General features: G+C 40.4%; 1 protein-coding gene and 1 long non-coding RNA gene across 2 annotated transcripts; both read left to right on the top strand.

Moving 5' to 3' along the window:
- The first annotated feature begins 8,348 nt into the window (after positions 1–8,348).
- On the top strand, positions 8,349–87,871 carry CPE (carboxypeptidase E). The gene is made up of 9 exons (XM_036233979.1): positions 8,349–8,732; positions 66,084–66,280; positions 67,917–68,084; positions 74,982–75,099; positions 76,450–76,632; positions 80,072–80,211; positions 82,901–83,000; positions 85,347–85,465; positions 87,066–87,871. The coding sequence occupies exons 1-9, from the start codon at positions 8,438–8,440 to the stop codon at positions 87,162–87,164; spliced, it is 1,419 nt and encodes a 472-aa protein (XP_036089872.1). The 5' UTR covers positions 8,349–8,437; the 3' UTR covers positions 87,165–87,871.
- LOC118612466 lies at positions 22,122–33,630 on the top strand. The gene is made up of 2 exons (XR_004954967.1): positions 22,122–23,935; positions 24,259–33,630. It is a non-coding gene; the product is annotated as an uncharacterized LOC118612466 (long non-coding RNA).
- Positions 87,872–129,958: the final 42,087 nt, after the last annotated feature.

Below are 129,958 nucleotides of genomic sequence, written 5' to 3'. Positions count from 1 at the left end.
GGAGATTCCTTGAGCACCTTAACTCACACTGGAAATAAAGATCTTATTTATTTATAAGATTTATTAATTTAAAAGATGGCCAGCATCTTATAGCTGAATAGAAACCAGTCACCCTTTGTGATATTTGTCTGATGAGAATGTGGCATTTGATTTTCATTTTGGCAACTTTATTCCCAGACACAGATATATCGTATTAGTAGAAAAAGTAAAGCCTATAAAGCAATCCTAGTTTCTAAGTTTCTAAGACCCTTTAATAGAGATATTACTGGATTTTCAACTATCTTGTGCTTTTTTTCTTCCTTTCTTGCTCTTATTATTTCTTCCTCTTCTTCCTCGTCTCTCTCTCTCTCCTCCCACCCATCCCTCCTTCCCCTTTTCCCTCCCCTATTCTTTTTCTCTTACACAAATCCCACCTAGATTCTTAGTTAAACTCTGTTCCTTGCATTGTAGGGCTCCTCCTGAAAGAAAGAATACATTAAGTCACTCATGGGAAGACAAAACTAGCTCCTAGACTGAGGCTAAGCCATCAAGGAGATTCTGCTGGGCAGAAAAAAAACTCATACCTCTTGGCCCTCCATTTCCCAGGTAGTATGTTGGATTCCGTCCTCTCCCAAGTTACATATCTCTAGGTGCAGGTCCCTGGAGTAAGTATGCAACCAAGTGTGGAGCAAACCAATTTGTCTTCTTCATTGACTTGGAGCAAGACACCACAAAGGACTTACTTTTTAATAAAAGGGCCAAGAAAGTGTTGGGTTTAGGGTGTAGGAGAATCCTGATTTAACTTCGATAGCAATAATTATGTAATGGTACTATGTTAAAGTCAAAGTTGTAGTTATTGGTAAATAGGGTTTGAGCATACCCTTGATGCATGTACTGTATTGTTTCTTGTTTTTGCAAATAATCGTGTGGTTGAACACTCACTCCTCTGTAGGATTTTAGCTGTCATTCTTTCAGTGGGGTTGGAGTCATTGTCATCCACAAAGCTTTTTTGCAATTCAAGATGCCTTCCTTTTATAGAGTAAGAGATTTGCTTGTTTGTTTGTGTATTTTTTCTCTTTTACACGAATCATTGAGTAACCTGAATTTTGAGCTCATTAATCAGTCTAGATGGTCAGCCCATCTAGAAGCAGAGAGGCTTTCGATATGTTGGTCAAGGCAGGAGAGGCAGGAGATACTTTAACACATATGTGTGGACACAACACATGTTTACATACAATTTACAATTTTGTAGCCTTGCAGGGTAATGAGCAGTTTTTGCAGATAAGAGACTTCACTTTGATGTCTTATGTGTTGTATAAAACAAGGAGGTGAACAGCTTTTTTTGTTGGACACTTGCGATTAGAAAAGGTACAAGATATACCATGGATTGAAAAGTAACATAATAGATAAGACATGCTTATTGTTTATAATGAAAGATTTCGGTACTTCTTTGTACATCTACCTGATGCTTAATATTTCTGAGCACCATAAAGTTAGCATTTTACAGCACAGAGATGTTATACATTGCTCGTCTTGGTCAGCTTTCATCAGCCGAAGGGAAAACCAATCACTCTTTGAGATGGAAATAGTCAATTTGATTTTTCTTTTCGTAATTTGGTTTCCAAAGGTAAGAACATAATAAAAAATCCACTTCTCTTCTGAATATTGTATTTGTGGCGTGGTAGACTTAAAATTGTAATACAGACAAAAAAATAATGCAGACAGAAACAGGAACCACATGGAATAATTACACAGATAAAATGAGAAAATTGGCAAATGGCTCGTGTTATTTGCAAGCAAGTTGACAAATGTGGTTGATGAGTGAAGAGGAAGTGGCGGTGGTCGCGTCGCATCCAGAAGGGGTTCCTGAACGACACTGTGGGGACAGAAGAGCTCGTTGAGTCAGCAGAGCATTAAAAACATGGGGAGAAGTCATGGTTAGAAGGAAGTTGGTAGCGGATTTACTGAATCATTCATTCATTCATTCATCTGCAAACATACCGAATACCTATGACTGTGGTTCTCACTGTGCTGGGCTGTGGAGGCAAACACACAAGGAGGGCTGGTCTCTGTCTTGAGGGGGAGAGATGGGATCTAGGACTCTTGGGAGCTATACACATGGGAGCTGTGAGGTGATCACTGAAACCATGAGCATAGATGAGATCGGCCAGAGCATGTGAAGAGGGAGCAGAAAAATGGGCTGAGTGTGGGGCCCCAAGGAAGCCCAGGACCAGCCAATCGGTGCTGAGTCCTCTGAGAAGGGTAGAACCTACAGAGTGAGTAAGTAGAAGAATGAATGAAAAGTGAGAAAGTTGACGCGTTTGGATGATAACTAATGGGGAAAGTGAACTCAAGTGAGTTTCTGGGTTTTTCAAGGGGATAGGAGAGATTCGTGCAAAGAGGGAAGGGCAAGGCGAGAAAGAAGACCTGAAAGTATAAGAGGGAGTAAGATTGCCTGGTAGGGAGGAGGAGAATAGGAACAGAGTGGCCTTGGGAAGAGCAAGGGCTGCTTAGGAGGTAAGGATCGGGTAGCTATGATATGACTGTAGTTTGGGGGGGGGGGTGGTGCAGGAATTTGACGTCATAGCTCCAGAGGCAGAAGAAGCTGTGAATGAAGCACGAGGAGATACAAGAATGAAGCTGTCTTAGGGCTCGCTGATGAAATGCTCTGAGGAAGGCATTCGCGGCTCTGGTTTCGATCCGCCGAATGACGGCCATGACAGGATGCTGCGTAGTGTAATCAAGGTGAATGATGGAGAAGGTAGTTTTGGCAGCAATGTTAAAAAAAAAAACTGAGATTAACTAGAAATAGAGAGAAGTAATTCCCGGGAGAGGATATTGTCCTGGTTTCGTGTCAGACCAAAGCATTAGCCGTAAAGATAAAGCAGAAGGAATCATTTTAGATGAGGAGCATGTAGGAACAGCAAGATTTGTCAGCTGTCGAATACGGTTGTCACTAGTCACATGTGGCTAACGAGCGCTTGAAATATAGCTTGTCTGAATTGTGCCGATGTGCCGGGATATCAATTACACAACGGATTTTTCAAGATGTAGCATGAAAACAAATATTTCATTAATACGTTTTATGTTGATTACAAGTTAAAATGAAAATATTTCAGATATTCGAAATTACGCATATGGTGCACATTATATTTCTGTTGGTCAGTAATACTGGGGTGGCCACTGGGATCCAGATAAATTGGTACAGGATAGAGTCATAGAAAAACAATGATTAACCCTTTGCGCCATATTGAATTTGAGTTGGTAATTAGATATTCAGGTGGTGATACTTGTAGTTCAAGTATTGTCCAGCTGATGCAAGGGGCATGCTCAGAATGCACTTGGTTGTTGTTACCTGTGTGCTATGATACACGTCTACCCTCTTAACTCATACCATCAGAGCAGGTAGTGGGTCGATTAATGGAAAAAGTCAGTGAAAGCAGAGAATCATAGAAAAAATAAGGCATGCAAACACAATTTTAATAATTTACTTAAGCTTAAAACATAAGCACATACTCATCGCCGGTTGGTTGCTGGTTCTAGGAACAGGGGCCCTTTTATCATCATACATTTTCTACCCCGACCAGTTTCAGTTTCTTTAAAGTAGAGTGACAAACTTTTTGAACTAATCTAAGAACAGAATCTTGAGAGATTTTCACTGTTTTCTCACCTATACCCAATTCCATTTTAAAATTTCGAGTCTTTCCGAAAGCATTCAACTTTTTTTTCTACTCTTGCATTTACCATTTTACCCAACTTTTAATTAATTATGTACCTGCCAGTAAACATGGCATGCATATTCCGGTGACCCACGTGACTGACTCTGGGGCGCACACACCCCAGTGCTGAGAGAAACGTGGAGTATGAGGGAAACGTGGGGCCAGCCGCAGCCCCGGCCAGGTACATGGGCGTCCGTCGGTCAGTGCGCTTCAGAGTGTGAACAGAGCGATGGTAAAGTGGAGGCTGGCTGAGAGAATTTCTTCATTGCTAACAAGGAGTGACGGGCATTGTTCGAAGAGCGGAGGTAGGAGGAAGGATCCTGAGGCAGGACCGCCTGGATGGGGCCCTGTGGTAGCCAGTGAGAGGGTGCCGTGACCGGGGGAGGGTCTGTCCCAGCAAGGAGTGAAGCCCTCTGTTTCTCGAGCACTGACCCTCTCGCAGGCACAGTTTTATGGAATGCTCACAGCATTCCTCATTTTCGGACGAAATCATTGATGAGCCATTTCCTTAAAACAATAGACCTGGGATTAGAACATTGTTCTTGTCAAATTTCAAAACCGGCCTCTTGAACCAGAGCTCCTCCAATCTTACAGGGCATCAGAATCACCATGAGAGGGTAGGAGGTGGGGGTTGTTTAATCGAACGCAGATTTCCCCAAAAGCCTCATCCCCAGAACGTTAGATTTGATTTGGTCTGGAATGCGGCCATACTCACCTGGTGATTCTGATGTAGAAGGTTCATGAGAACCGAATGACAGCACTATATCGCCTCTACGGGGAACTGCAGAGGAAGGGAGGGACTAATACCGAGTGAGAAAGAGAGTCTAGAGATGGATATAATGGATTGCTGGAGCCGGCTCATGCTAAAGTGCAAGAGCCAATTATTAAAATCGAAGGAATTTTATGAATCACTTGTTAAACACAGCCATTGTTTACAAAAACTGAATTATATAAACTTGCAGTTAAATTAACTATATGAAGAACAAAGGCAATAAATACAATTTATCACTTCTAATTATGTCGCCACATTTTGTTATCCTCTGTGTGCCGGAGATGATTTGTGTCTATTGTATCTGTGTGGCGGAGAGGCTATATGTATTTGTTATCTAGTGCTGCGTAACAAATTACCCACAACAGTGGTTTAAAAAAAAAACAAATATTTGTTCTTAGAACAGTTTCTGTGGTTTGGGAATCTGGTCGCGGCATAGCTGGGTGGTTGTGACTCAAGGTCCCCGATGAGGTTGTAGTCAAGCTGTCAGATGTGGCCATCTCAAGGCTCAGCTGAGGCTGAAGGATTTGCTTCCAAGCTCACAGAGTCGTTGGCACGCCTCAGCGATTCACAATCTGTCGGACTGAAGCTGTCAGTCCCTCTCACTGTTCGATAGAGACCTCCGTCAGGTTCTGCCACCTGAGCTCCCCTACAGTACTGCAGCCAATTTCCTTCTAAGGACAACTGATAAGAGACAGAGATGAAGGGAAGGAGGGAAGGAGGGGGAAAGAGGGAGAGACAGAGAGAGAGAGGTGGGGGGAGAGAGAGAGAGAGGAGAGCGGAAGCCACAGTCTTTTTATAACCTAGTTTGGGTAGATACATCCTGTTATTTCTGCTACGTTATGTTTATTGAAAGTGAGTCACTAAGTGTTGCCTATGCTCAAGTGGAATGCTATCGGGCACTCTTTTGAAAGGAAGTGGTATAAAGAATTTGCACACTACCACGCTGTGAAAGGTGTGCTACAAGGGGTGGGAGTGTGCAAATTCTACTCAATGCCATGTTTAGTGATACCACATTGTTAATTTGAACTTAGCCGTGGTGGGGGTGTTTACACCATGGAATCCAGCAAGCACTTTAGATCAGGTTGCCTGCCCTCCCCGCATTCCCACCCCCTTGCTCTAGAGAGCTGAGCGTTGACATTTACCAGTACGCCACTGGATGGATATAGAGCTACGTTTATAGAATTTTTGTGGAATAGATGAAGGTTGGAGCTTTGAAAGGAGAGAATTAAAGGCCTGAGGAATAGGAAGGGATAATTTCTAAATTTGAAAATGGTAGAGGTAATGCAGGAAGTGAAGGTTTGGGGAGCTTAATATGCCTATACTGAGTCCAGAAACGACATGAGAAAAAGATCTGTATCTTTCTTGAACATGCACAGTTTAAAAAGTGGGTTGCCTACTAGTTTTAAGTATTGGTACACAAAGTGAAACACATTAGAGACTTGACATGCAAGATTTCCTATCTGGCAGTCAGGACGGGCAGATGACCTTTCGTATAATTGCCTGTGAAGTCAATTATGTAATATACACTCCAGTAAAGCTGACTGATACCCAAAAAAGCCCAGAAATTCAAAGACAAAATTTTAATACCTTTAAACTGATTCTTCGGTGTATGTGGTATACCCAGTAATAAATAAGGAGATCTGTCATTTACCAGATGAGCAGGAATTTTTTCAAAGAGAAAACTTCCAGAATCATCACATTTTAGATATGAAAGAGACCTTAGAAAACACATAGGGCAGTATTTCTCGAAGTATGTTTTTCAATCAAACATCAAAGTCTGAAATGCTGGGTGTTCTTGTTAAAACCTGGAAACTTGTTAATATCTGGAACCCATCTCAGACTTCCTGCATTGCAGGGGGCTTGGGAATATGAACACTGCACAAATTCTCTAGATGATTCTGCCAACTTGAATGAATAATCCAATCCAAACCTTTCATTTTATAGATAGAGAAACAAACTTCTAAGATGCAAAAAGATTCCTCTCATGTGAGACCACATAGCTAGCTAGTAGGAATTCAACCATTAAAAAAAAAAAAAAGTAAAAACAATCCATAAAACAGATTTGAGAGAAAATAGAAAAATACTTTGTTTAAAGAGATAGCTAAAGGGCAACACAGGACATCGACGAATAATATGTTGTTTACGTGTGTACCTGCTCATTGATGTGCCCCACCCAGCCACAAATGAGTGTGGTTACTTTAAACTGCTAACATGAAAATCTTAATCTTCCCCTTCTGAGGTTATTGGTTTTTAGCTACTCTGTTTTCTTTTTCTGGGTTTCCAAGTTTGCTCTTTTGGGCTCGATTTTAGAAGCTTAATTATAACTCTGGTTTCAAACTCTTAGACCATGTAATCAAACACAGGCTGGTCATAGTGGAAAATACATAGTTCTTAGCCCTGCCTACATTGACAAGGAACATGGCTGGATCCAAATTCGACTGAGCGGTGTGTTGTTATAGCGGCAACTTTCCCCAAAATACCCCCCAAAAAGAAAATCCATGAGGCTGTGGGAAATGTAGATGGTCAGAAGGGATGGGAGCCTGCCTCTCTAACAGCATTTATTTATTTATTATTTTCGGCAAGCCAATAAAATCATTTAAACATCTGGATCTTTTTCCGGGAAAAGTTTTTTTTTTTATTCAGTGCAATGCATTGTTAGGTGGAGAGAGAGCAAGTTAAAATAAGTAAATAAATAAAAAGACTGATGTGAAAAATTACCCGCACGGTGTCCAGTTTTTCTGCTTAGTAGATATACTTGATAGATTATTTATTTATTTAGATTTGTGAATCCAAGTGGCAACCTTTTCAGAATGACATCTGCTCCAGAGTTGATCCAGGAATATTGACCTCATCTAAAGGGTGGGTGTTCAGAGCTGTATATGATTTTATATTTTTACGGTAACTTTGAGAAGGGAATGCAGATTTTATCTCTCATGATCAGAGTTTCCTTTCTATAACGGGATTTAATTATTTTATTATTTTCTTGGACGAAAGTTCTCCAGCTCCACTCAAGCCTTCGGATGGCGACGGTCCTGGCCAACATCTTGGCCACAACCTGGTTAGAGACCCTGAACCAGGTCCACCCAGATTGGCTGGCTCGCGAAAGATTCGATCTTAATACTGAACAAAATACTTAATCCAGCGCACCGCTAATGTTGCGCTTGGTTTTCTCCAAGGATGTTACAGAAAGATGTTGGCTTAGGCACTGCCAAATGACATTGTCTTCTCTTTTTATTTTATTTTATTATTTTATTTTTTTCTGGAAGAATCCAGGAAATTCAAGGCACACAATTCAAGACAGCATCTGCAAATCGATAGGATGCATTTTTACTCTCTTACTCCTCCAAATCAAAGTGTTCTGCTTTCCAGCCAGACCTTGAAATAAATGCACATCCAGCCCTTGGGTTTGCGTTCGGACTATCGATACAGCTATTAAAGCTACATGGCTAGTGGCTGACCATACTTCCTTTTTGTTTCTTTCTTTTTTTTTTTTTAATGGAAAATTCTCTATTTCTTGGTGCATCAAGTTGGAAACCCGAGTCGGCTTGGAATAGATGCCACTTTAAAAGGCTCCACTCACGACCCAAGAATATTATTATTATTATTATTACTATTATTATTATTTTGCCACGCGCCATGTCCTGGGTCTGTCAATGATGACGGCAACGTCCCCCAAACCCAGACCTCCGGCCGTCCTGTCCCCCGCGTCGCGCCCGGCGCCGCGTGTCCGAGCGGGGCGCCCCCGGCGGGGCGCGCGGCCCCCGCCGCAGTGGTTCGTCCTGCGGCCCCCCTGGGCGCGGCGGCGGGTAGTGCAGCCCGCGCGGCGCGGCGTCGCCGCTGTCCTCTGGGTGGCCCTCGCGCGCGCGGGCGGGCGGACACGCACTCCGCCCGGGGAAGGTGAGGCGCGAGCAGAGGCGGCCGCGCAGCCCGGGCACCGACCGCGCAGACAAAGGAGGCGGCGGGCGCGATGGCCGGGCGCGGACGCCGCCGGGCGCTGCTGGCGCTGTGCGCCGCGCTGGCCGCGGGCGGGTGGCTGCTGGGCGCCCAGGCGCAGGAGCCCGGCGTGCGGCGGCGGCGGCGGCTGCAGCAGGAGGACGGCATCTCCTTCGAGTACCACCGCTACCCCGAGCTGCGCGAGGCGCTCGTGTCCGTGTGGCTGCAGTGCACCGCCGTCAGCAGGATCTACACGGTGGGGCGCAGCTTCGAGGGCCGCGAGCTCCTGGTCATCGAGCTGTCCGACAACCCCGGGGTCCACGAGCCGGGTAGGCGAGCGCGCGGCCGTCCCGGGGGGCGTCCCCGGGAGCCGCGCGAGGTCGGACTGGAGGCCGTGGCGGCGGGTGGGGGAAAGGATGGAGAGGTGGGCCCAAGGGTGCCCAGGGGGGAACAGGGCGTCTCGGGTGGAAGGTGGGGAGCGGAGGGAGGGATGGCCATGGGGATGAACTTGACCTAGAGCGCTGCGGTCTGCCGGGTCCCAAATCTCTGCTTTCCTCCCGCCTTCCCCCAGCCCTGAGGCCACCTTTTGGCGAGTTTAGGCCAGAAAGGCTGATCGGATGGAGGTAGGAGCACGCAGCAAGCGAATCTGCGCACCCGCCACCGCGGCGGCGGTCACTGTCCCTTCGCCGTGTCAACGACGGGAGGGGATGACGGGGTCCTCAGGAAGGGGGGTGACCTTCCTTGCGGACGCGAGTAGAAAGCTCAGGTGCAGAAGGCAAGGGACTTAGAGGAAAGAGGAAGAGCCATACATCATTCGCTTCCTCGTTTCCAGAGGACCAGGTCGTTGGACCCTGCAGGCGCTGCCTCTCTCTCTCTCCCTGTGCGCGCGTGTCTTCGGGGCACGAGCACTGGGGACGCGCTGGGACTTTCACGGCGACCGGCAGCATCGGGCGGTGGTGTGTGCAGACACGGGGGTCCTCCTCCCGGGGTGGGAAAGTGGCCTCGGGCAGGCATTCGGATTTCGAAGCTGGACGTGACCTTTCTAAGAAAAAAAGGAATATCTCATTTCCCCCCCCCCCCCCAGCTTTTGCCACTTAAGATAAGTGGTTTGTGGCCATGTTTTTATTTCAACTGATGTTCACTTATAGCCATGTTACACATCTTCCTCTTTGAGTGTGTTAAGGCACGCTTCGATTTATATTACATGTGATTCATTTTAAAGAGGCATTTATTACACAATGTTCTTGGGGCTTTTTTTTTTTTTTTTTTTTTTTTTTTCTTCCCCCATGATGTTCCCGCTCTTCAGAACTGATTTAACTCAAGACCAGGTCTTCTGGTAGCAAAGCTACTCTTAGCATAATCCGAGCTAATTTTTCAAGGAGATTATAGGAAAGCTAATGCTAACTTTTGTTTCCAGGTTAGAAGTAAAATTCTAAGCGATGTTACTGTTAGACTGTGTTATGCTTTTGAAAACGAAAACAGTAATTCTTTAGCTTGAATAGCTGGAATATATAGTCCATCGAGATTTGCAAATCTCTCTTTCAGATTTCAGTCTCTATGAGGTAGGAACCTAGCCCAGATCTGTACACAGCAGGCACTCAGTACACATTATGGAAAAACAAACAAACAAACAAACAAAAACAAAGAAAAAAGTCAGTTATTTGCTGAATAACACAGTGTTTTAAAATAAAATGTTTTATTCATCATAAATAAAAGGGAGTTAATTTATTTTGTGAAGGCAAACTCAAAAATGTCTTTTACATTATGTGCTTTATAATCTCTTCTTAAATGAAGGAACTTTAAGGTTATGGTGTTGCTTAATAATAGGATATAAAATGTCTATTCATTGTATTTTTAAAGGTAGAAATAAACTGTTGTGAACATTAAGTAACCACAAAGGCGGTTTTCCTCTCTACCACGTTTAAAGAGGAGATAAGTAAGTTAGAAATCTCCAGGGAACTAGTGCCAGAAAAAAAAAACAAAATTCAACTGAGTTAACTTTAAAGATCTCATTGGCTTTATTCACTGATTTATGAATCGGGCAGCATCCAATCAAGCAGAGAGAAAGAAGCTCCAAGGAGCTGTACAAAATGGAAGACTTTTATAGGCAGAAGGGGGCAGGGGGAAGTTACACTAGACAAAAAAGCAACTTGGTTATTGCAAGGTTATTTTTAGGGGATGGCTGGGGTCTAACAGGAAGGTTATCTAACTGGTGCCAATCAGGCGATCCTGATTGACTGATTTAAGAAAACTAAGGTAAGTCTCAGACTGGTGATGTGGGGCTTAGTTAGCATAAGCGACTCCATTTTGGTCCTTTTGTATTGTTTTTAACACTGGTATTTGGAGAGGTCTGATCAGGGTATAAGTTTGGTAGTACTCGTATGAATTAACTTTTTAGGAAAGTTTTTGATTAAAGAAAGTGTTCACCGTTGTTAGATGACCTTGAAATCCTTTTAGATGGAAATATTTTAAGCAATGAGAAAAGAATATCTCTACTTATCCCGAGGTAGAAATAGATGCTTTCAGTGTTTTTGAGCACGCACTCTAGGTGGCCAGATTCTATGGGCTGGTGGGGGGTAGGATTGAGACATGCCACAGCCCTTGCCTTTTGGGGGAACTGGGAACCAAGAGCTTGAAGGACAGTATAAAGGTATGCAGGGCTGCATACCAAGGAGACCGAGGACATTAGGTCAGGGGGATTCCGTTATTGCATAATGGATGACAAGAAGGCAGGAAACATTTATAGAATACAGGACATTGAAATTTACCAATTCCAGTGTAGCTCATGCACAATGAATATTTTAACAGAGCTCCCTGTTTTTGAAAGAGGGCAACTGTCTTAACTATTTTCACCTTTCGAGTACTATTTTTCTTCAAAATAACATTTCTGATTAAGCTAGTAGAAAATGATATTTAAAGTAAATTCATTTACTTGACTGAAATGTTGATGAAATTGCCCATATTCATTTTATCTTTCAACGAGAAAGAGGTATCAAGTTTGTTAGCTCCCCTAATCTAAATGCTTTTTCTGAATTAAAAAATTTAGCTAACGTGTAAAGATTTAGTTACCATAACAGAAACATTCCCAAAACAAAACGGCATATACACACAAAGGCTTCCCTGAGGTAGAACCAGTGAGTGAGAGGTTTACTTAGATTAGCAGATTATGGACAGAAAACATTTGCTGAAACTACCAGCTCTCGTCCCGAGCAGAAAGAAGTGGTTATCATACTTGTTCGGTGCCAGGTTATGGGGCTGAACTTGAATTTATCTCCTGAAAAAAGATTCATCCTCTCAGATATTCTACATTTGAATTCATTGAAAGGGAAAGAAAATTCCATTTTGAATCGATCAGTGAGGAATCTCCATCCTTACTCAGTCATGACGCCATGGGAATCAGCTCGAATTTTGACTAGCTGAATGTTGGGTCTCAGCTATCGTTTTGTATCACTTCGGAGGCCTGCAAAAATCTACTGGAGGAGAGTCGTGCATATCAGTCATCCTCAAAAAGAACTGTGACTAGGCTTGGCATCAGTCTCATCTCTTCATATATCTGTCGTTAATCTGAACCCCCGATGCGGGACTGGTATAAAGACTGGGCTAAGACTGAGTCTCTGTGCTCGGACCGGCCTCTTGATTTAAGTTCTCAGATGTGTTCCCGTTACATACGATCCCTGCCAGGCCTGATCACATTCCGCATTTTTCTTTCTGTTTGTTTATATTTCATACTTGTAAAATATTTCTATTCATAGAGATTCATGTGCTCAATCTCAAACATATGCTCTCCTGGGCATGCATATCTATCATTGCAATACTCATAAAAGAAACCTTTTTTCATTATGTCAAAGAAATGGAATCCATATTCCCAGATCACTCCTCCTAGAGTTAAACATGAGTAAAGATTAGATTTTTTAAACACTAATTCTTTTACATGTAGTTTAAGATTGCTCTTGGGGAATAAATCTGATTTATAACTAAAATGCTATCTGAGAAACATTCTTTAGAACATAGATTTTTCTCTCTCAAAGTCTGGAATGATTATTTTGGACCCATTCCTCCCAAAATCTGTTAAAATTTAAAGTGTATGAATGCCAGTATGCATTTGCCAAAAATTGTGATGGAACATTTAATGCTGGCAAAATTTCTATATTACAAACAAACATAAAAAGAAGTGGGGATTGTGATTATTTTGTATGACCTCTCTTTATACCAGATTAGTATGTGTTAGTGAGAAATGATTATAATCAAGTAGCCCCTTAAAATTGGCAAATATAGATGTTAGATTCTGGGGAAAGATCTAGATGTACCACATGTGGTCAAGAGTTATTTTTAGACCCAAATGAGTCAGTACAACTCTTGCCAGAAAAAATGTACTTGATTGACACATGATTGGCTAATGGAAGACAGGAAATTGGACTGGCCCCTAACATTATATCCTATGCTAAGAGAAAATAGTCAGCTTTTTGTGGAAACCGATTTGAGAGTGTCAAAAGGATCATCTCCCAGCATCTCCCTTATTGCATAGCATAGAGGTCAAATTTCCACTCTTACAGTCTCTTTCTTGGGAAGAGATATTTTTAACAAATGCAAAAATAGCCCATGTAAGGGGTAACACATAACCCAGCTTTCTCAACATGTATTCAATGGAACATTAGTTCGGCTTCGGTTGATAGGTTAGGTAAGCCAAGATAAACGGGTTTGTATATTGCAAGACTTATCAGAGCCTTTAATATGCCAGTAAATATTTCAGGTCTCCAAATTAGATATATACTATACTATATTTTCCTTCCTTCTCTTACTATGGAAACATTTTTTTTGGAAACTTATTTTTAGGTAGCTTATCTTAGATCTACTGTTACACCAGTTTGAGAAGCAGCATTAATCTATTATCATTCATTATCATATATTAAGGGTTCATTTGGTCATTCTTTAGCAGAGGGACTCATACAGGGAGCTCCTCAGGAGTGGGACACATATATTTTCCATTTTTGCCCATAAACCACCAGCAGAGCGATTTATATAGAACAGGCTCTTAAGAATCATGTTTTATTGAGTTGAGAACATGATTCTGAGGCAACAGGCATAGTTCGGATAATTTCGATTGGAGAAATTAAAGTAACAAATACAGTCCAATTATTTGATTGTTAAGTAGCTTCATGCTTTTAACTTCTGTTTGCCTCTTTTTCTTGTCTATAAAATAAGAGTACGTTAAAAACTCATACCTCGCAGAGTGGCTATGAGATCAAAGTAATACAGATTATAGGAAAGAATTCAATGAAGTTGCTTGCATGTAGTTGTAAAGATGGGCTAATTTGTTAAAATTTTTCTCCACTCGAGTCAGTCTGGAAAACGAGCTCCTTCGGAGTAGGCCCGCTTGGCTGCCGAATGTTTACCTGTTACGATGATGGTTTTGCACAAGCCCAGCTACTAGCCCCGAAGAACTCTTCCCCTCTCGGCACTTTTCCTTGTTCCCAAATATTTGCTCTCTATCCGTTTTTGAAATGCGGGCCATTCCTGCTTTCCTTCAGTCTGATGTCTTATTCTGCTTTATTCTCAAACAATGCAGCGTTCTTCATTATTTGAGAATGTCTTTCTGGTTGTTCCTTCGGGTTGCCAAATAAATAGGGCAATTCTAGCATTTACTCTGGCAAACTAACTTATTTTCCTAAACAATTGATCATGAAACTGCTCAAGTCTGGGCTCATTTATTCTTTTACCGACTCATTTGTAAGGGAAAGATCTTCGAAATCTCCCGGGTCACCCCTCTCTAGTTTTCTTACCGCCCACTGGGGTCCTTTTTTTTTTTGTGTTTCCATAGTTTTTTGTAGAGCTGTAACCTAATGATTTATGGAAGAAGCTTTGCTGTCATGGGACCTGAGTTTAAATCCTGTCTCTTCTGATCTTTAACTACGTGCTCTTGGACAAGCCAGTCAACTTCTAAGTCCCAAATTCATCATCTATGAAATGACAATAATGTGATGAATAAATGAAGAAGTCACCATAAAATTCTTAATTCAATATGCATCAGCAATTATTATTATTACGTCTCTATGGCATTATCCATTGTTCGTCTAAGTGTGCCCCCAGGAGACTGTGAGCTTTTTGTGGTTCAGGGATTGTAATTTGTTCATTTCTTTATCCCAAATGCCTAGTACTATGCTCGGGACATAGTGGCCGCTCAGTGAATGTTTGTGGAATAAATGAAATTTCTCAAACTGGCAAAAATGCGCGTCGCAAAACGAAGCCGTACCAAAGGTCAGCGTTGATGTTATGCATGTTAGCATGCCAGCAGCGTGGTGACAAATAAAGGACAGACGTGGTACTTTCCCTATGCGTATATTTATATTAATGTGACGCATCCAGTTTGCGCAATGGAGACATCTCCCAACTGCGCGTCTTTTCAAGTGTTAGCCATGTGCTCGCTGTCTTTGTTGTCTGTTACGGCTCTTTTCCTCTTCGCCTCTTTCCTCTGGAGGCATTTTAGGGCGTTAAACTGCTTTCGAAGTGTTAAAAATAAAAGTTCTAAAGATAATCAGTAAAAATTTACTTAGTAAAACTCCTGACCTTTTAAAAATCTGCATGGGCCCTTAATCCTGAGAGCTGTGAACTGTCTCGCAAGTGGAAGTCAGGTATCTCCCCTCGTGAAATGGCACTCAAATCGAGCACTTGATAGTGACATTGTAAGAGGAGGTTTATCTGATGGGTCAAAACGAGCTCAGATTTGAAACATGTTTAAAATTGTTCTTTCCTTCCCCTCTCATTAATTAGTGGAGTTCCTGCCAGTCCGTTGCTCTGTGAATGTTCTCTTTCTTTTAAAATTCAGGATATGGTGTTTTGTAAGCAGTACAGCAGCCAGCTCTTTCTAATGCAATGTGGCCTCAGAGAAGAGCCTGTTTGTGTTACCAGTACCTTTTATTATTTTCAGAGGATTTACCTATATCTTTAACTGTCCCCAATTCATAATTAAAGGGTAGGGTGGCTTATGTTACGGGATTGACTCTTAAAAAGATATGTGATGCTCTAATTATGATAGTAAACCCTGCAACAACTTTCTACTGCCAGTTAACATTTTGTTTTTTTAGAAATCTGTTTACTATAAAATCACTACTGAGCATGATAGCCCTATAATAATAATGTCACCAAATGCTGGTTCGTGTGCCCAACGTTTCAAAAGGCCAAAACTCATAATGTCAGAATTTGGCGTAAGGAAAAGTTTGTTGATCTAGACGGCGTCAACGGAGAATATGAGAGACTTAGCAATGCCTCAGGTTCATCTTGTTGGCTGGACTAGGTCAAGGGTTTTTAACGGGTCTGGGGGACAGGTATGTAGGGGTGCTGGTGGGGCAAGTTTGAATCGGGGGACCTTGGAACTTGGCCATTTATGGTAAGGGACATTAGCACTGGGTCTTCTGGACAACAGACTGTTTGCTTCTGAAAGAGTTCCATCGTCAAGTTCCGGTTACACCCCGGTTATACCCTGGTCCTTCGGGTCCCCGTCTGTGTGTTTATGTAGAACTGAGACTTCGGTTTCAGGTACAGGTGGAGGTCCAAGTTCTCTTTCCTCTGTGGGTGCAGATCACTTATTTGAAAAAGGAGACTAAATAAAAAATAAATAAATAAAATGAGATGAAATAGAGCCCTTATCAGGTTGCTAAAAAAAAAAAAATTCCCTGGTTATTCCTGTGGTTATGGTGTGTCAAAGTATTTGGGAAAAACAGTTACGTGTTTGCATGTTCAGGCAGCTACTTGTATGTTCAGATCCCAAAGTGATGCCATCTCATTTGACCTGCCCAGTTTCTCTTCCCACACACCCTGAAGTATTCCAAACCAGAAAATCTTTCCTTAGTCTGTATTTGCTATTCACTGCCATTGTGAAATTTTTTCCTCCAAGAAACACTTTGTTTCTACATCTTGGTTCACCAACTCACACGAATCAGTCATCATAAGCTTTGATCATGAGTTCAGGACAGTAAAACTTCAAGTCTAAAGTTTGGACTGTCACCTCCCAGAACCACGGTCTGAATGCCAGTCTTTTTTGTAGCCGATGGGTAATTTTCACAACAGCCTTTTCTCATGACCCTTACAAAAAATTGCCGCGTGGCGTTCCAAGCTAAAGTCAGCTTTCCAATATGAAAAGAAAATATATGCTTTTGTCGACATAGCTAATACTTTCCATTTAATTTAGAGCATATTTAATGAATATCCCTGAGGTGTATGCGATTTTACTTTACCTGCCAGTCACCCCTTCAGGCAGAGCCTTTGCCCGTTTTGAAATGCGTTATTTCATTTCTCGCCTTGGATTCACTTTGTCACCCACATTGAGCTTAACCGACATACTGTCTAACCACTGAGCACATCACCAGATTCTGCAACATACGTACTGCATAGAGATGCAAGGGTCCAAGGGTTCTTTGTACTGTTCTTGATGTAGCAAAATAAAGACAATATCTGTTGGGGAAGCTACTGGAAATGTTAGACGTTTGCACAATAAAATGATTGTTGTCCTTTGCGTGTTTCAGGTGCAGCGTTGGACATGTGATTTTAAAGTACAACCGTCCGGTTGAAATGGCTTCATTTGTCTCAAGTCGTGACATTGTTTAGCACAGATCGGTAAAGTTTATTGGAGGAAACCGGTCTTATTCATTGTGGGAACTCAGTAAATGTTAAGCCAGATTCTCCACAGAATCGGCATCATGGGAATGAAGTCAAAGCACTTTTGGAAACTCTACTAACTCTACGAAATCAAAAGGACCTTTATAGTGCTCGCACGATGAGAAGTACGCTTGCTAGATGTGTTTCTCAAGAGTCAAATTCAGTTTTTGGAACATGCCAAAGCAATATAAAATACAGACATAATTCTAGATGTTTAGTGAATATGGCGTATAGACAAATAGACTAAAATACTATATAGACATACAGGTTTTGTCTAAGCCTTGGTGATGGCAAGAAAATTATGAGTGGAGCAGTCACTTTAAATTATTTTAAATTTCAAATCGATGTACATATTTACAGATTTCACTTGCCTCTATAAAATAGCTTTCACGTCTCTCTCTCTCTCTCTCTCTCTGTCTCTCTCTCTCTCTCTTTTTTACTTCTCTCCATAGATAGTATCAGAAATTGAAGAGTTTTCCCTTTTATCTAAGTGGCTTATTCTTCTTAAAAAATTATTTCTCAAAATTTTTTTTTCTTGGATATCGTTGCCTTCTCTAACGATGGTCAGGTAGTATATCAGGGTTTTACATATTTGGCCAAATTTGCCTTTACTTTCATGTGAAGATCCTGAGGTGTACGCTTTGAGCTAGTTTGGAGAACCTAAAGGATTAATGTGACCCCACATTTTCTCTTCCTCTTCCCTCTTTGGCTTTTCTTCCCTTCTGAGGATATTAAAATTAGAAAGAGTAGTCATCCGAGTATCAGTTGGGAGCCTTTGGTCTGACAATGCCGGGCCACACACACAGAGGGATGTGTACGGCTTCCTTTGCTGTCAACCATTTATTCCAAAGCTCTCTATCTCTTTATGAACAACCTCCAGCTTGGTCCTTAAGGGCTTTTCCGTACCTATTACAGTTGAGGAGTTGGATAGTATTGATCATTATGGGCACTTAAAGATACAGAAAGAATTTGCCCATTGTTGAAAAGAAGCATTTAAAAGAAAAATCAGAAATGTAAATTGTCTTTTTTTTTAAAGTTTTTTTTAAAGATTTTTTTAAAGAATTTTTTAAAAAGATTTCTCAGCCATCTCAATTAATTCTCTATAAAATGCATGCAAATTGCTTTAATTTATGCATTGGGAAATGCATATATATATTAAGCAAATATATTAAGAATAGTTACACTATAAAAAAGACAGGTAACTTGAGGAGTTTATTTTTTAAGAGGGTTATTTTTAGAAGGTTTCCTGGAGATGTAGGGAGAACCATCCGAGGCGTAAGACAGACAGGTTCATTTTGGTTAAGGCTGTCCTGCCTCTGTTTATCAAACGGAGGCAGCCTAGAAAGAGCCTCAGGCCCTGGCTTCCACGTCCCTAGCCCTCTCCATTTCATTCCTGACCCAGAGTTGAAAATGAGGCTTCAAAATATATTTGTGAATTCGGTTACAAGTCAGCAGTTTACAGCCTTGCTTGTGACTAAGTTCCCTTCTCTCCAGGGGACCGATCACCCGTCTCTCTAGTTTCTTAATCTATTTGCCAAACATACTAAAACAGAAGGTCGTGGTGACCATATCTCCATTTGTATATTAAACCGTATAGTTATTTGGCATGTAAATATTATTAAAATGTGCCTCAACTAATGAACGAACAAGTCCAAATGTCTAATGAAAATGATAATTTCTGTTAAATTTGGGACACCTTTTCAAAATGTCAGTGGCCACATTGTAAAGCGATGTGTCCTCCCATTTGTTTAAAGGGAGATTTTCCAACTTCTCTGTCTTCTCTTGGACCAAGACCATGACTGCACGTTTCAGTGTGGACTCTTTGGTGTGTGTTGGTTCCTTGGTGGGTTCTCCGTGCATTGTGGAAAGTGACGAATGAATGAACAGTTCAGAATGAAGGACACACGTCTTAGACAGAGTTACGTACACTTGGAGAAGCCGTGAACTATGGGCGTGGAAGTACACCCTCTCTTCACCACGCGGCCGATAGTTCTGTCAACACCCCGTTCTTCCTTCACTGTGAGCTTGAGGAGAGGGGAGCCATCTGAGGCGTTGTCACAGTGCCTGGCACGTGTACTTTATTACAAACTGGATCCGATATTAATGGCCGCCCGTAGCCTGGTCCTGATTCTTGTTCTGGTCCTGTCTACACAGAGCCCTGGCTTTGTGTGGCCTCTTGATTTGCTTCTTGGATGCAGGTCCTTGTTAAATGCTCAGCCACAACACTCAGGCTGCTTTTTTTTTTTTTTTTTTTTGTATTAGAACAAAAATCCTAGGTGCAGAGGGCTCACAGTTATCAGCAGGATGATCCTGGATGCTGTGACTCCTGAATCAGACAAGGCCACAAGTGACATTTAACATTTGAGCGAAGACCACCTCAGTATTTAGAAGACTTGTGTGGTCCTATCAAACAGGATAATGAAAAGAAGGAAAAATTCTTTGGAATAGGATGGAACATAATTATTTTAAGAACCACGGAAGTGCAATGTCAACATAGTGGCATGGTCACCTGGGAGGTAATTACCGACTCTGATTCGTCTTGATAATTAGATAATCGTAGGACATAAACCTAGGGCAATGTCATCACCACTCTCCTCTTCAAATTTTAGAGTCCATGAAATAGAAATGATATAAAAATGTTCAATGCGGCAGGCGAGGTGGTGAGAAAAATTGCCCAGGATCTCTGCACCCTCAGATGTCACATTTGTCTAGAACATCAGTAGTCACTTGAGGTGGTGACCTCCTTACCCACCACATCCTTTTGAGAAGGTAACCCCAAAACTGTGTCATTTGCCATGGCTCTTTCTTTTTTTGGGTAAGAATCTTCAAGGAGAGTTAGAAACCTCTGTACAGTTGGGATTTTAAGGGCTTTTAAAACTTAAAGTGTTCATTAGAATTTGGTAGGCTCTAGTGTCTGCAGGTTAATTTAGTAATTCCTGTAGAAAAATGCGTCACTGAGTAATCATTTCAATTATGATTTTTAAGTTGGAATTTTAACAAGTTTGCACACGGTATTAGAACATTTAAGAGAACGTAAGAATCATCATGATTTAAGAGAACTTGCTCATCATCATGTTATTTAAGAAGTGGGGAATGTTTATCAGTCAGTCCAACAAAGTGCTTCAAAAGGGAATTGAATATATTAAATTTATATTTACAGTTTGAAATTTTAAAGATAATTTGATTAAGCAACCAAGCTTCCTTTTAAGGTGATTATACATTCTGCTAGATTTGAGAATAGGTCAATATGATTTTTAAATTGAACTTAAATCCTATGGAAGAACTAGGATTTTGAATTTATAATTTGTAACTGTTAAATTCAATACTTATTTTTAAAAACCAAATTAATTTCCAACTCTTTTCTTTTCACGTAAGTCACCAAAAAAGCTTTTACTTGACATTAGCTTCTGCATGCAGCAGCTCAGAGCTCAGTCCTGAAAACAGGGACCCACCTCTTCTGAAATTTTTTTTTTGCTTTCAAATGTGTGAGCTGCAGGAGGTTTTGAAGGTGTTGAACATGTGCGCAGCACCTGATAAAATGCCTCCTCTGTGTTGATGAATGGGGAGGAGTCTGTGAGCTTTCCTCAAATTATCCTTTGAATGAGAACGAAGAATGGGCTGAGTGTTGCTTGGGAAAAGTCTCACTAAAATACATACCTGGTCTTCGGTTGGTGCCAGTGTTCCCTAGTCCCGTGTGGCATCTGGGACTAGTAGAATTTCATGTTTTCATGTGTGTGAGTTACACACAATTTTACTGTTCCTCTCAAACCCATTTCAGCTCCTAATTTTGTTCTCCAGTGGTCCCTGTGGGCTAAACTGGAGAAACTTTATTAAAAGAGTATATTAATTTTACTCACGTGTCAGAATTGGTGGGCAGGATGTCGAGGACAACTCCAAGCCTTGCATTAGCAATAAAAACCATGAACAATGTGGTAATTATTTTCAATATTTTTGAAACATCTTTTCCGTTACTTCTAGACTTCTATGTATGCTTTTTATAGTCAATTCAGATTGCTGGGTAGATGGGTGCTGAGGGTACCTTATTCTGTTCCAAGAAACATTTCCCCTTCTCTTTCAACTCCATTTCAATTTGCACAAATTGTATCTTCAAAAAATTACATGTAGCTGTCAGGAACATCAAATATTTTCTTCTGAAGAGTTTTAAAACTCTTGTCCTCGTCGCTGTCGTTATTCTAACATTGAATCTGAACTGTTGGTTGCTCTAATTCTCTGACCCGCGTGTACAGGGAGAGGGAATGAATGAGAATGTGTTTCTTGAATGTACAGATGGGTGAGACCGGCTGGCATTTTCCCCACGATTCATAGAATAAAAGTCATGTGTTCACGGGCTCTGTAAAGCCAGTAGCATAAGCGAAACATTCATGCCTCCGCCAACATATCCAGGAGGCTAAGAAGGCTCTTATTCGTAGAACATACCATGTTTTCCATGACGTTCTCAGTTCCTAGGCCAAAGTACTAAGAACACTTTATCATCAAAAAGGTACTACGAACAACTTTACAGGTATAAATCACTCTAGTTGAGCAAATTACCAAGAAAACGAAAGACATTTTATTCACTAGGCATTTCAAAATATCAGAGAGAAATGCTTTTAAACCAGTTTCCATTTGGAAATCAAATTCTGAGTAGTAGAGGGTGGTAAATGAAGTGTATTTTTTATTAATGTATATATGATTATATTTATAATGCTAAAGAACTTATTTCCAATAATGACCAAGTTCTGTTGTATAAGTGACATACTGCAAATTGAAGAGATCCTGACATAAAGGAGCAACAAATAACATATTTTTCCAAGTACTTAATATGATAGTATTGACTCAAATTCTACAGGGTGTTGAGAGAGATACTATCAATGGAGGGATTTTAGAAGGAGGTGGGAATTGGTGCAGGAAAGTAGAAGAGGGGACTTCATTTTATGCTGGTGGAACAGGGGTACCCAACCCTCGGGCCATGGACTGGTACTGGTCCATGTTAGGAACCAGGCCGCACAGCAGGATGTGAGCAGCGGGCAAGCGAGCGAAGCTTCATCTGCATCTGCAGCCTCTCCCCAGCACTAGCATCACCGCCTCAGCTCCGCCTCAGATCATCAGGCATTAGATTCTCAGAGGAGCACCGGTCCCTGGTGCCAAAAAGTTTGGGGACCGCTGCAGTAGAAGGTCATTCACTCTTCTCGTGTCTTTTTCTTCACTGTCCCCAATGGCGGTAACATGTAAGTATTCAATAAGTGTTGTGGCAGACAATTACATTCCATTGACATATGACATTTCCACCTCGTTAGAGAGCACGTAGTTTTTAGGGTGTTGTCCTTTGGCGTTGACCTCCCTCGCCAGGAGGGTAAAACTGTTGATGGAGATTATGGTAACATTCTCTTTAGATGTAAATTAAGCATATAATTTAACACAATTATATTATACACATCAAATAATTATAAATATAATTAATTACGTTAAGCATTAAGTATACGATATCATATGGTTATGTTATATATCATATAATTATATTATGCATATAATATGTATTATATTGTACTAAGCAACAATTGATTACCAATACTTTACCCCCCTCCCAGGTATCTATTTTTTAAATCAATTAATTAATTTTTTATGGTGACATTGGTTAACGACATCCGATAAGTTTCAGCTGTGCACTTTAACAGCAGGGCATATATCCGTTTACACTGTGCGTTCACCTCCCATGGTTAGATTTCTTTCTATCACATATTTGACCCCTTTTACCCCTTCTACCTCCCCCCTGTCCCCTACCACTAGTCCATTGTCCATGTCCATGAGTCTCCGTTTGTCTTGTTCATTTGTTGCTTTTAGGTTTATATTCCACACGTAAGTGATATCATGTGATTTTCAACTTTTTATGTCTGGCTTATCTCACTTAGCATGGTTATCTAGAGGTCTGTCCATGCTGTTGCAAGTGGTGGTATTTCATCTCTTCTTATGGCTGAGGAATATTCCAGGTGTCTGTTTTCGAACATTCTCTAGTAAGTCATGGACTAAAAAGAAATTAGGTAGCTTTGATTTTGTTAGGTCGATTTCCAGCAGTTAACTATAGCTCAGGTAGTATTCTGTTTTGGTAATTCATTTTAAAACCTACGTTTAACAACACAATACCAACAAAAGTAAGAGCAACAACAAAAAAGTGATGTATTTTGCATATCAAAGGAGAACGCAGCTCATAGCTTTTCTCCCTGCACTGACAATCTGGAACCTTCCTCCAGCTGCGTCTGTCTAATGCTCGAATAATGATCATGGAGCTTGTCAGATGCTTTCGGGAAAGAAAGTCACTATGCGGAAATATTTAGTATTTAACTAATTTTTCCAATTATAGGTTTTTGATTAGGGGACATTTATTTTGAATTACTCCTAACCTTAAACCCAATCTTCATTAGTATTACATAGAATTGTGAAACATTAGAATTATAGATTTTTTTTTTTTTCCTAGCTGAAAAGAACTCTGTCATTTAAGCACGAGCTTAAACTGAGCTTCAGAGAGAGATTAAACACCCTGCCCAGCGTGGTGTAACTTAGGAGGCCCATTTCCTGACATGTAGTTAGGCATTCTTTTGAGAATATTTCCCACAGCAATGTATACAGATGGAGGAATAAACATAACTATTTCTTATGTAGACATTGAGGGTCATGAGCTATGTAGATGGACTGCAGTCTGTGAGGGAGTTTACAGGAACGTAACTTTTCAGTGTATTTTCAATTCCTTAGAGCAGTTTCCAGACCACGTGTCGTAAAGGAGTATGGGCATGCCTGAGGTGATGGACAGGGCCTGAGGTGGTGGGAGAGTGTGTCGAGTGGCAAAAAATCAGGAAAGGAGAGAAATAGATCACTTCAGCATACTGTAAGTATATATACAGAGAATATTATTTTTCTTGGCAGTAGAATCCACTCTCTAGGAAGAAACACGCTTTTGTTGAAAGACTGCTCTGAGGATCTCTTTTGAGGCCTGGGCTGAGGAATTGGCCAAATCGAATAAAAAAAGGAGGGGACCGTTTTGAGAGGCTCTGCGTGGTGGTGGTGAGTCAGAGGAGAGAAAGACTTAATGGCTGGCTGGTGGTTTAGGAGAAACTCCGGGGATTACAGAAGCAGTGATGGAGGCGTCAGCAGAATCTGCTGTGCTCCGTGATGCAGTGTGGAGTAGATTCCTTTGAAATCTCGTTTCAGGATGAGCACTGGCAAAACCAGAGGCTGTCCTAGGACGGCCGGGTACATGTCAGTTACGACACGTGAGGACCAGCTAACGAGGATCACATGTGCGCCGTTCCCCAGCGCTTCCTAGAATGAATACACACGGGCAGCGTTTGGGAAATGAAAGCCAGACATCTCCCACCTCACTGATGACTTACAGTAAAGTCTGAGATCCCTGAGTCAGGCCTTGGTCCCCGGAGGACGTAAGCTCTGGGAGAGGGCCTTGGGAGGATGCTGTGGTTTGTACGGGTGTTGGGGATCGTGTGAGCCATGCAGAAGGAATCATGAGTTGTTGGAGGTTAGAATATAAATAACTGAAATCGGGTAAGGTTTCCTTTTTAAAAAACAGTACTTGCGTAGACCTGTTCATGTATTGACATTAAATTTTAAGTGAAAAAAGTTATTTGTGGTAAAGAACATCACATATTTGTTGAGAATTTTTTCAAACTAACAATCAGCACATAGTTTCTTCTTTCTTTCTCTCTCTTTATTTTATTTTATTTATTTTTTTATGGATAGATTTTTATGGCAACCACCATAGTCAGGCTTCAGAACTGTTTCATCACCCCGAAAAGTCCCTCACGGTTACAACCCCCTTCCACTCCTAATCACTAGTATCCATTGATCTGTCCTCTAGTCACGTAATTTTGCCTATTCCGGACGTTATATAAATGGAATCATACTGTATATAATCTTTCGAGACTGATTTTTTATAAACACAATATAACGCCTTCGAGAGGCATCCATGTAATGGCAAGCATGTATCGATAACTTGCTCCTTTTGATAGCTGTATGACTATACGACAGTTTCTCTTTTTAAACTGCCAATGGACATTAAGTTATTTTCCGTTTTTAGAAATGATGACTAGACCGGCTGTGAAGGTTCATGAACAGGTTTTTACATGACCGCGGGCTCTACTGTGTCCATTGCCACCAGCGCTGTTGTAAGAGCCCCAGGCGGGCACTTAGAACGCGGCCACATCTTGGCTATTATATACATAGTGCTGCAGTGAGCATAGGGTTGCGTATATCTTTTTGAGTTCTTTTCTTGGATTTCTTCAGATGAGTCCCCACAAGTGGAATTGCTGGGTCGTAAAGTGGTTCTGTTTTTCATTTTCTGAGGAACCTCCAAACGTTGAATTCTCTTTTCTCCACATCCTCACCAACACTTGCCGTTTATTGATTTTTTGGCGATAACCACTCTGACAGGTGTGAGGTGATACAATAGTACATAGTTTCTTAAAAGAACATTAGCTCCGTATTTGAGAATGTTTTATAAAGCACATGACAGTGGTATAGGAGTTATCGATGTTCTATTCCATATCTAATTCATAGCCTATATTAAAAAGAATAAATATGTATAGGAACTATACTTGGAATAAAGCACTCCCTTAAATTATGGTACAGAAAACAGTAGTACGCAGTATTACAAGAATTTGAGAATATATAGGAAATATATGTGGTTGAAATTTTTTTACCACTTGAGAAACTCTACCAAGATGATTAGATGATAAATTCTGTTGATAATTCATAGTCAGGATATGGCTAAGCCAAAAAAATAAAAAATAAAGCCCGAATCTTCAGGTTGATGCCTGAGTGAGAGGGTGTGTTCTCATGAGCAGGAAATGGGTTAGTAAATACAATGAAAACACTTGAGATAATGTCACAGCGAATTCTGGGCAAAATAACTTCCCTTCGATTATCATATTATTTCAGGTGAAAGTATTTGGTCTGAATTATTCAGACAATTGCCTTAACTCTCCATTTGATATGTGCATAGTCATTAACTTTGGACGTTAAAGAGAGTGGGAGTCTGGGAGCCTAATCAAGTGCAAGATAAGAAAGAGGGGACCAGGAAGAAAGTTCTATGTGTGTTGAAGGTCAGTGAATAATATACTGTAATGATCTGATTGGGCAGTTTTTATTAGCAGCCATTTCTTTGCCAGACTAATAAAAAGCGACGTTTTTTGGGTTGCTTTCCAAGTTCTCTTACTTGGATTCGAAAAAACAGAAAAGAGTGTGGATCAAGTTTCATCTCGTTTCTTGCTTTCTGTTAAGTTATATACTCAGCTTAGAAACCGAACAGACAGCTTAGGATAAAACTTGAAATTGTAAATGCCTGTGCGTTGTAGATGGTTCAAAGGTATTATGTGATATTTTGCATATAGGAAATTATACAGGACTCTTGGGAAATGTTTTGTAAATCTCAGAGAATGCCAACTGGGCACGTCAAGGCCCAGATGCCCAAAGTACTTCAGAAGGAGAACTAAAGAAACCTTATAGTGGCGGGTTTATGGCAGCCTCGCAGGTACAAGACAGAGGACTGGGCTAATTCTAAAATGAAGAGGCATCCTTCTTTGTTGTAAGTGAATAAAAAACTAGATTGGCTTTTATCCAGTCAGTTATTCTAAGACCATTGCTACTTTTTTTTTCTCTTCACAAAAAGGGCATTTTTTCCCCTCCTCATAAAAAGGAGGCACCTCAAAGATGTTCCATTTATTTCTCTCTCTTTTTTCCACCTCCTTTCAAAAGAAAAAAGTGTATGTGTGTGTGTGTGTGTGTGTGTGTGTGTGTGTGTAATTCTAATATAGCAGAATTTTCGTGAAAACATATGTTTCAGATAATTACGTGTGTTCTTTGCGTAGTGAGGTTTTTGCTCCCCGAATTAGTTCTCGCAGCCATGGTAACTGGGCCCAGGGATCTCACATGAGGGAGGAGATGCTGTGTCAGACTCACCACGGTCTCTCTGTTGTAACTTCTGCCACCTGCCTTGAGGTGGCTCTTAGAAAGTGAGCCATCAAATGTCAGCAATGTCACATAAGAAGTTAAGATAATTAAGATGGTTAAAGAGATTCAGACAGACACGGAGACATAATTTATAAAAGAAGAAAGCGAAGCAAACATAAAAACAGAAAGTAGAAATAAGGTAGAAAATGAAGTTTAAATGTGACATAGAAAGGCTAAACGAAAATATTTAAATATTATGAAGATAATGGGCGTTTAATTTTTTATTTTTTGCTCATGCTTGTATAATCCTTAGTATATGCCCCACACTGTTTAAAGGCTTAACTCATCTCATCTTTAACTCTTCTAGGGTTGGTACGATTATTATCCTCAACCTACATATCAGGAAACTAAGGCATAGCGAGTTAAGTGATTTGTTTAACATCACAAGCAAAACCAAGATTAGAATGTATATGTACATAATATTCGTTACACTGTTAACTAGATACATAAAATCAGCACGTCAGACACCTATTTGCTCGCTTTCTTCTGGGACTAGCTCCTTTCTTCTTCCTTTCTCTTTGTTTTTCCAAGTCATTTCCCTCCCATGTGATCTGAGTGGGAGCCGTGTTCTTAGACACCCCCTCTCCTTGCTTTCAAAGCATGCTTTCCCCCTACCCTTCCAGGATATCTTGACTGCAATATATTTCCAAGCATTATCTCAGCCTCTCTGTGTTTTCATCAGGCAAAACAAGATCATCTCCCTTAGGGCAGATTATTTCAGCTTAAAAATAAAACTATTAAAAGTGAGATTTAATTGTTATTTCAAACATTCATATTAGATAACTTAGAGGCTGATAACAAGAAGAGTATAATTCTGGCCTTTTTCACATTATTTATTTCCTTGGTTAATTTTTTTAAAATCAGATATAATATTAATAACAGACTGATAAGAGAATGCACCGGTGAAAATTTTTTAAGACGTTAACACTTGTCATTATATTTAGGATTATCAGTCTACAAGTGCTTGCACGTACACATATGGACATACCTTTAAACGGAGTATGTTTATCTCGGATTCAGGAAAGTTAGAAACTGAGTGTAAATAAATATTTTTAAATGGAAGGGTAAGTGGCTTCTCAGGTAGACCCGATTTGGGATGAGTGAAAAGACTTAGGCAGTTACTTTTGCTACAGTATCTGATCATCACAGAGTGGAGGATGCTGGAGTATTTAACATGGGTGGCTCATTTTACTTGAAAATCCAATATTTTTTCTGAAGTAAGTGTTGCCATGGCGACAGAATGGCTTAGTAACTGAAGACTCATTTCATTGGTTGAGTGCAGACTCGGTTGTTGAGTAGCATTAATATGTTGCTTCCTGCTCTTTTTTTTTTTTTTTTTTTTTTTTATTGAGGAGACCATCTGGCATTAGCAGTATTTAAAGATACAGCTCCGTTAGAGAAGGGATGCTGGGTGGCACACACTGAGGTGTTAAAAATAAGTTTTGCGGGCATTGGTTGTTTTAACTAATCGATGACTGAGACGTTCCATGTCAGTCACTGCCTCGTATAGCCAAGTAATTCATAAGTCTAGGCTCTGACCCTGGGAACCAAAGGGCTTTGCCTTTGAGCTTGCTTATGGTTTACAAGTGTATTTGCCTAAATAAACACCTGAACATGATCGTATTACTTTTGATGCGCCTCAAAAGGAACCCACTTGATAAACTGTTTTCTCCCATTATGGGTCCATACACCGTATAGGAGTGTATTTTTAAAATGATTATGGGGATGTTTCGTATGTTAGAACACCAGTAAGAATACGGCAAGTACTGTAAGGGAAATACAAAGCGAAGTCTGAGATTAAAGAATGGAGGAAGGGCCATTCAATAAGGATGCCCAGACGCCCCTGGGGAAGAAGTGGTGCCTACTTGGCCTGGATCGTAGCCAGTATCGACGAAGAGAGGATTCTAGAAGAAGCGGTAGCATTCATTAAAGTTATAACACTAGCCTCTCTGAGAGCGGGTTCCAAGGGAGTGTTCAGAGAATAACCACAGCCTACTTTGTGTCTAGACCTTATTCTCCTCCACCAGTGTACCTAGGCTCCAGTTTTTCTACATCCTCCCAAACTTGTTATTTTCTGTTATTTTGGTGATGGCCATCCCACTGGATGTGAAATGGTATCTCATGGTGGTTTGGACATGTGCTTCTCTAGTGGTTAATGATTTTAAGCATCTTTTCATGTACGTTTTGGCCATATGTATATCTTCTTTGGAGAAATGTGTTTTCAGATCTTTTGCCCAGTTTCTATGGGCTATTTTTCTTCTTATTGTGGAGTCGTAAAGAGTTCTTTACATATTCTGCAATCGAGTTCCTTATCGGATGCCAGATTTGGAAAACTTTTCTCCTATTCTGTGGATTTTCTCTTCACTTTCTTGATGGTAGTCTCTGAAGCACTAACCTTTTTAATTTTGAACTAATCCTATTGATTTCTTTTCTTTCCTTCCTTGTACTTTTGGTATCATATCTAAGAAGCCATTGCGTAACCAAGGTCACGAAGATTTATACCTACGTTTTCTTCTAAGAGTTTTCTGCTTAGGTCTTCAGTCCATTTTGAGGTGATTTTTATACAGGGGTTCAATGCTCTTCTTTTGCATGTGGGTATCCAGTTGTCCTAGCACTATTTATCGAAAAGACTATTCTTTTTAAAAAATCACCCTCCCTCACAATATTTTCACCTACCATGAGTGAGTTTTATTGGTTTCCTTAGGTACCAAGGATTGCTGTAAATCTCTGAGGCCAAACTTTTCTAATTTCTAAATACTATAGTTCATTTAGACTTTAGGCTAGTCTAGTAACCTTCGTGTTACTGAGTTTCATGAAATTTTATTGTGGCCTCAGTATTACCAAGTACACATAATCTTAGGGCTGTGTACCAGTTGCCCCTCTTTCTGAAATACTTTTGTTTGTCGATCATACAAGCCTTTTGAATTAATTAATTTTAAAGAAATCACTGGGTCAGCCTTTTATTATCATTATCATCATTATTATTATTTACGCCTGCAGCACCTGGTCTTCCTAGGTGGTCTCCCATTCAAGTACTAACCAGGCCCAACCTTGCTTAGCTTCTGAGATCAGGTGTTGGGCTTGTTCGGGATGGCATGGACATAGACCATGGACTGTGGCTTCACTGGGGCATGAACCCAGGACTTTCTGCGTGTAAAGCAGACATGCTAACCACTGCACTATGGAACCACGTCCAACATTGGGTCAGTCTTGAACTGTCTGAACAATTCACTCAGAAGCCCAACTTCAATTTATAAAGGGTCCAAAAAAAAAAAAACAAAAACAAAAACAAAACACTGAAGCCCAGAACTATGGACCAATCTCTTTTTGATGCAGTCTAATTATTAAAGGTCTTATTTATTCACAGCTGTGCCCAAAGTAGAAGTCACACCCGTGCTGGGTGAGTCAACAAAAAAGACCAGGAACTCTCAGCTGCCAAAGACCCAGCTATTAATGGAGATTTATTTTTATTACATGCTTGGAACCTTGTCATCCCAGAAGGTGCTAAAATAGAATCTCAGTACTACCTGGTTTAGGAGGCAAGGGTTTTGCAAGTTTTCAGCTATTAAAAAAAATGAAAAGAAAAGGCGACAAAGGGGAGGGGACCATATTTGTCTGTGTTTGTTCCTTTCTCGGAATGGAAGGCGCAGTAACTTATTAGAAGATATTTTAAAGGCCTAGCTGAGAACCCGGGATTAGTTTGGAAAATGAGAGAATTTTGCTCAAAATTATCATTATTTTTTAATTTATGGTACTACCATGCCTCGCGTGTGTGTGTGCGTGGATGTGTGTGTGCGTGCCCTGTGTATGTGTCTGTGTTGGGGTCCGCTCTCTGGGGGGTGCTGTGGGATCTGAGGCTAAAGGACAACAATCCAGCAGAAAGCCTCGTTTCAGGGGGGTGTCAAAGGTCGTTTCCGGGCTTTACTGGTAGAAGAATCCAGGACCCGAGAGAGCTGACTAGAGGACATTACACAGTCTTTCCAGTGTTAAAGGAAATGAGGAAGTGATTCGGTATCACCTTAGGGGATCTTGACCACAGCATTACTTAAGACAAAAATCTAGCCCATTGGTTCTGAGAGTTGGCTTCATTCTTCTCTCTGGAGGAAACTGTTTCTCCCTTTTTCTCCTCTTTAAAAAGAAATTATTAAAACAAAAAAAGGCATTACTGAAAGGGGAGTTTGTTTTAGTAGTGTTAAGAGAGATGCTATCAGCACTTGTTCATTTAAAAATGGACATTCTCTGTCAACTTTTCCCCTTCCTTCTTTCCTTCTTTCCTTCCTTTATTTATTTTTTTTTCATTTTCTCTCCTTCCCCTCTCTTCCCTGCTCTTACCTCCTTTCCACTCCTTTCCTTTCCATGTTCCCTTGATCCCTTGTTTTATTTAGTTTATCTCATTCAGTGGAGCTCAAAGTCAACCATCTGGTAGAACATACTTGACATTCTACACAGCTGGTCAATCAGTGCCATATAAGTTGCTCGACCACCGGCCAAGAATGGCCTTGATCAATGAATGTACATTCCCCTCCTTGTTCTTCACCGAATGAAGATGAAGCCAGCCGGCTTTCTCCTCTTTTTTGGGGTATGGTCACTTGAATTCCGATTCCTTAGAGTACACAGTGAAAACGTTGTGAAGTTCTTGGAGCAGTTTTTCTCACGGGAACAGGTGTAGAGTACATGGAAAACACATTCCGTTTATCTGATCAAATGGTTAATGCAGTCCTTTTATTCAAAGGAAAGAGTGTGCTCTTACTTAGGGTAAACGGCAAATTGTTCGGTGGGTCCTGGTTCTGCTAGATGAAACACGACTTGTGTTGCTGATGATTCAAGGAGAAAACCTTTCTTCGCCAGGGGAGAGGAGCAGTGGGAGGAAGAGAGTGGAGCTGGACTGTCTCTAAATGCTTCCACGAGAGTAAAACTACCTCTTTAAATATGAAAGCACTTTCTGTCCGCAAGGGAAATCATCTTTAGGGGGTGGGGAATCATTCATAACTTATGGGACAGCAAACGGCTGCTTAGCATAACCATTGGCTGAGCTGATGTGTCTTTAAAGGTGTTGAACCTAAGGGACAACTTTTCTAGTGGAATGACATCTGTCCACATGCAGAGCAGGGTCAGATGATTTCAGAGGGGCATGGGGACCCCTAGCTAGCCTGAAAATTAGGCTTTCCAAATGCGTTCAACAGAAGAGGTTTCGTTCTAAAGGGTAAGAGCACATTATGGAAAAGCCAAGCAAGAAACAGAAGAGAAGGATGTCGACTTAGTTTAATGTTCAAAAGAAAACAGATCTGTGGTTAACGTACAGACTGTGGATTTTTAAAAAATATAGTCTGGTGGTAAGGAGAACTTTAGACAGTAAATATATTTTATACTTACAGGAATAGCATACAATTACATAATGCTATTTAACTTTCAAATAAATATTAACATTAGCAAGCACTTCCTGCATATTAGGGCAAATTCTAGATGCTGGAGATAAGGCAATAAGTAAAACAGACATCATTCCGTTAAATCCTCTCAGCAAACCTCGTGGATCGGGTACCAGTATTATTTCTATTTCACCTGTTAGGATGGCGAGGCCCAGGGAGGGCACACGGCTTGCCCCGAGTCTCATAGCTGGGAGGTAGAGGCGTCAGCAGTAAGCCCCAGGCTTCCCTGTTCCAGAGCCTTCTCTGCCACACAGTAGTCCTGTCTTACCCAGTAGTCCCTGTCATCCTAAGAACAAGGCAGGGCGTGTGTTTGTCTTCACATTTGAAACATACGAAAATACAAAAAAAAAAAAAATTAAAAATGACTTATTTAGACTTGTATGTCAGAAAGAAGTTCTAGAGCCTTCTCCGTCTCTTGCCTTGCCTGATGACTCCGTCTTCATCGTCAGCCTCCACCGGCCACACCTCTCTATTTCCATTGCAATTGCATGTTCTCCACTTCCTTCCCTAGACTGGAAACCCCACGAGGAGGTGGCAAAGGGGAGAGCGGAGGGGAGAGGGATGGGGCTCTCCTCGCAGTTCTCTCTAGCACCCGGCAGGGTTTCAGCAAAGGCGATTCATTAATCCATTTACTTCTGGACATACTTGAAAACTGGCCAGCCGTCCATCTTTCTGAAAAGTATAGTCCAAGACCTTTCTGACCATGAGGGCAGAGCAAGTGATCTTCCATTTATAAATATTTATGATCCTGTTTTAGGTTAAATTATTAATGGCATTTGGAGAAATCTTCTATTTTTAACATGGGCAAGAAGAATGTTCAGTTTGAAACATCCTGAGCTTGCTAGCGTACTGGGAAAAAAGTCTTAGCTTTGTTGTTTTCTCAAAAAATTATGTATATATTTAATATAATAACAAAATAAAATTCAAATCGGAGTTAGAATTTTTAAAACTATGTAATTCACATTTTAAGCTTTTACTATTTCATTAGTTTTCTTAAAACAACTTTAAGGATGACTGCTAAAGAGGGTCTTCATCTATCAAATTGATCAGATGAGTGTATCTTGAAAACAGTTCTGTGTCTTTGGATAACATCTATTTTATGCCAAAGAAAGCTTTTTTTTTTTTTTTTTTTTTTTTAGGACAAATAAAAACCAAGCTATAAATTTTTAAGAATCTCATAATGAATAAGATGACCTACTTTAAAGAAGGGTACATTAAAATAATATGAGTATATTTGTACACAATTTAAGGCTAGATATTTTTATTTGAAAACCTAAATTTATCATGCTTCTGAAAATAGTTTTTATGTAAGAAAAATAAAAACAATGATGTAATCAGGGAGCTAGGAACATTTTCTTGCATAAATTGTGGGTGCGAATTAACAGCCTGAACAGTATTCTTTTGTAAGCTACCTGGCTCCATCATTATAATATTTTGATGAAAATCAACTGTTGTGCAATTTGTTCGAAGACATGTTGAACAACAATAACCTGGATTAAATATACATATAATATTATCTATAATATTACATGTATTATATATGTATGTGTGTATATATATATATATATATATATATATATATATATATATATATATATTAAGTAGGGTAACCCTTACCAGACCCACCAGAAGTAACACTACATGTAAAAGAGAGAATTCAAACTCGGCTTTGGTTCTCCAGTTCTAGGCATGACTTCATGTTTTCTTTGAAACTCAGGTGCTGGACTCGGTGAGGGATGTTCCCATCTGTACTTACCTCCCAGCTCAGCCAGCATCCACACTCCTGGACCAGCTCCCTTATATGAGTGAGACCAATATAGCTTAAAGCAAGGAAGATGTAAGCAAACTCTCTGGCCTCCTTAATAAAACTAGGCCCTGTCTTTTCGTCGGTGATAAGAGGGAGTAGGTGCATGGGGAGGTGTGGTGTTGATGGTTATGGAATTTGGGACAGTGTCCAATTCTGCTTAATTTGGACTTGTTTTTAAGTGAGCGATTTTCTTAAAAGTTAGTGTAGCCATATAAAAATGTTTGGACTAAGTTAAATGTAATTTCTTTGATACCGTTGGATGGCAGTTGATTTAGAAACAGAGCTATTTATTATTGATCAATATCTATGGGCCAAGCCTTCATATGAATTACCTTCTTTAATAAAACAATCTAATGAAGTAGGAATTGTACTTCCATTTTTACTGACAAAGAAACATACTCAGAGGGATTAATTAACTTTAGGGTTGCAAAACTAACAAAAAGTAGAGCTGGGAGCTATTCGTTCATTCATTCATACACAAATATTTATTGGCAGTTAAGTGTGAAACATTGGTTTGGTCTTTTCTGATGGTAACCATTGCATTTTACTTAGAACCATGATTTTAATTCTAGAAAGCTGTGTAGACAGGAACACTAATTAAATAGATCACATCAGCATAAATGTGAAACCTCACCATTTTACATTTTACTCATCCAAAGTGTCTAGGCCTTAAAGTTAATTTCTTTTATTATAACTTTAATATCTTGTTTGCCTTTTTTCTTTCCCTCCCTTCCTTCCTTCCTTCCTTCCTTCCTTCCTTCCTTCCTTCCTTCCTTCCTTCCTTCCTTCCTTCCTTCCTTCCTTCCTTTCTTTCTTTCTTTCTTTCTTATTTATTTATTTTTACCATTGTATCCCCAGCCCCTAGAACAGTACCTTGAGCATGATGGGCACTTAGTAAAATAATTATAGTGGATGAGAAAAATTAGAACCATAAATCATTTTCTGTTCAGTATTAACAAAGTCTGACTTTTTTTTTTCTTGGTTCTGTATAAAGGACATTTCACTGGGTGTGAATTATGAAGGACTTCAAGGATCAAATTCACGCACCACTGTCATACTCACTGTTGGAACTGAATTCTAAGGGGAATTGAGAGTTGAGAATTTCCCATCCTAAGCCTTTACTCTAGAACAGATGACACTAATACAGGTAGTCACTTCTAATAACAGATGCAGAAATGTAACAAATGTTTTGGTTTAGAACACACATATCATCCGCCAGCAGGGATACAAACATGTTTTGTATGAATGAGAACTTAGCCAACTGATTGACATTCAAGACCCATTGGAAAAATCAGGAGACAGAAGAGTGGGAAGAGCCAAGAGTCGATCAGATCGGAGCAGCTGTCCGAAAATACAGAAGGCCAGAAGGTGGTGAGAAAAATGCCAGACAACAGACGGTGGAGAAAAATAAACAAGCCAAGAAAAGTCCTATTTGGCCTTAACTGAGGCAGATGGTGACAGGAAGTATTCAGGGAGGGCTGATTGTGCTAAAATCACAAATCCTATAAAATTATCTATCTGTACTTTGAGGTTTTGGGGAAAAATGAAAACTCTTTGCTAGTATTACAAGAAAGGGCGATGGTACATAAACAGAATTTTAAGTAAGTGTGTATTTGTGTCGGGATACTAGAAATGTGAGATTCATTATTCCTTTGGAATAGGAGTTTTGTTTACTTAGAGATTGTGACCAAAATTACAAAAAGTGTTTTGTTTTTGCATAAAAGGAATTGAATTTGTATTAAATCTGTGCTGTTCACATTTTCGATGTAAGACAGAATTCTCCCAAGAATGTTAATAGGTGGCTAAAGTAGCAATAATAATTTTCTAACTGAAAGAATATACAAAACATTCTTTCCTTTTTTTTTTTTCCTAAAGAAAGATCTTTGGCATGAAATATAGACAAATGAGAAATAACAACGTCAAGGTCTAAGGTAAAGAATTTTAATTTGGAAGTTGAGAAAAAAAGTTATAGCAGCAAAAACCGATCATTTGGAATGGTATTAGGGGAATTCGAAAAAAATCGACTGCAAATTTTTAAGGAGACGCATTCGAACATTTAGAACTGGGAATTGTTTTTAAATAAAGAACCTGATTTTCTGTGCTTATTTTGATTCAGGACCGCATACTCTGTTTTCTTATGGCAGTGCCTGATTTAAGGAATCACATAGGCCCGGCTTTTTACACCTCTCTCCTAGACCACTGGAGCATCTCTATGTGTCGAATGTGTCTTTGATTTCATGCATCAGACATGTTGGATGCTTCACCCTCCTTCTTTAGGAGAAGTAGTTAATAATTCAGTATATTCGATTCTCATCTATTTGAGTTGTTTTGCTCTTAGATTTTTAACCATACCCATTTAAGAGTAAGTAAGTAAAAGCCTGGGAGGTAGATTGTGTAGTGATACTTCTGCCCATTTTTTTGAGAACTGAAGGCAAAAAATTAAAGATACTGTGAATGTTGTTCTAAGTTTAAAAACGGTTTTTCAGACAGAGAAACAAGCTTATGAACTGAAATATTTTTAATTGAACTAGAACCATGAAATCTAGACTCTTTACATAAGTTATTTTATTTAACCTTCAAAACAACATTTTAACATAGTTGTTATTATCATCCTCATTTTATAATTGGGAAAACAGGATCATATAAACCTAGTCAATATCCTAAAGTCACACACCTAGTAAGTAACAGAGTCAAGATTTGAGCTCAGTTCTGTATGTCTCCTAACTCTTTCCATTATGCTAGCACTTCTCAATAGGGGATGGAGTTTTTCACATTAGATTTCTTTATCCCATTGTGCGTTAGACTATTTGTCCTTTGCACCTGTCCAGGGTGGTGGTACCCCGGCATATCTATATTGAAAAAGTTTCTAACCTTTAGTTGGGGACCGCTGTATCCAAAGTTTCAAAAAACACCCACCCACCCATCTAGTTTATTTATTGTGTAGCTGTAGGTAAAATTTAAGCATTGTTTTCTGCAAGTTGCTAGTCAATTAATCCAGCTTACTTCACCGAATAATATTAAGCAATAGAAAAGGTTGTTTCTGGGATATACAGATGTGTACATACACACAGTTGTTTCTCTCGTGCTTTCGTATTTTTTTCACCTTTATGAATTTGTATGTGTTGTTATCTCAGTATCTCAGAAGATGAGTGCTGTCCTCATTCTCGTTCCCAGATCACGTCTCTTTAATAACATTCTTTGTTTTGTTATTCCTACCATTTCTGTCTTCTGTGAGGTCTTCAGGATCATTTTACCATGTAACAAAAATTTCCTCTTTTATTTTGACTAAAAACGCTTCAAAGTATGAATCTGAGAGAAATGAAAGTATTTCATGTTTTTTGTTTCTCAGAAAATTCTAGCAGTTTTATTAATATTGATAATATACTCCTCATTATAGTTGTTCCTATACAAACATAAATTTTTTTTTTTCAGAAAATCATTTTATTGATGTCTACATGGTTATTAATATAATGGGAAATAGCTCTGTTTGGGTCTGCATCATACAGGGAAATTACAGTTCTTAACACTCTGTCCATTGATCAATTATTTTCCCTTAACTGCCCAAGACTGGTCAAAATAATTGATTTCAAGGTAGAAGCTTATTGGGTACACAGTAGTTAAGTTGAAAATACTTCACAATCTCACTCTGTTCTTATCTACTCTCCTGTAGTAGGATTTAGAGATATTTCATCACTCTACTAAAAGGTGCACTTTTAGGACCTACATGCCTGGTTATAGGTTCGTGTAGTCCAATGTGCAGAGAAGAGGCCGAATCTCGATTTTGATGTTCCTTGTGTGGTTGGTCAGCCAATAACATGTCTCTAGCCTACCTCTTAGACTTGACTGATAGCTCCCACCCTCTGTCTTACTGTAAGAGACAAGACTTATTCCCAGATTGGTGAATTTCTTGTACTTTTCCAAGTATGCCCAAAGAACACCTCAGGTTTGCCTAATGAATACCCTATCCTTCCTGCGTTTACATACATTAGGGACCCTTGACGTTTCTTTGTCTCCTTTCATATAGTTTAGCTTTGTACCCAGGAATGGACAATTTGAGTTGTAGTTACAGAATGCTTATTCAAGGTTTGAGTTAAGCTATTTTGTGCTCACATTTTCATCCAGCTTATAATTTAAACACAAATTTTATAAACAGGAAGGTATATCTGGACCTCACGTGCTTTCTAAAATTATGTTCTTCCATTTTAATTGATGTACAGCTGTGCATAGCATTCCATTTTAACACATTATTGCCATTGTATTGTCTCTAATCTAATTATCTCTGCTTTTTTCATCAATAGTTTTGCTAGCGTTTTGTCTAGTTCAGCATTCTGCAAGCTGTTCTCAGAATACTAAAAAGTGGCAAACGAGCTTGGGAAATTGTACCAAATACCCCTCTTGAGGACTCAAAGTCAAAGTACATATTAACATAAGAAAAGATCTGAGAAGTTTTGAAGTAAAACGGAAAACATGTGAAGTCTATTTAATGTTTCAAAGAACTTAAAAATAAAGGACTTATTTGTGTAGAGGAAGGCTTTTTCTTGGCACAGTTATAGATTTTTTTCTTAAGACTAACTTGAGAAGTGCTAGTCTATTTTATCATCATAATTACTTGAAATCAGGAGCTTTAGAGCTTATTTATTCAATTTGTTGTTTTCTTCTTGCTTTTTTCTTGTATTTTAATTACTTTTTAAACTTCTTATAGAAAATATTTCATCTTTTTACAATTTAAAAATAGTTTTTATTTTAATAAAAAAGAAAAAAATTAAAGTTATGATAATGTTTCTGAGTACACCTTTGACCAATCCTAAAGAATTTGACATTCAACAGCCTCATTATTGCTATTTTAGAAATAAAATATTTAATTTTTAATTTTTTCTTTAATTTCATGTTTTTTTTAAGAAAAAGTTTTAAAATTGACAGTTATATACCTCTTTTTTCTTCCTTCCTTCCTTCCTTCCTTCCTTCCTTCCTTCCTCCCTCTTTTATTTTTTAATTGAAGAAATGATTTAAATTTTTCTCCTGTCTACCTCCCTCCTATTCTTTGGTTTTTAGAATTTATCAAAAATTTCTTTAAGACCAATTGTGTAATTAACCATTATGTTTCACGTGTACATTAGGAGATGAATTCCCTGTTTCTAGATTATCACGTTGTATGTGTTTTGATTAATTTTATCTTAAAAAAAAAAAATCTCCACTATCTTTTTGTCTACTCGACTTATTGTGAAGACAGTTTGGTCTCTATAATTTGCGCTTTGATTATTTTCTACTTCTGCTTAAGGTTTTTGTTGTATATGATTTTCTCAATGTGCTATTCAGAGTTAAATACTCAGTAGAGAGTGTAACTTTTCCAAATATTACTGCTTTTTTAAAAAAGTTAAAGTCAATGATATATAAGTGGTTTACTTTTCTTGCTTTTTATTTTTGGGTTTGTCTTTCCATGTCATTATCTCCGAGATAATTTTTCTCTTGACATCATAACATAAAGACAGTCTGGTCTTCCATATGTATATATTAGCATTGTATTAGTTTCCTGTGGATTCTGTAACAAATTACCAGGAACTCGATGGTTTAAAACAAGCAAAATTTATTCTCTGCGGTTTTGGAGGTCAGAATTTCTAACTTAGCATCACTGGGCTGAAGCGAATGTGTTGGCAGGGCCGCTCCTCGCTCCAGAAACTGCAGGGCGGACCTGTCCCTCGTCCGGCTCCCTGAGCTGCCAGCATGCCCCAGTGCGTGGCTCCCACCGCTCCAGTCTCTGCCTCGGCAGTCACACCGCCTTCTCTTCTGGTACGTGAAATCGCCCTCTTACAATGACACGTGTGATTGCATTTAGGACCCACCCACATAATCCAGCATAACCTTCCCATCTCAAGGTTCTTAATCACAGTTCTAGAGACCGTCCTGTTTTTGCTAATACGGTAACATTCACAGGGGCCAGAGGTTAGGATATTGATATCTGTTAAGGGGTCATTTTCTTTTCAGCCTTCCACATGGTAAAAACTAGACAACAGGCTCACAATGGACCAGCTTATGCTAAGCCCCACATCATCAAACTGAGACTTAATTACAGTTTTGATTCTCCCAGAAATGGAATCCTAAGTATTCAACCAGGAGTCACCTAATGAGCGTGAGCGAGATAGTCTGCCTATTAGACCCCTTCCATCCGCTAAAGGAAAGTAACTTTGCAATAAACAACCCATTTTTTTTTTTTTTGCCCAGTATAACTTCACTGTTCTTGCTCCCTTACGCCTATAAATCTTTTATTTTGTGCAGCTCATTGGAATTCCTTTTTATCTGCTAGATTAGATGCTGCCCGATTCAAATCAATTTTTGTTCAAATAAACTCAGTTTGTCTTTTCACATCAGCAATCTTTACTCTGTCTCTTAACCAATTCTGTTCCTTTTCTCTCCTGTATTAGTTATCTGTGGCTAGGCAACAAACCACCTTCAAAAGTCAGTGGCTTAAAAATAGTCATTTGATTTTTTTTTTTGTAAATCTATGAGTAGGCAATTCGGACTGGGCTCAGCAGGGCGGTTCTTCTGCTAGCCTTGCCGTAGTTCACTTAGAAACTGGCTGGTTCTAAGGGCTTCACTTATGTCTGTGCAGGCCCGAGGGCACTACACTAGCATGTGGACTCCGGGAGCTGTAATTCTTTGAAGGTCATTAATTTAAATATTTTTAACAATTTCCTGCATCCGATCTATACAAAATTATTACCAGAATAAGTATATTGAGAAGATTCTTTGTTCTTTCATAGATACTTTAAAAGGTATTAAACTTCCGTCATGTTACCACTTCAAGTTTATAAGAAAGATTAAATGTACTTATATAATTATATGTATATATTATGTATATTATTATTGCTTTTATTATATATTATATATATATGTCAATGAATACAATTACATAGAATTACAAGTTCTTGTTTATGCTGTGCTTATGTTTTTGGGTTATTTTTGCATGCCGTATATATGATGAACAATTAGATAGGAAAAATTTTGTGGTTAACATTTAATCCCTAGGGAAGTCATTACCTCAGCTGGCATGAGGCCAGCCGTAGTTGTGTTGGGAGTCATTCTGCAAGTAATTTTTATGCACCTGGAGCATTTCTGATTGTTTCAAAACTGAGTGAAAAGATTAAAAAAATTAGAAATAATGTTATTATTTTTGATACTGTGCTCTTTATAATGGATTGATTATAGTCTGTTTTTTTTCCCCTAGTTTTTAATAGCTATAGAAATCACATAGCCTAGAGGTAGTTTTCATTAAAAAAAAAAATACTGCTTGCAAGTAACCATATGTGGCCAAATTGATTGCATGTGTTGACTCAATTTTTGGAAGAAATAATCTTAGTCATACTTACTACAAGACCTCCTTGTTCTCTGAGGAAAATGTCACTTTGCACAAAAAATTTTAAAAGCAATGCAAAACAACATGTGACCAAAAAAATAAAAAATATTTTTTGGGGCTTGATTCCAAGCCTAAGTGCTTGTGTGGGATTTCAGAGTGATGTTTATAGATATATTCTGCAGGATCCCATTTCTGTGACATTTTGAAGGTATCAGATTAAAAGCATTGCCAATTAATATTATGTCTCATCATTCCTGGCACAAATCCCAAAAGAAAGAGGATAAGGACTTTCTGAAATTCAGAATATAATTGGTAGTTGAAACTGTGCGGTAGTAAAATATTGTGTTTGAATTTGAAAAAAAATGTAGATCTATAGGAAAATGATTTTTATTTATACTTAAGATACCCCTTCTGAAAGAAACATAAAAAGAAAGTTATTTAAGGAAGTATACTTTTCAGGCCTACTAAGAGAGAGTGAAATTTAGGGTGAGGAAGTTATATTTCAGAAGAAGCAAAAAGGACAACCAGAAAATGGTTTAAATTAAATATTCGAATTTAGTCTGAAGACACCAAGGTTGAAGGATGCTGGTACAGTCCAGAGGAAACTGCTAACTGAATGGAGTCGTGGGCAAGGCCTGAGCCCTTCCAAGAGACTCTTGTCTTTGATAGTTGCCCTTGACCAGCCCTACACTGTCCTCTTCCTGTGAACTTGCCTCACCCGAACGGAGATTTTGTGATCATCCCAAAGACACGGGTCCTTGGCACTTGGCCCCAGCTCCCTCTGGAGTGGACTGTGAGCCCCATTACCAGTGAGTTTCCCACATTTCCTTCCTTTTCCCAGCCTCCTGCGTCTCTTTCCTTAGATCACCTCATACTGACTGACGTAGGAGCCGTGTTTCTACCACGCTTCGGCTGTGGGGTTTTTGCTCCATACCTATGAATACGGGCTCCGGTAGGACTTGCTTGTCCTCATGCGACACCTCTGTTTTCCACACTGACATCATGCCACTTGGGTTCGCGTCTGCATTGTGTCTGCATCTGCTCCCTACCAGTCTGGCTGTGGTTTAGCCATGTTAATACGACAAAACCATTCTTGCAAAAAAAGGGGGAAGGACTAGAAGAACCGACTATCTTTCTGTGTGAGAGAGGGAAGGGGAAAAGGGAGAGAAGCAAGAAAATCTGTTGAGGGCGCTAGGCCGGTACCTTCCATATATAATCTCTACATTTAATCCCTAGAGCTCTCTATCTATCTTAATCCCATTAAGGAAGGATGTATAGTTAATAACAGGTGGAATTTTTCCACCACGACCTGTTGCTTCCTTAGAAGTTTGAAACATCTAACATGGAAAGAATTTGCTTCTTCTGTATGACATAATGGTGGTACCTGAAATTAAATATGGAAGAACTTGGAATTTGGGGCAGAGATATGTGAAAGCCGATTAGATTTTCTTTTTTTTTTGAACATGCAGACATTAATATATGGTAAAGGGTGATAAAGTTCCCAGAGAGTAATAACAATGCACATGCTACAAGAAAAGTTCCTAAGGGAAGGAAGTATATTGAAGGCTTTACAGAATAAAGCAGACATTTTTGTCTGTTGCAGTTGGTAATAATGAACACAGGTCACAAAGGCAAGAGACATGAATGTAGTAAATAAAAAAAAAACATTCCTTTGTCTCGCACTCACCTCCCCACACCCCCCTCCCCGCCCCCCCCCCAAAAAAAGGAAAATGGAATAATCAATGTAAGACTATCAAGATGGTGCCAGAGACAAGGAAGGTCTGGAAAGACAAGGGCACTTCTAAAACATTTTAAGTACTCAAAACAATGAAATGCTCACTGGCGTGGGGAGATGTGTTTGCATTTGTCTTTCTTCATACAGTGTTTTGTGAGCACGGCTGCATACAGTTGTGCTGGGCACAGGTGATAGAATTACACCTTCCACATGGGCTGGTCTCATTTATCTCTCGAGTTCAGGGCCAGTTTCTTAGTCTTTTTGTTTTTTTTACCTAAGTGGCGGTACCTCCCAACATCTCCCAGCAGCGCCTACCAGAAACTTAGAAGTCACTCTGGATGCCTGCTCTGTCTCGCCCCTCCGTCGGCAAGCCCTGCCAGTTCTACATCTTAATCTTTCCCACATCCGTCTAGCATGCTCCATGACCCCCCCACCTCTATCCTGGTCCACGCCAACAACATCTCCTGCGTGGACCACCGCAGGGTCTCCTGACTTCTCTATTCTCCACACCAGGGGTCAGCAAATTTTTTTCTGTAAAGAGCCAAATAATAAATATTTCCAGCTTGGCCAGCTCTATGGTTTCTGTGTGAGCTATTCAGCTCAGCCATTGCAAGGGAAGCAGCCAGACCAGTAGGTGAAGACTTACTTGGTAGTGGTATTCCAGTAAAACTTTATTTACAAAGTAAACAGTAGCAGGGTTCGATGTTCTAACCACAGTTACCGTGGGGCTAGGGATCCTCCTTAAGTGGGAACTGAGTCATGCTAGATCCCTGCTAAAAACCATTTAAGTGCTTCTCACTGATCATAGGAATAAATTGGCAATGTCTTGCTTCTTTGTTCTGCTTATCTCGAGCTCCTTCCTCCGTGATCATTTCCAGCCAGTCCTATTGGCCTCGTTTCATTCAGGTCCTTGAAAGCTTCAGGTTCCTTCCTGATCTGGGGCCTTTACACAAGCTGTTTTTCCTCTCCGTGGAAAACTTCACTTTCTTAACTCCCACTGAGCCTTCTGTTCTCAGCTTAAATGTCACTTTCTCAGGGAAGCCTTCCCTCTCCTTCCTAAAAGACTAATTTAGGTTCTTCTGCTATATCTATACTTTTTTTCTTCATAACTTTTATCTCAGTTTCAATTGAATAAATACTTGCGTGATTGTTTCTCTGACATTCAGCTCCTTGCTCGTCTGCAGCGTCTGAGGGTCAGGCGACATGTCTCAAGGTTCAGCTGTGAATTCTCAGCATCTAATCCTGTTCCTCGCGTCATGGGCACTGAGAAAACATTTCTGAATTAAACTGAAGCCTATGATTTCTACCCGTAATGTGAAAATTGATATTAGAGAGAATGTCACAAATCAGGCAATCGAGGCGAAACAGAGACTGTTGTATAAGATTTGACGAGCAGCCACGCCGATTCTGCAAGAAAAGCTTTTTGGCCAAGCCATATGAAACGGCCTACGTTTCACCATCCTTGACCTACAAAAAAAGGCAGTTTCATACGCCTCAACGCCGTGGTAAATATTGTCTGCCCTCTTTCTTATTGTCCCTTAACGTCCGGCACCCAAAGAACTCAGTGCAACTGCGGCACTATGACGTCACAGTCCCCACCTGGCGGATGTTGCTTTGGACACTGTATTTAACAAGCTCTTGATGGATATGAGGTCCTGCGGGTGAGAAAGAGGAACTGGCCAATAGGCTCTAAGCTGGAGGAGGAGCCTGCAGCAGCACCTGGTAACTCGGTCGTGATAATATCAAATCTTAGGAGCTGGTTGGCCAACACTATAGGAGACAGATGGAGGAGCTTAACGAAAAGAAAAAAGGACATTGATTTTTGCACATCATGGCTTTCAGGGAGAATTAAAATGCTAATGCCTTTCAGGTTACATATCTTGGAAAGTAATTCAGAGAAACAAAAGAAGGAAGGATAAAAGCCGGAGTTTGCATTTATAAAAAGTAGTCATGTAATTAATTCAGTGAAGGAACACGTTATGGGCTTTTTAATCATAGGAAGTAATTAGCAATACGATTTACAATGTTAACAATCCCTGAGAGTTTTGGAAAATAAAATAGAATTTTTTTTTTTTTGTAATAAGGCCATACAAGTTTTAGACTGCGTATGAGGACCATGATCTCTCGTGTGCAGTTTTAGCTTTATGATTCACAAAAAGGACTAGAAGAACAAAAATATTATTATACATGAATTTATACATATTTTATATACCATATATGATACCATGTAGACTGACATTTATTCTTTTTGATGTCGTTTTCCTTACACATTTTAAATACCAACCTGTGCCATTTTACTGCAAAATCTTTGTTTTCGATCCTTGGCTTTCTGTTTTGAATCCTTCCAATTAACTTTTGGTCCTGCAACGCCGCCCAAGGTTATCATTTCCATCATTGTCAAGATCATCGGTGTCCGAGTTGCTGAATACAATGGTAACCGCAAGAGCAGTTGACCTCGTTGACCATTCCTTCCTTCTAATAATAAACACTTCGTACTTGGCTTCCAGGGCTGGGTTCCTTTGTTCTCCTCTTACTTCTTCGGCTGATTCTTCTCTGCCATCTTTGATAGTTTCCCTTCAACTTCCCAAACTCAGATATTTAGCGTGCTCTAGGAGCCTGTCCTTGACCCTCTTCTCCGTTTGCATGCATTCGTTAGTCAGTGATGTTCAGACTTATTTTGATCCCTGTGCAGTGAAAAAATACATTTTACAATATTCCTGAGTGTGCATGCGCGCGCGCACACACACACACACACAGACTCTTCACAAAACAATATGCTTTGATATATCCTCTTCTCTTTTCCATTTTATTTAAAAATTCTCTTCACACTAAGTTGATGTCATTACTCACTTAATGAGCCACAACTTGTGGTTGAAAACACATTTTTCTAGGTGCTCTAATACAGTTTCACGACTTTAGATGTGACTTCTATCTGGGCGATGCCTAAATGTGTGGGTAGTTTTCACATTGCATGACAGCGTAGGACCATAAAAATAACTGTGCAGACCGAACCTTGTGTAGCAATCTTCATAATAAATGGGAAAAGTTACAGTCTTTAAAACTTTTTGTTAAACCATTAAAATGTCTTATTTGAGTTAGAAATATATAGAGAAATGAAAAAAAAATAGTAAGCATCATATTATTTAGTACATATTATTTAATAAAAAGATAAAACCATTAACAATTAGTGTTTTATTTCTTTGTAAGAATCATATCTAGAGTAGTTTGAACAGTGAGTGCTTCCTCCTTCTTGTATAAATTATGGTACAGAATGAGCATCTTTTCAATGCCTCAGCAAATTGTCGTGTTCCGTCTTAAGTTGGGATCAGCTTCCAACATTTTATCCTCTTCAATGTTGTGAAATATCTCTGAAAATTCCTTTCACGTGAAGTTTTCTTTTCTTTTCTTTTCTTTTCTTTTCTTTTCTTTTCTTTTCTTTTCTTTTCTTTTCTTTTCTTTTCTGGCCAGCATCACTTTCTCTAGGACATCTTTATCCCTTTCTTTATAACCACTTTCCTCATTTATGTTGGTAAGTTTCTCTGGTCCCATATCTAGAGTCTCTCAGATGGTAGCATTGTCAGTATTTTCATAATTGGCTTTTTCTTCTATAACTCTATTTGCGTTCAATTTGAATTTACTTCCTGTATTATCGCTTTTGATTTATTTGCTGAAATTCCATCTTTCTTGCCCAATTCCCTCTTTTAATTACTCATTTCTATAAAATATATGATGTGTTTACACATATATGTAATACAACTGCTTTATTGTCTGCCTTGAACCAAATGACAGATGTGCGACCCATCACCAACAGACTTTAAAAGAAGCGACATGATTGGTCATTAATCACGATGGACATCTGTTATTTTAGGCAGTGTTTGTGAACTGAAGAGCTAACAGTGATATGTTCACACTTCATGCAAATACCCACATCTAATATACCATGGTTACTGAAATTTGAGCCGTGTTTCTGGGGACTGGTATTATTTAACTAAACTGTGGCAGCTGACATCCATCCACATTGGATCTGTGCCAAGCAAAGACTGCCTGTGCGAGTTCAGCAGGGACTTTTCTCTGAACTCTAGCATAGTCTATTTTAACTTGAATTTCTTATAGGTAGTTTAAATAGAATAGAACCTCAGAGGAATGGAGATTGACTGGCAAGTACTACGCAGGAGTAGCTAACGTTCGTAATTGTTCACTCTTACTCCTTTAAAGGCCATCATGTACCTTTTCTTCTGAGGGGCCAGATAATAATTATTTTTGGCGTTATGGTAGTATGAAAACAGACATAGGTGATACATAAATGAATAGGCATGTCTGTATTCCAATAAAACTTTATTTATAAAATTCAGGGGGCCAGACCATAGACTGTAGTTTGCTAAACTTTGATCTAGACTATTCCAAAGATCTTGTGGCAGAACCATTCTCGAATCATCTTAGATATAGAAAATCTGTTTTTAAATAAATCTTTGAACTAAGAAAAGAACTTTCATAATCATTTTTATAATATCTACCCTATTTTTAACAGCCCTGTGATTACTTCCATTTCTGACCCATATCCTACAGATACAGAAGCCCATTTCCTTTTAACCCCTTTTCATGGACTTAGAAAAGATCTAGTTCTTGACCCTTGTTTAAAATTTGCTCACACTGTATGAGTATTAAGTCAGACTCCTGGCTTTTGTCCTGAAGGAAAACAATTGTGTTCTTTTATTATAGTATTCTTTTTTTTCCATACTAAAATAAGCTTTGTGATTTTTTCAAATCTAGGTTCTGATAGTGTGCTTTGGTTTTGTAACCTTGGTTATATAGCAGTCTAAATGGTAATAATTAGTAACTGCATATCATAGATGAAAGGGATGCTTTTCTACAGAGCCAGAATAAACACTTTTTAGTTATATGAACACTTGGCATTTTTTAGAGTGCAGCCTGGCACAGTGAGGGCATCTTCTTTGGGAACAGGAAGATCCAAATTTGGACTCCAGTGTTGCAACTCGCCGGCAAAGTGATCTTGAGCAAGTCATTTTACTTGGTTTCAGTTTTCTTACCTGTCAAGTGAGATTATGAATACCAGGTCTGCACAGTCTTGAAGGCTTGTGGAAGGGTAAAGTAATGATCAGATATGATGATGTGTGAAAACACTCTACAAATTGAAGAGCGCTATATGCGTATCATAAGCGATGTATTTTTTCTACTTGCTTCCCTTAATCTATGTATGCTGTAGGCTTGGTGTACAAAAATTACTCTATTTCTCTACCGTTTACCATATTCTAACTCATAATTACCAACGTACATTCTGAGTAAAACTAATTCAACTGCTTTGTTTCATATGCGCTGCATTTTGGGAAGTCAAGCCCTACCTAGGTTGTTATCTGTGGTCAGGCCTATGTGCCAAGCTGGGGACGTGATCGCTGCATAAAGCCGACTTCTGTACCTGCCTTTTCACATGCCCCAAGGGCTCACCCGCCCCTCAAAGCTGCTCCCTCATTACCTGACTTGCTCCCATCTTGTCTGTTTCCGAATCGGGGTTTGCTCACCTGGCTGTAGGTGAGAATCTTAGGACAGTTTGGTTTCCTAAGCTGGTTGTGAAAGGCTCCCTCTGCTCAGTCGAGACCATCTGTGGATGGAGGTCAGAGATGAAGGACCTTAAATCTGTGGCCTCTACAGATCTTGCTACTGAAGATGGCTCTGATTCCAGGTATCACAAAATACTCCACCTTGTATTGGAGTGGAGCTCTGTATCGTTATGCAACTTCACCTCTAAAGTTCTGCCACCAAGCGGTTTCTTCAGGTTAATGTGTGATGATGCTTTTACTCTGCCTAAAATGCCCAAAATGTTTCATCTGTTTCCTATCAAAACACGTTTAGAGAATAACATTACGTATTATTGGGCCACAGTTTTCCAAAGTCCAGCCAATTTCCTATTTAGTCTATCTTAGAGACAGTCCAATGTAAAACAAGTTTAATAATTTCTGTAATGGTCTTTTTTTTTTTTTTTTTTGTACCTCAACTGAAGTACTTTTATAGAGGAATTCAGGGATTAAAAAACCCCTTGATTTTGATATATAATAGAATCATAACCTTCATTGATTACGATTCTTTACTACTTTTTGTATTCAAAACTGGCCTGGTTTCGAAGCTTTGGTGTCTCAAGTGATTAGTTAATTTGGGCACAGTCGAGATTCTTGTAGCAAGAGACAGCCCAAGTCTAGGGAGGAAGAGGATGCATTTGCTTCACAGAAATGGCAAGTCCCAGATAGTGGCGGCTTCAGGCACGGCTGGATCAGAGTGGAAGTGTGATCCCATGGATTCGATCCTGGGTATTGCCGTTCTCTGTGTCGTCTCCTTTCTCAGAGAGGCGCTTCTTTTAGAAGGATAATTTCCCTCAAAAGTCCTCAGTTGGGTCTTACTGGTTTGGCTTGGGTTACACGCTCTCATCTGAGACAGAAAGATGGAGCTGGCCGATTGGCTGCGGTCGTGTGGACGGACAATGGAGGAAAGCGTGGTGCTCTTACCCAACAAAGGAGACATTAATTCTGGACTGGCCAGAGCAGCAGGAGTCCATTTCAGACACCATTTGAATAATATTTTAGGCATCTTTGTTTACGGCCTGGATCCTGTATGACTCAGCTCCATTCTGCCAGTCTCCTTGCGCCTGAGTTTATTGTTTTCTAAGGGGATGAAGGGAAGATTAAACTGAAACCCTTTGGTCAATACTTATTAAATAATAATTCAGGCATCTGCTAGATCCTGGAGATTTAAATAGAGAAGCCACCATCGTGGCTCTTGAGGTAATTACGTCTCATAGAAGACATGTAAACATAAATTCAAGACAAGGTAATGTTTTCTATGATGGCATCACGCTTTGGATATTATGGGAGGAAAGGCACATAGCCCATCTGGGAGCAGGGAGAGGGGTATGGAAAAAATTCAGGCAAGGTTTCCTGGAGGCTCTAACATCTGAGCTGAATCTTGAAGTGTAAGTAAAAGTTTCTAGATAAAGAAGGGAGACCGAGGCATCCAGGCAGAAGGAACAATGTGCACTCATATCGGAGATGCGATAGGGCTTAGGGTGCGGGGCGAGCTGCAAATGATCTAACATTGCTTGAGGGTGAAGCATGAGTCAGAGACTGGCGGGGTGGATGGAGGCCAGACGTGGGAGTCAGCATGAGCTATCTAGAGTTTAGATGCAGTTTACAAAGACTTCAGCCTTTATCCCGTGAGAGCTAAGGAGATTTTAAAGGAGCTTACTCAGGGGAAGAAGAGTCCGATGCCTACCTATTTCAGAAGACTCACTCCGGTGACCACCTGGAGGGCGGCTGAGGGGAGGGTCAGTCTGGAGGCAGGAAGGCACCATAGGAGGCTGCTTCAATAGACCCAGTGAGTGATGATGGGGGTAGGGAATGCAAGAGTGTTCGGGAGAAAATGGATGTGAGAAATATTGGCAAAGTTAGGTCGCTGGATTTATGCGTGAAGGTTGTATTGTGGTGCAGGGTTCTTCCAGACGTGAGTCTTCAGGTTAGGAAGACTGTTTTGGTCAGGACAGAGCAACAGGTGTATTCGGGAGTACCAGAAGCCTCTGCGGAAGGAGTAGGGGGAGTAGTTGGGCACCTGTCCTTTATGCGAGGCACGATTATGCTGCAGCATGTTTTCCCCTCTAACGATCGTTTCATCAACATGTACCTATTGAGCATCCTCTATGTGGTGGTCGCTGTGTTGGGATCCTAATAATGAATTAAACCATCATAACCCCTGTCCCCACGCACTCTACAGTTTAGTGGGGAACACACGTGGATAATAGGAGCAGGTAATGCGAGACATGATCAGCGTTCTAGTCACTAAAATAACAATGGTTCTAAAAGATGGAATAGTTTTCATTTTTATTTTTATATTTTTATTGTTTTATTTTTATATTTTTATTGTTTTTGTGGTTATAGTTGACATATAATGCTACATTGATTTTAGGTGTGCAGCACAGCGATTAGATGTTTATGTGACTTACAAAGTGATCCCTCCCGATAAATCCTGTACCTTTCTGATACCATATGTAGTTATTACAATATTCCTGACTGTATTCCCCACGCTATATTCTACACTAAAATAAAACATCTCCATAACTAGATTGTAGCTACTAATTTGTATCTCTTAATCAATCCTCTCCACCCTTCGCCCATCTCCACACCCTGGAATAGTTCTAATGTGGTGGAAGGGTCCATTCTGGCTTCAAGGCTAATGTGCATTAAGGACTGTAAAGCTTTGTGTCAGTAGCTGTGACTGGGAAAATATATGGAGCTGATTTCAGACTTCTTGGAGCTCATGGATGGTAGAGTTCATGGTAGAGTTTGCAAGAGAGTTTTGAGCAACGCTTATTCAACGATGAGCACTAACAGCCAAAAACAGAGGTAGAGACTGTTAGACTGACCCGTAGTGCAAAGACTGGTCCCTGGAACGCTGGGCAGATTTGGCGCAGGGCACTCTTGAGTAATACGTGTCCAGATGTTTTAAAAGAGTGAGTGTAGTTTTCAAAGGTGTCCAATTTGCAGCCAAGAAGAGGCTCATACCTTCAGAAAAGTTGGCTCTTATAATTCTGACTTAGAAAAAAAAAGGGAATAACGAGAAGTACTCCATATGCTTGGTTTATTAACGATGCTTTTGGGTAAATAGTCTAGCTTCATGTTTGAAGGAACCAACCAGTAACCCACCTAATATTAACAACCACCACCAAAATAAACCCCAAAATCACAACAACATAAAAACTAATTGTCTGGTAATTGCCAAAAGGTGGCCTTAGGTTGAAGCCAACTTAAAATTTGGTAAGGCAACAAAAAGATCATGTGAAAAGGGAAATGGATAAGGTAGAAGGAGTGGGGAAAAAAACAGAATTAACTGGGGGAAGAATAACAGACCATGTCTTTGTTGTTTATCATTCTGATTCATAAGTCAAGAGGAATTCATTTCCTAGTTAAATTGTTAGAAATAAATTATTCATGGAAGAGCCATCTGTGTTCTCTATTGCCAATTTATCCACAAAGAAGGAACAATATGTTGTGGCAGAAGCGAATTTTTTGTGTGACTCATATTACTTTGAAGATCTGCTTCAGTTTTAAACTTATAGCTAATGTTTTAGTGTGACAGGAGGGAGGTCCATGCTCCATTTCTTATAAAATATTCAGAGAGACCAACAGTAAAAGGATACTGTTCCTAGTGAGGAGAATATATATTTACAGCTGCTGGAACTTTCTATATATGTGGTGAGATTGGGAGACCCATCTGATCAGAAAAGAGAGCAGCTTTCTTAAATTGGTAAGACTTTAGTGTTCTAGATAAAAGAATGTCGAGGTGATAAGGAAGGAGTTAGGAGAGAGCTAAACCAGTTCCCAGATCGGCTCATTAAACTGATGAATGGAACAAAATACAGTTTGCTTGCTTGTCGAGTTTGCATCTTTGCTTTCTAGAATTGTTTAAGATTTTAATACCTTAGCTCAAAGACTGTCATTTGCATAATGCAATTATGCTGTTGTATAGGTTCACATAAGATTTCCATGTCAGCCTTTTTTGCTTCTTTTTTTTTTAGTTTTTCCTGCTAAAAACACTGCGTGCGCTTGTGTGTTTGCTTTTCTGGTTTCTCCTTGTATCCTCTCCAAGTTTTCAATATGCTGTTTGTGCTGTAATGTGTTTAACCGGAAAGGCTCCTAGTGGGTTTTGTCAGTGTTGAATTTCTGGGAGGTGGAAAGAACAGTGGTTTTAAAGTTAATCTTTAGCATCGTAGAAAATAACTTTGCCTCTTTACTTATCCAGACGTCAGAACAGTTCGAGCTTAGCTCATCTCATAATACAGATGTTGGCAAATGGACTGTCACCAAGGTGTGCACCTGCATCAGACTCCCTACATTAGAGTTGAGGAAACTGAGGTATAGAGAATAAATAACTTGCCCAAAGTTTCACACCCAGCGAACAATGGGACATCAGTAGAAATCTAGCTTGTCCAGGTCTAGAGCTAGCGTATTTAACCACGAGGAGAGGTACTGCGTCGTCTTAAGGTGTCAACCCATTTGGGTTTGAAACTAATTAGAAAAAAAGAGTAACTGCTGACTGAGTTGTGACTTTGGGGGTGATGATGGCCAAGTCGGGGAGGGGGGTAGGGCACAGGCGTTGTTGCGACTGGCTTCCCGTTATTCTTTGTTAGACTTGCCCACTCTGATGCCCGCAGAGATCCTGCAACTCCAGCCATATCGCCTCTTCCTAACCCTCATTTCATTTTCTCCCGTTTTGTCTGGGGAGGGAAGAAACGTCCAGCGGGTAGACTGGTCCCTCTTGGGCCGCGGCAGTGTTCAGTTGCAATAGCCACGTGAATTACAGGATGGAAGTCGCAACTGAAGAACAAAATCCTTGGTATTGAAAGCTGCATAACTTTCTCTGGTCACTTTTGTCTTAAAATTATGGTAATAACACTTAACATGAGACCAAGCCTCTTAACCAAAATTGAAGTGTATGGTACAGTATTGTTATCTATAGGTTTGGTATTGTACAGCAGATCTCTAGAACTTACTCATCTTGCATAACTGAAATTTTATACATGTTCGTTAGAAACTCGCCATTTCTCCCTCCCACCAGCCCTTGGCCATCATTACTCTATTGTTCACTCCTTTGTTTAACTATTTTAGATACCTCTTATGAGTGGAATCATGCAGTATTTGTCCTACCGAGATTGGCTTATTTCACTTAGCATCATGTCCTCCAAGTCCATCCGTGTGGCCACAGAATGTGGGATTTTCTTCTTTTTAAACATAAGGCTGAGTAATGTTCCATTGCGTGTATTACACCCTTTTCTTTATCCATTCCCCTGTCGATGTTCACTTAGGTTGCTTCCACTTCTTGGCTATTGTGGATAACGCCGCAGTAAACATGGGAGTGCGAATGTCTCTTCATGATTCTGATTTCAGTTCTTTTGGATAAATACTCGGAAGTGGGATTGATGGATCATATGGGCATTCTACTCTCAATTTTTTGAGGAAACTCCATCCTGTTTTCCATAGTGGCTGCGCCATTTTGTATTCCCACCAGTAGTGTATAAGACTTCCGATGGCTCCGCATTTTCACCGACACTTGTTTTATGATAATAGTCATTTATCTATGCTATAGCAAAATACCACAGACTAGGTAGCTTGTAAACGACAAACATTGATGTCTTAAGTTCTGGAGGCTGGAGGTCTGTCATTTATCCTTTCTACTGGTTTTGTTGTCTTCGTCGTTTATGTCTTCGAATATTATTTTTTGTTTTACAGCTTTTTAAATTCTCAGCTTCTACCTTCTTTTGGCTGACTTTGGTATTTTCTTTGGATTTGACAAAAAAGTTGACAGCTTTACAAAATAGTAGCAATGACAAGTTAGATACAGTAGTGGAAAAATAATCCTGTCACAGTTAAGGACCCAGGAAGAGATTTAACAAGAAAGGCACAGCTCCTGTGTGAAGAAAAATGTACCACTTTATTGATAGAAATCATGTCAATGGAAATTGAATTCATATGTTTTAGTAAGAATGTTTTTGACAAGGTATCTCAAATCATTCAAATACAGGATTTTGAATAACTTTAAAAGGATCATGAACTTGTTAGCAAAAACAATGACAAGGTTCATTTAAAATGTTACGTTGACATTTTGAGATTGTAGGTATTATTTACTTGGGACACACATGAACTTAAAGATGGTTAGTTAATATTTAGTAACGGTTTTTATTTCTTTATTGAACTCAGGTAGTTTATATTTTATTTAGCAAAACATTTCAGTATTCTTTTTTACTTTCGAATGCTTGTAAACTATTTATTTAATTTAACATTAAAGAATCCCTAAGAAAAGGGGCAGGTGAAATACTAATACAAACTAATAAATGTATTATAAGATCAGAAGTCTGTAGTTTCTCTTGGGGACAGTGTGTATCAGTGTAGTTATCTCTTTGAACTTGTCTAATATTTTGTCCCTCATTTTACTACCGTCTCCTCTTCATTGGAAAAAAAGTCTCTAAAGGGCTTAGTCCTGAGAAATAAATAAAAGAGTAACAGAAAATGGGTGAGATGGAGTGAGAGGCAAAATTAGAATAGTTGCAATCGGTAAAAATCTTGACAGTACCTTAGTGAGAGAACTATAAATAAAATATGATTGTATATATCCTATACAAATACATGAAAACTCATAATTTATTCAAAACCTCATTAAATATGTAGAACCGTGCATAATTATTTAATGCATATTTAAATTTTAAATATCGTATTTAACATTGAGAGGAGCAATACACTTTCCTGTAATCAGAATAGTTCTGGAGCATTATAGGGTTATTTCAGTAAGCCTTGTAATAGTCTACCTTCTATCTGCATCTAACATTATGTTCAATATACATTATTTGGGTCATGCAGTTTAGTGTTTATAGTGAATCTTAGACCTGAGACCACATAATGGCCTCTAAAATTATATTGCGTGCCTTTAGGTGGATGAGTGCTCAAGTTGATTGAAGTGAGCCAAAAATTAAAAAAAAAAAACACTCAAATTTCTAAAGACTTTTTTCATTATTAAAAGTCAGTCTCTCGCTCTCGCTCTTTCTTTCTTTCCCCCATTCTTGATTTTGGCGGTTCCAAACAGTCTTTCTACACTCAAAGAATGGTACACAGGCCAGCAACATGGTATCCCGGGGGAGCTTATTGGAGCTTCGGGCTCTCAAGTCCCACTCCTGACCTGCTGCACCGCGACTTGAGTATTAGTAGAATCTTCAGGTGGTTCACGTGCATGTCCAAGTCTGCCATATGGGATAGGTCAACACTAGGCTGATGTTATTATCTATACTCCTGGAAGGGCGGGTTAATTTTCCAAAACCGCTTATGTTCCACAGCTCTTTGAATCCCTGGGGCACCTCATAGTCCTATTGGAAATTTCTACATGTCTTGAATAGGGAAGATGGTTCATATTATGTTAGCAAGTGTGAGCCATGGGCAACACTATATCCCTTGGTTGGTTACCTACCAGTTGTTGGACATGGTGCCAAACGTCTCACTTATTTATCTATATATTTTCTCATTGAATCCTCGCAACAACTCTAAAAAAGAGTTTTAGTAATCCAATTTACAGACAAGAATACGAAGACTAGGGGAAGGGGGTTGCTTGCCATACTTGCTTAAGTCAAGGTTAGATATGTTAAAGCTGAAGTTCAAACTCAAGTCTGTTTCACCTAATACCTCAGCTTTTTAAAAAACTGTACAACGTTGCTACCACGATGCTGTGTTTTATTTGCAGTCAGGAAAAGCATGTAATAGTTTCCTATTTGTCCGGTATCAGAAAAGAAGCCTGTGTACCGGGTGTGTATGTTGATACTTTTGGTGGCCGTAATTTCCCTTTTTCCTGATTCTGATTTATAAATATCTAGTACAAGGTTCCTTAAGTTTGCAAAATCTTTGCATAATTTTGTGGGTTCTTTTTGCAAATGCGAATGAAAATAATTCATAGTTTTGTTTAAATCAAATTCTCAAAATGTCCATGACCCACAAATTAAGAACCGTCACCTTCCTCAGTCTGTGTTCCAATGTCCCTCAGCCATCGGGATCCCCACTTCTCAGCTAGCGCCATCGAACTCCTCCCCATAACTAAGCTCTCCCGGCACTGACCTCTGAAATCATTCCTTCTCAGTCCTGGGAGGGCATGTCCATCACCTCTAGATCCTTTTAAAAATGCAGATGCTCAGACCTTTTGAAATATAATCTCTGGGAATGGGGCTCAGAAATCTGTCTGAGTAGGCCCACAAATGATTCAGACATAGAGAGTTCTAAGCGAGCACAATTTTCTTTAAAAAGCTTGAACAAAAAAGGACACTTCGTGCGTGCCCTCGTATGGGAAAATCTTTGGAGGGAGACCTGGATTAGACCCAGGGCTCCCACGAGGAATCATCACCAGCCAAGTGTGCAGGAAAGTTCAGGATCCCTATTAGGCCGTTTACTCTCCTTTTAAAAAACTCTGTTGCATTGCCTCATGTTTCTGAGACCGGTGTATGTTTGGTGCTGCAAGTCTAGCTATGAGGCTGAAAACATAACATCCTGAAAGATGTTTTGACAAATCAGTTTGACGTTGGGGTTACCTTCTTCTCTAGAGAATTAAAAAGACGGTTTCAAGGCGTTTCTGGGAAGAGACCGTTCAGCTAAGGTTCACATGGCTGGTTTTATTTTAGGTAGTTCATGTTGCTATCACTTTATCTGCTTAATAGCAGATAGAAATTTTTCTTCTTCATTCATCCGTGCCAGCTAGAAACGCTGGACATTTTTCACCCACGCAGGTTCTGATGACGTAAGTGTTACTCATCCTCTCATATGTTCGTCTGAGAAATAGGATGAGCTGTTCATTCATGGGCATAAAGAGAGATGATGGGGGGAAATGAACTCGTGTTTTTCCATTACTGTTTGTAATCACGTCTTAGTTCACTGTGATGGTCTACCATTTTCTCTTTGTTTCGGAGAATGATGAAAATGGTCGGCTACCATTTATTGAGAGCTGTGATCTGTGTAGGACACGTTTAGAAGCTTGAATGCCAATTGTTTACCAAAGAAAAGATATGGATGTTTAAAAGGTCGTCCGGTCTCCCCTCTGCAGCAGGTCTCTGAGGTACTTTTGTGCCTACTAGGGGCCTTAACGACTTCATAGTGACCATTCTGTCTTTCACCAACTCCAGCCGAAAGAAAGTTTGCTCTTTGGCTGTGCTAAATGCTATCGCTTTGTGCCTTCTAGTTACTAATTCCAGTGTTGTCCTCTGGAGTTTTGCAGAATGAATCAAATCCTTGCCCACATAACAACTTTCGGAAACTTAAACTTCGACCTTGGGAAACTCGATGCTGCACCTAAATGTCTCACTCTACAAAATGAACTCTTCGTGGGCATCATTTTCCAAAAGAGACACAAATCACAACCAAATACGTTAACGAGAGAATCAGCAAAGACGTGAATCATCACCAGTTGTCATAGCGCAGGTCCATTCATGTTTTTTTTTTTTTTTTTTTTTGCCTCTCTTCTAATGCCAGTTCATTTAAATCTGTTCTGTTCTTGGCCTCTTATGTAAATTTATCTTCACACTTTATTTTATTTGATGAGAATACTGATGAAAGACAGCAGAGTCATCTAAGAAAGTTATCTAAAGTAACTAGAAATTAATACTTCCAAAAGATGCCTTAGGATTCAAAAACCATCTATAGTATATAAATATAGAGAGGCATTCTGATAAGCCTTAGGAGTAGTCCATAACTATTACAGTAATTTAAAAATACTTCTTTCTTTCCTGGTGATTAATATCTACAGAAAAATTTCAGATCGTGGAACTACACCATTAAAACAATCTCAGCCTTATCTGATTTCTATGTTCAAACTTCTCTGTGTTCACATCATGATGCTTTTAAACAAGTCAAAGACTTTTCTGATTCTAAAGGCTTTTATAGGCAGTCTCTCCTTAGGTAGTAATTAGAAAGTGTTTCACATTCGTAATTTTAAATACTAATTTCTGTGATTTTTTTTTAAGTTACGAATTTTTACGAGTGAGCAGAAATGATGTTGTCTTCTCCATCGTGAAGTTAGCCTTACAGGTCAAGACTATAGGAAGAAGAGAAGGAATTTCGAATACCTGAATTTGCTGATTAATATTTTAGAAAGATGATTTAATAGGTTAAAGTGAAATATTTTCATTGATTTATTATGTCTAGTTTCACAGCAAGAGTGATATTATCCTGCTAGGATAATCAACTCAGTCAAAAAAAAATTTTCCCCTTCTCTGTACCTTTCTTTCCCCATAAATAGAATGGATAATGGTACAGTGCTTTGGAAAACATCTCTATCTCAATACAAGAAAAAAATCCCAAACAAACCTCTTTTAATTCTTTCTGCATAAAATTAAACATAAAGAAAGGCAGTATGGTAGAGGCTAGTTTGATTATATTTCTAATAATGCGTTTGAAAATTCTTCATCTTTCTTAGACATTTTATTTTCCTTCTGGAGAAGAAGAAACTGGAAGCTATATATCCCAAATAATTGCTCTTCACAAGCAATGGTGTGTTGGAGTAGGGCTTGTACTGGCTTATGAGACCAGTTTTTAATTTTCAGGAAATTTGTGAGTTGATCGACCTTGTATGGTAGCTTCATATTGGCCATGGTGGGAGTATTTACACCACGGAAAGTGAACAATGCTACAGATCAGAGTTGGTTGTTAAACGTTTACCAGCATATTATTGTATGTGGGTACCTGTAAAATGTTTCCAGCATACTTGTGTGAAAATAAATATTTTAATTAAAAAAAAATCTCAGGTGTTTGTTAATAATGGAACTCTGACATTGTCGTATAGACTTGTAAGGCTGGAAATGTCTTCCGTTCTTTTGTTTACCCCCACTTTCTTCAATTAGGATATTACTAGAAACAGTCTAGATTTAATGTAAGAGAACTTTTAAAATTATGTGTAGTAGCTAATACATAATTCATGCTTTCAAAAATAATTCTGTAATGTATCTCTGTGAAATAAATCTGGAATGTGTTCTATTTTGACTTGCCCATGAAAAATTGATGAAGAGTTCACTTTCAAGATGCCGTGTTAACGTAGTTACTTTCAAATATGGCTCTGAAAAAGGAAGCAAGGGGAGAGGCTATAATCTCCGATACTCCGTAAATCCTTCTACAACCAGTTTTTACTCTTTTGCCTTTCCTTTATTTCTTTCCCTCCCTCCATTTTTTGTTTTCTCCTCATCTCTTAGGTGGAAGAAGACTTTATTTTTATAACCATTATCCGCCCTCCTCCATGGGTTATTTGGCCCTTGGCACTGTCCATTTCTTTTAGTAAGATGCTTAGCATTAGAGGCTGCAAAGATGTGCTGAAACACGAGCTGATGAATCATGTTCGTATTGACAAGTTCTAGGAAACTTGCAGGACTCATTCTGCAAGAATGATTTACAGGCTATCTGTTAGCATGTCAGACAAGTGGAAACAATTAGTAGCACTAGCGTCTGAACCCCAGGTTTACCACCGAGGAAGCGAGAGCATTGATGAAAAGGCCCATCTGTTCCAAAGATGTTTCCGACTTGCTTGCTTGGCTGTTTGTGAATCGAATCAGTTCGGTGACTGTGCCGGTTGTCTAGGTATTTGATCATCTAGTTCTCAAAATGATTGGTTATGTGCAGTTTTACATTAATGGGGTTTTATTTTTGGACACTGTATTTAATTCAGCAATGTGTTTAGTAGATCACATATACTAGGGACATGTATTTTGAAATTGTCAACCAGCTCTAAAAATTGTGTAATCAGTGAGTTAGGTATATAATTTTCAAATGAGTTAGCGGACTTATATTTTGGCAAGAATTTGATGTTAGAGAAAGAATGGATTCATCTCAGTGCGTCGTTTCTATTTATAGAATGGGAGATGGAAGAGTTCAGTTACTGTAATCAAATTCTTTCTTTTTTGTCCAAATCCTGGGGATGTAATGTATAACATAAGGAATACAGTCAATAATATACCTATGTACGGTAACAGATGGTTATTAGACTTACCATAATGATCTCTTTGTAAGGCATATAAATGTCGAATCACTATATATCGTACATCTGAAACTAACATATAGTGTTGTATGTTAGCTATGTATTTTTTTAAAAAAATTATTTCTTAAAATAACTTAATCTGCTTATTTTTCTAAATAGCGACGTTACACTTAACGTAGAATTTCACAATTCACAACTCACTTTCACATTTATCTCATTCTTTCAATAGATATCTTCCCTCTGCTGTTTTCTTCCCATTTAGACGTCATCGAATAATTGACTGTACGCTCTGAAAGGGGCCTTAAAATTTTCTAATCCATGACTCTACCCAGTGGTCAGCCGGTCAGCTCTTTCCAAGAGGAGAAAATATTAGAGACAGAGTGGCTGACGTTGGAACAAACCAAGGGCAGAAGTAAATGTTTCTTTTTGTGCGAAAGGCAGACAGTATTATTTTTTACTTTTTTGCCCCGTTATTTGATTTTTTTAATTTTTTTTTTTTCAGGCTTAGCCTATTGCGCCTGTAGACGTCTGCTTTGGGGGCTCTCTGGTTACTTTAAGGCTTTTAATTCCTACCATTGGAGGCCTTTGCTGATCTACTATTAGCTTCAAACTTCTCCCACATGCTAAGCCTAAGGAGTGTGGGTTTGTGGGGTATAAAATTCGATGCTTCAGTGTTGAAGAATGGACATTTCTTTGTTTTATCTTTCCTTTCTCTTTTATTTATTTATTTATTTATTTATCTATTTATTTATCTATTTATCTATTTATTTATTTATTTTATTTACTGCTTTATTTCCAATCACGCCAATAACCAATAGACAATTGGGACAAATCAAGAATTGCAAGTATAGAACTTAAAACCATTCGCCTGCTCTGGTTTGGAATTTACTGAATTATTTCTGACTTCAGTTACACTGTTTAAAAACCTATAAGTTATTCTTCCAATGAGAATACTGATCCAACCGGCTAGGTTAAGTGTTCTGTGGATCCAAAGACTTAAAAAGGGAGCAACTCGGCCCGGCCGCGGAGAATTTGGTTTGCGAGGTGATCCTCTTTTAGTCACGGCTTGACCAATGATCGTGCGACTTGCGAAGTACCTGGAAAACGGATAGCTACACGAGATCGTGGAAAAATTGACATGACAGGGAAACCGTGCTCCCCGGGCTTCTGCAGGTGCCCCGGGCACATCTGATGATCCCTGAACTGCAGCATCAGGAACTCAGGGTACCCACCGTGTGACAAGGAAGATGGACTAGATAGTGAGCGAGGAGAGTAAGATGGATGTGAAAACAACCATCCTCAGGTGTGCTGGCAAGAGTTCCAGCTGCCTTTTCGTCCCGTCGGGAGGCGAGCATGGTACGTGAGCATTACCAACCGTACGATGTACCTTCGATACCTGGGATTTGCTCTGTGTAGACACTGTAAACAGCAGTGTGTCCATCACCCACTTAGCAACCTGTTGTCGACCGTATCTGTGCAGCACAGAAAAGAGAATCAAGCCACGATGAAATGCTGCCCCTCCTTCGTTAAATAAATCGAAGTTAAGTTGACACACAGAGAGGGAGGCTTGTTCAAAGGCCAAAGTCTTCCATTTTATCTCTGTTTCTGGAGTAAGGATTCTAAAGGCGATGTCTCTTCAGGTCTGTGTTTTTTTTAGACTTTATAACAAAAACAGCTTGGGAGCTGCTTGCCTAGAGAGGGTCTGCAGTTCTCTCGAGACCATGGAGATTAATCTTTTTCCTGGGAAACCAGCTTTTCACAACACTGCTTGCTGCCTTCATGTCCAGAGAAGAATTTTCATGCCTTCTTGGGAGTGTCAAATGCGGCAACGAGCGTCGAGGGGTCTAAATATTCCCCGTGGAGCGTGGTCTCCCTGACAGTCCCCCAAGCCCCCTTCCCTTGTCTATTCCTTTCTCGGTTCCAGAAAGGTGTCCTGGCAGCCGCGGCTCCCCCCGCATCTATCTCGAGGACACGCCGCCCTGTCCGTCCTGCTGCTGGGAGGATGGGATTTAAATCAGACCGTCCATTTACTCATTTACTCATGAATTTATTGAATCGCTGCTTATTGTGCTCTTACGACGTCCCCGGCTCTGGCTGTGCGGGGCATGAGCGAGACACTGGTGAGCTAAAATCGTCTATACAGCCTGGTGGTGGCGAAATTAAACGAGTAGCCACGCTGATCACTGTCTGTTTTCAAACCGAGGTGTTAAAAATAACAAAGGAGCTGGACGTGGACTAAGCACACTCTGAGAAAACCTTATTTATCCATGATCAGAAGGATGTGAGGGTGTGTGTGTGTGTGTGTGTGTGTGTGTGTGTGTGTGTGTGTAGGCCAGGGCCCCTGTGGCTGGAGGAAACGTGGCTGAAGAGGTGAGGGAGGGGGGGATAGAGCTTCAGAGAGCAGAAGGGCGGATCGGGCCAGACCGCGTGGGAGTTAAAAACCTTACAGAGAATACTTTGCCTTTATGGTGAATGCAAACGGGAAGTTAACGGATGGATTTTTAGGTAGAGGAGACCCACTGGGAGCTGTGTTTTGAAAAGATAACTTCAGCTTTGGGAGGGCAGAGGGCTAGAGAGGGGCCGTAGAGGTGGTAGGAATATTCCAGTCTGGAACCTGGAAGGTGGTGGTTTGTGTGTCCAGCATTCCTTAATCATTGCCTCACCCTGGACACTGTTTGTTCCTTGCACGTCTGTGTCTTCTTCCAGACCCTACATTCCTTGAGTTAAGGAAGGCAGCTATATCCACTGTTGGGTAACCGTGTAGTGTGTCTGACACCAGCATTTGCATATATACATTCAACAAACGCTGTGTTTAAACTGTAGCTTTTCATCTCGCGAGACATGTTAAAAGCATACAGTCCTTCTGTGTTCTGGGAATAGCATTATCTAGCGATCTCACTTATTCCTGAAGACAGAGGAAGATAAAAATACACTTGCCTTTTCTTTTGCGACGTCGTATGTGCTTCGCATTTTATTTCCATCCATTAGTATCTTCCATAAAATGGCCTTTTACAGTCCTATTTTCATGTCAACCTAAAGCATTGCTACTGTCATTATTGTTATTATCGCCTCACAAATATAATAGACATATTGGGGGAGATTTGTTCCCGAAAGCAATTCCCTACAGAGTCGAAGAAGCAAAGCAATACTGGAAATTTCCTGAATTTGAAAATTGGGAGTTGCAAACATAAATAAGTAACGCAGGATAGGCAGAACTGAGAGAGCATGATTCATCCCAGAGCCTCTAGATTCAAAGACAAAATATACTGAGGGACTAAGTGACTACAAATTTGCTCCATTTAAAGATTTTTTTAAAAAAATCCAGAGAATTAATAGAAAATGTCAGCATGCTCATCTTCTCTTGCGGGTAGCAGGCCAAGCTCTTTTGAGTGACTGAAGCTTTAAAACTGTGAGGTTAAGTAAGGGAGCAGGACCAGAAAGCCCCCAAACTTTGCAGGGCAGGCTTCTAATCTTCCTCTGGCTAATTGAGTCTCTCTTTTCTTTTATAATGGACGGCTCTGATTTCTCCTGGGCCTCTGCCGAGTGAATGTATCCAGTAAGGGAAGTTATAAAAGCACATGAGTTTGACAGCAAGCAAAAAGGGTCTTCTGACTTTTGAAATCAGAAGCAGAGAAATCATCTCTTCTCACATACCTTCTGGGCAAGTCTCTAGGGGGTAATTTTATTCGAGACTTCCGCTCAAGGTGAAAAACGAGGGGTATATAAATAGCACTGAGTTGCTCCTGTTTGATCCTTAGATTAAGATTAGCTTAGGCTCAGGCCGTGAGGTCGGTCACGCAGGACACGGTTTTCTGTGGTCAGCAGTCACTTAAATCCCACACGCAGGAGTCTCATGCAAAGAATATTTAGATAACGCATTTCCAGGAGAAAAATAATGCTGACTTCTTCGCTTTGACCAGGGCTGAGCGGTCCTAGTAGTTCTGTAAATGGGAGAATCCTTCATGCTACGGAAATTGGGCCTGTGGGGTATGATGAAGCTGAAAGGATCAGACCGACAGGATTAACCAACATCACTTCGCTGCTCTGCAGTGCTAATACTCCTAAAATGCAGTGGGGAGCAGCAGAAATGGGCGATAGTGATCCACGTTTGAAACTGAGCCTTTCGGCAAAACCGACCCTCTTTGGGCTGCATTTGTACGACATAAAGATCTGTCTTTCACATTTTAGTGGGCTTTTAGTTTTAAAGAGAAAACCAGATCGCGTGCTGAAGCATCTCATGAGGACAGGATAACGTCATGTGACAATGATAACATTAAAATAATTATGGCAAACACATAGCGCTTGTTCTTTGCCAAGCACTGTTCTAAGCATTTACGCCCATTTATTTCAGACGATAGGTATTCAAATCCTGCTTTCACGGCTGTGTGACTGTGGTCAGGCCCCTTAAGCAGTTGCTTATCTGAACATAGAGATGTTTTAGGTGTTCGGTGAGGACTCAGTAAGAAAACATACAAAAAGTTCAGTGTTTAACCAATAGGAGGCACACAATGTATTAGTAGTAGTAGTTATTGGGGTTGGGGTGGTATATTTCCCTGCTCGGGCTGCCGTAACAAAATAGCATAGACTGGGTGGGTTAAACAACAGAAATACATTTTCTTACAGTTCCGGAAGCGGAAATTCCAAGATCAAGGAGGCAGCACGGTTGGTTTCTAATGAGACTCTCTTCCTGGCTTGCAGGTGGCTTCCTTCTTGCTGTATCCTCACATGGCCCTTTCTCATGTACGTGGGGAGAGAGGAGAGATATCTCAAGTGTCTCTTCTTCTTCTCATAAGGACACCAGTCCTGTTGGATTAGGACCCCGCCCTTATGACTCCATTTAGCGCTCACTACCCTCCTTAAAGGTTCTGCATCCAAATGCAGTCATATTGCCATTAGGACTTCAACGTATGAATTTGGGAGACACGATGCAGTCCATAACAAGTGGGTAACTGGGGAGAGAGAAATAGAAGGGGTGTTCGGAGCGTTTTGATATTTAAGGTGGACTCTTTAGGCATCAGCTCTGGAGGGAAAATAAGTTTTCAGCTGTGTGTAATAAATTAGTAGATATACAATATTTTTGGCACTGTATGTCATTTGCTGTCTGGTGCTGTAGAAAAAAACATCTCCATACTATATCTATGTTTGGTCTTTTAGGTGAGCCTGAATTTAAATACATTGGGAATATGCATGGCAACGAGGCCGTGGGACGGGAACTGCTCATTTTCCTGGCCCAGTACCTGTGCAATGAATACCAAAAGGGGAACGAGACGATCGTCAAGCTGATCCACAGCACGCGGATCCACATCATGCCCTCTCTGAACCCTGACGGCTTTGAGAAGGCGGCGTCTCAGGTGAGTGTGAACCAGCTCAGAGCAGGGCGCGCTTCCCTCGTTTTGCATATTCGTACGGATGGGCTCATCTTTATGTGATGCGCTCACATAGGGCGCAGTGGAGGGTATAAGTCAGACGTCCTTTAACTTGGTAAGAAGAAAGTTCAGAAGGTAAGGGATGACGGGTGAGAGTTTCTTCAGCAGAGTGCAAATAACGATTTTGTTAATAAGTCAGTAATTAATGTTTTGTTTGTTGTTAAATAAATCGTATTTACTCATTCATGTTTGTGACTAGCTAAATTTCCATCTAAAGACCACAGGCACAGCTCTGTGTTAGAGTAATGGCGCTGCTGTATCAGATGGGTTGATGTTGTAGCGCCCTCTACTGACACCCAGGAAAAAAAGACTTTGGCCAGATGGATGTTTCACTGATGTTTATTTAATCCTTGTCTGTGTAGGATGAGGAAAGTAAAAAACAAACAAACAAACAAAAAACCCCACTAAAATTAATTTAACACATTTTAATTGTTAGAAAAGCTGTAAAGTAATGATGTTTTAAGAGAAGATATATGGTGTGTGTTCCCTTTTTATTTGGATAGGAGTGGAGGGTATTATTCTGGCTTTTTGCTACAGCTTGGAATAATTTTATTATTTTACAGGAACATCTTAAAGTATAGTCTGGTGTGTTTATCTGCACTTAAGAAATCAATTTGTACCTTAAGAATCAAAGATTCAACAATCTGATAGTTCGACATTGTTAGCAACCCAGACAGTGAATTTCTGTAAAGAAGTATAACATTGATATAATTTATAAAGTTCCGAGAGAAGAATTCTAGTAACATAGAGAATTAAGTTATTTAACATTTTAAGGTGATATTCAGAACTCTAAGACAGAATGGACAACAGATTATTATTGCTATTTTCTAGAACGTTTTTATTTCTCACAGTCTAAGCTATCTGAGCTCACATGATCTCAAGAATATGGATATTATCTATATGTGATATGATTTGATATGATTTAATAGTAAAACAAATCCACATTATGGAATATAACTGATCTTAGAAATTCATTAAATTTCCAGTTATACCATTAGTGAAATGAAGAGTTTAAAGTTGAACAGAAATTTCTCAACTTACAAAGCTCGAGAAATTTTGTTCTAGAGCTTATCTTTTTTTCCTGAAGACTGGAAGAAGGAAGTATAGTAATATATAAATAATTTGTGTTAAACTCATTTTAACTTTCTGATTTTATTTAATAGTTTATTCTATTTAATATTTAAAGCCAGATTGCTGTGATTTACAGAGGCAATGACTGTTGTATTTAGGCCTCAGTATAGAGTGGCTTGCTTTGAAATGCATCATGCGTTACTACTACATATTGACTTTTTTGCAATTTGATGATAAATATCTTTTAAATGCTATTGTTATTAACGTTTAAAATATTATTTATTGAAGACATTTTCAAAATTCTATAACAATTATTTTAAGCCTGATTCCTTTATGTTTATATCACTGAAGTAGTGAAAATACCAGTTTGGGAGGATAGTGTTGAAATAAATAATCCTAAATTATTTTGAAAATCATTAATGGAGACATAGTAATAATAGTAATAATGAATAACTGATGATTTTTCTCTTTGATTTTTTTTTTTTTTCAGCCTGGCGAGCTCAAGGACTGGTTCGTGGGTCGAAGCAATGCCCAGGGAATAGATCTGAACCGGAACTTCCCTGACCTGGACAGAATAGTGTATGTGAACGAGAAAGAAGGCGGTCCCAATAATCATCTGCTGAAAAACTTGAAGAAAATCGTGGATCAAAACGCAAAGGTGGAGAACATGTCTAGTTCTGCTTGGGTTCTGTCCTTTAGCCTGAGGAGATATGTCCTCGTGTCTCTACCGTGATGAAGGTCATAGGAAGAGGATCAGAGCTCATGGGGGGTGGTTACCTATGGCTGCGAAAGTCAAGGCTGGAAAGGCGAGGAGAGCCTTGATCCCAGTCCTGCCCGTCCATTGGGCAGGGCGTTTCGGGCGTGGGAGCTGGGGGCGGGGAGAGGAGGCTGAAACCCAGTTGTGGGCGCCTTAGCAAGTCGTCATGGCCCTTTCAGGGGCCCCTTTATCAGAACACCTGATCTCGAAGCCAGAATGGACCCTTCCACAGCATTTCACACGGTTGATCTTTTTCTTCTTTTCCGGAACTTTCTCCTCCCTGGCTTTGCACGACTCCACTTTCTCCTTCCTCTTTTACTGCCTTTCAACTCATTATTCGATTTCTTTCCCTGCTTCTCTTCTCCCTTGGCTTAAAAGCTGGTGGACGGGGTCCCATCTGCTGCCCTTATATCTTTCCCTGGGTTTTCATCCTTTCCGGTACCTTTGTTGTCTCTCAGATCTGTCTCTCTCTAACTCCAGCTGTCCTATCGAGCTCTATTTCTATATTTTACTTGCTGTGGAGTCTTTTAACCTCGTGGCACCGAGAGTCACGAGCTCAGCATTCGGTCACAATCAGATTTTTCCTTAAGAAAACACTAGTTTCTCATTTACCCGATCTTCAAAGCCTTGATCTTTTTTTTTTTTTTTTTAATTTCTGTCACCCCTCACTAGCAACTACTTATGTGATGTTAGTGACTTAACCTCCCTAACACCCGGGCAGTCTCTTCCCCTCCTCTGCCAACTCACTCCGCGGCTTTACTTCGGGTCCCTGTCACCTCCTGTACCCTGTTCTTGTTTGGGTTTCTGCCTCTCCCAACTCCACTCGATTTCCCGAAGTCTTCCAGAGTGGTCTTCACCCACGGATGATCGCTCTGTGGCTTAAAAAAAAACCTTTTCAGCTCTACGCTCCCCAGAGGATAAAGTAAAAACTCAATATGGCAGGATCGTGTGATAGTTTAAGAACGGGGGACCCTGGAGGCGGCTGCCTTTGTTCAAATCCCGGCCCCGTACTTGCTGTGTGAGTTTTGGAAAGTTATTTAATGACCGTGTGCTTCTACTTCATCTGAAATATGGAGATAATAGTACCCACTTCATGGGGTGTTATAAAGATTGAATACGTTAATAACATATAAACTACATTTCGGGACCTAGAACTATTATTATATTATTATTATTTCAGAATAATTTCTTAGTAGTCTCTCTTATGTACGTCAGGGTGAGGTGCACACATCGATACATCCTCTAAATGTCTGCAAACCAGTGTTGTTTGAACATTAATTTCGTTTACTCGGGGGCAGAGGTAGAGCCCATCAGGGAGGAGAAGTGAGGAGAGCTCATTTCCTTTTCTGTTAGTCCAAGCTGTTCTGCCCTGGCTACCAACTACTTTCAGAACCTCTTCTAAGCTGAGAATTTGGGAAGTACACTGTTTCCATTTTATTGTATTTCCAGATCTTTCGAGCTAACCTTGGTGCCTGGCAGCTGCTGACAGGTCTGCTCCTTAATCGGGCTCTGATATTGCATATACTCGAGTCCACCAACTTTTGTGCTCCCTAAGCATACCATTTTCCAATAATGTTATGTCTGTGTTGTTCCAGCGGTCTATAATTCTTCTTCCTCTCCTTCCACGTCACCTCCTCTGTGAAGCCCACCTCTGCTGTTGCAGACAGGTCCGGTCAAGCCTTCCTTTATGGTTGTATATGCATGCTTCCAGGACGGTGCTTATTGCTACGTAGACCTTTATATATGTTCTATTGTAATTATTTGTTTGCGTAGCTATTTTTCCCTTCGATTCTAGATTTCGATCCCTTGATTACAGGCATTACGATTCGTATTTGAGTCTGACACATAATAATAGGCTGAGGATCTATTACGAATGAACGCAATCCAGCCTGGCAGGCAAATCATTTTTCAGTGTCTGAAAAATGTAGCCATTGGGAGCTCCACATGAGGATTCATCACACGAATGGGGCACTGGCTGGAGGACCCAGGAGAGAGGGAATCCCAGATTGTTGGCCTAAGTTCTTAAAACTCTCCTGCCTGTGTTTAGGACTCCTTCCAGAAACCGGGGCTGAGCCTGCAAGTGGGGTCTGGTCTGAGGAAGGGGCTGCCAGGGGCTGAGGATTCTGGCAGGACCTGATAAGTGAGTGACTGAAACCTTTCTGCTTTTGAATCACAGATATGTGTGCAGTTTCTCAACCCCCGAACCATTTCTCTCGGGAGAAAGGAGAGGTGGAAATGCAAAGGGCTGGGGGTGGGCTGATGTAACCACAGGGGAAAATAGGGCTGTCCTGGGTGATACACTGCAAGGATGAGAGAGAAACGGAAAACTCAGGGACACCCAGTGCCACCCAGTGCCAATATGAGCCCACGCACTTTCCTCATGGCTTGCATTAACCTGCCTCTGCTGTGTTCGTTAAGTCTGAGAAATGAGAACAGTAATTCCTGTCACCTCTCCTGGAAGATTCGAGAAATTGTTGGCAGGATATTTAACTGGAACCCTTTGTGCAAGTGCCATTATAATTTAGCCAGTGCTACCTTCCTCTTCCCCAGTTGGACCTTTATCATACCTGCGCAATCTCTATGTTAGCTGTTGTCATGTTTCTAGCCAAAGCGATACTTACTTAAGAGATGCACGTTCACGGTGCGTTTAAAATGTTAAAGCTTTTAGTTAAAAAATCTCAATGCCAATCCTTTTTCTGGGTTAAGGTAAATGAAAGAGAAATATGTAAAATTTTGAGTTTAGTCCCTTGTCTGGAACAGTAGCAAGATCTTTCACATTACCCTAGATTTTCAGTAAACCTGCTTCATGACCGTGGGACGATATTGCCCATGTCTAGTTCGTCTTCGATTTTTCCCATCTTTGTCGTCAAGACAGTGTTTAGACTCAGCGTGGCACTAGACATAGTGGGTATTTCCTTAACGTTATTCCGCATGGTCCCTTTCATAGTTCTCTTCTCAGCCTAATATCTCTGTTTCTTATGGTGGGTTTTACATTTTAAGGTTTGTTATTAGGTGTGCCAGGAATTGGGTGTTAAACATGAAATGATTCAGACAGAGAAAAATAAAGACCACAAGATTTCACTTACATGCGGAACCTAAGGAGCACGAAGAGCAAACTAATCAAAAATAGACTCGCAAACAGAGGACAGTTCGGTGACGGACAGAGGGGAGGGGAGTTTGGGGGCTGGAAGAATGAGGCGAAAGGTTCAAGACGTGCCACTTCGTCGTCGATAGGTGGTCACGGGGATGGGGAGCACGGCATGGGGAGTGCAGATACCGTTAATATATTGGCTAGGTGGAGAGCCAGGGGAGAGAAGGCGCAATTAGGGGGATCGTTTTATAAACTATAAAAATGTGTAACGAAAGTACTGTTTACTTGAAACTAATAAAAGTACAGATTCCCCAGAGGCACTCTCTTGCTCCCCTGTGGTTGGCTTCCTCCTCCGTCACTTCTCATCTGCCCTTGAGCTCTTCGGCTGGGTCACCTCCACTGTCGTCTTGGCTCAAAACATGAGCCTTGGCCTGAATTGCTTGACAGCAGAGCAGATTAAAAGAAATCAAATACTTTTATTAAATGTATACTTCCCTTTAATGGCTAGAGTTGTGAAGAAAACAGAATAAATAACTTTAATATATTAAATAATATATGTAAATAGCTTTAACGGATTTTAAGAACCGAAGCCATCTAATTCTACAACATAACATTTGAGCTATAGTTAGTCTGTAAGTGGAAGTTTTAAAGATAGGGTTTAATTGGCCCTAGACTCCATTAAGAGCTTGATCACAGGGTGTTCCAGAACCTCTCTGTGGGTCACTTAAATATATAATTACAGTATCTAGGGGGTCTCAGTGTTTAGTTAGCCTAAAAGACTCTCTTAATACTTGAAAAGAAACTTAGGTGACTTCATCGAATTGTGGAATTTGCTGGCTTGCTTTTGAGCATACTCGTAACATATATATTAGCAGCACTGTATATGTAAAAACCAGAAATAGGCCCAACCAAATAGCCACACAGGACTTTGTGTATTCAGGACTCTATCTTTAAATTTGTCTCAGAACACAGTTTCTTTAAAAAGTTTTTCGTTACAAAGTTAATATTTTATTACAAACGAAAAACTAAAGCAAAGTATAAGTAAGGAGAAACTTTGAAAATATTTATAGTATGTAATAAATAGAGGGTTAATGTTTTCACTAAGTAAACAACCCAGTAAATTAATAAGAAAAAGTATACATTTTCATAGAAATATCAGTGAAACCATGTATAATATGTCATCAAAGAAAAAATATAAATGGTCAGTAAACACAAAAAATTGTTCTGTTTTTTTAGTTAATCAAAGAATACAAAGTTTAAAAAATTCTGTTCAACATGTATCAAAGTGACAGACTTAGAAAAACACATGGAATATTGATAAGAGTGATTAGAAATGGAAAGTTTAAAATACTATTGCTGGGTATATTGCTATATCTTACAGAGAGGAAGCTTGGAATACATTTTATAAAATTTTAAAATGTGCTTAGCTTTTGGTTGACTCATTCCATTTCTAGAGACTTCTCTAAGGAAAGTATAGATCTACACAAAGAGTAGATACAAGGGTGTTTGCAGTATTTTTTTTTTTATAGTAAACGACCCAGTGCCCAATAATTGGAGATGATTTCTCAGCTTTATTAAGGTGTAATTGACAAAAGCTGTATATATTTCAGGCGTACGACATGATGACTTGATATACATATACATTATGAAATGATTACCACAACCAATTTGCGTGTGTCGTGAGAGTACTTGTGATCTACTCTCTTAGCAAATTTCAAGTATTATTAAGTCACCATGATGTACATGAGATCCCCCAAGCTGAATCATCATACAGCTGAAAGTTTGTACCCTGTGACTGACATCACCCCGTTACCCCGCAACCCCTTGCAACAATTGGAGGTTGCTAGTGCTGGTGTAATTTTTCTGGGGCCAGACTGGCTGGGCTTCTAAACTGAGTGACTTCTGCTGTTCCCTAACTTTTCTGTGTCTCAGTTGATTCATCTTATTTATGTACCTGTAATCCCAGTCTCATAGGGTGGATGTGAGAATTCAGTGTGTCACACAGAAAGTGTTTAATAAGTTTTAGCTATTATTTTGTGTAAGTTTAAGAATGAACATACTTCGGAGACTACTCAGCTGTTAAAACAGTAACTTAGAAGGGTGTTCGGTGACGTGGAAGGATGTTTGATGTCTGTTATCAAGTAAAAAAGGCGGGATACGAAATGATATGTAAATGATCATGTTTTAAAAATTACATAAATGCATTGGAAAAAGATCGAGGGAGAGATACACGAGAATGTTAGCAGTGCATCTCTTTAGGCAATAAAATTATGGGTAATTTTAATTTTCTTCTTTGTGTTCATCTCTACATTTTCTACAAGGAACATTTGTGTGTGTGTGTGTGTGTGTGTGTGTGTGTGTGTGTGTGTGTGTGGTGAGAATAAGATAAACCAAACAAATAATAATAAAAACAATACCCTATTCGAAATCACAGTTGTCCACAATTATGAGTACCTTACATGAAAAACAGAATAGTTTCGATACATTAAAGTTGTTATACTAACAATCGCAAGGTCTTTGGGGTTTCACCGACTCGATTGAATCTTTAGCTGTATGAACTTGGGCATGTTAATGCAGCCAACCTTCAGGTTTCCCTCTGTGAAATGGGGATGAATATTTTTGCCTATCAATGGGGATGTTGCAAAGCTCAATAAAATAGTGCATGTGAAAGCTACTCATAAATTGAACAGAGATATACAAGTACAAGATCTTATTGTAGTCATCAAACCCTATCAATGCTATTAGATTTAATGTCCCAAAGAACAGTACAGATCACATCTCTGGTAAAGCTTTTATTTTATTTTATTTTATTTTATTTTATTTTATTTTATTTTATTTTATTATTTTATTTTATTTTATTTTATTATTTTATTTTATTTTTTTAATCAAAAAAACTACTTGGGAATTTGAGAGTCATCTTAGTTGCTATTAAAAACTCATAATGTAAAATTATCAAGCTTTCGGCTCCAGATTAATTCTTTGGTATAAATGTCTGTCTTCTTTGGTTTTGCTTCCAAGATATGAAAGGTTGTAAATCATTCAGAAGACAACTTGAATTCCTGAAGCTTTTGCTTTTGTTTTAAAACTTAAGAGGATCATCCCAAAGTAAACCGTTATTTTATTTTACAGTAAGGCTTGAGAAAGACCATTTTAATATCTTTTCATTTTCATAGGGACAATGTTTAAAGCAGTCAAAGGCAATTGGAAATACAGGAAGTGAAAATTGGAAATAAAGTCTATCATACATTCCTAGAGTTGAACCATCATGGAGAAAGACCCCTGCTCTGCTTTGTTAAAAAAGAGTAAATGCCTGTGGTTTTTCTCTTTAACAGTAGGTCGACTATTTTCTTTCCTCCTCGTCTCATCTTTAGCTATTATTAGCAGCGAAACATCAGATGGAGATGTTCCACAGTTCGTGAGTGATTCGCAGGCTGGTTCTCACAGAGAGAAAAACGGTCAGCCCACAAAAATAGAACTTGTAAGGAAATGGAAACACTAAAGTTAAAATATTTTTTTTTATTGTAAGTCTGAAAAAGATAGCCATCGGGATTGCTGCTCGTACAGGAACCTTTTTTTTTTCTTTTCTCCAAAGTGGTTGACCAGTTTTCAGGGGTTTTTTTCCCTAACTTTTTCTGCCTTTTCTGTCAAGTGATCTCGCCAGGGATTACCAAATTGATAATCATTTTAACCTCTAATGTTTGACACAGCTTGCTCCTGAGACTAAGGCTGTCATTCACTGGATTATGGATATTCCTTTCGTGCTGTCTGCCAACCTCCACGGAGGAGACCTCGTGGCCAATTACCCATACGATGAGACGCGGAGCGGTAGGTGTTCTTCCTGCTTCTGTACCTGGTTTAAGGCTTGCAATGACTTTGCAGGGCTTTGCAGGATGATGTCTATAATGTTCCTTTAAGGAACTGGCCACAAAGTGATTTTGCCTGTAGCGGTACCTATGTGTAATCTCGACAGAATATTCAGGCAAGAGAAAGGGAGAAAACAGAATTGTGAACCAGGATCACTTTTGGACCCTTGCAAAGTGAAAAGACTGAGGATGGTATATAGGGTTAAGAAGGCTTAAAAATGGAGACGGCCCCTTGGTGTTCAGTCAGGACCCAAGCTGATCTCTGTGCGTGTCTTACGGTTCTCTTACACTTCTGCATTTGGAACTGTTCGTAGGAGTGTCAGGGAAGAAAATGGTGCTTTGATTTTCTCTAACGGTTTTTTTTTTTTTTTCTTTTTTTTAAAGTTCAGGCCTGGCTTTAGCCAGATAGATATTTTCAGCTTAGTTTTTATTGCTCCAGGAAATTTCCCACTTTGGGTCCGTTCTCAGGGGCTTTTAAAGAGCGAGTTCTCTGTAAACACGGGATGATAATTTTACACATTGGAAACTGAGTTTTGAAGAAAGTCATCGGCGGAATGTTAAAATGTACAGATTTTGTGGTTTGTCAATAGCTGGGAAATTTAAAACACCGGCATATTTTATAATACACGAATCAGAATACAGTATATCAAAAATTTATTATTTATTTCCATAATACCCATAGGAGAGTTTTAAAAACTCTAAATTTTGATACTGAAGAGTATGTGTGAGAGTGGTTCATAGTGGCTATGAGATTGGTACAAGTACACTTAAAAATCTTTAAAATTTTTTTCAATTACAGTTGACATACAATGTTATATTAGTTTCAGGTGTACAGCAGGGTGATCAGACATTTATATAACTTACAAAGTGACCTCCCAATAAGTCTAGTGCCCGCCTGACACCATAAATATCACAATATTATTGACTATATTCCCTATGCTGTACTTTACATCCCCATGAGTACTTTATAACCGCCAGTTTTACAGATGTGGTTTTTAAATTAAAAATTTTTAACAACGGCAGTCTCCTTACTGCCTTTTCCCAGGTTGGGCTTATTCTGAACTGATCACCTTTTCTCGTGAAACTTTGCATTCATAAGTAGAATGTACACCCCATCAAATTTTCACTCTGTGGTAGTAGCAGTGGACGTTATCTAACCTAAAAAGTTAGGCGTGATTGTCGAGTACTGAAATCTCCGCTCCTTTCCCGCGGTGATGAGCAGTGAGCGCCCGACGCTGAGTCACCCCGCGGGAAACACGCAGAGCCCCTTGGTCTGTGCCCATTTCTTTAACCTCGTGGGTTTATTCTCTAGGGACCGCGCACGAATACAGCTCCTGCCCAGATGATGCCATTTTCCAAAGCTTGGCTCGGGCCTACTCCTCTTTTAACCCACCCATGTCGGACCCCAATCGGCCACCGTGTCGCAAGAACGACGACGACAGCAGCTTCGTGGACGGAACCACCAACGGCGCGGCTTGGTACAGCGTGCCCGGAGGCGAGTTCCGATTCTCTCTTCGGTGACATGATAGTGGCTTATTTATAATTACCGTTTGGGTTTAGAGCTGTCTGCAACCCTCCTCAATCACTAGGAAATTAGCCCAATCTACGGTTTATCCTTAAAAAATTAGTTTTCTGCATGAATGATTGCTAAGCATAGTTCTGTTTTTATTGATTTTTGAAAATCGAGAGGCTAATCGAAGAGATACAGGGAATGAACTGAAGACATCCAGTGGGAAAATATACATGAACGTTGTTCGCTACTTTCCAGATTCTAGCCTTAGGGAATGAGATAGCATCCTGAGGATTTGAGTCCTGCTTGGACTGTAGGGAAGTGTATCTTTTAGAGGGCAGGCTTTGGCCCTTAGCATATCTTGGTCCACATACCTTTTCATTTTTATTTTAATGATGGCATAACGGGGGTTCTTCGATGTGGAATGTTTATTTTGTAATCACGACTACAGTAAGCACCATTAGATCAGGGAGCTCTTCACCTTGTATGGGGTCTGGAAAGGGAAAAGCCCACTGTTTCACAGCAGTAGAGGGTGCATCTTCTAGAAGCCGAGGCAGTTCTCATGGTTCCCTTTGCCCAGCAAGGACTTCGCACGGCTCCTGTTTTTATGGCTACCTGGACCAATCACGGTTGTGTAATACTTGCCTCTATCAAGGACAAAGAGTGAAATGAAAGATACAGATACATTCCTCCTCCCCCTCCCCCTTGCCCTAAAACAATTTTCTACAGCCCACCTGCAGAAGAAAAAGAGAATTAGGGCAGTAGTATAGGGTTTTGGTTTAATATGCTGCTTTTGTTGAATTATGCCCTAAGGACAATATTCTTTCTCATTTTTTTTTCTTTCTGATAAGTGGTTATTCTGTTTTAATTAATATTTTATACCAGGCCAGATCAGCTATAATACTTCCCCCCGCCCCCCTAGCTTGAGAAATAAGGTCTATGTCAGATTTTAGGATTTAGGTGTGTATCAAATACATCAGATGGCAAATAATTTCATACTTCAGTTTTTATAAAAACTTTAGTAATTCCTTTGGAATTACCTTTTTTGGACAAATAGTGCCTTTTATACAGAATACCAACTGATCGATATCAGTAAAATACTGATAATAATTTAAATCATAGTCAATGATTATGTTCCATAGTAATCAATCAAACAAGCTTTGATTTTCTTCAAGCTTCATGTAGTGAATAAAATCAGTGCCTCAGGTCAGTTTTCTAGAAGCAGAGCCTGAGACAGGGATCTAGATGCTCATAATTTATTGAGGGAGTGCTCTTTAAGAAAAACTCTCCGTGGGATTGAGGGAGGCGGGGTAGGGAAGGGGCTGGGACTGAGCAAGGATGTGGTCTCAGGTGCGTCTACCCTGGTCTCGAGCCATTGGGAAGCCTTGGCCATCAGCCACAGGTAGGGTTGTCCTTCCTTGAGGCCAGGGAACCAGCTTTTGGTGGCTCCATATCAGTCACTGGTTGTGAGATCTTTTTTTCCCATAGCGGGGGCATCTATCACAATTATTTTCTCCCTTGGGGCTGCTTTTGCCGCAGCTCATGACTTTTGGTATGTTGTGTTTCTATTTTAATTTGTCTAAGGTATGTGGTTTCCCTTGGGGTTTTCTCTTTGGCCCATTGGTCGCTCAAGAGTATATTGTTTGTTTTTCTACATATTTGTGAATTTTCCAGTTCTCCTTCTGTAATGATTTCTAGTTTCATACCATTGCAGTTATAAAAGATGTTTGGTATGACTTCAGTCTTCCTGAGTTTGGGGAGACTTGTTTGGTGACTTACATGACCCACTTTGGAGACTGTTTCATGCCTGGGAAGAATGCGTATTCTGCTGCTGTTGGATTGTATCTTCTATATTATGTTAGATTCATGTGATCTAAAGCATAGATCAAGGCAAGTGTCTCCTTATTGACTTTCTGTCTGGATGATCTATCTACCCATTGTTGAAAGTAGGGTATCAAAGTCCCCTATTATTATTGTATTGCTGTCTGTTTCTTCCTTCACATCTGTTAGTGTTAGCTGAGTATATTTAGGTGCTTCAGTGTTGACTGTATATATATATATATATTTTTTTTTGATATTTCGAAACTTTGCTACATTGACTGTTTTATCACAATATAATGACCTTCTTTGTGTGTTACAATTTCGGGCTGTATTTTTTTCTGACATAAGTACAGCTACCTCTACTCCCTTTTGGTTTCAATTTTAATGGAATCTCTTTTTCCAGTGCCTTCCCTTGGAGCCTATTCGTGTCCTTAAAGCTGACGTGAGTTTCTTATAGGCACCATAGAGTTGGGTCTTCATTTTTAACCCATTTAGCCACTCCGTGCCTTTTGACTGGAAAATTTAATTCATTTACGTTTAAGGTAATTGTTCATAGGTAAGGACTTACTGGTGACAACTCAGTGTTTCCTGTCTGTTTTATAGTTGCCTCGTCTCTGACTCCCTCTCCTGCTCGCCTCCTTTGTGAGTTGATGATTTTCTGTGGCGGTGTATGCTTGGATTCCCTTCTCTGACTTTTTTGAATCCACTGGAGGCTTTTGCATTACGGTTGCCACGAGGCTTACACAAAACCTCTTAGAGCACGACAGTTTTAAGCTGGTAATACCCTAACTTTGATCACAGACACTTTACCCCTTTACCTCCCTCCGCCCACGTTATGGTTCGATGTCAGCGTTTCCATCTTTTCATGTCGTGTAACCGTTCACCAATTACCGTAGCGATAGTTATTTTTAATATTTTTTTTTTCTTTAACCTTAATACTGGAGTCGAGTGATAACACACCGCCTGTTAGAGGATTAGAGTACTCGGGATCTGGCTGTGTACCAGGCTTTACCAGTGTGTTGTATATGTTTGAATGTTTTCATGTTTACTCATTAGCTCTGTTTTGGCCCTGAGCCGTGTCACCTTGAAGAAGGTAAAGTGAAACTGTTCCTTCTCCCCTCTCTCATGTGTCCAGTCTTGGATTTTACTCACTTATTTTCTTCTGTAATGGTATGCCAGAACTTTTCCATTGGGCTCCTGGACTTTTTCACAAAGGAGCTCTGTTCCTGGGTGATGATCACCATTGGAGTTCTTTGGGGGAGGGAAGATGGGAGAAAGCTCCCATTTTGACATTTTTGGTGATGTCCATCCTCTATCGTCTTCTCTGAAGCTGAATGCAGTCCCGTGGGACGGGGCTGGTGCTGGCTCGACAGACATGCATCATGCTAAATGATTGCTTAAGAACTGGAGGGAGTTTGTGCTTCTAAGGTAGCAGGGACCTCCCCATTGTGTTCTCCCCCTGACGGTAGGTGGTTTTCCTTGCGGTTTCTTACAGGCTTGCCGAAAGGCACGGGCTGGTGCATCTTTTGTCCTTGGTTCTCAGTTCAGCAGAACGTCCTGTGTGGAGTTTCAGGCATTGACCTTCCGTTTGGTGTTTTGGCAGGAATGCAAGACTTTAATTACCTCAGCAGCAACTGCTTCGAGATCACTGTGGAGCTTAGCTGTGAAAAATTTCCACCTGAAGAGACTTTGAAGAGCTACTGGGAAGACAACAAAAACTCCCTCATTAGCTATCTCGAGCAGGTAAACACTGTCTCGAGTGTAGCACGGGAGATTTAAGAGCCTTTAAACCTGCCGTGCAATAGTCTCTTGAGAGGGGCCCACGCTGGAGGAATCTATCAGACCCAAAATGAAGATGCTCCGTTTGGAAAACGTGTCAGTCGCAGTTCAAATAGGTTTTCATTTGTCATAGGTTTTGCGGTTCATGAATATTCACTGAGACCTGATTAAACTGGAGGGTTGTAGACAAGGGAAATGAAAATCTTATCTTCATTCATGGTGCTCTAAGCAAGGGCAATCCCAGGACCCTCCTCCTCCTGGCTCACCTCGGGCCTGTCGGGCATCTCAGGCAGGACCAGGGCTAGGATGAGGGCAGTGAGGCAGCTGGGACGTAAAGAGGCGTTTACTCTTGGGGCCACGCAGGTGTGGGGCCGGCAGCTAGCAGTGAGTGTGTCTTTAAATTTTGTGCCCCACGCACCTCACCCGTCTCACACTAAACTCAGCTGAATCTGAGGCAGCCATAACAATGGTGATAGCTTACCGTTATTGGGCATTTACTGTTATTTCTCAGACATTCTTTTATGTGCTTTATATGTAGCACTCGAGATATTCGATCCTCACAACAAGTTACATCATCATCATCTTCATCTTCATCATAATCATCTTTTTCATTATCGTCATTATCATCATCTCCCTTAATTAAAAACGAGGACTCAGAGGCACAGAGAAATTAAGCCACTTGCCTGGAGTCACTCAGCCAGAATGACTGGGCTGTCTATTTCCAGAATCACCAGGCCATGTTGCCTCTTGTGACATGAGCTTGGATCTTTAGCTACTCCAGTGGGCGATGTACAGGATACTGGAGCATCTCACTGGCTGTCAGAATAATATACTTTACCTACTCAGACTCAACTCGGGCCGGTCCCCCGCCAACCCCACCCATCCGTACTGTGCAGACATTGGCGTTGGGGGCGATGGCGGTGGAAAACCTAAAGACTCTGTTCTTCGCTTGCAAGTGCCTTGCAGTTTTCAAATTCCATTCTGAATGCGGCCATTTACACCCCAAATCAAGTAGAGCGATGCTAATGTCACATGCCAGCTCATAGTACAGACTAATTTTTAAGCTAATTTGACATAAACAAGTGCTGTTAAATAAACGTAGAGCTCTTTGAATGTATACGTGTACATGAAAACATGTAGGTATGAATCCAATGCTTTAAAAAAATGTAAAATCAGCTTAAGAATTCTTTTACGAATGCCAAATAACCATGTAAGAGAGCTTACCAAAAGACTCTTTCATGGTATAGATCCACTGTTCACGGCGATGTTAAAAACACCCATTAAACAGGATTTTTTCAATCAGTGGAATCCTGCTGCATGTTAAACATACACAGGTATTTTCAACAACAAAACAGGATAATTATCCGTATTGACAACTTTGGTGGGGACCCCTGTAGAATGTCTCCTTTGAGAAGAGTTGTATTTGGATGAATCTTCTAAGCAAAATTAACTGTAAAATGTATTTTTGGGGTACAGGAAGTAAGACAAGGCTATTTGGTGTGTTTTCCACTTAGATATTAAAGAATGCCTCCTTAATACCGTGCTTTTCATTTTATGATTTTTTTAAACAAAAATTTATTGAGCTACTTCCACATCCTCAGCACGCTGTGAGGCACTGTAGCTAGTGACAAGAATTATGTGTTACTTGTATAGAGTTTGAGAGATTCTGCTTTTTAAAAATAGTAGCAAATGCAAAAAAATTTGCTGATAACCAGAGGCATCTCTTTGATAAAACATTTTACCACTGAAAATTTATTTTCCAGGGACAAAGGGATCCGTGAGACTTCTACTTGCTGTAGGGAAATATTCAAATATCAGTAGCAAGAGAAAATTTATTTTCTGGGGCCAGACAGAGGAACAAACTGAGCATTTGGGAGGTTGGACAATATTTTGTTAAGTGATCCAGCTTAATGAATCACCTTTTGGTATTCCAGAGGCAGAGGCGGTACTTTCTCAAAGCCCTCGAGTGACAATCTTGTCACTTCAAACACATGCTGAGTTGAATTATTGTTTAGAAATAAAGGAAAAAGAGCTGTTTTTGGAGTTTGCATCGCAACAGTTGATGAGGGCAACGTAATTTAGGAGGCTCATTCCCAATAACTCTTCCATCTGCTTTCTAAATCCAGTTTTCACTTATGAAGTACACTCATCTTTCATGTCACTTATTTTCAACCAAAATAATATCGTCAATGGGTTAATGCCCAGGTGGTTGCAATACATATCTGTCTACCAATAATGGACAAGTATTGCAGGGCTGCGATGTAATATTCTTGTTAACTGACAGAGGCCATAGAAGATAATCGTAGGGGACCAAATTTAAAATAGGAAGTGATACCGTGTGCGAAGACCACAACCGTTTTACAGATGTGACAGACTTTCTATTTTGTTTTGTTTTGGTGGTTTGGAGGGTACTTAAGTCTTTCTTTGACTCAGAACAAGATATTAATTTTTTTGGGGGGGGGTAAGGGGGGTTACTACTCATTTGTCCACCAGAGAAATAGCGGGGTAAAGAGTGTGAGAAGCATTCAGCGTCCTTTTGAGTCTTAAATAATGGGGATCTACAGTATTTTGCTAGAAAATGAGCCAATTGATATGAAATGGACTTTTGGGTCATTTCTAATATGATTTTCTTGGTTGTTCTTGACCTTCTTAGATACACCGAGGAGTAAAAGGATTTGTCCGAGACCTTCAAGGTAACCCAATTGCCAATGCGACCATCTCGGTGGAAGGAATAGACCACGATGTTACATCTGGTGGGTGCTCTTGGCCATGATTGGAGGCTCTAGCGATACATACAGGAGCACGATTACTTATTATCGGAGTTATAAGCAAAAAAAAGTTAAACACCTGGTATCTCTTTACCTTCTCTCTCCCTGGACATCTCACTAGTTAAATTTCCTTTGGGGAAGCCCATTCAGGCGGTTACTGAGGATGGCCGCTGCAGTTAGACACCAGGGGCAGCAGATGGCGCCCTTTCCTCAGGTATCTCCGGGGCTGCGCGGTGGTGCCATCTACTGGCGGTTCTTTGTAGTTCTTGAGGCCAAGGAAAATGAACTCTGGGAGTTGGAATTACCAGCGTTTCTGATCTCTCGTGAAGAGATGCTAACAAGTTACTTGGTGGGAGTGAAAAGAGTAGGAAAGTAGGTTATTTAGCAATATCGGGTGTCTTAGGATTTCCCATACGTTTCTTCGTTTAAACCATATAATAAATCCAGACTTATTCAAGGTTAAACAGGATGTTACAAGATTGAGGTTGATGTTAGTTATTTCTCTATTGAAACCACATTTCAGTTTTCCTAGTTTGGACCAAACGATGTATATTCCTAGCAAACCTACCTTCTCCTGCACTCATTTTAGTTTAATTGTCATTCTTTGGGACCTTTTCAACAAAATGAATACCTTTTTCGCTGTCTTTACGTATTTCCAGACCTTATAATTAATTACCTTTAACTCATTTTCCAAACCACTCTATACCATTGCCTTTTTCTTAACCGCCACATTTATAACTTGTATTTTAAAAAATATTTGACATTTGTCCTCTAAATTTCCATTTATTCATTCATTCGACGGTTATTTATCAACGACCCACTAAGTGCCAGCCTACTTTCCTGACCATATGTCAGAATCTAACATAGAGAAGGAATGTAGGTAGAAAGGAACGAAAGTTGAGGATGGGCTTTGGGACACCCCAGCTTTTCCACGGCAGGGCAATGGGAAGGCAGGAAGTGGCAATGGAGTCTCAGGTAGAGAGAAAAGTAAGAGCATTGTCCCGGAAGCCCGGGGTGTCTCAAGAAGGAGAGGATGCTAAAACGGGTCAGGTAAGACGAACTTGTGATTGAACCGGCGTGGAGAATCTTGACTCAAACCATTTCAGCGGGGTGTTGGGCGCTCAATCGGGGAGGTACAAGAGAGACTAGAAGGAGAGACACTAGAGATAGGGAATGTCCACAGACCTCTCCAGGAATCTTGCTGTAAAGCCATGAGCAGAGATGGGGCGCTAATGGAAAGGAGATGTGGAGTGTAGAGGTAGATTGGAGGAGATGCTGATGGGGACTTGTGTGTGTGTTTTTTTCTGATCGTTTCTATTTTCACAGTGAAGTAAGCTGTAAAGCACCGACTGAGCGTGAGGATGAGGAGGAAGTGTTAGAGGTGTTAGGAACAAGGTGAAAGTAAATTGTCCCCTGGGACCTTGCCCCTCAACGTGCGGCCCCCTTACCGGCTGCTGAATTCAGAATCACCCCGCAGCAGCGGGTTAGAAATGCAGAATCTCAGGCCTCACTCCAGGGCTAGTGAATTAGAATTTGCATCTTACTGAGTTTCCCAGGGGTACGCACTGATCTAGGAACATGGGAGAGGGAAAGACTCGCATGAGAGAGGGCCTTGGCAGGCCGGTGGGGACAGGACCAGGCCCCAGGTAAGGTGGTCGTTTGTGAGCTGGACACGGGGCAGAGTGGCTGAGCGCTTTCTCCAGCCACCCAGGAGCAGCTGTAGAGTAGAGAGTTGGAAATTATCCAGGGCCGGCGTTGGCCAGGCACGAATCACCAAGAGGGAAAAGCGGATGAGGTGCAGGTGTGTGCGTGAGAGGGAGTATTGCTGGTGGGTTCTGGACCCCGATAATATAAATATAACCTGGATCCGGGTTAGGAGGGAACTATGGGGGTGTGGGAAGTGAGGGTGGGGGCCGTCACCCCGCTTAAGACTTCTCCCGAGAACTTGTTGGAAACACCGTGATCTAGACTTCCCGGCAGGTCTTCCCTTCGCAAGATGCTTGGAGGGAATCAAAACATTGTGCCAGGTGCTCCGATGACGCTGTTTGGGGACTTGTGCGTGTCTTTTTACCTGTGTTACTTCTTCTGATGCGATTATGGGGATTCATTATTTTAGAGTTATCACACAATTTAACCTTAATGTCTGTAGAATTGCCATAGGAAATGATGCCCTCTAGAGTGTTCCACGCTCTCTTTCGAAGGAATTTCATTAAATTCCTACTTTAGAAATAGGGAATAGGACTGAACTGAGATATAGCGAGCATTCCTTAGCTGAAGTAATTATGCACGTCACTTACGTGCCTTACGATCCGATATTTCGTTGTCCCACAGCGAAGGACGGTGATTACTGGAGATTGCTTGTACCAGGAAACTACAAGCTTACGGCTTCGGCTCCGGGCTATCTGGCAACGACGAAGAAGGTGGCGGTCCCTTACAGCCCTGCCGTTGGGGTAAGTGATCGCAGTGGCTGAGGTTTATTAAATACTTAGCAGGTGTCAGGCCCAGTTAGTAACCTTACACGGTAGGTACCATCATCATCCCCATCTAACAGACGAGAAAACTGAGTCCCAGCGAAGCCGAGTGACTCGATCAAGGGCTCAGTGGTTGATTTAATACCACTCGCTATGAAACTCCATTACTGTTTCTCAGTGTTCGAAGAGCTCCACAATAAAATCAAATAAAATCGAAAAACATTAATCCTTTTTTATTTTTGCCACATTGGTTTCAATGAAATGAGGTTCTGTTCCGTTTCTCTTTTTATCTCTAGCATGCAGTAAAATGCTTTTCTCGGCGAGTATTTAGAAAAATAAATTATGCCTGCGAAGTAATTTCAGGCATTAACTAAACATTTATTAAGCACAGAGTGTGGGCGAGACCCTCTATGTAAAGCACGATCAGAAACTATACTAAATTTAAGTGGATGCCACTTATTTTTCTAGGAAAGTAAGAGCGATGAGATCAAAACTTCTCTTAGGGCAGGGTTTTCCTACTATCTGTGTATTATATTACCAGAACCATGCGGGGGTGGCTTACAAGATTTCCAATCAAAAGGCTTACTTGAAAAGAATTCATCGCGATTTGGTTTCTGCACCCAAAGTTTGGAGTAGCAATGCTTAGGTTTTGCAAATGAAACACTGGTGCTTTGGTTTTGACTGTGTGCACGTGTGCATTAGGCTGTGTTATATTAAAATCGAAAGGTGAATTTGGGCAAATGAAACCTGGAAAAAAAGGCAGCTCCAGAAACAGGTTGTGACAGTTTCAACTATTTCGATCCTTAGCCTTTCTAGCACATGTTACTTTAAGGAGGTGGTGACTGTCATCACGTCCCTAAATAATCAGGGGTTTCTGTAGCCGAATCGAGGGAGCCTTAGTTCCATCTAAAACGGGGGCACAGATATCGGGGGGGAGGGGCCGTGGAGGACTGGGGTTTGGGGCTGCGTGTTTTGAACATCCTTCCTGCAGAAGTGTGTGGAGCCTCCGTGGGCCCGAGGAGGATGCCCGGTTCACGAGGAGAGTTGAGCTCCTGGGCCGCTGGCATCTGTAGTGGTTCGGAGATGGGTGTTACCATCACTTGCTTTAGCAGATTCGAAGTTCTGGAAAGCGGAGCCCGGTGGCTCGGAGTACCGGACACCGACTGCATGCTTTCATATCACTGCAGCGAGCAGGAGAAACTTCGAGATTGACAGGAGGAGCTCGGCGATTATTCAAAGGCAGAAAATTAATTGTAAACATCATCTTTTTTACTGGGGGGCAAGACTGCCTTTAAGCAATCTGTCTTGAAATAATCTGCTTTTCAATAATTCTACAAAGCTATTAGATCAAAGCACATTGCAAACATAATGACTTTTGATTTTTTTTCCTTTCCCCTGAAAGGATCTTTTATCATGAGAGATTTTTTTTTTTTTAAGGATATACTTTAATTCAGGTGGCTATAAACTCTTAAAGTGCTATTTATTTATTTGTTTATTTATTTATTTATTTTTTTAATTCCAGCTTTTCAAAGTACATGTGCACTTTTATAACAATCTATTCCTAATTTTTCTCTCTCAGGTTGATTTTGAACTGGAGTCATTTTCTGAAAGGAAAGAAGAGGAAAAGGAAGAATTGATGGAATGGTGGAAAATGATGTCGGAAACTTTAAATTTTTAAAAAGCTTTTAATTAGCTGCTTTTATTCTATATAATGTAGTATGGTGTCATGTGGCCGTTTTCTTTTAGATTTTGTGCAGTTAATATTTGACATCGACTTATTTTTTAATCATTTAAATATTAGTAGACATTACTTAAAATAAATAGTTAGACTCTTAGGTAAAATATAATAACTTGGTCTATCTCTTCTCTTATATAAGATTAATTTTCCTACATATATTACATCAAGCATTGTAGAAAAGATTTAAGTGATCTTTGGCACCTTAGACTTAAATGCAATATTCCACGTTATTTACAATACAGAACTTTTTGAGGAAGTCTAGCTTTTAAAAATAATAAAGTTCTTATAATGTAATTGGCGATGTTGTCACATGACGAATGCCCTTGAGAAGGTCAACAGCTGTAGTTTGGAGTTGTAAGCACTGTACCGAAAGATTTAAATAGTTCAGTATAAATTGTCATTTGTCTTTTGTGCTGACTAGCTATATAAGCATGATCTTGTTAATACATTTTTGATGGAAAGGAAATGTAAATGTTTAGCGAGAGGTTTTATGAAAGGAATGGAAATTAACTTCTTGCTTGTACACACGAGACTATCCTGTTGTATTATTCAGCCTGTTAACACTGCTTCAAAGTTTACGGTTTTTTCTTGGTTGTAGATTGGCTCAGAATTGCATTCTAAATGAATAAAGATTAAAAAAAAAAGTACTCCCATGGTCTGTATTTGAATTCTTTATAATTTTTGGTCTAGAGTTGTGGTCTTGTGATAAAAAAAAAAAAAGGAAAGGTATTCCCTTGGCCTCTCATTGGTTCATTCTCTATAATTTTACGTTTATTAGCTGACTGCTGTATGCCAAGCACAGTGCGAGCTCTGTGTATATTATTTTGGTGGACAGAAGGTTCTGATTCCTTGGATCTTATGGCTCAGTTGTGGACACAGAGTTTAACTATCCACACAAACGAATGCGTCCTTATGCACCACAATGAGTAAAAGGACAGGAAAGAAGAGTGTGTCCAGAAAGAGAATGTCAGAGCATTAGACTGGAGGCGGGGACTCAGGGGTGGCCTATCAGTGCCTATAAACCCAGCCCTAACTCGCAAGTAAGCATGAGCCATGCAGAGTGACCGAGTGTAGAGGTGTGTTGTGTGCGTGTGTGTATGTGTGTGTGTTTGTGTGTGTGTGGTTGATTAATGTTACAGGTACAGGCTGGTTTTTGTTTTTTTGTTTTTAAATAGTGTTAACTGTTGGAATGATAGACTCCCAAATGTGTAATGGCTTAAGCACAATGGAGCTGTGTTTCATACTCAGGTGACTGTACTGGGCGGAAGACAGAAAGGTAAGATGGCCTTGCTGCCCACAGCCCTCCTGGGATGCATTCTGGCAGGTCCTCCATCTTCTCCATTTGGCCACCTAGGTCGCTCGGTGGTCGTCTCCACTGTGGACGTTGGGAGAGAGGAAGAACGTGGGAGCGCATTTGGGGGTGTCCGTAAGGGCCAGGCCTGGGAGTGGTGTAGAGTCCGCCACGTCGCAGCGCCCGGAGGCGGGTTCCCTGGCCGCGGTCACGCAGCGGGGCCCGGGACACGGGGTCCCGCGCGCACAGGCGAGGGGAACCACGCGGGCGGGAGGCGCACGGCCTTCGCCGAACATCCAGCCGTGTTTGCCCGGTGGGAGGAGCAGCGGGTCCAAGGCGCGGGGTAATAACTAACTACCCGGCTGGCCGGAGGACAGACTGACCGAGGTGGAGAGACGTGGCAGTCGAGGCCGGGAGAGTGGACAGGGACGAAGCCATGCAGGACCTCGTGGGCCAGAACTGAGAATTTGGGATTTTGCGTTTAGAATCCCTGAATTGCCCGAAGCTAGGGAGAAACATGATCTAACTCACGCTTTACAGATCGTTCTGGCCGCTGCGTAGACAATAGAAGCAGGTGTCCGATCAGGTCAGGCAGCCCCTGCAGGGGCCGGCAGAGCAGTGGCCTGGCTCAGGTGGTGGCGGGGGGAGCGGGAAGAAGTGGCTGGGCTGCGATCCATTTCAGGGGTACAGCCGACAGGTCTCGGGGACGGATTGCAGGTGGGTGCCGCAGGAGATGTCAAAGACGGCATCGTGTTTCTAGCTCGAGCAAATGGGCACGTGGCGTGGGGCATATTGGAGAAGCAGCCAATTATGCCAGCACACCCGCTAGAACCCAGCACTGTCCCGGCAAGCTGGGAGTAGAGTCATCTTCATAGAGATGTCACTGAACATCCCCTAGGAGGAGAAGATCAGGCCTGAGCTCTGAGGACCTTCGGAATTTTGCTCCCTGTGATTTAGAGAGGACAGGAGAACTTAGACCATGTTGTAGTAAGAAGCGACCCTCAACCTTGGCGGTTTAACTTCATGATTTATTTTTTCATGAAAAGCCTCTTGGTCCATGTAACTCTCCGGGAAGTTTGTCCTACGTGTAGCGACTCGGCAATGCAGACTGTTTTGGCATGGTGTCCGGGTCGCCGGAGGAGGTACCTGGAGTCCCTTCTGTCCACAGCTCGTCGGCCAGAGCTAGGCCGGCAGCTTGGTTTAACCACAGTGTTTGGTTAAACGCCATAGTCTTCCCTTCTGGTCCCTAGCACACCTTTGCTTTCCTTTTCTGAGATATAAGTTTCTCTTAACCGCCCTCCACAGGGAAGGCAACCTAAAATCACATCAACTCAAGGCTTTGAGCTTCAAGAAATTTGGGGTTTCTCATGATCCCACAACACCAGGTCCACATATGGCCACTCTGGCGCCAGAGACCTATCAACTAAAAGGACAGGTTGTGTGCATCCTTCACGGCCCACATATCATGGTAGAATAGGATCGAGATGGCATCAATAAACGCTGCGTTTGGAACAGAAGGCGCACGGAACTCACCGGTGTGCGGAAACTCTGAAATCTCACTGAGCGGGTGTTCCGCAGGCCTCCTCTCTGGGGGATGGAGAACGTTCCTGGTTTCAGAATTGATTCCGTCCTCTGAAACGCACTCGCTTCTCTCCGCGGCCATGGCCTCACCCTCTCGAACTCCTTCTGTCTTGTTCGCTTAGGACCCGCTGGGCATGGCTGGCAGCCCCGTTTGGAATGTGAGACCTCTGTAGTCACTATGCGAGAGGGAAACTGAGGCTGCAGCCCCAAGAACAGACTTGCCGTTGCCTTAGTCTGCAGCTGACATATATGGGCCTCGTTCACAATTCGCTAGCCAGGACTAGTCACGTGGCCTCGCCTAACTGGACAGGACGCAGCAAGTATGGGGGCTGTTGAAGACCAAGTCGACTGCCCATTCGGCAGTTGGAGGGGAAGTCTTATTACTTCCATGTAGTCTTGTCCTTGAGACCATTTGTGGTTATGATACAGGATTTCAGAGGTCCCCATTATCCTGGTAAGGCTCTCACCATCTCTACATGCCCCGGTTGAATCTAATGGAGGGTCTAGAACTGGGTACTGCTGAGAAGGAAACTCCTTTCATTCGGTCAGTGTTGAAGGCTTCTGTGATGAAGGACCTCCACCGGAAGGACTCCTGGCCTCCGGTCTTACCCCTGACCCACTCCTTCCTACAGAGAAGTCAGGTGACGACAGCTGAGCTCATTGTTAAGTGATGACAGGTGAGCCAATTGGGTGGCCCAGAACCATCAAAGGATCGTAGCTTCCCTTCCCCGGCCTTCCCAGCCCCGGGCAGACACAGCTCCAGACTCTCCCGTGGGTGCTGAGGTAGGCTTTGGGCATGTGTGCTGGGGTGGAGGAAGGCTTGTGGGCCTAGAGTGTTAGTAGGCTCTTTGGTCCACAGATCTAATGTCATTTTCTCCAATTAGTTTATCAATAATAATGCTGACAGTTTAACCTCTGTCTCTTGGTCTCCTGTGTCTTATTTTTCAACCGGTTCTGAACTCAGGAATGGGAGGAATGGGTATTATACGTTAAATCTCTAAAATCTTTAAGAGGTATAAAACAGCCATACTTCAGGTGTGGCAGGTTTTTTGTTTGTTTGTTGTTCGTTTTTTTTCCAAAAGTAAAGTGAGACCAGCGCGTCCCGCATTCTGAATAGTGTACTTCTCTTAATACAGCCCAAGAGGACACTGGCCTTTTGGGAGGCTGTGCCGCATGGTTGCTTTGTATAAACTTGGCATCAAATGAAAACTCTAAGGCTTTGCTTTGGGTTGAAACTGGAGGTCAGAGCAGACAAGAACGTGGAGGGTCTGAGAGCTGAGGGTTAGAGATCCGGATTATGGACGACAGGGCCAAACTGTTTCAGGCAACAGAAATCTACAAGGGAGGGGACTGGGCAGTTGGTTTTAATGAAATAATGAACACTTGGTGAACTTTGTTCCGCCAGTATCATTGCCAGTGCAAATCAGACATATTACTGTGGGAGAAATAGCTAATCTCAACTCACATTGTGATTTTCAATTCTTCACATAAACAAAGATAAACATTGCTTGCGGGGAAATACAAACTTCGATATTCGCATTTTATTTCTGCAACTTCTGAAATATTTCCATCATTTCACATTGTGGGAGGCTTAAAAACCATCATTTGTTCCAACATATGACTCAACTTCTCTTTTCGCAGTTCTCGTAAGGATCGTCTTCTGTGGTTAGGCCTGGATGGCATTTGGAATTTCTGCCTCAGAAATGTCAAGATAGAATATGTCCGGACTTTTGGGTCTCACTTTGTAAATACACTACATCCTAGTTTTGCTGTTCTTAGGTAAACACCATTTCAGGTACTGAACAAATATTCTGTTTCTTTACCCTTTATTTCTTCCTACTAGACAGTCAGCTTGTGAATCAAGGCAGTTATAATGTGGGTTTCTAGCACAGTACATGCTTTAGTTTTAGGCGATTAATTGAAATCAGTGCAAAATTCCCTGTTCTTAAAAACTGGGCAAAGATTTGACTTAACTGCGTTAAAGGTCATCAGTGCAACCGGGCTGGTTTTGAATGTAGTCTGTAATGCCTCAGGCAAGGAAAATCACCGTGATGAAGCTTATTGGAAATTTCTAGGGGCCACAGCCTGATTTCGTAGGTTGCTATACTTTCTTCTGCCTCTTCTAGTTTTTAACCTATATATGAGATTTCAGACCTATGTTGTATCATGACCTGTCTAGACACCTGCAGTTAACTTGAGTTTGCTGATGGCATTCAGTGGAAAGCAGAGACAACTATGGACCTCATGCAAAAAGGTATACTTTGGTATTCATCAGCTATGGTAGTATTTGAATAACTTAAAAATTTTTTAAAATAAATATTTATATTTTTCTACTCATTGCTGTGTTTAACCAGAAACTGTTTAATATTAAAGCCAGAATGATAAAATAAGAGCGAGAAGACCATAATGAATTTATGTGTCAAGGATCGTGAGGCTATTTGTCCAACCTGCACTGTGAAAACCTGGTATTTCTGAAATGTTAACACCTATGTGTCTATGGGGAGATGACAGGGGTAGAAGGTGGAGGGTACAAACTTTCAGGTATAAAACAAAGAAGACCTGGGAATGTAACGTGCAGTGTGTGACTGTAGTTAACAATACTGTATCGTGTCATTGAAAGCTGCTAAGACAGTAGATCTTAAAAGTTCTCATCACAAGGAAAAAAATTGTAACTCTGTATGATGACGGATATTAACTAGACTTATTGTGGTGATCATTTCACAATATATACAAATATCGAATCACTATATTGTATACATGAAAATGGTATAATATTATATGTCAATCACTTATCGATTAAAAAAATGGACAGAAGATGGAGGGACTTTGCCCAGAAATTCGGGGCAATTGGATAGGAATATCTACCCACCGGTATTTATTGAAGGAATGAATGCTGAGAGAGCAGAGGGCACATAGTGGCAGGTGAGCAGTGTACATTGGAACAAGGATGTTCCCACATTAAACTATAGATAAAATCAGAGCCTTATCAACAGCAAGAAATCTGACACATTTAGAAAACTTAATGAGTGGAAATCACTGATTGATGAAGTAAACATATATAACCCTCCCTTTTAACTTCATAAACACTTAAAAATTTACCAACTGCGATTGCTGCAAAACTGGGAGAAATGTGGTCTTTTTTCTTGTCTTTATTTTCTAGGTAATTTTTCGGAATTAAATTGTTACCGATTCTGTGTTTTAAGATTGACCTGGCTGAAATCCTACTGATAGACTTAAGAAAACTGACTAATGAATAAAATATTTAATGAATCACTAAGAAATCACAGTTGGTGACCAGAAACACAATATCCATAATACAGGCACAAAATATGAAAACCAGAAAATGACACGATTTTTTTTTGAATAGTCGAATCAGTGGTTGAGTTAGTCAGGTTTCACGAGTTTGAATATCATAATAAGGCATTCTGCTTCTTGTCCTGATTAGATGACTTACAGTTTTCCAGTGAACTCTTGGCTAAAAGTGCCGTTTCTTCTTACCCATATTTACACTAATATTTATTCTAGAAATGCCTGAAAAAATCAGTCCTGACACTACCAGGCTCACTTCCATTCCTCGCCCTTACAATGAAACGATCTGAAGGCAGCTGCCCCCTTTGCTGCAGAAACTTGACTGCAGCCTTTCTTCTGTGTTTATTTTAAACCTCGAATTTGAAGAGCAAGATGCTGAGAAAATAGCCTTGAGTCTAACCAGGGCCTCATAAATTTGTTGCCATGGCTTATCTGGCTTCAGGAAGCACTGATGTGGGATTTGGGGTCTGGAGAAAGGAAGCTTAAAGCAGTAGGTGGTGCAGCATTTTCCGCCTTAACCCTGAAATATATTTCATTGTGCATTAAACACACAGAGCTGTTGCCAAGCTGAGTCTGTGTGTATGTAGTTAAAGAAGAACGTGGCAGCTTTACGTGCACACCTCGAGGTCCAGACCGCCCCAAGCATGCTTTGTCAGTCCGTGGGGGCGCCAGCAAACACTCTGAGTGGACAGGCAGATGCGAAAGGCAGGATTGGGTGCTGGGTTTTCGGCTGAGTCCTTTGCCGAGCGGATGCTCTTGCAGGCTCCTGCCCGCACAGACTTGGCCGTGTTACCGCTTCTTCCTTTGACTCCCACGCAGACGTGAGAACACGGCCCTGGCGATCAGAGCATGGCGCTCTGAACAATCTTTAACAGCTGTGAACGATCCATCCACATAAGGGGTACGTGGCCTACTTACGTGATTGGCTAGTATGTGCTGACAGATTCTTTGGGATTGTATGTAAACAGCAACAACAACAAAAATAGAAAAGTAGAAAGTCTTCCCCCCCTCCCCCACCATTTAGGATTCACTTTCAAACCCAGCATCATTATTTTTAGTTTTTGCAGCATGACCATGGTGCCCATTCGCTCGCATTTCTACTTCTCTGTTTTCCTCATCGGCTGTCTCTCGAATACATTTTATCTGTCACAAGCTTCCACGACCTCCTTTTACCTGTCATCTTTTCTTCTCTTCTGCCTTTTCTATCTTCCTTTGCATTCTCTCCCTCTGCCTCCCCGGCCCTCTCTGGATCACCAGGAAAGCAGCCAAAGTCAAGCAGTATAGACTCTCGCCTACCTCCTCCTCCCCACAAGCCCTCCCTCAGGAAGTGTCTTCTTTAGACCCAGTCTTCCTCTGGGCAGCCTGCTCTCTAGAGAACCCCCCGTGACCTTCTCCACAACCCTACGACAACCCCAGCCCCGATCCTGACCCCAAGAGCCCCAAATCCTAATCCTGGAGCCTGCCCTGGCTTATCTGAAACTGGGTCTCCTGAACAAAATGCAACTTTCGTAAAGAATTATGTTGCTTCCCTCACCATCAACAAACAGGAGAAGCTGCAACCAAACTGATTGGAAAGGATGACATCAGATCAGGCTGTGTGGCAGGGCATAGGGAGAGCCTCGGATGAGGCTCCGAACGCCCGAGCGGCAACTGCGCCTGGTTGAAGAAGAAACTCGAGGAGCTCGGCACCTTTCTGAACCTCGGTCTCTTCATCTTTCACTATAGGACGGTATAGTTGCTTTCAGATATTTATTAAAGTTCTTTCCCTAATGACCTCATGAGTCGACGAATAGGAAATTTCCTGTAGCAGGTAAGGGAAGGTCGAAATGGAAGGCAACTCAAATCTTTGGTCAACATGCATTGTGGCTCAGAAACAGCTTTGTACTGTTAACAAAATGTGGACGGGAAATATTATGACTCGTAATTGTCAGTAGTGTCGACTCCCTGAGGAAGACAAGCAATCAAGTTCCTAGACATACTCCCTCCACCGCCACACCCCTCCCAGAGTGAGTCGTAGGAATGTCAAGAAGCCTCTGGGCTGATGGAGAAGCTTCAGGGGGAAAGAGGTCGGTGAAAACCCCTCGCTGATAATGAAGGTCACGGCAAGGGCAAGAGGGAGCAAGGAGAGCCCAGGGATGCTGCGGTTGGTGTCGCATTTAAACTGCGATGATGCTCTGAGCCCGGCTATATCCTTCTGCCCTCCCTTCCTCTCTCCAAATCTCTGAATCTCTCCGTCTCCGTCTCCAGTTCTGTCTCTATAGCCAGCTATGCTCAGGAGCTGTGAGCACTTCGTTCAGTATCGATCACATCCGCTGCGATCAGAAGGACCAGAACCCTGAGGGATCCTGTCCTGGAACCAGAGGAGAGGACGGGTGGGCAGATGGTGCCAGTTCTGCCTTCGTCTGCTCTCTGTATTAAACGGACTGGCTTCTTTGTTCTTTAACAAAGGATGGACGCCCAGTTCTTAGAGAAAGCCGAAATGAGCTGTCTTAAAACTTCTCATTATAGCTCACAGGGCATTGTGAAGTCGTTTTCCTGCTGACTTATCAGATAATGTTGAAGAATGAATGAAATTAATGTGAAAAGCTACGGCGCTGTTCACATGTGTAAGGTTACGATGCTATGTATGTCTGCGTGCGTGCCCGGTAACCGCAGAATGGTTCAGATGCAATCAGGGGAAATCGTGTATAGTTGCTTGGAAAAAGTATCCCTGAATTTTAAAAGGGACATTCATTTTTTTTTCTTCTTCTTACAGTGGGTTGTTTTGCTCGAAGACAAAAGCAAGTACGCAACAGTATCCAAGTGAGGAAAACACGTGGCCTCCAGCCACTTTGTGGTGACATGTTGCCACAAATATCCTTCACAGCATTGAAGTTCTTCGTATAGTTCCGATCATCCGGCCTTTCGGCTTGCAAATATTGCCATTTCCGTAAACTTCCGATAATTTTCGAATGTCAGACTTTGCCTTGTTCTTGCAATTTTTTTCCCCCCTTCCTTTCTTTTAAAGACCATCATTTAGGAGACAAGAGCTTGGCCGGAGGATGCTGATTAGGCAGTGACTAAATATGGCAGGATGCAAATATACACCTTGACCCACAGCAGGCTTTCGCTGCTGGCAGGTAATAGCTGATACTTGCTATTTGCTGGAAGTCACACTTCAGAGGGAGCTCTTTTTACTTTTCTTTTCCCTTCCCTCCATGTGTACACACGGCTGATGCCCGGCAGGAAGTGCTTAGCCCAGCGCCTGAGTCATCATAAGTACTCAATAAACGCCACCTCTCTCTCGGTCACCTCCGGTCGATTTTGGCATCCTTTGAAATGTGAATTAGAGAATGTGTGAAGGAAAAAGCGTCACAGAATCTGTCAGGAAAGTCGGCCTTGGCTGGGGACGCAGGGCCCGGAAGGAATGATGGGACAGCATGAGCTCAGGTCGCAGCCGTCAGGGGTCGCGAGGGGAAGAAGCTGACCGTTCTCCCCACTCTGTTTCGTTGGGCGCGACCTGGGTTTCTTTGGCAGCTCCCTTGAGAGAACCAGAGTCCGTTGGCTTCGGCGAGCACGTGCGTCCCCTGAGCTCTAAGACCAGCAGGGATGACAGACAAGGATGAGCATTAGAAGCAAACCAAATAAAGGGGCCAAAAAAAAAAAAAGTTGTAAATTTTGTACAAGGGTGAGAACTGGGATGTTTCAGGACTGTTTTTAAGGCTGTGAGAGGGCAGATGATGGTAAGAGAAGCGACTGCTCTTCAAAGGGTTTTCACCACACAGGCGTGAGGTAGAGGCCACCCACAGGCCCCTGCAGCCCAGCGGGGGAACGTTCGCTCTGAACACCTTTCTGGGTGCCCTGAAATGATCTCAGTTGCTCCTCTCTAATCCAGAGTGTAGATTGCTGACTGGGAGTGGGTCGAGTCCCGCAAAGCACACAGGCTCTGGGGTAGGACGTCTCCAGGTTCAAATCCAGGCTCGGCCACTTCAAAGCTGTGCAGTGTTTGGCAAGTTACTTGATCTCTCAGAGACTTACTTTCATAATCCAAAACCAAAACCAAAAACACCTCCTGTGCCTGGTTTTTGTGAGAATGGCTTGAGGTAAAGTATACAAACCCTCTGCTTACAGACACTAATTAATGTCTTTTTTTTTCTGTACAAAGTCATGATTTAGGGAAGCAGTCTTCTGCTTTTTTAAAAGACATATGATAAGTTAGAACAAACATAACTCTGTTTACAGAACTCTGTAACCAGCTTAATTTACATAAAATAATAGTAACATTTCTTAAACACACAACTGAGTAGTGAAAAATCCAGGCTTGTTCTGGCCAAATGAAGAAAAAAAAAACAAATACTGAGCAGAGATTTTTCTTCTTATTTACAAAACGAGGAAATGAAGACCAGGAGCCTGAATCCATCTTGGTAATGCTCTTTGGCAAGTCAAGAAAAATAAGCGTTCCATTTAGCATTTAGTTGCAGTTTGATGTGTTTTCGTGAAAGTAGATTTTGGGTTAGTTTTTAGAATTTTTATCTAAGATCGGCCATTCATTTTTCCAGAGATCTCCTCCAGTCAGTTAATGTCACAACTCAGAAGTGAGAAGAGAGGGTTATTCTGGGACGAAGTAGGGTCTTGAGACTCAGGTGGCAGTAATCATCATCATCATCATGGTAATAGTAATAATAATAATGATTGGCATTAGTGGATAAGTTGCTGTGTGACAGGGGATGTGTTAAGCACATTTCCTACATTGTTTCCTTTTTTACCTTCTCTAGCAAATCTGGATACTGTTTTTGATCCCTGTTTCACAGATGGGGAAACCAAAGCACAGTTAAAAACGCTGTTGATTAACGAGTGAGAGGTGGTCCATGGGGCCATGTCTGTGGTCCTGAGTGAGAACTAGCCACCGAGTGTCTGAGGCGGGCCCTCTTACGCCTTCTGATAAACTTCATTAGGGTTACTGTGGGTTTGCTCATTGTTTCTGCAGTGACAAATGATTTTTCCGCCTTACGTTCCCAGAATATTCCTTTAATCAGGGTTCCCCAACATCAACACTCTTGACATTTTGCAATAAATCATTCTTTGTTGGGTCTATCATCTGTGGGGTGCTGGTCTGTGCATTGTAGGGTGATCAACATTGTCCTCATCTTATGTGTACTGGATACAAGTAGCACCCTCAAATTCTGACAATCAGAAACATCCCCAGATTTTGTCAAATGATTCCTGGGGGGGCAAAATAGCCCTGGCCGAGAACTATTGTTTGAAGCTTAGAAAAGCTTCTAAGACCATCACAAAACTGTCATCTACAGCGTCGTTATAGAAACATCTTGTATTTCCTCGGTACTGGTCATCTACAATGGACAGCGCCATAAAATTTATGAACGCATGTGAACACTCGTGACACCGCCCTTTCCAATCAAAAAGGAAAACTCATCTCTCCGAAATGATTGCTTCTGGAAGTAGTTTTTCACGCACCATAGTTTCTCTGAAGCCTGGTAACACCTGCATGTTGTCATGGGCACAGGGTCTATCATCCGTGGTGTACGTGGGCTACTGTAATAAGTTACCTCAAAGCCGGGAGGCTGAACACAATAGATAGTTATCATGTCATTGTTCTGAGGCATAGACCCCAAATCAAGGGATAGGCATGGCCATGGTCTCTTCGAAGCCCCTGCGGGGAGGGTCCATGCTTGTCTCCTCCCGGGTGGCCGGGAATCCTGGGCGTTTCTTGGTTTGTAGACGCATCTCTCGGCCTATCGATGCCTCCGTGTGCTGACCATCTTCCGTTGATCCTTCCAGGGCCACCCTCCATGTCTCATGCTTCGTTTGGAACCGCATCCGCGGGCTCGTTTGTTTTTGGACCCGCAACTGGGTGACACCAAGGGAAGGCATCAGAACTGGAGGTCAGGAGGATCGTGTTTGTGCCCCGAGCTGCCTCCCTGCTGGGCACTGCGGGCTGGCCATGGTCCCCTATCGAACCCCGTAGCTCCTGTCAGGGGGTTTCCACCACTTGGCTGCTCTTCCCAGGCCTGTTCCCTCGCCCCAGGCCCAAGGGGGCAGCAAGTGGCTCTTCCGTTCCTGGCCCTAGTCCTGTGCCTTCCTTGTGCGTTTACCTCAGGTCTATCTACCCCTGTCACGCTCCCCTCCTGAGCCAGGGGGAGTGTGCCCAGGGTCTGACTGATTACAATACTAAACACAGCAATAGTTCGTTTGGAAATAATATCTTTAAACTACAGATCCAAACTCTGCTCCAAATTCCATTTTCCTGCCTCTCACACGAGCAGACGAGGTTTGCGACAGGTTGGCCCTGGGCCACGTCCGATGAAGACATGCAGTCTCCTCCTGCTCGGCCTTCGGGACGGACTGCGACAAAGCAGCCCTGGCCTTTGTGGGGGAGCAGCGTTCCCCTTTGGGAGCAGCTCACGTCTGCATCCGTGCCTTGGTTTTGGTCATGAGATCTCACGTGTCCTTGGCTGCCGCAGAGCCCAGGTGAGGAGAATTGGTCTCTTTGTCATCTGGAACGAAACCATTGAGAACTTATACATCATTCATCAAAATGGAAAGAAATTGCATGTCCGGGTTGGTCCCTGGCAGCCTGAGCCGCGGTGGGTGCCACTGAGCAGCCTTCCTTTGAGTCCGGGCTCCGTGGTCTTCCCCTCCCCCTCCTCCTCCGTCCTTCCCTCTGTGAATGGCCATCGCTTCCGAGGCCCCAGGTCTGGGTTGCGTTTCAGGCCCCTTGCTGGCACCTTCCAGAATAAGTTCTGGCAGGCATGGAGGAGTGCCCATCTTTTTCGATGGTTAGGATGGCACATAATAAATATTTACTTCTTCTTCCTTTCTTCTCTCATTTTTTTTAAAAATATAATTTTAAAGGCAAGTGGGAGAGGGGAACTTTGGAAAGAGGAGAGGAACCAGGAGACCTTGGAGAATGGAGGGGAGGGTGGTGGGCAGGGGAGTTTTTGCCGTGTCGTTGGCTTGCGACATGTTTGGTTGTGGATATCGGGCGTGATGGCAGCGTCCGGGTTCCTGAGGATCCCTGAGGACACCCTCCCCTCTTCACCCTTCTCAAGTCTGTCTGGCTCTGTGGAGGTCCGATATGCTGCCCAGGGCCTGGTGGGAAAGGACCAGGGAACTCCTTCCTTCCTGATTGTCCAGCCAAGTCGCCAGTTCAAGAAAGGAGGCAGAAGTCAAGGGCACGGCCTTCGGGCTGAGGCCGGGCGGTCTTTCTCAGGACTCCAAGGAGTGAGGAGGAGTGAATGAGACGCACTTCAGATTTTGTAGACAAGGGGCATCTCTGAGTTCCTGGATGTATAAAGGCTTCAGGGGAGACGGAATCTCACCCTTATCTGTCAAAGTGTTGTATGTTCTAAAAAAAAAATCTTTGAAGCCCCGGTTATATACTGATAAACTCATTGTAAGTCAAAATTATCGTAAGTAAAAAATGTATTTATTTATTTTTTTTATTAAGTTTATGGGGGGAACATTGATTAATACAATTATATAATTTTCATCATAATTTGACATCTGTATATTTTATTGTGTGATTACCACCCAAAGTCCGGTTTCCGTCAACTACCATATATTTGATCCCCTTTACCAACTTCATGCTCCCCCCCTCTTTTTGGACCCCCTTTACCCTGTCTACCTCTCCCCTCCTCCCCTATACCCCTCCCTTTGGTAACTACTAGTCTATAGTCCATGACGATCAATCTCTGTTTGTTTGTCCTGTTTGTTTGTTGGTTTTAGGTTTCTGTCTTACAGATCATACGTATGTGTAGGTGGCCATTTTTGCAACTATCACAGCATATTTATCAAAGATTCTAGGAACCAGTGTCAGATACCAGCTAAATGTACACACTGATAGATTTCAAACTAAAGATGAGACTTGAACACCCACCCCCACTTCCTATAAAATAGTAGATTTTTCTCTGAGAAAAAGGCCAATTCAGGATTCTCAGAAATACCTGATAGCTTGTTGGTAAATTCAAGGTTAAAAGACCCTATCTCGGAAGAATTGCCAGTTTCTAAAGAAATTTCTTATCACTGATGATTTTTAAGAGGAATTTAGGTGTTTTCCATATAACTGATTATGGTTAGTACTTATTTATTATGTATTAATTCAGCAACAGATATTTTCGGATACTTTATCAGTTATCTATTGAGTTATTTATTGCTGCATAATAAATTACCCCCAAAACAAGTGACTTAAAACAGCACATTATTATCTCAGAGTTTTTGTGGGTCAGGAATTTGGCCACAGCTTACCTGGGTCCTCTGAGTCAGCATCTCTCGAGGCTGCAATAAGCAGTCAGCAGGGCTGTGGCCTGATTCGGATGCTCGGTGGGGGAGGATCCTCCTCATGTTCCAGCAGGGTTTAGTTTCTCGGGAGTTGTTGGATTGAGGGTCTCGGTTCCTTGCTGCCTATTTGGTAATGTCTTGTCCTTTTTGCTGAATTCTATTCATGATAGACAAGTCACTAGGTCAAACACTAACCACCCCCTGCACCTCACACACACAGGCGTGAACACCAGGAGGTGGGGACCTTTGGGGTCCATTTCAGTTCTGCCTGTTACAGATACCTACTATGCGCCGCCTTCTATACATGCATTATGTAGTGTTCATCAGGAAAATAAACGCCAAAACCAAAAATCAATTCTTCCTAAAGATGTCACATTTATTTCTTCCCGTTAACTACCACTACTCTGGCCTTGCCATTTGGCCCTTAATATATGAACGTTTTCATGGTCTCCAATTAGTCTCCCTGACTTCAGTCTCATCTCTCATCTTTCTTATTGCAGCTAAACTAATTTTCCCGAAACGTGTCTTTTTAAGATCTAAAGTGGCCGCTTATTCCTGAGTCTGTACTATTTCTCGACATTCTCTTTGAAAAATATAGAAGTCTTATATTTTCCTTTACTAATAATTGAAAATTTAAAATAGACACCATGATGAAAAGAAATAAAAAGTATTACATATTGTTCTGACTAGCCATGGAGTTGAAGGTCACCTACTTAGAGGATCAAGGTCATGCTATGTAGCCTGCAAAGCCTTCATGGTCTCGGTTGTTCTTTCCTTTTTAATATAAGCCTTCCATTCTAGTCCACTGGTTTTGCGTTATTTTTTTAGAGTGTATTTTGTGCTTTCAAATCTATATTCATTTATTACAAAATATTTATGATTGTGCGTGGAATGGGAAAAAAGACACTTATAGTTAGTTCCATTTGAAGAGGATGATCGTTCTCAGGTTCAATGACACATGATGGATAGAGAGAAGATGCTCTCAGGTGCAAAGGATTTCAGGCCCACAGGAGCGATCTCCCTACCGTTCAAGTCATAGCAGGAGTAAAACGTGGAGGAAAACATTTAAAAACACTACGAAAAGGGCTCCTTAGTAAATATTAAGATCTACTTCATTTAAAAATTTTGCTATCAACACAAGGCAAATAATAATCAGTTAATTACTTATAATTTACTAGTTTACTAATAAATTATTTCTTTCAGTAGAGAAGATTTAGTCTCTGCTTTTAAAATTTCCATAAAGGCCTCGCTCACCATTTCTTCTCGGAAAAGTATCTTGTGCTCGTGTACTACAGACACATGTTTGTCTCTAAAATCTAATGTTAAATTCTAATGCCCAGTGTGATGGTATTAAGAAGTTAGGCCTTTGGGAGGCGATTAGGTCATGAGTGTGGAGCCCTCCTGACCTAATCGCTAGTGGGATTAGCGTCCTTATAAAAGGGTTCCCAGAGAGCTCCGTGTCCCTGCTGCCATGCGAGGACACAGAAGGACGGCCCTCTATGAAGCAGAAAGGGAGCTGTCACCAGATGTTGAATTTACTGGTGTTTTGACCTTGGATTTCCCAGCCTTTAGCTTCAGGGCTGTGAGAAATAAGTATCTGTTGTTTATAAGTCTCCCGGTTCATGGTTTTTCTTTATGGCAGCGTGAAGGGACCGAGACGGCATGCGGTATCCATCATTCTAATGATCCTTCTCATGAGAAACACACGTAGCATTTCGCTGAATTTTATTCTTCGGTGGCGATGGATTACTCGAGTAGAAGGCCCGCACTACCTTCTCTGTTTCATCTCGTGAATATCTCCCAGCCTTCGGGAGAGGCTTCCCTTGCAGGATTAAAGATGAAGATCTTACTTGTCCAGATAGAACCATGCCACATGTCAGTCAGACAAGATGATCTTACAGGTTCACACCCTTTTTCTGTTTCTGTGAAAAGCAACTAAGTGAATGTATTTCAATTTCTATATCCTGTGTACTTTTTATTTATGTTATTTTTAGAAATTAATGTGAAAATTATTGACGAAAGATAAACCGATCAGACAAGTCACCTTTATTATGCAAAGAAAGTGTGGTGAGAAATGAAAGGCAGATAAACTAGCAGTTTGGGCTTATTTGCCAGAAAAATAGTTCTCTACAAATTTCATAGTCTTGTGAGTGTGCTATTGTATATTGTACACTTGAAGACTATTTTTTTTTAATTATCCACAAAAGTTAGATATTTCCAGGAACTTAAGTGTAAGTTGAGTACGATAACATATATTTATTAGAATATAAATAATTTTATATAACTCAAACATTTTATGACTTTAGTTGATGCCAAAAAATACGCAGAAGTATTTGCGTTCACAGACGTCTCATTGGATAGAGATTGCCATATGCCTGTCTGTTACCACGATGGTCTTAAGTTTCTCTGTACTGAAGTGGATAAAAAACATCTCCTCGTTGCTATGAAGTCAGAAGCAGAAGAAATATTAATGGATTACACCTCCCAAATAGGGCATTTTCTTCATGAGTCCAGTTAATTTATAAAGCACATAAAAGTTGCCTGTTTGGTACAAGGAAGGTAAGTACATGTGATAGGTAAGGAGCAAGCATTAGTCTGGGGGTACTCTACTAAAGCAGTTCGTCTGGGAAGGGACCTCTAAAGAAGGGGACTTAGGCGGGGGTCAGCTACTACGCGATTTTTGCTTGGGCAGCTTGTTACTTGCCAGAGTTGTGCAAGCGAGTCATATATACTGTGGTCACTAGATGGCAGTATAACACCAATAAAAAAACTAGGAAACCCCATTCTCCCCGCTTCAAGGCAAGTTTAATGTATGTTTATGTTATGAAAGTATAAAGAAAATGCTCTAGAGAGGGTAACTGTACCCTAGGAGTAAAAATAATAGACACCTAATTAAAAAATATAAGCGCAAAAGCAGATTATTCTCGAGTAAAAATTGTCTTAGTTTTCTCTTTTTTGTTCCTCAAACACTTCAGGTTTGTAATGTGGTTTTTCTATTTGGAATAAGCTGAAATAACCTTGTAACATTCTCCTTTCTTATTCTCAGAAGAAGTTTTAGTACCTCTCAGATGCAAGCAAGCTTTTTGAAGAAAGATGACACTTTTTGTGTCATAAGAAAGAAAGAGAAAAAAACCAAACAGCTCTGCCCAGAAGTACTGAGATATAACCATCTGCATTCTTGTCTAGGTCCCTGTCATTATTTGGTTCTCATCTAGGTTTTTTTCTGTCTCCTCCCAATGTACGTAGAATTCCTCTATAGCCTCAACAGGGCACTTCTTGGAGCAGGCAATCTGTCTGTAATACTATCAGGCACGGAGGCTGCATTAGAACCGAATGTTAGCCGCTCCTTTGTCTAGTTCATGCACGCGACAAGGGTTAAGTGAACATATACTAAGTAGCGAGCATTCTGCTAGCTGCCAGGGGTGAAGACACAGTCTCAGCCTTCATGTTACTTATCATCCAGCAGAGGAGAGAGCAATTAGCAAACAATTTCACAATTAACAAAAGCGATCAATTATAACTATGAGAAAGCTTACAAAAAGATACACCACCATGTGATTATATAACGGATGCGCTGACTCCATTCATTCAACACACACGTACTGACTGCCTACTCGGTGCCAGGTACCATCATTCTAGGTTCTAAGGATTCGTGAGTGAACTAAACAGAAAAAGATTTCGGTCTATACGGAAACTTTTTTTTTTTTTTTTTTGAGAGACACAGATAGCAAACAAAATGAGTTAATTTTATAGTACATTGGAGGGTAAGTACTTTGGGGAAATATCCAGCAGGGAAGGGAGAGAGCCACATTGAGGAAGGATCTTTGTTTTAAATAGTGCAATCCAAGTTGGCCTCACCGAGGGGGTGACATATGCCTGAAAGCTTGAAAGAAATGAAGGACAGAGCTTGAGGCGGAGAGTAGCAAGAACAAAGGCTCTGCAGCAGAAGTGTATCGGGTGAGTTTTTTTTTTTTTTTTTTTTTTTCCGAGGTACTGCATGGAGGCTAACGCCGTGGGACAGGAATGAACAGAGGTTTAGGGTATTGTTCAGAGTGATAATGAGCAGGGATCACATGAGGCCCTGTAGGCCATTGAAACGTCAACTTGGATGAAGCCAGGCAGCCACAGGGGGTCCTGAGTGGAGATGAGACATCACCTTATTTAGAAGAGGAACACTCTAGCTGTTGAGTTAAACAAATCTTTTAAGGGGTCCGAGAGGGAAGCCAGGAGACCGACACTCCAGGAGGTAACAGGACCTGGCTGGTAGTGGTAGAGGTTCTGAGAAGGGGCAGGAGTCAGGCTGGACTTTGAAGGTGGAGGCATCAGGATTTCCTGGTGCCTCGGACGGAACTAACGAGATGGAGAGAGGAGTCGTGGACGACTGTCAGGCTCAGGCTGGACCAAGCGACAGGGACAGGAGCCCTTATGGATACGGGGAGGGCCGAGGGTGAGGTGGGTTTGGGGGCAAAGATCAGGAGTTCAGTTTAGTACATGTCAAGCCGAAGAGTCTGTTAGCCCTCCAGAGATAAATATTTTGTTTCACTTGGTGTGGGTCGGAGGTATAAATTTGGGAATTGACATCATTTAGATGGTACTGAAAGCTACAAAGCTGGTACTGAAATCTACAAAGCTGGATGAGTGAGTGACTTAGTCAGGGGTGTGCAGGGGGATTGGGGAGTCTTCTCTGATTCCAAGTGATGCTCCTGCAGGGTGAGTGAGTTAGCTGTGCGGAGAGGGGAAGAAACTCTCTCCTCTCTCTCCACTGATCCACTGATCCACTGATAAAGTGAAAAACGGAGGAATGGTCTAATCATAGTTTCTGAGGGTGAGAAAGGAGCTTTTCTTTAATAGTTTTATGAGTTTTTGAATGCAATGTCAAAGTAGTTGGAAGCAGAGACTATTTCCGGATGGTTCCTAAAGGATCTCATACAAAAATGAGGTTCGATCTTTGTCATTGAAAATGACTTTGTGATATTTATGTGTTGGAGCAGCAAAAGTCTGAGGGCAGTCGTCACCGACTGGGGACCGCGTACATTGCACCCTCACCGGGAACAAAGCATTCTGGGGACTGAGTGCTGCTCATCACAGCAGGTAGGCAGGCAGGGGACAGTTGGCTGGGAGCATGGGCCCTTGAGTCATGCTGCTTGCGGTAGAGTCCCCGGGCTGTCACTTATAAGCTGTGTAACTTTAAGCAGGTTGTTGAAGCTTTCCTGTGCTTAAGTTTCTGCCTCAGTGAAGCAAGCATAAAGCTAATTTTGCCACGAGGATCAAATGAGAGACTATGGTTAAGTTACTCCAAGTGCTGGGAACATAGTGAGGCTTCAATAATAGCAGTAATAATTGAACTTTTATGGCCGTGATTCACCACGGAATTAGTTTTTAAAGATGAAGAATACAGGGGCATCAGATAAATTTCTGGCTGAGTAAAATAGACCATATTGGATAATAAAATACCTATTTGCCATTTATCATGATTTTAGCTAGGCTTTCAAATAGTACGACTGAAAATGATGGAGGGTATTTATGGAGCACTTACTGCAAGTGAAGCACTGTACACGTATTATCTTACCTTACCTTTACCATCCTGTATGGTAGGTAGCATTTACCCTGATTTATAGGTCAGAAAAATGAGGTTTGGAGTCATAACTAAGGGTACAAAGTTAATGCGTGGCAGATACAGGATCTGAAAGAAGTTCTGAAACTTTCCAGTTCTTCAAACCACCCTCCTGTCTTCTTCCTACTACAGAGCATTTTTTATTTCACTAGATCACATCTGAAGGATGCTGCTCATAATTGAAGGCTTTGACATAGTAATTCGGCAGAAGAAAATCATGTAAGAACATACCTGTTATTTCAAATGCTAATAAAAGATAAGCGCGTGGGCCAAGGAAGGAAGGAAGTAAGGAAGGAAGGAAGGGACGGAAGAATGAGAAGGCAGGAAAAAGAAAGAAAGAAAGAAAGAAAGAGCGCGGGCTTCTTGCTCGTCTCTCGCTCTTTCGGCTTTCGTTTCTCTTTCTTTCTTTCTTTCTTTCTTTCTTTCTTTCTTTCTTTCTTTCTTTCTTTCTTTCTTTCTTTCTTTCTTTCCTTTCTTCTTTCTCCCTCTCCCTCCTTCTTCCTTCCCCCTTCCTTCTTTCCTTCCTTTTTTATGCAGAAAACAAGATAATTATGTTTTCATACTTGCTTCCATAAAAATCTTGGCAATTCTCTCATATCCACCTAGATTTCTAAACACAGCCAAACCTCTAAGACATGTGAACTTGGCCGACAACGCACTGTTTGGCTGGAGCCATTGATTAGCTCAATGACGGCTGGAGAGGCTGAGCCAGATCCTTTCTCTGCTTGTTTCCACAGTTGGTCCAGCCATTTGCCATACCACGGTTGCATTGAACAACGACAATGGGACTCTTTTTAAAGCCTTTACGTTCCATAAATATTGGCTTGGGATCCAATCTATAGAGCCTCATTGGATTTTTATGCTATTATTTTTGACACGTGTGGTTAACACCCTTCTGAAACTAGCCTGAAGCCACATCTCTGACCCCTCCCAGGCATCGCTGGAAACTGGCTTAAAGTAGGCCCCGCTGATGCCACTACCACGTGGGAGAGCAATGTCGTCTGTACACTATTTTGCTTCTTTTCTCTTTTTCAGAAGCACTCCTAAGGCTTAAAGCTGACAGATCCTACAAAGGTACTTTTTAATTTAATTTAATTTAATTTTTTTGATATTGCATCTTGGTTCAATGTAAAGGCAAAATGTGACATTGCTTATTGCCTGTGAGATTACAAATTCTGGGCAAATCCTTATTGGTTAACTCTGTGTGTTCTTCAGACACGTGTCTGGGAAACAGCTCTGGGGCAAAGGGGAACATCGCTCTGCTCACATTTTTCTCCTAGAATTACATGTCTTGGGGTCCGAAAAGGCCACGTTTTGGAGTATATCCAAATCACCGTGTGCATACTTCTTTCTTGACCACAATTCCTCCAACACAAATCAAATTTAGAAGCTTCTTAGAGTTCCAGATGGTCAGAATCTGAACGTGTCTAATTACCATTTCCCATTGGAACTCATGCCAACTAGGGGCCAAGCTTCCGCCCAAATGACATCTACTTTCTCCCTGCTAAATTCTGATTCCCCCATCTTGCCTATTGCCAATTACTAAAATGAAACAGAAATGTTCAGTTTGTTTACGGAATTCTTGTCTTCAAGTAGTTTGTAGCGCTCGACAGGAGGAGCAGAAAAGAGTATCTAAATTTAAATTGTTCAAAATGAAAGAATCTTTAAATAGAGAGAACACAGGTCTTTAAGATATCCAATATTTCTGAAGTTACTCTTCCTCCTCTACTTTTTTTTTTCTATTCTGACTCAAAGGTGTTGTGAACACAGATCTTACACAGTTAATCCCTCCCTGCACATTTATGTAGCATGTACTATGTTTGTCAAACTCTCTTAGCTATTATGAGGAATATAAAAATGAACACAATTTATTTCTACCCTCTAGGAATTTATAGTTTTTTTTTTTTTACAGAAACAGATATATTCAGAACATAATACAATACTACCAGTTTGTGTCACGAGAACTAAACGATGGTTTCAGGGGAGAGATTAAGATTAACGGTGGATAAAAGATTTCCTCTTTAATGTGAATGTGCTTTTCTTTTTATGTAGTTACAAATAATCCAAATAAATTACTTCATAAAACTCAGAAGAAGAAAAACAACCCCATAACATAAGACAGAGTGTTATGTGCTTTCATAGAATGTTATAGTATTTTAAACAAAATACTCAGGGAGAGCAAGGGTGGAAAAATTAACTCTGCCATGGGGCGTCTGGGTGGTCTTACCAGAGGCAGCACCCTCTGAGCTGGGTGGGTAGGGGGAGGTGGGAGGAAGCGCTCTCGGGCAGAGAGTAAAGCGCTTATGGGAAAATTAAGGGTATTTTGGGAGGTGGTGGGGTTTAAAGTTTGGCTTAAGAGCAGAGTGAGTGAAAGCAGGGGACCGAGAGGTAGACAGGTGGGTAGAACCTTGTCAGGAAAGCTCTTCAAAGTCAATAATAATGTAATGGACAGGTACGGTGGCGGGTGGATCCTGGATTTGTCAGGGAGAGGGGAAAGGATCACCTTGTAGCTTACGTAGGTGTCTACTTACTATGCAATACACCTGAAACTCACATTATATTGAATGTCCACTGTAATGGAAAAGAAAATCAAGCGAAGGAATTTCGATTTTTCTCTAGGTCCGCATTTCCCTAAGTTGGACCTGCGAAGTACTGGTCCCATGAGATGTGCTGAATGTGAGATCTATATATGTGAAGATTCATTATGGACATTAGAATACTTAATATTCTCATGAAAATCATTACAGTAAACGTTCTTGCTTTACTAAATTTCACCTGGCATTTTCTAAGGGCTTCTGGCCACGGAATCCTTTACATAATCAGAATATAGAAGGAAGTAGCTTTAACCTACGTAGAGCTAACACTTACACAGCATCACTATGTGCTAGGCATTGTTCTGTGTGTTCATGTATTTGCCCAGTTAATTCTTATCGCACTCGGCGAGGTGGCGTTTTATTGTTATCCTCATTTCACATATGTGGAAGCTGAGGTCCAGGGAGGTTAAGAAACATGTCCGGGTCGCAAGCTGACAAGCAATGATGCTAGGAGCCGCCCCGCGTGCTCTGACTGCAGGGTCCGCGTCTGTGATCGATGTGACAGACAGCCCCGCCAGTGGCGGGGGGCGAGTGGGGAGCTCTCGAAGGTTTTAGAAAAGGAGAATGAGAAGCGCATCCTTAGCTTTAAAGAAGACAATGCCGATTACTTTATATAAAACCTTAGAGGAAGAATAGGTTGAATCCACAAGGAAGTTGTTTCTCCCTACTTTACTGTGAAAAATTTCAAACACACAGAAACATTAAAAGAACTGCACAATGCAAACTTGTATACTCAGCCCCTAGTTTCAGCTGTTGACATTTTACCGTATTGGTTTTATGTATTTTTTTCTCCCGAACCACTGAAGGTCAGTTTTAAAGCAATATGACTCATCACTGCCAAATACTTCATGTGCATCTTAAAAATAAAGACATTTTAGGAGGTTCTGTTAAAATCCAAGTGCGAGGGAGGGGTGACAAATTTCCATTTGATCATTACGTTCGGAAGATATTTCACTTAAAGAGAGTTTCCTTATATCTTGATAAGGTTCCGCTACACTCTGCCTGATGTCGATCAGTGTGAACTCTGAGAAGGTAAGTTAATTATATTACTGGCTTAAGTAAAGTAAAACCTGGATGATAATGTTAGAGTCAAAATATAATCTCATAATCTGTGTCAATATCTAAAACAATTTGTTGTATCAATTCATTGACTTCATATTATCATTATCATTATTATTATTATATTAAGGTATAAAATTGATATATTACATTAGTTTCAGGTGTACAGCACAATGATTCAATACTTGTATATATCGTGAAATAATTCACTGTATATCCAGCAATATCCATCACCAGTTACAGAATTTTTTTTCTTGTGATAAGAATTTTTAAGATCTACTCTCTCAGCTAGTTTATATTATTTATGCTTCTTTTCATTAACAAGAATGATGGATTGTTTTAAATTATTGGGCAGGTACAATGTCCTAAACATTGTCATGGACATGCTCTACTTATTAGGAGTGGAAATAAAGGGAATTTGTTGTTAATTTTATTACTTCAGAAATTTGGGCCAGAATCATAACCTTCTTTTGAATTTTGACATTATTTAACATCCTAGTGGGATTCTATCTTTTGAGCTTTTAATTCAAACTAGATATAGCCTCACTGTGAGCACATGTGTTAGCCATTACTCACTAAAATGAATTTGGGTTTCCTTGAAGAAATGGCTAATTTCAGGTCTGGGGCAGAAAAAATCCAGGTTTAACCTGGAATATTTTATTGGCTAGAGAACAATGAAGACATATCAAAAGGCTCATGAGCTAATTAGAAAGGGATCCTATTAACCAAAATTGGGACAATCTGAGCTTCAAATACAAAAACAATAATAATAAAGCAGAGCCAATATAAAAATATTTGATTACATAATAATATTAGAAAGAAAGAAACAGAGGAAGAAAGATAAAATAAAAGCATCTTTTAAAAGCAGAATGTCAGCTAATAAACACAGAAAGAATGACAGAATTAGAAAATTTCTGTTTTGTAGGCTTCCCAGGATAGTAACTGATTTAAACGAGGAACATCCCTCAGTGACAAACCACTGGGTACCAACCAGGCTGTTGAGGGACGGAGTATCGACACGGTTTCCAAGTATCACCCCAGGCATCACTTGTTAATTATAATGGAACAAAAACCCTTTACCAGGGAGACACCTGACAATGACCACTGTACCAAGCGCTTTAGCCTGGCATTGCAACAATGGCCTGGCCGGGCAGTGGGTGCCTCCCAAAGCGACTCAGTAGGAAGTACCCAGCTTTGCCTCGGTGGGGCTCTTGCCAGAAATGTTCTGTCTAAATCTACTCCCGAGGAAACCATCAAACAAATTCAGGTGGAGCATTTTGTAGAACAATTGGCTTGGATTCATCAAAGGATTCAGTGTCAAGAAGACCAGAGAGGGCTGGTACGAGATGACAGAGACATGACGTCCAAATATAATGGGAGTTCGGTTAGATCCTGAACTTTAATAAGCTACAAAAGACATTTTATGGACAAGCAGGCAATTTGAGTATGGTCTAGATGTTGGAGGATGTCATTACATTTATATTTTTACAGGCTGAGTGATGGTACAGGAGAATGACCTTGTTTGTGGGAGATGTGCGGTACAGTATTGAGGGGAGAAACGTCTCGTTTATAACCTACTTTTGGATGGCTTGGCAGGAAGAAGTAAATGTAGAGAGATAAAGAAGGTGCAATGAGATTATTAGTAGTTGGTGCATCAATGTTCATTGCATCATCTAGGTTTTGTGTGGACTTCAACTTTTTCAAAATAAAAAAAGATACTATCTATGGAAATCGTTGGGAGAAACTATTTTTCCCACCCACTTTTTAGTCCTCTTGTCCTTCTCCACTTAGTTATCATTCCAGAAAATGAAAGTTCCTTGACTTGTTTGTTTTGTCTCTTGTGTTGAGTTTGCCTCTGAGGACTTAGACTCGCCCTATTTCTCGGCAGTGATGAGAAGGTTGCAGAGACAACAAATTAGATTTTTAGGATACACTTTTTTCAGGACTCTTCTTTGATTAATATGTGAAGCGACAGCAAGGGACTTTGAGAAGACCTTGGTTCTTGTTATCCTCTGCAGCTGCAAGAGTAGGTTCCAGAAGGCCAGTGAAGAAATGCAATGCTATCCATGGCACGTTCCTTATGGTTCAGGGAAGGCTTAAAGGTCCCTGGAAACGGGAGGGGAGAAATACCTTGAGACTTTTTACATGCACGTCTGTTAGATCCATCACGTCAGTACATTTTATAGCATTTTTCTGCCTCTTTTCATTGACAGATTTTGGCAACCTCGACAAGGTAGTCATGTGGTTTGAACTGCTTGCAAGGGATGCTCTTGGGTGCTTCCACACGAGGAAAGATGGTAGAGAGGAATGAAAGGGGAATTTGTTTTCTCATAAATTTTGTTTCTCCAAAGATAAGATAGAGCTCAAATCTCAACTTTGTTGTTGTCATTAGTAAGTAACGAATCTCCTTAAACAATTATTGGGTGAAGGAGGAGAAAATGTGTCACAACGGGAATTTTTGCTAAATGGAGTTTTTGTATTAAAGTGACAGATATAAATAATGGGTGACCTTAATTGAATACCTGCTACGTATTTCCTTTCAATATAATAATCTGGCGTTTCTTCACTATCTTTTCTTCAGAAACACAAAAATACTTTAATGGCTCTATCTTAACCTTTTTCATTGTATAAAGAGCAAATGTCTAACATGTTTTTACTGAGTTTAAGAAGTATTCGGGGGGATACAATTCTGCTATGGGTTTTTGGCGTTCAGTTTTTCTTTTGGCGTCTAAGAGCAATGACATAGCATATTGAGATTAATGATAGCTTGGAGGGAGATGTGATATACAGATTGGATATGACTATAATTGAACAAACACGCATTGAGTAGTCACCGTGGACTGGGTGCCCGATCAGTACAGGTGAAAACATGAAAAGATGGCACTGTCTGGGGTCTACCTGGTGACTAACAGTGATGCAAGAACACGTTTGGGAGAACTTGGCTGTTTCCTGCTCCGATGGTGTTCACGGACTGACATTACTATGTCTTTCTGTAGTATATTAAATCCATGAACGAAAGAGCTCTAACCAATCCCTTCTTGGACTATTCCAATTTTGTCTCACACAATTTATAGGGGGAAATGAATTCCATATGTTTAGCAAAGTTGTTCCAGAACTACCTTCTTTATGGCTCGTTTTTAGTATTTCGGGATTTGGTGGTTTGTGTTTATGGTCAACAAATGCTTGCTCTTTCTGACTTTAATGTCTTCTTTAACACACACACACACACACACACACACACACACACACACACACGCCTCTTCAACCAGTCCGTCATTCAGATGTAGAAATCTTGGCCTTCTTAGTCCATCATCATTTTCTCTTTACACATGTGTAAGACAGGTTGACAATCTTGAATATCATTAGCTTTCCATCCCAATCCCGTTTTCTATGGAAAACAATGCATAAACTTTCATTAGGAACCAGGTGAGAGAAATCTTTCTTTCCTTTAAATAAAAATACATAAATATTTCCAATATTTATGGGTCGATCACCTGGCACTGTTATATCACTTACGGCGATCGGCTAGTGATATTCTCGTGAACGATCACCTGTGATTACAGAATTGCGGCCGTCCCAGGAGTTTGCTCTTCCTGTGGGATCCAACGTCATCGATCATTTTAGTTTCTTTACGTCAGCCATGCTCAGAAAGAAAGTCTCCATGGCACAGTGTGCAAACTGCGTTCTCGTTAAATTTGTTCTCTTTCCTTTATCAATAACCCAAGGTCATTTAACTACGCTTAATCTTTTCTTCCTCTATAGTGTGCGCTTTATGGGAATATAGTTTACTTTTTATTTTAGAAAAAGGAGTTGGGCTTTATTTGAGCATTCCACCGCTGTGGGACTTAGGCAATTGGTGAATCTTTCACCCCTTTTTGTCAACCGCGTTTCACGGCTGTTTACCCCTCTCACTTCCTTGAAACCTTTATTTTAAGCCAACTATTCAACAACAGAGTTGTATGTATAGATTTTTTAAAGTACCTATTTTCCCACTTAACATATTTTAATTTTTAATGCTATTTTCTGTTCTTTACTATTATTTAACATAGTATTTTTTCACTCAATAAATGGGCCACCATTTAATGCCATGTAGTCGGGCCATTCCTTTCCATTGCTCACTTATGTAATAGCATGGAAATAAATATTCCTGTAGCTAAAACTTTCAGCCTATTCAAGACAGTTTCCTTAGGTTAAATTCTTGGGTTTGGAATTATTAAATCAAAAGTAAGAACGTAATTAACGCGTCTCATACACGTTGTCAAGCATTATGTGAGATTGCACGTTTGTTCTCACCCCCTACAAAACTGGTTGTTAAAAAGGTCTCTGCTTGAATAAGATGGATTAAAATGGCATTTCATGGTTGGTTGTAGTTCTCTGAATATTATTGGTTTGAGAATTTTCATAGGTTTTCGGTTTTTATTGTTTTATCTTGAAAAATACTCGGCACAGTGATAAATCAGGACCTGAAGTATGATTTATAAGTTTGCTTGTTGGTATCCAAGGAATACCTTTTCTCAGTAAGAGAGTTTTAAGGAAAAGAGATGCTCTAATACATGCTTCCTGGGTGCACACTAATTTCTATCTCCCTCTCAGAGTGACATTGCCTGATTTCCTGAAGTTAATGTCAGTATAAGCATCTATTTAAACTCATTCCTTCATTTCTTTGAATTTTATTTTTGCATCTGATGTCAAATAACTATAGTTGAATATCAGCGAATGGTGGCTGTGATGGCTAATGATAGTTAAGGTAGAAATTGATTATTTAGTGTTCATCGTAGACCACTGGATCACCGTACATATGGCAGGCCACGCGAAGACAGCTGACCTTTCCCAGGGTCCTAGGGACATAAAGTGGATTCCTTTCGGCTTCTTATAATGTAAACCGTGCAACTCACTCAGAGAAACACTGGTTGATCTTTCTTTTCTCTTCCTTTTCCTCTCTTCTATATCATTTTATTTCTATCTCTTTCACTTCTATCCTTTCCCTTTGACCTTACCTATTTTTACCTCTTTTGCATTTCGTTCTGCTATGTCGGTGTAATGTTTTTTGAAATAGTAACTAATCTTCTCTTCATATTTTTTGTTTGTTTGTTTTCTTTTCTCTATTCCCATTTATGTGCAAAATAATTCTGACTCGATTTACTAGGGAAGAGTATGATGCGAAAGGAGTCTCCTCCTGGCTTTGAGGTTCAAAAACAGGTGCTAAGTAGATGAGTAAGAGGAAATCATACCAATCATAGCATGGAGCACACACACGCACACACGTGCGCACACACATGTATTTACAATAAAATGAAGAACCATATCCCTATTATTTAGCTTAAAATAAAAACTTCTAGAAATTCTAGAATGATCAGAATGCCCCTCCTTCAACTGCAGCCAGAGGAAAAATGTTATTTGACTCACTTCTGTGTATTCCCTCATATCATAAGAAACATGTATCTGTGTATTCCCAAAGGAGGTACTTAGTTATGTCATTTTTTTTTTTTTTTTTTTTTACCGTATCTAACTTTACCTAGTAGACTGCATCCATATTCCTTGAGTTTGAAATTCTTCTTTACCTCCTCACTGGGTATCTGGGGCAGAATTTCTGTACAGATCTTGTTGCACAAGGGCAAACATTGCTGTAGGATTTTAGGTTATGTTCCTAAGAGAATGGGAAGTCATAAGATATGTGTGCATTCAACTTTACCAGGTAAAGTAAAATCATTTTCTAATGTGTTTATACCAATTTCCCCTCCCACTAGAGTGTGTAAGCATTGCTCCATACCCTTACCAATCCTTGGTATTATTTTACCAATCCTGTAGGTATGAAATGTTATCTCTCTTTGATTTTCATTTCATTGATTATAAGTGAGGTTGATTCACAGAAATCATTTACATATTATAGGTGTTCATCCTTATGTGGTCACTTAGGTCGAAATTGTCATTTCCAAATCTGTGGCCTGTGTTTCAAAAAAGTTGTGATGTCTTTTAATGAACAGAAATTCTTAATATGATTGAGTTTATCAAGAATTCTCCTTTATGTTTAGTGTGATGGTTAATTTAATGTGTCATCTTGACTGGGCCATGGGGTACCCTAACTAAAACAGATTTTGGTACCAAAAGTGCTTCTAGAGAAACAATTTTAAGAATGTTTTCTGAATTGGTTTTAGTAAAAGTTTAAGTCTTCTCAAATTGGTTTCTGGAATTGACTGTCTGATTAGATTTAAAGATGCTAATGGCTCCATGTCCACCAGTAAGGAGGATACTAACAATCCATGGCAGGGTCTGGCAATAGAGATGCAAAATATCACCGTCAGTTACTCCAGATTAACTACTTATAAAAAGTAAGAATCTGGGTGTCTGTGTATGTAATGCTTTGAAACATTTTTGTCAAACTAATGAACATAATGAGATCGACTGGTTGTTCCAAATGTCACTGGATAAAGCAGCTGAAGAAAAGAGTGAGCTCAGATGTTGGAATTCCCAGCTCTCAAACACCACATAAATGACTCGAAAGCTTCTGTGTGTCCCCTGAGGAGACTCATATTTCCTGTCGCCGCAGGGCTGGCACTGCTGAAAATCAGACCTAGAGTCTCATGCTGCAGCTGGCTGAATTATAACACAAGACAGAGTCCCAGCTTTGTAAGGTGTTTACTGTTAAAAGCTGGGACGAATTCTCCAAAGGGCTGTATGTGCTCTGAATCAACATGCGGTATATGATGACTTCTGTCCCAGCCAGGATTCACAGGTTCTGGAATGGTAAAAATGGGAGTAGCCCCACTCATTATGGCCCCCAGTGACTCAAACCAGCAAAATTTTTGCTTCCTGTTCCCATGACCTTATGCTCTGTTGGGTTAGAGGAAGAGTATGTGACGGGAGATTCCTCAGGGTGTTACCTTGCCCTGTGGTGAAAGTCAATGGAAAAGTACGATAACCAATCCAGGTAGGACTGCTAATGGCCCAGACCCTTCGGGAATGCAAGTTTGAGTCACTCCACCAGGTAAAGAACCATAACTAGCTGAGATGCTTGCTGAGGTCAAAGGAAACATGGATGGATAGTGGGAGAAGGTAGTTATAAATATCAGCTTCAAACACGTGTTTAGTTACAGACATGAATATGTTTGTGCGTATATGTGTACATATATTACGTATTATTTTATATATAATACATTTATATATATATGTGTATTTATATATATGTATATTTATATATATGTGTATTTATATATATATATATGTATATATATATATACAGTTGACCCTTGAGCAACGTGGGTTTAAATAGAGAGGTACATAGTGAAATTTTTTCAATGAACACTGTGAATCTGTTTTTTCTTCCTTACGATTTTCCTAACATTTTCTCTTCCACAGCATACTTTATTGTAAGAATAAAGACTAATACTTATGATATATAAAAGATGTGTTAATTGACTGTTTTTGCTATAGGTAAGGCTTATAGTCAAGAGTAGGCTATTACATTAGTAGTTAACTTTTGGGGGAGTCAAAAGTTATATGTAAATTTTGACTGTCTGAGGAGTCAGAGCCTCTTACTCCCACATTTGTTTTTTTCCCTCTTTTCTTCCCTTATCATGTCATATAAGATGGATTGACTCCATATCATAGTATGTAAGCATATTTAATTTTACATCATAATATTGAAGTTATATCAAGGAGAAGAGTAAACATCACTCAAGAACTTTATGTCTTTTCCTGGGAAAGGGGTTAGTGCCTTTTTGATTGTAGGTGGGGCGGTTCTAGTGCGTTACGTTGAATTACGAATACCTGGAAATTATGAAACCTTGTTATTGCCTTTCCTTGGAGATTAACTATGGTTTAATGTGTGTATGGCTTCCAAATTGACAAGGGTGGACTTGTAATGGTTAAGTCTATGTACCAACTTGACTGGCAACAGTATGCTCAGACATTTGGCCAAGCATTATTCTGGGGGTATCTGTGCGATGTTTCTGGATGATAGGAACATTTGAATCAGTATCAGTAGACCGAGTAAAACAGGTTGCCCTCCCTGATGTGAGTGGGACTCATCCAATTAGTTGAAAGCATAAATAGAGTGAAACGATTGACTCTCCCACAGTATGAGGGGAACTCCGCCCGCCTGGTCGTCTTGGACTGGCGTATTGGTTCCTTCCTTCCTATGATCTTGAACTGAAACATTGGCTCTTTCTGGGTCTCAAGCCTACTGACATTCAGACTGGAACTATCCTGTTAGCACTCGGGGTTCTCACGTTTTTGAACTCAGACTGGAATTTACACCAGTGGCTCTCCTGGGCCCTCAGTTTGGTGATTGCATATCTTGGGACTTGTTTGCCTCCTTAATTGGGTGAGACCATTCTTTACAATAAATCTCTTTCTCTTTCTGTATGTACATATCCTGCTGATCCTGTTTCTCTGGAGAATATTGTGTTCCATGAATTGTTTTTCTCTGTAAATGTTTAAGATTTCCTTTTGTTCTTTGGTTTTCAAAAGTTTGACTATTCGATAGCTTAGAGTGTTATTCTTCACAATGACCCTGATTAGAGGTTTCTGATCTTCATGGTTCTATTAATTTGTCTTTCACCAAATTGGGGAAAATTTCAACCATTTTTTTCCCAATATTTTTTCAGCTCCCTTGTTCCCCTTGTGTTTTTTGGGGGGGACTCCAATTAGATGTAGTCTAGACCTTTTGATAGTCTTCCACAAGTCCACGAGGCTTTGTTAACTTTTTATATATAAAAAAGTTTAAAAAAATGGAACTGAGGTCATACAAATAAAGAAATGGAAAAACATTGTTCCATCCTAGGTTTGGGGAAAACAGGGAAAGAAAAATAAATTTATCAGAAGCTAGAAGGGACCAGATGAAGCTGGCACCAAACCCCTGAGTTTCTGGAATAAAGGGCGTGTTAGGCTCCGTATTGATGATTCAAACCATACAGTTGGGAGGGACAGAACAATAGTCTTAATCCCCCTGGTAAAAACTGAATCAGAAATTAAAGCCAAGAGCAAATGTGTATTTTTAGTTAGGTCAAAGAAATAGAATTGCTTTCGATACTGCTTGGGTGTCTCACGAGCTGAAGTAGAAGAGCCTGCGGATGCAGTAACTTTTCATCACCGAGCTGAAGCACAGCTACCCCGAACCCAGAGTGACCACGGTCCTTCCCGACCTTAAGGAAAAAGTGAGACACAGCACTGTTTTTAGACCAGGGAACTAAACCCAGAGGAACGCTAAGCAGTGTTTGGTGTTAGGTGTGGCTTACAGTGGGACTTGGCAAATTTCTGAAAATTAAAATAATTACTGTTTCTCTAATTTTACCTTTACCAAAAAAAAAAAAATCATTTTCCATAGGTTCTATAACTGTGCAGAGTGCTTGAAAATATCTATTCTTTCTGTTTCTTTCAAATAGATGTGCTTTTTCTAAGTTGTTCTAATTTTGCATTGTTTTCTCCATAAGCTATTTTAGTGTGTGTGTGTGTGCGCGCGCGCGTGCGCGCGCGCAGATACAGCCTATAAAATTAAGTACAATAATATTGGAGATTTTTTTTTTACTATTTTAAGCTCACACAATATAGAGTATACAGCTAAAATGTTAAACCTCCTTCCTACTCTCGACCTCTAGTACTTTTCAAGATCTGTGGAGCTTAAAACTTAAATAAAGACAGAATTAAAAGAGAAAATCTATGCATAATTTTTACATCTTTAAATCTGGTTCTATGTCGTTTACTTAGTCTGTGAAGCAAAGGTAAAAACTTTAAAAAATTATTTATATTACTTTCAAATAAAGCATTAAACGGATATCTGTATATATGTCTTACATCATGCATTAATGTTATTTTCGTGTGATTGTACGCCAGTCTTGGAACTAAATATAAACTGAGGCACCATAATTTACATGATGAAAGCCATAGAATGAACTTATACTTTGTATTCAAGAAATAGTGAGGAGCCAGGTGCGAACAGATGGAAGGACTAAGGACAGTAGCAAGAGACTATGTCAGAGAAGTGATGAGGGCTAAGCTCATTAAGAATTTGTAGGTCATGATAAGATTTTGGCTTTACTCCAGCTGAGATGGGAGGCCTTGAAGGATTTGGAGCAGAAGAGTGGAATGATCTTTATGAATTTTCTGGTAAGAATATACTTCATGGAGTCAAAGGGAAGAAGCAGGGAGACCAGTTAGATATTACGATAATCTAAGTGAGAAGAGACAGGAACTTGGCTCATGACGGTACAGCGATGTTGGTGAGAAGCACTTAGATCTTGGCTTCTCCAACTTCTTTTCTCTCATCTGGTCAAAATGCTCTTAATTTGTTCTTAATGTGAACATGGCACTCAGCTGGGCACTTGTAGAGCTAAATTCCCACTTTTGCCTTCATCAAACAGGCCTGTAATCTGAACAAATGACAAAACTTATAGAACTAGTCTGAATCTAACCTAACAGTAGCTTTGGAGCCTTAAAATCAGTATTTGCAATTTTGACAGATCTTTTAAATTGCGGTTCTTCTCATTTTCTTTTCTTTTTTTCTGTCTACACATTGCTCTAGGAGCTCAAAGAATGAATGATCATCGTTTTACTTTCTCAAGAATGTATTTTAATTATTACCCAACCTTAGCTTAAACATGTAATTTCTTGGTTTCAAACTTTTTGCGTAAAAATATCTCTTTTTAAAAATTGCGGTAAAATATGCATAACATAAAATGTACTATCTTAACCATTTTAAGTGTACAGTTCAATAGGGTAAATAAAGTATGTTCACAATGTTGTGCAAACAACCTCCGCAAAGTTTTCATCTTGCAAAATCAAGATTCTGCCCATTGAACAACTCTTCCCTTCCCTCGAGCCCTTGGCAACCACAATTTCACTTTCTATTTCTATAAGTTTGACCACTCTAGACACCTCATATAAGTGAAATCATATAGTATTTACCTTTTTTTGTGACTGGCTTGTTTCACTTGGCACAATGTCCTCGAGATTCATTCATGTTGTAACATGTGACAGGATTTCCTTTTTAATGTTGAATAACAATCTCTTTTTAAGTGAAACTCATTTTTAAATAATTCCATAAAATTGGCCCCTGATACTCAAAGAACAAGGGATCAGGTTGCATCCTCAGTCAGCTATGTGAGTTCTGATTCCCCACTGCCCTTGCTTTCCATTGGTATTCAGATTTATAGAAAATAAGTATTAAGAAAACATCCTGGAAAGGCCTATCATTTTGATATATCAAGGATGCAAGTGAAGAGAACATGTTTAAACTAAGACCTTGATAGACATTCGTTGCTTTTTGGCTGTTCGGCAAGCATCCCTCTTCCGAAGAGCACTCTGATTTTCCTTTGGGAGGATCACCTTTCTCATTCTCGGCTATGTGGTTTGCGTGATGCTAACTCACCACTCCAGGGTTCTTTTCTTAAAAAATTTACTTTTATTATTAGTTTCAAGTATATAGTACATTGGTTAGACACAAATATTTTATAAAACGATCCCCCTGATTGCTCCTTCTTTCCTCTGGTTTTCTACCTATCCAATGTATTAATGCTGACTGCATTCCCTACACCGTGCTCCCCATCCCCGTGACCATCAATCAAATACTAATTTGTACTTCTTTAATCCTTTACCTCATTCTTCCAGCCCCCAACCCCCCTTCCCTCTGTCTATCACCAAATTGTCTTCTATATTTGTGACTTTTTTTTTAAGTTTGTTCTTTTTGTTTCTCAGATTCTGCATATAAGTGAAATCATATCGTATTTATCTTTCTGACTTATTTCACTGAGCATAATAACCTCTAGGTCCATCTGTGTCATTGCAAATGGTAGGATTTCATTTTTTTTAAATGGCTGAGTGATATTCCATTGTATATAAGAACCATAACTTTATCCAATCATCTGTTCATGGGCATTTAGGTTGCTTCCATATCTTGGCTTTTGTAAATTGTGCTGCCTTGAACACAGGGGTGCATAGATCTTTATGAATTATTGGTTTGGTTTTCTTTGGATAAATACCCAGAGGTGTAATTGCTGGGTCAAAAGGTAGATCCATTTTGAATTTTTTGAGAAACCTCCAGACTGTTTTCCATAGTGTCCAGGGTTCTTACCACCTTTAGTCAATCAGCATTTTCCATAGTTTTTTACCACAGTATTTTATTTGTTCAGGAATAGGCCTATAGCCCAACCAAAGTTAAAGAGATGCAAGGAAATATTTGTTGAAAAGATCAACATCCTCTTGGATGGTCTGATTTCAGAACATGAGTTCTGGAATGGGAGGTCATTGTGCTGTTGCAGGAGCCTGTCCGGCTGTGGATATAGAGAAAAGCCTTGCATAAAACCTAAGATGATGCCCACATGGCAGGAAAAAGAGAATAGAGAGACAGAGAAAACTTGTGTCCTCACTGGCATGATCTGAACCATTGTGTCAGGACTCACCTAAAGACAGAATTACATCTAGAGAACTTAGTCACCTGAGCCAATATATTTTCCTTATTACTCGAACACTGTGGCTCTAAAACTAGAGTTTGTTCCTCAGTTTCACAGAAAAGACGACTCTGGGATGAAAGAGAATTATAATATTGATGTGAAAGAAGAAAAGTTTGGTTAATTATAGAAGATACAACACTGCTATTAAAACATTTGGAAGGAATATGCCAGAAGCTGTAATGACATTTTACTCTAAAAAAGAGAAGACAATGCGGCACAAACCTGAGGAAAGCAAACTGTTACTTATTCTTTTTTTAAACAATAAACTTTATGCTTCCAATATTTTGAGACAGCAGCGATTAAAAGGGGCTACTGGTAAGCCATTATAATTCTCTTTGAGTTGCCAAACCTTACAGTGGCTCCTTAATAGGGTTTGTTAAGTTTGTATCTTAAAAACTAATGGTCTGAATAGCTCACAAGAAGTCCCAATGTCAGAAATAATCATTGCTTAAAAAAAAAAAAAAACAGAGTCAATAAGAAGCTATTTTTCCTCTCCTTATAAATTATATCAGTTTCCTGAAATAAAGTATACCAGCTCACATGTGAAACTTCCAGTTCAACATGGCAGACTGTAAATGTTCTTATTTATCTCTTCTTTCTTCTAAAATGATAGTAGAGCAACAGAAACAATGTAGAAATTCACCAAGGGTGAAAATACCACACACAACATATGAGAAATATCAACCAAATTTAAGAAGTTGAAAAGCAGATGGGACAATACCAAGAACTGGATAGGACAGGGTACACCGGGAAGCGACATGCATGGTCGGGTATGACATATATTGTAAATGGGCACGACTGTTTTTGAAAAACGATTGGAATTGCCCTGTAAAACTGAGAATACGTATCCACACAACCCAGCAATTCTATGTCTAATTCCTTGGAAAAACTTTTGTACATGTGCTCCGGAAGACGAGTTGAGAATGTCTATGGCAACAAAGACTGGATCAACTCAATTGCCCAGCAACAGGGAAAAGAATAAATAAATCTTAGGATAGTTATACAAGGAAAATTACATAGCAGTAAAAAAATGAATAGTCTAATCTAAGAGTATACACATAGGTAAACAGCAAGAAGTTACTATTGAATGAAGAAAGCATATTAGAAAAGAATACTCAAAATATAATTCCATTTATGTAGTGCTAAAAGTCAAGCATGATTAAAGAGTATATTATTTATGGGTGCACATGTATATAGTATGTATAGTAAATCTATTTGGAAAAGCAAGATAATACTTAATACACAAAAATCAAAATGCTGGTCACCTTCGGAGTATAAGAAGGGAATGGAGCTGGGGAGGAACTTTCCAAAGGAACTTCAAAAAGAGTTAGTAATGTTTGTTTATTAAACCAAGTGACATTTTAAAAAAATAGCAATTATATGTATATTTTTCTGTATGTGAGCGCTCTCTCTCTCTCTCTCTCTCTCTCTCTTTCTCTCTCTCTCTCTCTCACACACACACACAGAGAAATGAACAGAAAGGCATGTGGCAATTGACATGGGGAACCCCAGAAGAAACAGAATGATTTATCTAACAGGATCCCAGAAAAAGCTCTGGAATTTGAGGCAACAAATTTCCCCGGAACATAGGTTTGATGGGTAGAAATAAAAATAAGAAGATTGAGTAAGAGTCTATGAGGAACATTTCAACCTTAGATTCTTTCCCATACCTGGTACAGCCAGGAATCACCACTCCCAACAAAACTCTGCTTGCCCCCGTGACCTCTCTACATGCATATATTTTCCTGGCAGAGGGAGATTTATTCTCCAGAAAAAGCGAGTAGACAGGTTCAGAATTAGAAATAGGGAACAGCACAGCTGAGAACAAGGTATTGGAAGGGGCTAAAATAAATAAAAAAAAGAATTGGAGAAACAGTGTACAGAGATTCCAGCTAACCTCGGGCAAGAGATTGGATAATTTCCCCTGGAGAATTAGATTAGCCTAAAAGAAAATGCTGGGTGATACTGATATTTGTGAGCCCTCTGCTAAGAGTGGGATTTTAGCCCTATAATCCTTTAGTGACATCTACCTATGGACAAGCCAAAGAACTTCATTCACACTCTGGGTTAGCATCTCATTGCTAAATTCAAATTCTGAAGACAGTCAGTGGTCTCAGGAATCTGAGTGAAAGGCTCTTATGAAAAGATAGGAATCAAAGAAATCAGAAAAACAAGACTTAAAGAAAAAAGAGAGAATGCAGGTAGCAGAATAGAACTGAAACAGAAACAACACAAGCCATTTTCAGAGCAATAAAAGAATATTGCCTTCATAAATGAGAACAGAACAATAAATACAAAGTTTGAAAGCAAAACTTGAGGAAATCTTCCGTAATATAGAGTACGACAGCAAAGAGTTGACAAATTGCAGGGAAAAGATCAGGATATTGGAGAATCGGTCCGTGAGGCTGAACATTTCGGTGAGGGCAGTTCCAAAATGAAATAGGGGGAAATTATCAAAGAAATAAGAAAATTTCCTAGAATGGAAGAACATGTTTTTCTATTTTGAACAAAACAAAACAATCTCCCCGCCCCCTGCCTCCAAAAACTATTCCGCCCAAAGTGACATCATTGAAACATTTTGGAATCCTGGGGAAAAAAAAGAGAACGGCCTGAAAGCTTTCGGAGAGAGAGAAAAAAGGAGACACATAGAGAAGGGGCAAATACGAGGCAGCAGGAATCAGAATGAGTTTGGACTGCGCAAGAGCAATGCTGGATGCTTGCAGACCACGAAGACGAATGTTACACAGTAGAAAGTCAGTTGACGATATTTTCTAAAGAATAGAAAATACAATAAAATAGCATTAGAAACGGAATTAAGCAGTGTAAGAATAGAATGATTAAATGATTTGCAAGTGGTCGCCTGAGAATGGACTCAGATATAGGAGAAGAGAACAGCTCTGAGAACTGTCTTGTTTTGTAAAACATTGGTCAAACTATAAATATATGTTACTGTGACAAATATTAAAGTAAAAAAAAGAACAACATGAGAAATTTCTGCCCAAATTGGTTCCCATCTAGTTTATTAAATGTAAACTTCTGGACCCATCGAAAATGTTTTCTTCCCTATCTCCCCTCATTTAATAAACATCACATTGTCCATCAGACCGTCTATTAGAATGCTGTGAAATTATTACATAATAATTTGGATAAAGAGTTTAGTTTCTCCTCAAAAATCATGACTTTCTCTTTTAGGATATTTTAGTGTAGTACCTAAGTGGGAATGCTGGAGTCAGACTGGCTGGGTTAGGTGCTCACCCTGCTACATATTACTTGTGGCTTGGGCAAGTTACCTGATCTCCTGTATTGCTTCTTCGTCTATGAAGCGAAGATGTGAATGGCACCTAACTCATTGGGCCGTTGTAGTACTCTGAGTTAATGCGTGCAAAGTTTTAGAACAGTTCCTGGCATGCAGTACACTCTCTATAAATGCTAGTCTTGATTGTTATTACCAGTCTACTTTATAACTCAAGCTAGTGATTTCTCTGTCTTCATGAATCGCAGGTATACATTTAAAGTAGGAACGCTAATCTCTCTCTCTCTCTTTCTCTGTCTCTGTCTCTCTGTCTGTCTCTCTGTCTGTCTGTCTGTCTGTCTCTCTCTCTCACACACACACACACACACACACACACACAGTCCTGGGACATATCCATCAGGAGCTCAATGTAGGTTTCTTGGCATAAACAAATCTTTCCTTAGGTAATATGGATGTCTAAACTTTTCACTTTTACGATCTGATTTTGATGGTGCTTGTAACACAGGCAAGATTCTTTATGCTCCATTAAAAATCCTCTTAGCTTTGCTTTGAGATCTAATATTAGAATAGGTAAAATAATTCTGGTTAGCATTTTTATTCAAAAACTTTTATGTTTCTGCTGAGATGTAAAATGAAGGTGTAATGATATGTTATTCTCAAAGCTTTTCTGTCTTTTCTGGCTTATTTCCAATTTGGGGCTCTGAATAAAATCTATTATCGTTATATGCCTTTTCAATATGAGGAATATAAAGAAGTTTAAGATAAGTTTTTAACCCTTACTGAGCTAGTGGTTAAATAGAAGAAAGACAAATGTATCAAACTATAGAGAATTACGGATATGCCACTAGAAAGAGTTTGCTGAATTTCCAGTTGAGAAGTTAGCAGCGAGATAGTCGTTTCATTTTGCAATGCCAATTTATAATGACATCAAAAGAAAAAAAGCACTCAGTATACAAGCTCACATCTTAAGGTAAAGGAATCAAAAAGTTTGGCACTTTGCTTAACTTCAGAATGGCTGCATTTTGGTTTTAGGTTAAAAAATTTCTAAAAATCTGGAAATCTTTTATGTGCGAGTGGGGTGGGTAGGAGGTGTGGGCAAGAGAAGGCAGTAAGCCGAAGCCTGAAGCTGATTGCTTTGGATCTTGACTTTCAATTTCACCAAGGTCTCCTTCTTTGCTGTTCAATGGACGTAACACCAAAGAATTAAAAAGATATATTTCTCCAACAGAGCTCCAGTGGGCGGGCGTCAAGATACTGCCCAAACAGGGCTCCAGTGTATGTGCATATGGCAGTTGATTTTAGCAGCGTATTCAAACTACATCAACATGAAAACAATTATGCATTTCCTATCCTGTCCCCTAAAATATTTGGTCAATCTATTCAGGGGACCCTTTAAGACCCTATTTGAGACACCAAGAACTCACCGGCCTACAAACATAGTCTTTTAGGCTTCTAGGTGTTGCATGGGCTATTTCCTTACCCTGAAACGTTCACCCTTGTATTCTTCTTAATCTTCTGGTCTCCAGTTAGATGTCAGTCCCTTTAAAGAGCTTTTACTAAGCTTTTCAGCTCCCCAGTCATAATTCTCACAGCAACCACTACTTGGCTTTCTTAGGACAATTAATTGCTCTCTTCTAATTGCCTTTTTACCTAGCTATATGTTCCCTCTAGACTTATCTAGTTAGGTATCATGTCTTGTTGAGTCATTTTGATACATTTGATAAACTTATCTAAATAATAAAGGACCCATCAGTCATCATGCAGTGAGTGGTTCACCTAATAGGTTCTCTAATAATATCCTCAGTTTAGATGCATTTTACGTTTATGGATTGCGTTAATCTGATGAATACTCAGAATCTTTCCACTGTCTCTTTCTTGACTATTCCATTATACGTAGCACTGCGGAGACCTTGAACTTGTGGCATGTTAGCCATATCAGTGTGAAAGGTATATTCCCTTAACTCGAATCTCAGAGAAGATAGAAAATCAACTGGCAATAATCACAAGTTGGGGACATGATTAGTAAAAAAAAATTCCAGGCACAAACCTCAAGGTTTTCTACACGTCTGGTGGCAATTGTGCTGTCACCCAGCAAAACAGCCTCGCAACTAATTTCCTCATTCCAACAGCTTGTTTAAGGCCATAGGTTAAAAAAAAAAAAGAATCTCAATGGTTCCTGGTAAGTTGGCTATGAATGTGCCTGCAGGACATTTGCAGCCTCTGAGTCATGTCTAAGGACCCAGAAGAGTCTGACCGTGATGTCCACGCAGCGAGAAGTAAACTCAGCAATCTACTCGCTCGGCTTTGTTAGCCTGCTGACTAGCCCACTGTTTTTCCTAGAACGGTCTGGCATGCGTGTTGTAACAGGCGCTAATTAAAAGTATGATGAATTAAGTTTGGGTGGAAAAGGCTCACGATGTTCTGTTGGAAAAGCGAAATGACTCAAAGCTGACTTTTTAGCATGAGTAAAATCAGGGACAAATGCCCTAGTAATGCACTAACCCAGTGGCAGACTCACCCATAGCTAGATTAAGCTGTTAAGAATTTGAGACTGGAGCCAGTGACAGCAGCAAGATCTAGGATTAGCTTCAAGATGACATGTTTCACAAACCCACATTCTAAGACAGGAGAACATTATTTATGGGTGTTTGTAATAATGCAATTTTAAAAGCACAGAAAAAAATTATCAACAGCTACTCAAGTTAATGAAATGTAAAACCGTCACACATAAAAACGAGCTTTGGCAAGTATGACAACTATGGTCAGTTTTTCTTGATTAACAGTCACTAAAGGCAACAAATGATTACGAAACAAACCGTGAAAAATGCAATTATTTACTTTCCTTTGAGCTTCCTGTTATAAACAAACATAATTTTTTAGATTTTTTTTTTGCTGTGTTAAAATGCATTTGACAAATTATTATCGTTACTTATTATTTGAAGACAAAGGGAAAACCATTGAGATAACTGGTCTGACCCACTTAATTTTCTTCCCCAAAGTATATCGTAAGCTTCTTTAAGTCACTTTGTTTTGTGTCCATCTACGCCACCTCATTCTGCCATCTTTTGTATTTTAAAGATACATGTGGCATAAAGTAAACCCTTTATCCATTAGTTTATGTAACAGCAGTTATTGTACACCCACTATATGCAAACATCATGATAAGTGGAGGTGACTCGCTGGTCAGCAAGACGTGGTAGGTGGAGGGGACATAGATTCCAGGTAAAGAGGCAATGACGGCAGCATGCATGAAGGTCCTAACAGAGCCAGGTAAGGGGTGCTGTGAGAATTAGGGCTGGGGGATGGGAGA

This window comes from Rousettus aegyptiacus, unplaced genomic scaffold (genome assembly GCF_014176215.1).
Source record: "Rousettus aegyptiacus isolate mRouAeg1 unplaced genomic scaffold, mRouAeg1.p scaffold_m13_p_16, whole genome shotgun sequence".
Classification (NCBI taxonomy): Eukaryota; Metazoa; Chordata; class Mammalia; order Chiroptera; family Pteropodidae; genus Rousettus; species Rousettus aegyptiacus.
The sequence above is the reverse complement of the archived record's forward strand: the minus strand, read 5'-3'. Positions and strand labels throughout refer to the sequence as shown.

Bases quoted from the DNA above. Each gene is read 5' to 3' on its own strand.
- CPE (XM_036233979.1), top strand. From the start codon at position 8,438: ATGGCCGGGCGCGGACGCCGCCGGGCGCTGCTGGCGCTGTGCGCCGCG. The intron at 76,633-80,071 runs GCGAGTTCCGAT...GTGTTTTGGCAG, and splicing joins TTGGTACAGCGTGCCCGGAG to GAATGCAAGACTTTAATTAC. The intron at 80,212-82,900 runs GTAAACACTGTC...TGACCTTCTTAG, and splicing joins TCATTAGCTATCTCGAGCAG to ATACACCGAGGAGTAAAAGG.